This window comes from Hemitrygon akajei, chromosome 16, assembly GCF_048418815.1.
Source record: "Hemitrygon akajei chromosome 16, sHemAka1.3, whole genome shotgun sequence".
Taxonomy (NCBI): Eukaryota; Metazoa; Chordata; class Chondrichthyes; order Myliobatiformes; family Dasyatidae; genus Hemitrygon; species Hemitrygon akajei.
Genome location: NC_133139.1, coordinates 6283271 through 6427449, shown reverse-complemented (window position 1 = coordinate 6427449; position 144179 = coordinate 6283271). Strand labels below are relative to the sequence as shown.

Genomic DNA, 144179 nt, shown 5'->3' with positions numbered 1-144179 from the left:
TAGAGGCGCTGTCGTGCCTTCTTTGAAATGGCACTTACTTGCTGGATCCAGGACAGATCCTCTGACATGATAACACTACAGAGTTTCAAGTTACTAACCCTCTCCACCTCAGATCCCTTAATGAGGACTAGCTCATTGACCCCAATTTCTTCCTTCTACAGTCAAAAAATAACCTTGTTGTTATGTTGAGTGAGAGGTTGTTGTTGTGACATTGTTCAGCAGATTTTCAATCTCCCTCCTATATGCTGATTCATTACCACCTTTGATTCAGCTCACAACAATGCATGTTGTAGTTGTACTCAGTCACACAGTCATAAGTAAAGTGCGAGCATGGTAAGGGGCTAAACACACAGCTTATGGTGCACATGTTCTGATGGTGATTGTGAAGATGTTGCTGCAATCTGAATTGAGTGTTGTCTGCAAGTGAGGAAATAGAGGATCCAGTTACACAGGAGTTATTGAGGCCAAGGTCCTGAAGCTTATTTGGGGGGGGGAAGAAAGAGGAAATGATAGTGCTGAATGCTGAGGTGAATGAAGAGCATCCTGGTGTATGCATCCTCACTGCCCAGATGTTCCAGAGCTGAAAGAGTCAATGAAAGGGCATCTGCTGTGGATCCATTGTGACGAGAGGCAAACTGAAGTGATCCAAGTGACTGCTCAGGCTAGAGTTCATATAATAATAAATGTCATAAATATGGAAAGTGCTCTTGTGTTGTAAAGTCAAAGTTGTAGCACAGTTTTTTGTGCCATTGTTGAACAAGGGCATCGAGTAATCTTTTTATAATAGGGCCATGAACAACCTGATAAAACAGCAACATAAACCCCTCCCCCCAGTGGAACTCAAGGGTATCAAGAACATCCATGGGGTATCCTTTTCTACCACAGATGCTGCCTAATCTGAGTTCCTCCAGCATTTTGTGTGTAGCTCCAGATTTCCAGCAAATGCAGCCTCTCACATCACTGATTTTAAAAAAGATACACACTGCACAACCACGTATACACTTGATTTATGATATTAAAAATAACATTTTCCTGGTGACTTTAAGATATACTCAATTTCACAAAGCCAATTTTTGCTAAGTTCAGAATCAGTGTAACAAATTACGCAATGTATCTGATAGACTGAATGGCATGTGATTTGTTTTAATAACCACAAAAAAACACTGAAATACATACATTGAGATGCTGCAAAGAGTTGTGCAGCTGTGATAATACAGTTGGATTTCAAGGAATTAACTAGACCATTTGTAATTGAAAACCATGCTGGAAAAGCAAGTCGTTATACTATAAAGAGAAGGTCTAAACAACTTTTCTAATATGTATGCGCTGCTGATAAAGTTGAACAAAGTTAACATTGCGATAGTTTTGCCTCAAATTTCATTATTTCTCATAAAATTTCTTCTCTCCCAAGAGGCAGCACAAATTCTATCAGTTGAACGTACTACAATAGTACAGTGGATTCTAGTTAATTGGGCCAGCTGCTTATTTAGGACAACTTTTAAACAACAAGAACTACAGGTTTCCCCCGCTATTTGAAGGTAGAAAGTTCCTATGAAACGGTTCGTAAGCCAGAATGTCGTAAAGTGAAGAAGCAATTACCATTTATTTATATGGGAAAAATCTGAGCGTTCGCAGACCCAAAAAAAACCTACCAAGTCATGCCAAATAACACATAAAACCTAAAATAACAGTAACATATAGTAAAAGCAGCAATGATCTGATAAATACACAGCCTATATAATGTAGGAATACTTTTCTACAATTATTACAGCATTGTCCACCACAGCGAAAATCTCACACAAGCGCTCCCGGCAGAAACGCACGGCGCAAGCACTCCCGGCAGAAACACTCTTTCCAGTAACCTTTAAGCTATGAAGCTACCAAATAACACATAAAAATACACAGCCTATATAAAGTAGTAATAACGTACGTCCAGTGTAGTTTCACTTACCGGAATCAGGAAGACAGTGAGCACACTGATGATGGTGTGTTAGGCTGAGTCGTCAGAGGTTGGGGTGGTGGGACACTGGGGTGTCATCTCATCGTCGTCTGTTTCCATCAGGGCAGGCAGGTCACTTTCTTCTATGTCTGCCTGCCTCAATGTCGAAGGTCAAGTTTCGTCGTCTGCTGTGGCTATTGTGGAAGGCTTGAAAAATGACAGTATACTTGACTGCTTAGCCTCGCACATTTTTCTATCATTAGTTCTTTGTAAGCACTCAAACCATCCTGCAAACCTGCCGTAAACCTACATACCCTTTCAAAATCAAAGTCATACTCTTCTGCAATCATTGCAGCGTTGTCAATCGCAGCGAAAATCTCACACAATTGCTTCACATTCAGTTCCTGGACGTCTTCACTTTACGAATGCTACTGCATTCGGTTTCAATTGTTATCCTTTCCTCTTCTTGAGCTCTTCATCTCTCAGTTCTTGGCCATGGGATGCCAAAACCTCTTCAACATCATCTTTGTCAACTTCCACAAACCCTTAGCCAAACTCACTATGTCCTTACTTCGTTCACCACGATCGAAACACTTAATTATGTCTAGTTTTACACTAAAGTGTAACACCCTTACGCGCTCTTTTAGGCTTTTCCGATACCTTAGAACTCATCTTGCTAACAGATGCACAAAATAAATCGACATAAAGCACAGATGCTCACAGGCACGTGTTTAAGAAATGCCATCTAGAATGCAGTTCCAGGGAAGGAGCTTGGCTGCTTGGGGTGTGCACGCTGCCTTTTTTTGTAACAGTGAAAACACCTTCTGTTAGCGAAAACAGGTAACCAATGTAGGTCTTTCATAACAACGAGTTGACGTAAAGCGAATGTTCGAAAAACGAGAGACACCTGTATTCCAAAGAAAATTATCTGTATTCCCTTCACTTACTTGAGACAGGAGACTGTTGTCACTTGCACTTATGTGTCCATACCACACTTAGAGCGAACAATAAGTGTCAATCTCGTATGTTTTTATTCAAAAAGCAGTGATTTTTGTTACCAATAGTTGGCAAGAAATAAGCAGCAAGACAATTCAAAACCGTTTTGCTCATTGTAGTTTCTAGCATTCAGGCTTGGCAATGCTAGAAACAGCCAGAGTGAAAACAAAACAATTTCATAACTTCCAACAAGTTGGGCATTACAAAGAATTAAAATATTGATAATCACCTTGAATGTTACATTGTAAATGAAGTTGACAGGTTGCTTTCTGCACTGATTTTGTTCACAGTCAAACATGGTAGTGCACACTGGATATATTCTTTCATCAATAACTATTAGGAACTAATACAGTTTTATAGTACTGTGGCAATATTGGTGGTGCTCTAATTTGTTCCGTACTGTATTTAAAAAAGGTTCTAGTGCTTTATTTAAGTATTGTTATTCAGTTAAACAGTAGTTTGTCTTTTTTATAAAAACATTTTTAACTATTGCCATGAAACTTTGGCTAATTGGAACAGCTGCTTAAATAGGTCAAAATATACCAAGCCCAATGTATCACAATTAACCAGAATCCATTGAATATTGCTTTCTACATCCATTGAATCTACCACACAGGGAAACAAAACTGTACAGTTGCAAAACTGAACCTAGACTGTCATTTCATGATATTTCTATAACCAGATTACCATTATCATTAAGATTTTGCATCTATATAGACAAAGATAAATGCCAAAGTCAGCTCAACTCAACTGCATTCAGTGAAATGTCCCAATATGCCTTATAATATTAAAGTGTTGAAATCAAACCACACAATGAATTGTCAAGTGATAGCCAAAAGCTTGACACTTTAAGCAGCATTCTGGATAAAAGAGATGGGGCAAAAAAATCATACAGATTTAGGTAAAGAAATTCCAGAGAGATCTTAGGTATATGAAAACAAATGATGGAGCAATAAATAAATGATGGATCCATAATATTTTTAAATATAAACAAGGAAAAGAAGATTCCTTTCTGTGGTTGGAGGTTACAAAGGGGAGGGGGAAAAAAATTATTAAAGAACTTGGAAACATGGACCTAGAATTTTCAAGCTACCAAAAACAAGTATGCAAACATGGATGCTTAGGAAGAGAAAGTAATGTTGAAGAACAGGGGATAACAAGCAAAAAGCAGCCTTGCAATTAGAAACTTAACTTAGAGTAGAGCTGGAGGACTGCTTAACCACTCACTGAGGCATTATTTACCAAAATTAGCTACTCTCCTTTACTTCTAGTTATCATCTCCTTCATTCAGTGCTCCCACATGTCCCTTTAACAATAAAGCTAATTCCAGTATTCCACATTTCAACATTCTTGACTTGTACAGCAGCTAATCCATTTATTATTCTTGGACTTCTAAAGTGGAAGGACACGGTTGGGTTGCATCCTTACAGAATCAGGCTTATCTCTGACATTTGTTGTGAAATTTGTCGTTTTGTGGCAGCAGTACAAAGCAATTCAAAAAAATTACTATAAATGACAATAAAGAATATATACAAATAAAGAGAAAACAAAAGAGCAAAATAGTAAGGTAGTGTTCATGGGTTCAATGTTCATTCAGAAATCTTATGGTGGAGGGGAAGAAGCTATTCCCAAAATGTTGAGTGTGCATCCTCAGGCTCAGGTCCAAAATCGATTTTTATTTTAAAATGTAGGCGCAGAGCATTGTAGCCATATATTAAAATGTTGTTCTGCTAAAGCAAAAGGGACTTTAAATTCTGGCCAACTTTTAAATGAAAATAGCAGGAGACATACTTCTAAACCATTGCTCTTTTTGAGATGTCCCATCACTCCATGTCAACACTGGGACCAAAATCCAAGTTGGAAGACAACATAGCATCAGAATAGTACGTCCAGCTGACGAGATTTGTGCCGACCATGATGCCAAATGAAACTAATCCCTTCAACCTGCACATGACTGATATCCCTTCATTCAGTTCTATATATTTTGTAGTTAGTTGATTAAAATGCAGAAGATGCAAAGCATTCAATCTACGTGGAGGCATAACAATCAAACACCTCCAGAAATAAATGGCCTCAGCAATTGGGCATGCAATGCTTTGATTACAACTCTAATTGCACATCCCAAAAATAAAAAAGGTGTAACATACAGTGCTTCATGTAAATATAGGAATGAACACTCTTTCCATCCAGAAACATTAGTGCTTAAATGTTAAGCAGTGACATTGCAGAACAGAAGAGTTCTGGGGGCTTTGCATCAAAAACGCCCAAGTCTGTGCATAAGTATTAAAGGAAATGTTGCACAGTTTCTTTAACAGAAATAAAAATACTTAAAGACTTAATGAACCAATATTTCTGCAAATTCATGGGATGCATACTAAGCAGCAATAATGGTACGCGCTCTCAGAAAAAGAAAATAAATATGAAACTTATTTATACCAACTCATTTTCAATACCAGCATATCACAACATACTAACACTCAATTCAGAATTTGAGAAATGTATACTGACATCATTTAATCTAAAAGTGTATAAAACCTATAAGGGAAAATCTTCAATATCTTAATATAGGTTACTATGATTAAGTGACATTTGAATTCACAAAACAATTTGGTTAGTTTCAGTTTTATAAACTGTGCATCCTCAACTGAATGAGAGAAAATTATAAAGCTATCTTGAATTTTCTAATCTCTAGCTTTGACTATGTTTGTGTAACCATTAAATCCAAATTGTTTACATTTCCTCCACTGAATTCAAAGACATACCCCACATGCTGAAGGAAATTATTAAGATTCAGTTTAATCTCATCTTTCCTATCACTATTACTCAAAACGTTCCCTGTATTATCATATTTTGGTTCTACTATTTTCCCCTTCTGCCTTATTCCAGTGTAGACAAAACAAAATGAGAAGTGCCATTCTAGAATAAGAAGTTACTGGAATGACACTAGACAACAACAATTTTGCTCCCTGAATACTTTTGGGTGCATCTTATGGATTTTGGGCTGCTGATCATCAAAATTACCATGAAATTTCCCTATCACAAACTATATACAAACTATCACAGAATATATTTAATCTAATCATCTATATTTGTTATTTAAATTCCTAATTTAAGTCAATTAAAATGTTGCCCACAATACAAGTTGAAAAATTTTCCATCTTGTCCAGACATGCCTGGGCATGCTAAGGCAGGATGGATGCTGCATCACAGGAGAGGTTTTAGAAATGCTATAAATGTCAGTGAAGCATTTTGATATTTGAGACAGATGCTTCCCAGAATAGCTGATGCCAAGATTACAGAAAGCATTTTTATCAGACCAGAAATCAAACAAGTCAATGACAGGCAATTTCAAGAACTTCTAGCAGGATCGGAGAAAAATCATATGGAAGGTATACAAGGATGTTGCTGAAAAATTTCTACAGAGCACCACACCAAACAACATGCAGCTGGTTGACAACATGCTTCAAACATACAAAACCATGAAGTGCAACATGTCACTAAAGATTCATTTTCTGCATCCCCGTTTGACTTCTTCCCTGAAAATCTTGGTGCTGTCAGTAACTTACATGGCGAAAGATTTCAACAGGACATTGCATTCATGGAGAAACTGTATCAGAGCAACTGGAATCTATCAATGCTGGCTGATTATTATTGGATACTTAAGAATCCTCAGACATAGTAGAAATAAAAATCAACAGAACATTTTTAGCTTAGTTGAACTATTGCAAGGTGTCCGCATTGTTATGCAATTAAGTGCATTATATTCAATAAGTTAACTTCTTGTTTCTCCAAATTTCTACATGATACAAGTAGTCTGAAACTGTGTGTGTTCGGCTTCAACCAGTCTATCATAAACAAAAAACATTCTTTAGGAAGCAACATTTCAAAAAATTGTTCTCCAGTGTTATGCATGAACAAGTGGAAAAAATCTTCACACTTTCTCCAAATAACTGAAGCACTGATGTTCTGTACATCATTAATATGGAATGAATACTCATACCAGAAAATATTCCTGTTACCCAGTATCCAAATTATCAGCCTCAATTTAGCGGAAATATACTTCATAATAAAATTTTAGATTCAGAAATAATCCAAGATATTTGCTTCAGAGCAGTCAGTCAGTTTAGAAATACTGTTTCAGGTGAGATGCTGAATCACAGGCACATCTGCTCTTGCAGCTGGACACAAGAATGCAATGGCACTATTTGAAGAATACAAGGCAACCCCCCCCCCCCACACCCCACAAATACTCTGCAAGAGAAGCTATTAGTCAGTCATAAAGCACTATTACTGCACAGAAAATGGCCCTTCAAACAATCTAGTCTGCTCCTTTTAATCATTTCACCTCCACCCTTAACCATCACCTCTTGCACTGGTCTCACCCAATCTCAGTGGAAAAAGTCTGCTTGCATTTACCATATCTATACTTCAATTTTGTACACCTCTGTCAAATTTCCTCATTCTCCTATCCTCCATTGTTTTAAGCTGAGTGTTCCGACGAAAGTCATTTCAGTCACCTGACCAACACTTAAATCTCATCCAAATTCGTTAATATATTCTGTTTTTATCTTTTGAAACAGCATGACACCTATAATTGATGCACAAAATAAATTGCAAGGCCCGTTTACAAAAATCAAATGCTTTGAAGAGGAGAGGGAAAGAAACAAAAAAAAAACCCTGCCTTTTTGGGTATAAACTAAGTAACAGATTTCAAGAAAAGCTGTTTTCAGAAATATGCAGAACAACTGAAGAACAAATTGCACATTGAGTAGCTTGGCTACTCAAGGAAAGATACCCAAGGCCTCTCAGGAGCTCTACCCTCCAATACAAAACTCACAAACACTTATTATTTATGTTTGGATGGATTTTCAGCATAAACTGCCAATTCATTTTGATCAGTATTGTACAGTATGATCTGACAACTACAACAATTGGTAGATTCATCAACATTATAATAATGTAACTGGATAACAAGCCAAGGGCAGATGTAAAAAGTAATAAATTAAAGCATGTCAAATGTACTATTCCTTTTCATTTAAATCTTGAAAATGATGCAGATGATTGCAGAGTGCAGCCACAAGCTACACTATCAGTAATGGATCTTTCCAACACAATTTGCAAATTCAATTACCAATTGCTGAGTTCCTCTAGCATTTTGTGTGTTGCTTTGGATTTCCCGCATCTGCAGAATTTCTTGTGTTTACCAATTCAATAAATAACATTCTCTCATCAAGGAGTCTTCATATTCTTTGTATTAGCAAGGACAAAGATATGACAATAGACAATAGGTGCAGAAGTAGACCATTCGGCCCTTCGAGCCTGCACCGCCATTTTGAGATCATGGCTGATCAACTACTATCAATACCCGGTTCCTGCCTTGTCCCCATATCCCTTGATTCCCCTATCCATAAGATACCTATCTAGCTCCTTCTTGAAAGCATCCAGAGAATTGGCCTCCACTACCTTCCGAGGCAGTGCATTCCAGACCCCCACAACTCTCTGGGAGAAGAAGTTTTTCCTTAAATCTGTCCTAAATGACCTACCCCTTATTCTCAAACCATGCCCTCTGGTACTGGACTCTCCCAGCATCTGGAACATATTTCCTGCCTCTATCTTGTCCAATCCCTTAATAATCTTATATGTTTCAATCAGATCCCCTCTCAATCTCCTTAATTCCAGCGTGTACAAGCCCAGTCTCTCTAACCTCTCTGCGTAAGACAGTCCAGACATCCCAGGAATTAACCTCGTGAATCTACGCTGCACTTCCTCTACAGCCAGGATGTCTTTCCTTAACCCTGGAGACCAAAACTGTACACAATACTCCAGGTGTGGTCTCACCAGGGCTCTGTACAAATGCGAGAGGATTTCCTTGCTCTTGTACTCAATTCCCTTTGTAATAAAGGCTAACATTCCATTAGCCTTCTTCACTGCCTGTTGCACTTGCTCATTCACCTTCAGTGACTGATGAACAAGGACTTCTAGATCTCTTTGTATTTCTCCCTTACCTAACTCTACACCGTTCAGATAATAATCTGCCTTCCTGTTCTTACTCCCAAAGTGGATAACCTCACACTTATTCACATTAAACGCCATCTGCCAAGTATCTGCCCACTCACCCAGCCTATCCAAGTCATCCTGAATTCTCCTAACATCCTCATCACATGTCACCCTGCCACCCAGCTTAGTATCATCAGCAAATTTGCTGATGTTATTTTCAATGCCTTCATCCAAATCGTTGACGTAAATTGTAAACAGCTGTGGTCCCAATACCGAGCCCTGTGGCACCCCACTAGTCACCACCTGCCATTCCGAGAAACACCCATTCACCGCTACCCTTTGCTTTCTATCTGCCAACCAGTTTTCTATCCATGTCAATGTCTTCCCCCCGATGCCCTGAGCTTTGATTTTACCCACCAATCTCCTATGTGGGACCTTATCAAATGCCTTCTGAAAATAAAATATGGGAACAGAGCAACACACAAAATGCTGGAGGAACTCAGCAAGTCAGGCAGCATCTATGGAAGTGAATAAACAGTCAACATTCTGGGCTAAGACCCTTCATCAGGACAGGAAAGGAAGGGGGAAGATGCCAGAATAAGGTGAGGGGAGGGGCAGGAGATGGAGTACAAGCTAAAAGGTGATAAGTGCTGGGTGAAGAGTCAAAGGGCAGCAGAGATCACTGAGAGGGAACAGTGAGAGATGGTCTCACTGAACTCCCAAGGAGAAGATTTGAACTTCTTTAGGGTAGCATACGTCAAAAAGACTTCACAGTGGAAACAACACTCATGCTGTAAACAATGGTAATTACAAATCCTACCTTCTAATGGCTCCAAAGTAACGCAAGGCAGGTTATGTGGTAAAAAAAAGTTGACATCTACAGTATCTAGGTTGGGACACAATGTACCATTCAAAAGGGAGAAAACACCTGTAGAAAATTCTCAGACAACATAGAAAAATCTCTCAAAATGAATGCTTACTTCAGTAGTTAGCTCACAGGCTACATATACCCTAAAGATTTATAATGACTAATGTTTAACTGAATATGCACATTAAAGAACTCCCAACATCACCAATTGTTTAAACAACAACACAACATTATCCCAGGATCTCTTCCAAGTCACACACTATCTTAATTTGGAAATACATCATAGTCCCTTAATTGTCTCTATTCCAAATCCTGGAACTTCCTCCAAATATATTTTGTGGGAATATCCTCACAAGACAAAAAAGAACTGGCAGAGTTGTAGATAGTAAAGACGGCTGTCCAAGGTTGGAAATAAGAGGGGAGAAATGACTGATGAAGTTTAGACCAGACAAGTGTGAGGTGTAGCACTTTGGGATATCAAATGCAGGAAGAAAGTACATAGTCAATGGCAGAAACTTAGGAGCATTGATATAGACAGATTTAGGGCTACAAGTCCATAGCTCCTGAAAAGTGACAACATGAGGAAGGGGGAGAAAACAAGGCACATTGTACATTTGCCTACATTGCTCAGGGTATTCAGTATATCCTTTTGCAGCTGTATAAAACTTTGATTAGGCCACATTTGAAATATTGTGTGACACCTTAGTCATGGCATTACAGAAAGAATGTGGACACTTTGTAGTGGGTGTAGAAGCTTGCAAGAATGTTGCCTGAATTAGAGAGATACAAGGAGAGGATAATGTGATAAGTATATAAAATTATGAGAGACAGAAATAGGATAGATACTCAGACTTTCTCCCTCCCTTCCCCCCTCCGCCCACCATCCACAGAGCAGAAATGTTAAATACTCATGGGTAAAGTTCAAAATAGATTTGAAGCTTTAAAAAAAAAAGGACTGAGGTAAAGCAGACACAATAGAACTGCTTAAGAGATACTTAGACGGGCATACCAACAGACAGGAAATGGAGGGATGTGGACCATGTAAAGATAGATGTGTAGTTTAGGTTGGCATCATCAGCACAGACATGGTGAACTGAAGAGCCTGTTCTTCTGCTGTACTGTTGCATATTCTAATTAAAGCAATTTGTCACTACCTCCTCGATGGAAATATGGAATAGGCAATACTTTTCTGTTTCACGAACATCCCAAAAATTTCATATAAACTCTAATATTGTTTATAGGGCAGCTCACTGAACCTGGAGATTAGGTCAAACGTTTTGTCACCAGTCAAGATGACATCATCAGTGCGCAATTGAGTGTTATTTCTGCCGAGTGTTCACATTTATATTGGTGCAACTTGCTGTTCTGACTGTTGGCTGTTGTGCTGGCCATTAGTCTCTGCTGGGCCTCGGCTGTTTCTAAACTCTCCAATAACCCTGCTCTAGGCTAAAACAATCAATCATGGCTGCATACATGCACAAACATATTTCTAGAGATCCAAAATACAAAAGCTACAGTGGTGTTTTTCTTTTCCAAACCTGATTCTAGCCAAATCAAACTAAAATCCACAAAATCATGGGGGGGGGGGGGGGCGAAATAATATTAGGCATTTTGGAGCTGTTTTACTATGTCTGTTAAGGAAACTGCATTCATCAGAAAAACATTACTATTTCATTATAACTTGCTGTGTGTAATTCACATAACTTCATGAAAATCCAAAATCGATAGAAAATTCAAACATGTCTACTGTCCAATCTACCTCAAAATATTTTTGCTGATTATAATAATCACAATTAAGTGATAAGTAATTAAGGCCAACATTCCATGGATTCAATTACAGCACTCCAGAAAACATTGATGTAAATATTAATTCAACTTGCATATTCAGTTTTTTCAGAAGAGGATAAAAATATTACAAGTATTTTTTTTAAAAAATCACTAATTGCTGATATTCTGTTAATGTAACAGGAACTGTGACTGTTTTAAACCCAAGTGTGCCGGAAAATCTAATTTCCTCAATATTTTCCGAAAATTTGTTTTATTTTGCTTTCGTAAAATGCCTCAGCCTACTCCCATGAAATTGTGTTAGCGCCTTTCAAAAAAACGGTGTTGAAAAGAAATCGAAGAACGCATATGGACTTTCGAGTGGTTAGTGGAAAGAGCTGTCCATGGTACTGTACTACACTGCCTTTTGGGTTATAGCAAGGTACCGTGACGTCTCCATTTATTCCAATTCCACACCCAGAGCATCAAGTACAAGAGTGCTGAAAATCCTTAATTGCGTTAGCCAGGTTTTTGTTTTAATGTTTAAGCTGACGACCATTTTATGCAAAAGCAACAGTATTTAGAAAGTATATACCGTAGAAATATAGATTTAAAACTACAGGATTAGAAACACAATCCAAGAATAACTTAGCTTTGCAATTTTTTCTTCATTTACAGAGCTATTCAACAAATTTGTGCAATAAGCTTATATGATCGAATTACCATGATTATTTAAAAATAACTGAAGTGAGATATTCCACAGCAAGTATTCTTACAAAAGCTCCCAAATTTCGAAAATGTAAGATGAGGAGGAATTCAGTTAACCAAAAACTACCTGCCCCCCCCCCCCCCACCATGAGTATTTATTCTACGACGGATGGGCTGCAGCGAATTCATTCATAAATGCTAACAGCACTAGAGTGTCTCCAATTCACAAACCCCACGGCCGCGACGCGCAGCATATTTAAAATATAAGAAGGCAAGCGCACAATCTACTATTTCTTATACAACAAAAGTGGGTCCACGGCCATCGTTGCAGGTGAAAATGAGGGGGAAACTGACAGGTTGTAAAAGCTGACACGTCAGAAAGAAATGTGCCTCCCGCCTCGTTCACTCTGAAAAGTCGCCCCCTTTTGATTTGGGAAGTGTTGGGGCGGGGGAAGGCCAGGGGGTTCTGAATGATCGTGGGCAATCCATTTGGACTGCACAGAGACGACTGCTGTCCATCCATTCATTGACTGGTTCATTGATGAGTGCTCGCCGTGCCCAGGGAGTGAGTGGAGTGGCGGGTGGGCTGGGCACGGCCGGGCCGGGGAAGGGGGGCGAAGACGAGCAGCCTTACCTCCAACACAAAGCAGAGACATGGCTCCTCTCCGCGGCGGCCCGCTCCTCTGCCCGGCGGGTTTATTTGTTCTTTTCTGTCGTTCTCGGACTGTATAGTTCACAGTTGCTTCTGTAAACCACAGCCGAGCAGCGCCCGTCACCAACTCCTCACCTCAGCGCTTTACTCCGCGCCGCCATTTTGTTGGGAGGCAGCCCCGGCTCTGGCTGACGTCACGGTCAGGCGGCGCGAGCGGGGAATTGGCGGGATGACAGCGTGTCACGTGGGCGCAGCATGCGGGGCGGGGCGGCGCGGCGGTTGCTCGCCTCGGCGCCCGGGGGACCGGACCGGACCGGCCCGGCCCGGCCCGGCTGCTGCTGCTTAGCGCCGGGGCTAACACAAGCTAAACACATTCTAAACTTGCCTTTCATGTAGGGAAAAAGGTGATGAGCTACTTCGCAGGTGAACAGTGACTCAGTAATGGGAGAAGTCTCCTTACCTATGTAATAATACATAAGGATTGAGAGCACATTAGGACGTTCGGGCTAATCGAGTTGCTGATTTATTTCCCCTCTCCACCCCACTCTCCAGCCTTCTTTCCGTAACCTTTCGTGCTGCTTTAAATATGCCCAATGACTTTACCTCCACAGCCATCAGTGGCAATGGATTCCACAGATACGCCACTCCCTGGCTACAGAAATTTCCTCAATCTCCATTCGAAAGAGACGTCCTTCTATTCTGAGGCTCTGTATATCTGAAAAATACATTTACATTGACCCAATTCCTAATTAAGTTTTGCAGAAGTACTTAAACATACGTTAACTGTTAAAGTGTATTAACTCTTAGTTTAGACTGGAAAAAATGTACACTCAAATATTTACAAAATGCTCAATTTTTTAATGTTAAGATGTTTTTTTTTTCTTATTGCGGTTTTCAAAGTGCTGACCTGCATGAATGAGATACACTCACTGAATTTCCGGAACCAACGATTCCTCCTAGTTACTACACCTTGGGAGAATTCATTTTGAACCTTGTGTCCAACTTCAGGAAAAAAGAGCTGCATGCCCGCACAGACACTGAGAATGGCTAATCGAAGAAGTGTTTTACTGAGACATCTTGCAGTCTTACTAGACCATGATTTCTAGCAATGTTAGCTCCAGAATTCCCACCTCACAGTCCATAACGTCTGTTACTTATCCCATCATTTCAACGCTTTTGTTTTTAATCAACAGTGAAGGGATGTAAGCAATTGCTATTATTGGTCTACAATATATAACTGTTGAATCTGTGAGCATTCTTGCATTATATTTCTGGTTGTCCTCAAATTATAAGTTAGCAAGCAAACAAGATACACAAACAATCCAGTCCTACAAAACACAAGAGATTCTGCAGATGCTGGAAATCCAGAGTAACACGCACAAAATGCTGGAGGAACTCAGCTGGTCAGGCAGCATCTGTGGAAATGAATAAACAGTTGACATATCCGGTCAAGACCCTTCATCAGGACTGGAAAGGAAGGGGGAAGGAACTACACTAAGAAGGCGGGGGCAGAAGAGGATAAAAGTGTTTATTCTCCATAGATGCTGACTGACCTGCTGAATTCCTTCAGCATTTTATGTGTGCTCCTCTGAATTTCTAGCATCTGCAGAATCTCTGGTGCATTTTGTACTCCTTTTCTTCCCCATATCTTCTTATTCTGGTTTTCTCCCTTCCTTTCCAGTCCTGATGAAGGGTCTTGGCCAGACATTGACTGTCCATTTCCCTCATAAATGCTGCTTGGGCCACTAGATTCCACCAGCATTTTGTGTGTTAAGCAAGATGTACAAATGTTAACCAATGAAATGCTGCATAAATCCACAAATGAGAATATTCCAAGTTTATCGTACCATATCTAGGAACTGCAATAATGTCTCATTGTCAAAATGGTGCCTCCTCATTTGTTGGGGTCGACCCCGGATGTTGTATCTTAGCTGTCAAAGTCATTATGCAAGCCAGGGCAGTACGATATGGAGAGCAAACCGTTGCCCATGCAGCAGACTCCCCCTCTCCACACAGATGATGAATCCAAAGGAAAGGCAGAAACCAATACAATTTGGCACCAGCAGAGTCAAGGAGTTACCAGTCAACATTGAACTCAACAAAGGACTGTCTTAGGGACTTGAGCCTCGGACCTTTCCTTGCAGTTAACTCTTAAAGCCTTCCCCACAGGTAGGTATAGCTTGCAAGGCAGTGAAGGTTTATGTTCAGAGTTTTCCCTCTAGATGAGCTGTCAACCACAACTGACTAGTCCTATCTGCCCAGACCAACTGGCTTTAGGGCATCAGTAACCTGCATTTTTCCCCTTCTCATGTCAGTAGAAATGGTTCCAACAGGCTTAGTAGCTAAACCACACGTGAAGGTCTGGTGCTGGACTTGGTTGTCAGAGGTCATTTGAGGTGCACGCCATTGGGAGCATTTTATAATTTAATAGGGAATGAGAGCTTATCCCCGCTACTCACACCCCCCCCCCCCCTCAGCTATGACAACCTTAAGAAACCATTGAGGTACCACTCATCAACCATCTTTCTTCTGAGGTATCTAAGCTTGGCCTAAAATAGAATAGCACCACTAAAATGTAGATTATCCTTAACGTGGTTGAGTGCAGTGATACAAAAGCTGCATTAATTTGCATACCTTGACGTTGACCATAAGGATTGCTTCAAAACTTTATATTTATTAATTAAATAGCTGTAAAGTAACTAAACATTAGTACTAGATTTTACATTTGGTTTGTTGCCCGTTAAATACAACATGCACTTTGTATTTATCATTCATTACGGTAGCTTTTATCTGCTTGGAATCTGGTTCCAGGAATCAGACCTGCATCAGACTGGTACTCTTCAACAGTGAATCAAAATGTCAGTGGACACTGATGGAATTCCTGGAACAAATCATCTTATAACAGTGAAAGCTAATTACACTTATAAGACAAAGAGCCAAAAATACGTCTAATAAATTGGTGGGTTTCTGAAACAATTGATTTCCCTTGCCCAGTTTGAAACTTACATTTTCATCTCTTTAGTTATTGCTTACTTACTTACTTCATCCTCAGTAGAGAAAAGACTGCCAACAGTAGCTTGCCAGAGTCCTCAGTCCTGGCCAGTCTTTCACATTGGCTCTAAGTGTAGCCTTCCAACTACACCAAGTGTAGTTCTTGGTGTATCCTTCCTCTCCGAAGGATGAGGTCTCTGGAGCTTCTGTTGGCATTTCTGTAGCTCTGGGTTTTTTGGAATGAGGTTGCTGGTCCCATGCCCAAGCCTCCTTTTGCAGCTGAGTTTGAGACCATTCAAGGTGGAGTTTTTGCTTATTTCAGTTGTCTTTATTTCTGTCTTAATTTCACTTTTTACTGTCACTTGTAGTTTTTCTATTTAACTAAAAGCCTGCATCTGTCATAATTTATACTCATTTCATTGTTTACTGTGTTTGGAGCTGAAATTAATCTCCACAGAAATATGAACATTTTATTAAAAAAATAGATATTGGAAATTTGAAATTAAAACAAATGCTGGAAACGTGAAGCATTAAACCAGAAATACTGGTCATGCAGCACCTGTGGAAAGAAAAACTTATTATTTAACGTTGATGACCCTTACATTAGAGATTTATGGTATTACTAGTATTGATACACAGCTTATAAATTTCTGTAAAACAATATTATTCCTGTAGTTAAACTAATTAGTGTAAACTCGTGCAAATAAGTCAGCATGGAATTGTGTTTCCTGTTTCTGTACTGTACAACTATGATCTGTCTGTTCAGTAGAGTTACAGTACCTACATAGTTTCCCCCGGAACAGGAATGCAACGCAGCAAAGATTAAAAATAACTGAATCCATATTCCCACTTCAGCAATCTTGACGCCCTATTGCAATTAGGCTGGGGCACAAAGTAAATCTAACTATTCCAATCAATTGTGTTATCAGTGCTATCATCTTTTTTATAACAGAGGCTTGGTATGATATACATGTAATTTAAACAACATATTAATTTACACCATGTGATTGTGATTGCTGAGTGCTTTTAACCTAACTTATTAAACCACTGCAAATCTAAATAGTGATGGTATTCTCACAATGCTGTTACATGGCCAATTTCAGTACTGAATTTAGAGATGTATCCAAGACAGTGGTGTTATAGCACCAAGTAAAAGTAATGCATGACTTGGAGAGCAACTTACTGGTGGTGGTGTATCCATATGGCTATTGTCATAGATGGCAGAAGTCATGAATATGGCAGCCTTGGCACTTCCTGTCAAAAATACTTTTTGAAGATTGCTACAAATTTTGTAGATGCAATGCTTAACATCCACAGTGCTCTACTAGGATGGAGTGAATGTATGGGGCAATTTGTTTCCTTAAAGTTGCTATAGCCAGGGGTGGTAACGAGGACGAACTCCAACTATCTATTAAATGCTCCCAATGGTGTGCACCTCATATAGCCTCTGACAACTAAGTCCAACTCACGGGGAAGACTTTGGGGGTAAATGAGGAGGAAAAATCTGGAGCTGGAGTCCCTAAAGCAGTCTTATATTGAGTTCAATGTTGTCTGGCAGCTTCTGTGACGCTGCTGGTACCAGACTTTATCGGTTTCTGCCATTCCTTTGGATTCATTAGTTGTGTGGAGAGGAGGATCTTGCTACATGGCAACAGCTTGCTTTCCATGTTGTACTGCTCAAGCTTGCATATCTAGACAGCTAAGATGCAATATCTACAGTAAACTCTGACCAATAGAGACCTCAGATGACTCAGACGTATATGTCACCATAGATAACCCTGAGATTCAGTTAATTGCAGGCTATCACAGTAAATACAAGAAACAAAATAGAATCAATGAAAGACCACACCCACAGCACAGACAGGTAGTCACTGTGCAAAAAGAAAACAGCAAACTGTGCAAATACAAAAAGAAAGAAAAATAATAAATAAATAAGCAAGCAATAAATATCGAGAACATGAGATGAGGAATCCTTGAAAGTGAGTCCATAAGTTGTAGGAACAGTTCAGTAATGGAGCAAGTGAAGTTGTCCCCTCTGGTTCAAGACCCTGATGGTTGAGGGGCAATATCTTTTTCTGAACCTTGGAATATGGGTCCTGAGGCTCCCATACCTTTTTCCTGATGGGAGCAGCGATAAGATGGCATTGCCTGGATTATGGGGTCCTTGATGATAGTGTAAACGGGTGTTTGCAGCAAAAATGAACAGTCTGACTCTATGATACAATGGAGACTGTTCTCTGTAAAGACAACACATCTATGCAGTGGAACTCCTAAGTCTACTGTCATTCTGTTATGTTCAAATCACTTATTACCAATGCAATTTTATGCCTCATGTTAGATTTCCCATAAGCCAGCATAAATCCAAATTGGTGGCTTGGTCAGCCATTGAGTTACCAAGCTACTTTCTGTGATTCTTAAATAATTAGCTTTATTTGTCACATGTACATCAAAACATATAGTGAAATACATCACTTATGTCAAATCAAATCAGCGAGGATTGTGCCGGGATAGCCTACAAGTGTTGCCACGCTTCCAGAAACAACATAGCATGCCAGCATCTCACTAACTCCAACCCTAACTGTGCACCTTTGGAATGTGGGAGGAAGCTGGAGCACCCAGGGGAAACACACACATCACAGGGAGAATGTACAAACTCCTTACAGACAGTGGCAGGAATCAAACCCCCATCAGTGATCGTAAAAGAGAAGTCTGGAATTTTGGCTTTGTATAATTGTGTCCGGTTATTGGGTGTTTAGAAATATAGAAAACCTACAGCACAATACAGGCCTTTCGGCCCACAAAGCTGTGCCAAACACGTCCTTACCTTAGAACTACCTAAGCTTACCCATAGCCCTCTATTTTTCTAAGCTCCATGTATCCATCCAGGAGTCTCTTAAAAGACCCTATCGTTTCCACCACTGGCAGCCCATTCCATGCACTCACCACTCTCTGCATAAAAAAACTTACCCCTGACATCTCCTCTGTACCTGCTTCCAAGCACCTTAAAACTATGCCCTCTCATGATGGCCATTTCAGCCCTGGGAAAAAGCCTCTAACTATCCACATGATCAATGCCTCTTATTATCTTGTACACCTCTATCAGGTCACCTCTCATCCTCCGTCGCTCCAAGGAGAAAAGGCCGAGTTCACTCAACCTATTCTCATAAGGCATGCTCCCCAATCCAGGCAACACCCTTGTAAATCTCAAAGTACCCTGCAGATACTGTGGTCAAATCAACATGTACAAAAGCTGGATGAACTCAGCAGGTCAGGCAGCATCCATTGAAATGAGCAGTTAATGTTTTGGGCCGAGACCCTTCATCAGGACTGAAGGAGGAGGGGGCAGAGGCCCTATATAGAAGATGGGGGGAGTGGGGAAGGTGCCAGCTGAAAAACCAATCAGAGGAAAGATCAAGGGGTGGGAGAGGGGGAGCAGGGAGGAGATAGGCAGGAGAGGTGAAGAAGGAATGTAAGGGGAAAGCACTATGGGTAGTAGAAGAAGACAGAATCATGAGAGAGGTAATAGGCAGCTAGAAGAGGAGGCAGAGTGAAAGTGGGATGGTGGAAGGGAGAGGGAGGGAATTACCAGAAGCTGGAGAATTCGATGTTCATACCAAGCGGCTGGAGACTACCCAGATGGTATATGAGGTGTTGCTCCTCCAACCTGAGTTTGACCTCATCATGGCAGTAGAGGACTCTATTCTACTGCCATGATGAGGCCAAACTCAGGTTGGAGGACCTCCTCAACTGCCATGATGAGGCCAAACTCAGGTTGGAGGAGCAACACCTCATATACCATCTGGGTAATCTCCAGCCGCTTGGTATGAACATCGAATTCTCCAGCTTCTGGTAATTCCCTCCCTCTCCCTTCCACCATCCCACTTTCACTCTGCCTCCTCTTCTAGCTGCCTATTACCTCTCTCATGATTCTGTCTTCTTCTACTACCCATAGAGCTTTCCCATTACATTCCTTCTTCACCTCTCCTGCCTATCCCCTCCCTGCTTCCCCTCCCCCGCCCCTTGATCTTTCCTCTGATTGGTTTTTCACCTGGCACCTTCCACCCTCCCCCCACCTTCTTTATAGGGCCCCTGCCCCTTCCTTCTTCAGTCCTGACGAAGGGTTTCAGCCCGAAACGTTGACTGCTCCTTTCAACGGATGCTGCCCAACCTGCTGAGTTCATCCAGCTTTTGTACATGTTGATCCTTGTAAATTTCCTCTGCATCCTTTCTATGGTTTCCATGTCCTTCCTGTAGTGAGGCAAGCAGAATTGAGCGCAGTACTCCAAGTGGGGTCTGACCAGGGTCCTATATAGCTGCAACATTGCTTCTCAGCTCTTAAACTCAATCCCACGGTTGATGAAGGCTGGAGGAAGCTCTCCTAATTTAAAAAGTCCACAATTTCACAGCGTAGTTTACATTAGCTAGATTCTGGAGGCACACTTAGACCAGAAAGGGAAAGAACCATGGACTTCCTCCTTTTAACTGAATTATTTGAACTAGATGGATATTTACAGAAGAATTTGCCAAACATACCTAGTGGTTTGTGGCAGAATGACCAACAAAGCTAAAGAATATTGTGTTGAGCAGTGAGATGCTGAAGCTTGCTATTTGCCTGGCTGCTAAACTTGCTCCTATCTAGGACAAAACACAACAAGGTCTATAAATAGTAGACATATTGACAAATCCTTCTCCTGCTCACTGCCTTTCACGGATTATAAACCACGACACTGTAGGATGCTCCATCCCTGCCAAATACTGAAAATGTCAATGCTCCCTGAGCATAATAAATTTGAAAGCAGGCAAAACATCTTACAATACTGTAACCTGCAGAAAAGGCTTTTGGTAAATCCATAACCTCCATCCTGCGTGAACAAATAATTACCACAATATATCTTGAAAAGTATAATTATCAGTATCTCAGCTCTGACTCACCACCACACTCAAAAACAGTTACTTTCCCCAAGCAGTAAGGCTAATCAACACCTCCACCCACTAACTCCACTGCTACTTCATTATTTCCTGTCAGTCACCTACATCCAGCCTAGCATGACTTTATGGATATACAATCAACCTATGTATATAAACTATCTTGTGTATTTATATTTATTGTGTTTTTTGTACTGCATTGGATCTGAAGTAACGATTATTTCATTCGCCTTTACGCTTGTGTAAAGGATATCACATTTAACCATCTTGAATTATTTCTTCCTATCTTGAATTCTGTAACCAAGAACATTTATAATTTATAAAATGAGCTCTGGCGCCACCTTTTGTCAACCTGCATCATTGCAAAAAATATCGAGTGTGTTCTGAGAAGCACGATATCATTGCAGATTACTAATGTAAGCAGGCACTTTATAAAAATATTACTTGCATATGTACAGGGAGAAAATTCATTTTAATTGTAACATCGACATGTGTAGATGCGTTGTTGATTTTTTCTCCATTTCAGAAGCATGTTAATTTGTTTTGAATGAATAGATCTTGTCTGCTTTAAGTTAGTGATTTTGGAAACTAAATGTATTATTTATATGGATTTTAACATCCTGCTCTGCAGGAGCTCTGAATAATTTGATAATTTTTCTTTCTACTTGACAAAATTGTTATTACTTAATACCATATCTGACCATAGACGTGGACTAAAGTAGTACATGCAATCACAAAATGCCGGTATAAATATTCTGCCCTTTCCCCCCCAAAAATTATATTCTCTACTAGAATTATAGCCAGCTATTAGTGGAGAAGAATAAAAAAAATTCTTCAGCTAGCTTTAAAAATCAATTTGATCCAATTCAAACACTGGAATTAAAGTTCAAAGTACATTTATTTTTTAAGTTACTATAACTAGAGAGAAGGTTCTTGGGAAACTGAAAGATATGAAGGTAGATAAGTCATCTGGACCAGATGGTGTACACCCCAGAGGTGGCTGAAGAGATTGTGGATGCATTAGTAATGATCTTTCAAGAATCACTAGATTCTGGAATGTTTCCAGAAGACTGGAAAGTCGTAAGTGTCACTCCACTCTTCAAGAAGGGAGAGAGGCAGGAAACTATCGGCCAGTTAGTCTGACCTCAGTGGTTGGGAAGATGTTGGAGTCGATTATTTAAGGATGAGGTCTTAGGGCACTTGGAGGCACATGATAAAATAGGCCGTAGTCAGCATGGGAAAATCTTGCCTGACAAATCTGTTGGAATTCTTTGAAGAAATACCAAGCAGGATAGACAAAGGAGAATTGGTTGATATTGTGAACTTGGATTTTCAGACGACCTTTGACAAGATGCCACACATGAGGCTGCTAACAAGCTACGAGCCCATGGTGTTACAGGAAAGTTTCTAGCATGGATAAAGCGAAACTGATTTGCAGGAGGCAAAGAGTAGTAATAAAGGGAGCTTTTTATGGCTGGCTGCAGGTGACTAGTGGTGTCCCACAGGGGTCTGCGTTGGAACTGATTCTTTTTGTGTTATATGTCAATGATTTGAATGATGGAATTGATGAGTTTGTTGCAAAGTTTGCAGACAATATGATGGATGGAAGGGCAGGTAGATTTGTGGAAGTAGAGGGGTTACAGAAGGACAGATAGATTAGGAGAAAGGGCAAAGAAATGGCAGGTGGGAATTGTATGATCATGAAGAAATAAAAGGGTTGACTATTTTCTAAATGGAGAAAAATACAACAAAAACTGAGGTGCAAAGGGAGTTGGGAATCCTTCTGCAAGATTCCCAAAAGGTTTGCATGTTGAGTCTGTGGTGAGGAAGGCAAATGCAATGTTAGCATTAGTTTCAAGAGGACTAGAACATAACAACAAGGATGTAATATTGAGACTTTATAAAGCACTGGTGAGGCCTCCATTGGAGTATTGCGAGCAGTTTTGAGCCCCTTATCTCAGAACAGCTGTGCTGAAACTGGAGAGGGTTCAAAGGAGGTTCATGAAAATAATTCCAGAATTTAATGGCTTGTCATATGAAGAGTGTTTTATGGCTCTGGGCCTGTATTCGCTGGAGTTCAGAAGAAATGAGGCATGACCTCATTGAAACCTATCAAATGATGAAAGGCCTTGATAGTGTGGATGTGGAGAGGATGTTTCCTTTGGTGAGAGATCTAAGACCAGAGGATACAGCCTCAGAGGCATTCTTTTAGAATGGAGATGAGGAGGAATTTCTTTGCCATAGAGTGGTGAATCTGTGGAATTCTCTGTCAGAGGCAGCTGTGGAGGTTAAGTCTTTATGTATATTTAATGCAGAAGTTGATAGATTCTTGATTGGTCAAGACATGAAGGGATACAGGGAGAAGGCAAGAGATTGAGGCTGAGAGGAAAATTGGATCAGCCATGATGTAATGGCAGAAAAGACTTGATGGGCCAAATGGCCTAATTCTGATCCTCTATCTTATAGTCTTATGTATACTTTATACAACCTTGAGATTAACCTTCTTACAGGTAGCCACAGAACCAAGAAATTTAACAGAACCCATTAAAACAAAGGAAGACATCAAACAACCATTATGCAGAGAGAGAAAAAAACAAGTCATGCAAGCAACTAGCATTGAGAAGTGAAGTTCATGAAAGTGAGTTGGTTGCAGGCCAAGCCTCGGTTCAGTGCAGAGATGAGTAAACCAAATGAGCTGAGCACCTTCAGACCCAAATTCCTGACCTTACCTATTTGGCTTGGTGCTTAAGTTGTCCAAACCTCAGGTTGTTCCTCACTTGCGGACACAGGCACCGCCTCAGTTCTGATGACATCGAATTGCCTCCATCTGCTGCAGCAATAGCCAAACATTGACTCTCCAGCCCAGACCCCACCACTTCAATTCAGTCTGAACATGCTTCGCCGAACTTGTCCTGTACCTAAGAGACTTCAGTTTCCACTGAAAAAATTCCAGGTCGTGCAGGTGGTTCAAGAGCTCAGCTTCAACATGAAGTTACAGGCTATTATTTGCAGTGATTGTTTACCAGAAAAAATGTGATTAATAAAGTTGTTTTCTTTGTTTTATTTGCTATAAAATAACATCTACCTCTCTCACTTTTGCATCTCATCCAGCTGGTGGGACTGCACCTGTCTAGTTGTATTCTTACCTGTCATGTAGGTAAAGGTGCTATCTTTATCTGATTTGCACCAAAGCTCTATCTACTCAACACCCCTGAGGTTTGCTGACCGAGATCTTTAGCCATTTTAAATAGTTTTCAGGCCTTTCACAGGCTTGCTCCTTCCTGTATCCATAATCTTCTGCAGACCCTAAATCTTTGATAAATCAGATTCCTTAAATCTACCACTTTGATAGAACTCTGGCTCATGTCCGATTGTCTCATCATGTTGTTCTGTCCAAACTTTTGTTTGCATTTTGCCCCTAAATTTAAGTTAAAGGCATTACTTATATACAAATTATTGTGATAACTGTTTAGTACATTGAAAATTCTGAATACTGGCTTGCTAAAAAGAATGTTACCTGATGTCCAAAGTTGCCCCACACAAAGGAAGATGGATTAAGGCCACCTGTGCAAGTTGAAAGAGAAGATACTCAGCACCAAGGCTGTATTATGGAGAATTTTGCTACATATCAGCATTACCCCTTAAGATTTCAAATTAATGGTATCTCAAGGGTTTGCTGTTTGTACTAAATTGTGGTGGTTGTGGTGCAGGAGATGACCAAAGGGTTTCAAAGGAGATTAATTCTGGCTACCATTGGAAACTGGAAAACAAATGAGGAAGGCAAGATTATAAGGAGCTTAACTGTTTCAGACCCTACGAAAGTTGGATTCAGTGTAGAGTACGCTGCATGAAACTGATGTCAGCAATTTAATTACCGGTAATAGTGTAAAACCATTCTCAGTTGGTCCACGATGACTTACTCTGGATGTGTGCTTGTCTTAACACAATTACTACATGTAAAAAAAATCAAAACTGGAAATTTGAAATAAAAATAGAAAATACTGGTAACAATTAGCCAGTTGGGATCTGTCCACAGAAAGATAAACACAATTAATGTTTTAGGTCCAATACATTAACTCTGGTTTCAAATTCAAGTTTAATTGTTATTCACCCATACATGAATGCCCGTGAATGCAGATAAATGAAACAGCATTCCTCTGGGCCAGACATAGTACCAACTGTCATACACAGCTCAAGGCACATATAGCACATATAAGATACTAGTAACCATACAGTCACACAAAAAATGTATAATACAGGTCAAGTCACTGAGTCTATGGATGTTGTGGGCATATCACGAGAAGAATGTCTAAGATAATCACTTGCTTTTACACCGCCTTTGTGCACTGACTCCAACAGCTTTCTGTAGCAGGCGGCAACACGGACCACTCCAAGTCCAGCTCCTCTGCTAACGAGCAACTTGCTGTTGGGGCAGACCTGCTGTATTTGAAGTTCTTAAGGTCCAGCAGTGTCATGCAATGTAAAAAAGACAGTAACACTTTGGTTGGCCCCGTAGAGGCGGCCGCCATCTTACTGGAAGTTTCTTTTTCCACATATGCTTCCCGACCTGCTGATAAATTCCAGCGATGTCTGGTTTTGACAGTATAAATTAGATGTGATGAAGGATGACTTTAGCATAATTAACAGAATGAATACAGAATAAAAGAGACCTTGGTTTTTTAATATTAATAAGACAGCCTTTTTCTACAACACCAAACTCACCTTGGCTGTAGTGGGTTAAGTTTGCCTTGTTAGTCCATTTCATCAAAACTCACTGCCTAAGTGAAGGAATGCCTGGAACCCACTGTCACTTCCAATTTACTTTTAATCCATTTGCAAGTGTTTTCTGCTGGGGAAAAAAAGCCATTTATTTCCAGAATGTCAAGCAAAACTACTAAGTGGCATCTCATGGCTCTGGGTAAAATATTTTGACTGTACAGTACAGTTAAAATCTTAACTATATATATAGTGTAGCTACCTATACATATTATATATAGCTAGGGTAACTAAGGTTTCTGCACTGATGCACCATCAATAACTCTTGGAGACGTGAGGCGAGATATAGGCTTTTATTGGCTGGAAGAAAGAACAAGCAGTAGTTGACCACCATACTACATCCTGGAGACTGAGGCCAGGCCGGTGTCCCCAATCGCCTTTATACAGGGGTCTGTGGGAGGAGCCACAGGAGCAGTCAGCAGGGGTCTGTGGGAGGAGCCACAGGAGCAGTCAGCAGGGGTCAGTGGGAGGAGCCACAGGAGCAGTCAGCAGGGGTCTGTGGGAGGAGCCACAGGAGCAGTCAGCAGGGGTCTGTGGGAGGAGCCACAGGAACAGTCAGCAGGGGTCTGTGGGAGGAGCCACAGGAACAGTCAGCAGGGGTCTGTGGGAGGAGCCACAGGAGCAGTCAGCAGGGGTCTGTGGGAGGAGCCACAGGAGCAGTCAGCAGGGGTCTGTGGGAGGAGCCACAGGAGCAGTCAGCGGGGGGGGGGGGGGGGGGCGTGTCCAGACAGGTATATGTAGTTCACCACATGCACAATACTGTATTTGTCAATGTGGAGCGAAAAGCGAGTTTATAAATGGATGTTGGCAATGGTGAGGGTGGAGCATCGCGGAGGGATGTGGGACACATGGCAGAGAAGGAGTGCCAGGGATGGGGAAGGGGCGCTGTGGGTGCAGATATACCGAAACCTGAGACACCAGGCAAGGTCGTTTGATTCCAAACAACTGGTTTATTGATCGTTGAAGAAGATCTCTTTGGTGATTCCCGCTCTTCCTCTCCCTTCCCCCTTTCCCCACCATGACTCCCCTCTCCCTGCCCCCTTCCCACTCTCAGTCCAGAAAAGAGACCCGTGTCAGAATCAGGTTTATCATCGCTCACATTTGTCATGATTTTTATTTTTCAGCTGCAGTAGTACACTGCAATAAAGTTCAAAGTACATTTATTATCAAAGCATGTACCTAAACATTACACAACCTTGAAATTCCTCTCCTAACCGGCAGCCCCGAAAAAAAGACACCCGAATAAAAAAGAGATACAGTATACAAAAACTGTCTAACACCCAACGTGCAATGAAAAAAAATCATGCCAACAGTAACCGCAAGCAAATAGCGTTTCTGAACTGAAATCCGTAAAGAGAGTCCATAGTTCAGTGCAGAACCGAGTCGTGGAGACCGGCGGGTCCCTGCCTCGGGCCCCGACACCCTGACCTCTTCAGTCTGGCCCGGTGCTTGGTTTTCCGTCCGAACATCGGGTTCTGCCGCTTCGAGCAGCGATTTCAACCCGTCCGCCCCCCGCATCGGGTCTCCACATCCTGACCTTATTCAATACAATTATTATAGCACTTTGCAAAAGTCATAGGCTCTCTCGCGATCTATCTATCTCTATATATGACCAAGCCTTCTGCGCAGTATTGTTAAATATTTATATCATTAAAAAAGTTACCACATAATGCACTTCTTATAGTTCTTCGTCAATACCACTTCCAAAATAATGATTCATTACTGCTGTAGTTCCATTCTGCATACTGTTTCCTGAGTAATAGGAAGGTAAATAAAACACTGAATGAACAATATGAAATTACTGCAGTAACTTCATTTCTCTAGGAATGAAAAAGAATTGCCAGCTGGGGCTGTTAACGCTACAGTGCCCCATAAATGATCGCTGCAGCTGATGACAAAATGATATTCCTGAAATACTGAAAACACAGCATTTCCCATTCTCAATGTGGAAACCGTTTGAGACACAGTTCTGGTGGAACCATTTTAAATTTACCAGAGTACGCTCTTTATATTCCTTCACTGCCCCAAAGGTCTCCATCATATATTGTGACTGCTGCTGACACGTTTGGAACTCTGTGAAAGCAATGGATCAGGTTTTATAGGATAACCTTCTGTGTTTAGTTATGGCTTTGGATCTGCTAAATGTGGTTAAATTCTTATAACCGCATAACAAATCAATTTGTAAGAGCTGCAAGTGGCTCAGGATTGACTGAGGATAAACTGAGCTAAAAGAGACAGTTTGCAATATTTGTGATTCATGTAATCATTTATTCCGCGACTTATCTAAATGAACATAGCACAAAGCACGAAGAGATGTTTTATTCATTGGAAACAGGCTCTACGCCAACATCAGAAATAATTACAGTGTGCTCTTCAAGGTGCTGTAAAAATACCTCGATATATTGCAATTTGAATGCACAGCACCGCAGGAGGTGGGACGCGGCCAAAACCTCAGCATCATGTTTATAATCTGAGCAGAGGAGTTAGGACCATGCCTGAAGATGCTGGAGACCAAAGCAAAAGGACAACCAACCTTGCGCCCTCTGCCTCAGATTGTCTGTCATCTGTTCTCAAAAACTGAGCGAGGAGTCCTTAATAGGAGGAAGCCATTTTTGGGGATACGTGCATTCCCGGGGAAAACCAGTAAGGGAAATACCTGAAAGGTTGATATTTTATATCTTTAACCTAATAATTCATAAATAATTATTACTTGGTGTCACTCAGAGGTTGTCTTTTGGTAGAAGCCATGATCTTTCATTATATTGCAGTAAAGATAAGCACGAAGTTCTCCTCTTGCTGGAAATCCAGAGCAACATACACAAAATGCTTGAGGAACTCGGCATGTCAGGCAGCACCTATGGAGGAGAATAAACAATGTTTCAATCCAGGAACACAGTAAAGAGAATGTTTTGGAGATTACAGCATATCCTTCCTTTAAATGTTATTCTCAATGGCCAAAAACAGTTCAAAGCTCAAAGTAAATTTATTATCAGATTCATACACAATCCTGAGATTCATTTTCGTACGGGCATACTCAACCAATCCAAGAGCCATTGTACAAACAATGAAAGACACATCAACAGGGCGTTCAGCCAATGAGCAAAAGACAACAAATTGCGCAAATACAAATAGAAATAATGTTAAATAAATAAACAATAAATATCGATAACGTAGGATGAAAAGTCCTTGAAAGTTAGTCCATGGATTGCGGGAGCAGTTCGGTGTTGGGGTGAGTGACGGTATCCCCTCGGGTTCAGGGGCCTGGTGGTCGAGAGGTAATAACTGTTCCTGACGGAAGCTGCAAGACGAAAGCATGACCTGGGTGTGGGGGTCCAAGCAAATGTGGATCAATTCTTCTTGGTGCACAAATGTGTCCGTAATGTCCCAATCCTGCTCCCCGGACCTGGAACACCTCGCAACGAATTTTACCTGCCGCGGGAGATTTTAGCGATTATTTTGAAAGCGGTGTACATCCCACCTCAGGCTCGAGATGATCTGAGCGATGGGATCAACGGACATGAAACTAACCGGATGCCTTCCCCATCTTCTGGGGGGGGTTTAAGCAGGTCAGCTTGAAAAAGGCACTAAATAATTATTATCAACAAATCACTCGAGTATCAGTGGAACCAACACACTAGACCACTGTTACACCACCACCAAGAGCGCTTACAGTGCTATTCCGCGCCCACACTTCAGAAAGTCTGATCACCTGTCTATACTGCTATTCCCCGAGCATGGGCAGAGGCTGAAGATTGCAGCATCAATAGTGAGGACCAAGAAGGTACAGGGCCGCTTTGATTTGCTGGAATGGACTGTACTCAGGGATTTATCTTCGAATCTGGATGAGTACGAGGCCATTGTTACCGACTTCATTAAAACCTGTGCGGATGAGTGTGCGCTTACGAAAACCTGCTGTACATTCCCAAACCAAAAGCCGTGGATGACCCAGAAGGTTCGTCTTCTGCTGAGGCCAAGATCTGTGGCAACCCAGCTGGTACAAGAAAACCAGGTATGGTGGTGGAGATTTTTTTTACGAGCGAGGTTGGCGGCGACATCGGATGCACGTCAACTCTGGCAGGATTACTTCCCACTAAGCAAAACCCAGTAGTATGAATGGCAGTGATGCTTCAATGTCAGACGAGCTCAACGCCTTCCATGCCCGGTTTGACAGGGAGCTGGGGATCACTGCTGCACCCGGTGACCCTGTGATCTCTGTCTCAGAGGCCCAAGTCAGGCTGTCTTTCAGAAGGGCGAACCCTCGCAAGATGGAGTACTGTACCTGGTAAAGCTCTGAAAACTCTTGCCAATCAACTAGGGGGGCATTCGAAGATATTTTCAATCTCTCACTGCTACAGTCGGAAGTTCCCACCTCCTTCAAAAGGGCAACAATTGTACCAGTGCCCAAGAAGTGTAGTGTGAGCTGCCTTAACGACAGCCATCCTGTAGACTCGCGTCTATGGTGATGAAATGCTTTGAGAGGTTAGTGATGGCTAGAATCACCTCCTGCCGCAGTAAGGAAATGGACCCACTGCAATTTGCCTATTGCCACAATAGGTCTATAGCAATGGTTCTTCACGAGGCTTTAGATTACCAGGATAATGCAAATACCCAAGCCAGGATGTTGTTTGTTGACTATAGTTCAGCGTTTAACACCATCATTCCTACAGTCCTGATCGAAAAGCTAGAGAACCTGGGTCTCTGTACCTCCCTCTGCAATTGGATAGTCGACTTCCTAACCGGAAGACCACAGTTTGTTCTGATTGGTGATAATATCTCCTCCTCGCTGATGATCAACACTGGCGCACCTCAGGGGTCTGTAAACCCATATACCCACTGTCTCTCTATTCCCATGACTGGGTGGCTAGGCGTAACTCAAATGAGTGGTGTCGCCGCAACAGCCTTGCGCTCAACGTCAGTAAGACTGAATAAAGAGCTGATTGTGGTCTTCAGAAAGGGTAGGACGAGGGTACACGAATAGATCATAGCGGGATCGGAAGTGGAGGGAGTGAGCAATTTCAAGTTCCTGGGTGTCAATATCTGAGGACCTAACCTGGTCACAACATATCGATGCAGCTATTGAAAAGGTAAGAAAGCGACTATATTTCATTAGGAGTTTGAGATTTGGTTTGTCACCTAAAACACTCAAAATCGGATACAGATATACCGTGGACAACATTTTGACTGGCTGCATCGCCATCTGGAATGGGGGGGGGGGTCTACTGCACAGGATCGAAAGAAGCTACAGAAAGTTATAAAATCAGTTGGTTCTATCATGGGTACTGGCCTCCATAGTATCCAAGATGTCTTCAAGGAGCGATGCCTCAGAAAGGCGGCGTCCATTACGAAGGACCCCCATCACCCAGGACAAGCCCTCTTCTCATTATCACGGTCAGGAAGGAGGTGCAGAAACCTGAAGACACAAACTCAGCGATTCATGAACAGCCGCTTCCCCTCTGTCATTCGATTTCTAAACCATGAACGTCTCACTTTTTAAACTTCTTTTTGCACTATTTCTAATTTAACTATTTAATATACATATACACTTACTATACTTTATTTTTTTCTACATTTATTAGGTATTGCATTGTACTGCTGCCGCTAAGTTTATAAATTTCAGGACATCTGCCGGTGATATTAAATCTGATTATGATGATGGATGCTGCTTTCCTGCGACAACACTGTGTAGATGTGTTCAATGGGGAGGAAGGCTTTACCTGTGATGGACTGGCCCTTATCCACTTTTTTTTTGGTAGTATTTTCTGTTCAAGAGCATTAGTGTTTCCATACCAGGCTGTGATGCAGCCAGACAATATACTCTTCACCACACACCTAAAGAAGTTAGTCAAAGTTATAGGTGTCATGCCGAATCTTTGCAAACCCCTTGGGAAATACAGACACTGCTGTGTTTTCTTCATAATTGCACTTATGTATTAGGTTCAGGAAAAGTCCTCTGAAATTACACACCGAGGAATTTAAAGCCCCTCCTCTGATCCCTCTAATTAATATGGTCTTGGAGCTTGTTGGCAAGTTTTGAAGGGATAATAGTAGTGAATGCCAAGCTGTGATCAATAAAGAGCATCCTGATGTTTGCATCTTTGCTGTCCAGATATTCCAGGGTTGAGTGAAGTGCCAATGAAACGGCACCTGCTGTGGACCCGTTGTGCTGGTAGGCAAATTGGAGTGGATCCAAGTCGTCAAGCAGGAGCTGGTATGTTTCATCACCAAGCTCTCAAAACAGTTTATCACTGTGCACACAAGTGCTAATGGACAAAAGTTGCTGAGGTCGGTTACCACGGACCTTCTTGGGCACCAGTATAATTGAAGCCTGCTTAACGCAGGTGGGTAATTCAGACTGCCAAAGCAAAAGGTTAAAGATCTCAGTGAACTCTCCCGCACCATCCAGAGTTGGGAAAAAACCTTGTGCTGTTAGAATAGTTAAATACATGATATTGTTACCATGTCAATGGTTGAGTGGAATTGAAGTCTTGGTCTTTATCACATTAGTAACAATAGCTGTTAGGGAAGGTAAATCCCGTTGTTAGTTCTTGGTCAGCTGGACATCGTCTCTGTATTAGTTCTAGGTTTGTTCGTGTATAAGTCGTGCTTTGGCTGTGGTGACAGCTTTAATATGAAAAATTAAACAGAAACCTTATCTTCCTTTACAGGTAATATAAAATTTATCAGATTTTCTTGGAAACAGCAGTATCTTTGCAGGCATCTCCTAAAAGAATGAAAAAAAGTACTCTCTGGTCAAACTTTTAAGTTGTTTGTGAGATAATGCAAATATTTCTCTATCAACCAAACAATGACTGTATTTCAGAAGTAATGCATAGTCTTTAATTCAGTTTCATATCCTGAGGCCGTAAATGACCCAGTTCCAGTTTTGTCATCTCTTTCCAAATTACTCAATCCTCACTCTGGGTTCCCTTATCCTCTCACTTGTCTGGGAAGATTTACTCTCTCTTCTTTAAGCCTGCTTTCATCTAGCCTTAATTGAGCTACTAAATCTCCAATTCTCTTCCATCTATTTCCCCTTGAATATCACTGCATTTCTAACTTTATGAACTGTAACTTCCAGAAGTTGACTTCCATTGTAGGCTGTACTATGTTCTTTGACAATAAAATTTACTTTGAACTTTGTACTAAACATTCATTAGTCTCTGGAACACACACAAAATGCAGGTGGAATGCAGCTGGCCAGGCAGCTTCTATAGGGAGAAGTGCTGTCAAGGGGAATAGATAGGCTTTTCTGCGGCTGCAAACGAGACTCCAGGATGGTATGTTGCCTCCCTGGTGCAAGGGTCAAGGATGTCTCTGAGCGGCTGCAGGACATTCTGGAATGGGAGGGTGAACAGCCAGTGGTCGTGGTGCACATAGGTACCAACGATATAGGTAAAAAACGAGACGAGGTCCTACAAGGTGAATTTAGGGAGTTAGAAGATAAACTAAAAAGTAGGACCACAAAGGTGGGACCGGTATAAACAGAACGGTCTGCACCTGGGCTAGACTGGAACCAATGTCCTAGGGGGAGCGTTTGCTACTGCTGTTCAGGAGGATTTAAACTAATGTGGCAGGGGGATGGGAACAAGTGCAGAGAGACAGAGGGGTGTAAAATAAGGGCAGAAGCAAAAAGTGGCAGGCAGGCAAATTCAGGGCAAAAAGCAAAAAGAGCTACTTTTCAACATAATTGTATAAGGGCTAAGAGTGTTGTAAAAACAAGCCTGAAGGCTTTGTGTGTTAATGCGAGGAGCATTCGTAACAAGGTGGATGAATTGAATGTGCAGATAGTTATTAATGAATATGATATAGTTGGGATCACAGAGACATGGCTCCAGGGTGACCAAGGATGGGAGCTCAACATCCAGGGATATTTAATATTCAGGAGGGATACACAGGAAAGAAAAGGAGGTGGGGTAACATTGCTGGTTAGAGAGGAGATTAACGCAATAGAAAGGAAGGACATTAGCTTGGAGGATGTGGACTTGATATGGGTAGAGCTGCATAACACTAAGGGGCAGAAAACGCTGGTGGGAGTTGTGCACAGGCCACCTAACAGTAGCAGTGAGGTTGGGGATGGCATTAAACAGGAAATTAGAAATGTGTGCAAAAAAGGAACAGTAGTTATAATGGGTGACTTCAATCTACATATAGATTGGGTGAACCAAATTGGTAAGGGTGCTGAGGAAGAGGATTTCTTGGAATGTATGCGGGATGGTTTTCTGAACCAACATGTCGAGGAACCAACTAGAGAGCAGGCCATTCTAGATTGGGTATTGAGCAATGAGGAAGGGTTAGTTAGCAATCTTGTCATGCAAGGCCCCTTGGGTAAGAGTGACCATAATGTGGTGGAATTCTTCATTAAGATGGAGAGTGACATAGTTAATTCAGAAACAAAGGTTCTGAACTTAAAAAAGGGTAACTTTGAAGGTATGAGACGTGAATTAGCTAAGATAGACTGGCAAATGATACTTAAAGGGTTGACGGTGGATATGCAATGGCAAGCATTTAAAGATCGCATGGATGAACTACAACAATTGTTCATCCCAGTTTGGCAAAAGAATAAACCAGGGAAGGTAGTGCACCCGTGGCTGACAAGGGAAATTAGGGATAGTATGAGGTCCAAAGAAGAAACATATAAATTAGCAAAAAAAAAGCGGCAAACCTGAGGACTGGGAGAAATTCAGAGACCAGCAGAGGAGGACAAAGGGCTTAATTAGGAAAGGGAAAAAAGATTATGAGAGAAAGCTGGCAGGGAACATAAAAACTGACTGTAAAAGCTTTTCTAGATATGTGAAAAGAAAAAGATTGGTCAAGACAAATGTAGGTCCCTTACAGTCAGAAACAGGTGAATTGATCATAGGGAACAAAGACATGGCAGACCAATTGAATAACTACTTTGGTTCTGTCTTCACTAAGGAGGACATAAATAATCTTCTGGAAATAGTAGGGGACCGAGGGTCTAATGAGATGGAGGAACTGAGGGAAATACATGTTAGTAGGGAAGTGGTGTTAGGTAAATTGAAGGGATTAAAGGCAGATAAATCCCCAGGGCAGATGGTCTGCATCCCAGAGTGCTTAAGGAGGTAGCCCATGAAATAGTGGATGCATTAGTGATAATTTTTCAAAGCTCCTTAGATTCTGGATTAGTTCCTGAGGATTGGAGGGTGGCTAATGTAACCCCACTTTTTAAAAAAGGAGAAAAACCGGGAAATTATAGACCGGTGAGTCTGACATTGGTGGTGGGGAAAATGCTAGAGTCGGTTATCAAAGATGTGATAACAGCACATTTGGAAAGAGGTGAAATCATTGGACAAAGTCAGCATGGATTTGTGAAAGGAAAATCATGTCAATCTTATAGAATTTTTTGAAGATGTAACTAGTAGAGTGGATGGGGGAGAGCCAGTGGATGTGGTATATTTAGATTTTCAAAAGGCTTTTGACAAGGTCCCACACAGGAGATTAGTGTGCAAACTTAAAGCACACGGTATTGGGGGTATGGTATTGATGTGGATAGAGAATTGGTTGGCAGACAGGAAGCAAAGAGTGGGAGCAAACGGGACCTTTTCAGAATGGCAGGTAGTGACTAGTGGGGTACCGCAAGGCTCAGTGCTGGGACCCCAGTTGTTTACAATATATATTAATGATTTAGACGAGGTAATTAAATGCAGCATCTCCAAGTTTGCGGATGACACGAAGCTGGGCGGCGGTGTTAGCTGTGAGGAGGATGCTAAGAGGATGCAGGGTGACTTGGATAGGTTAGGTGAGTGGGCAAATTCATGGCAGGTGCAATTTAATGTGGATAAATGTGAGGTTATCCACTTTGGTTGCAAGAACAGGAAAACAGATTATTATCTGAATGGAGGCCGATTAGGAAAAGGGGAGGTGCAACAAGACCTGGGTGTCATTGTACACCAGTCCTTGAAAGTGGGCATGCAGGTACAGCAGGCAGTGAAAAAGGCAAATGGTATGTTGGCATTCATAGCAAAAGGATTTGAGTACAGGAGCAGGGAGGTTCTACTGCAGATGTAAAAGGCCTTGGTGAGACCACACCTAGAGTATTGTGTGCAGTTTTGGTCCCCTAATCTGAGGAAAGACATTCTTGCTATAGAGGGAGTACAAAGAAGGTTCACCAGATTGATTCCTGGGATGGCAGGACTTTCATATGAAGAAAGACTGGATCAACTAGGCTTATACTCACTGGAATTTAGAAGATTGAGGGGGGATCTTATTGAAACGTATAAAATTCTAAAGGGATTGGACAGGCTAGATACAGGAAGATTGTTTCCGATATTGGGGAAGTCCAGAATGAGGGGTCACAGTTTAAGGATAAAGGGGAAGCCTTTTAGGAGCGAGATGAGGAAAAACTTCTTCACACAGAGAGTGGTGAATCTGTAGAATTCTCTGCCACAGGAAACAATTGAGGCCTGTTCATTGGCTATATTTATGAGGAAGTTAGATATGGCCCTTGTGGCTAAAGGGATCGGGGGTATGGAGAGAAAGCAGGTACAGGGTTCTGAGTTGGATGATCAGCCATGATCATACTGAATGGCAGTGCAGGCTCGAAGGGCCGAATGGCCTACTCCTGCACCTATTTTCTATGTTTCTATGAAGTTTTGGGCCAAGATCCTGAGTCCTGACGAAGGGTCTTGGCCCGAAACGTTGACAGCACTTCTCCTTATAGATGCTGCCTGGCCTGCTGCGTTCCACCAGCATTTTGTGTGTGTTGCTTGAATTTCCAGCATCTGCAGATTTCCTCATGTTTGCCATTCATTAGTCTCTGCCTAGTCTCATGGCATTTATTTATTTGTTGTAATGCAGTGTGGAATAGGCCCTCCTGGCTCTCCGAGCAGTGCTTCCCAGCAACCCTAGCCTAATCACGGAACTATTTAAAATAACCAATAAATCTACCAACCGGAACATCTTTGGACTGTGGGAGGAAACTGGAGCACCCAGAGAAAACCCATGTGGCCATGGGGAGACGTACAGATTCCTTATGGATGACACCAGAACTAGAATCCGACCGAGCTGTACCAGTATCACGCTAACCATTATGCTACCGTGGTACCCCTTAGTTTACCGAGTCGTACTGTAACATTAAAGCCATCATCTTTGACATCATGTCACCTCCATCTATGCCAGTATAACCAGTAAACCTGCTATGTCATTGTCTTCAGTGCTGAAGAGCTCTCTATTATTCCATGAATGTAACATTTGCTAGCTCCAGTGCCTCTCAGCAAGTTGGTATGCAGCTGACATCAGGTGTTTGCAGACACACCCATGTCTACCTCTCTACCATTCTTTCTAATCCTAATACTGACTGGCTCGTGATATTTAAGTTTGAGTCACAATTTCCTGCAATAGAAAATTGCTAGCAGACATTTTCGATTTCTACCACGTACACTAATCTCTTGTTACTCACTATTCATCTCATGGTAATCTTTGAAGATAAATAAGACCTTGTATAACTGCAATACCTGTACTTTGATTATTTTGATACTAAAAGTTCCAACAACTTTTCATCATTCATCCACCTTAGTTTAAAAAAAAGCTTTACCTCATTTCACTACAAAATGAATGAAAAGTTTACTCGTGTTTTTGATAACTTAACAAAAAAATCTGCTTTTTAGTTTTTAATCCCAACATATCAGCAAGTACATGTTCGGCACAACATTGTGGGCTGAAGGGCCTGTATTGTGCTGTAGGTTTTCTATGTTTCTATATAACCTTCACCCTCCATCTCCAAATCATCCATATTCAGCAGATTCTAAAATCTTGGGCAACACACAGAATGCCAGAAGATCTTAGCAATTCAGGCAGTTATCTATGGAGGAAACAGTGGACGATTCAGGCCGAAATCCCTTCACCAGGATCGGAAAGGAAGGGAGCAGAATCCAGACTAAGGTGGAGGAGGGGAAGGAGTTCAAGCTTGGAAGTGAGATGAGGTGAGGGGAAAATGGGTGGGTGGAGAGGTATGAAGAAGCTGGGAGGTGATAGGTGGAAAAGGTAAAGGAAAGAAGAAGAATGATAGAGGACGGAAGGTCAAGGGAGAAAGGAAAGGAGACACACCAGAGAGGTGATGGGGCATCAGAAAGATTGAATGGAAAAAAAAGGGGAGGGGGAGGAAATTACAAGTTAAACAAATTGATTTCATACCATCAGTTTGGAGGTTGCCCAGATGAAACACGAGATGATGCTCCTCCAATCTGAAAATGGCCTCATCGTGGCAGGACAAAAGGCCATGCACTAACTTGTTGGAATGAGAATGAAAGTCAAATTGAAATGGGTGGCCACCAGGAAGTCCAGTGCAAGAGTGCATAGGGAAAATTGTTAAAATTAAAGTACTATCTTACACGATGTCTTGGTCATTGGAAGTCTGTCACTGTAGCTGAAATTCCTCAGTTTGGTATCACAGACTCCAGCACCTCAGCTCCTTCAATAAACTTCCTTCCATTATGGGATCAGAAGGCAACCCAATCACCAATTTTAAATGAAACAGAAGACTGCAAACTCCACAGAAAATGGAAAACTCCACTCAATTTTTGTTTGTAAGAGAATCCCTTCACCCCGGTAAACAAGATAATAAATCTTCTCTGATCTGTCTCTAGCTCTCCTCCTCTGGGTATGGCAAACAAACCTATATACACTTCAGGTCTCGTCCCACCATCACTGAATAATTGTAGAAAAATATATACTGCATTTCCTTTGCAAGGAAGATCAACAGTTTCTTCATTTTCCCTATTACTGCTTTGCCTGCATGCTAACTTTGGTTCCTATGCAATATTATTACAAAATTCCTCCTAAATGAGAAAAAGTTAATAATTACTTTTACCAAAATGTAACATGTAATTTCTTACATAAAGCATGGTGCTATGGATGCCAAGGACAAGCCCCTTCTTGTATCTTATTGACGATTACCAACTGTTCATGGGGTCAAGTAAACTTTGCAATGTCTTGGTGGAATTTATACCTCAAATCCGAGAACAAGATCAGGCTGTAAAATGCACAATTGGTTCTCAGATTATGCACAAATATTCAGAAAAGTAAATACAATCCATCGATGAATCAACTAAATTACTCTCCCCAAAAAAGTAATTCATCAGCAATTTTATGCAATGTAATTCAGATCTATGATAGATACTTTAACAATTAGTAGAATCAGATTACCCTTGGCAATTTCAGTATTTACTTTTAAATGAAAGCTTACTTGTGCAGCCCCACATCCAGTCATGTAATAGTCAAATCCATCAATATAATTACCTCTTTGATCTCAATCAGGTGTTCAGACTTTACAAATCTAAGTATATTGCTTTGATCTTTCTGAAGCTAGAATAAAACCAGGGGTGATATGGTCTATTAAATTTGTGCACTTGTTCACATGGTTATAGTCACAAATGTGTTAACTACAAGATAAATCAGACTTCATCTTCTCCAACAGGTTGTCTTGCTCCTCAAGCTATTCTTTATCAATGAGTTTTTGCATACTGTTTTACTGATTAAATAATAACCAAGGCTAAACATGGGCAAAAAGTTATTACCTCCCTTTATTGATTTTCAATCAACCAACTCATTGACGTTTTACTGACAGATTTGTAGAATTATCCTCACAGAATTTACATTGAAATAAAATCCAGAACTGATGGTCCACCACTCCGTTGGAAGAAGCTTGTTCACTTTCTGCTCGCACTTAATTGCTAAAATGGCATTAAAGTTCACTTCAGATGTTTGACGAAAATCCTAAGTCCACCACAAACTAATCATTGAGCAGGATACCGGCATATACAAATACGGATGTCTCTTTATTAGTCCAGAAAGACAAGTGATTTGGATGCACAGTTGTGCTTATTTTACACTTTTTGCAGTTTCATGAATGAACAGTATAGTGTCACAACTTAAAATTAATGGTGCATTTTCAAAAAAGACAAGACAGTGGGGAGAAAAAAATGAAAAATACACTAGTTGATATTACAGAAGTTTCAATAGATGCTTTGCTAACAATGGAGAGCTGTATTTATTTATTTAACTTGCTGCCTTCAGCATCTCCATGGCTGGTAGGAGAGACAGAAAAAAAAGTCTTTGAAAAGGAAAATCTTTTAAAAAGGAAATCATAAAATGTCACTTGCTTTGTTTTTTCATTCCAGTATTGTTATTTGGGAAAGATGAACTGCAGTATTCAAAATGAATTTCCTGGCATAAGAATTGTTATACATCACAAGAGATTGCTATACACAAGAAAATATTAACTCACTTTCTACGATGAAATATTATGAATGCCATCATAAAATTCATTTTCAGGACTCGATGCTTTAATGTAATTAAATGGATATCATATTGATATTTACAGATTAGTGCAGAGTACAAACTGTAGACAACTGCAATTTAAGGATAACTGCATCAATTTTGTACCAAATGGAAGATTCTATGGTAGAACCTTAAATAAATACTGGCGCAATTCCCCTCTCTTACTAAACTGCTGTGTACTTTTGAGAAAAGTGCCACAGGAACTCAATTTTCTTGCCCCAAAAAGCTTAGATTCTTATCTTCACTTTCCTCCAGAACATTGTTGCAAAATTAAAGACGATTTTCTAGCATTCTTGCAACATGGGGATAATAACAGATTGTGTAAAATAGTGTCTCAATGCTACAAGATCTATAGTAGTACCTGTGTTTAGTAAAAAAAAATGCTTGTGGTTTTGATTGTAAAAAAAACCACTGAAAAAAATCATAAAAACAATACAATCCAAACCATTAGTCATGAATGCCCAAAGGCTTCTCCATTTGCACATAATTCACGTACACTGTATATCATACACTGAAAGACTTCAAACACCATAGCATCCATATGCAACAAAACAATATTCAAAATCACTGACATCCTAGAAGAAATCAAGATTGGATCACTAAATGTGTGAAATAATCAAAGTTTAAAAAGATAACAATTTGCATTATTTCCCCAAGGATTTTCTCAAGTTCCACAAATTCGACACTGTAACTGATCCAATACCAATGATATGGTCATTCTGGAAGGTTTCTTCCTCTGTTCATAATTTATCACTGAAAGGAAGAATTTAGAAACAACAATCACAAAGCAAATAATCTGCTTCTTTTGACTAGACCAGGATAATTACTTAATAAGAGTTAATATTCTCAATGATATTTCTACAATCCCTACAACGTGTAGTCAAAACTGATCAACACATCACTGGGGCCAATTTACACTCCATCAATGGCATATATACAGAACAGTGCCGGAAAAGGACCAGGAACATCACCCACCCTGTTCATGGACTTTGTCCCACTCCCATCAGGGAAAAGGCTATGTAGCATCTACACCAGGACCAGCAGACTCAAAATCAGTTACCTTCCCCAAGCAGCAAGGCTAATCAACACCTCCAGTCCACACCATGACTTTATCAGTCACCTTATGTACAGAGACTCCGATGCCTGGCTTCACCTTATGAACATACAATCAATGTATAAAAGCTAGTGTACGTATTTATATTTGTTGTGTTTTATGAGTATTATGTTCTTCATTTTTTGTTTTTTTTGTGATGTATCAGATCCGGAATAACAATGATTTTGTTCTCCTTTACACTTTTGTACTGGAAATGACATTAAACAATCTTGAATTAGTGCTACAGGCCATCCTAGTTACCTGTCAGATCAAAGATGGCGCTATCGAAGACGTGCAACAGCTCACTGGTAGTTTGAAAGCAAAGGAATTTGATTAAAACCATTACTGATAACATTTATTTTGAAGTAAATTGTGGTAAACAATCACCACAAGCAATGAAGAAGCAAGCGAAGGCAAAGTGAATATGTGGGATGTGCCTGGGTGGCGTGCTGCAAAATTGATGCACTTGAGGTTCAAACCATGCTGGTTGGAGTGGATGATTCAGAGGGGAGAAGACGGGACAGAGGAGCTCTGATGCCCGTCTGACTAACACGGGTACAAAGGCGAATCGCTTGAAACATTGAGCTGAATTGGAGACCTCGAGAACGGGTGTTTTGGCGGTGAAAAGTCTGAAGTGAATTGATGGGCAGTGTGTTCGAGGCGATGCCCAAGTCCAAATGCGAGGTACAATCTAAACACTGGCACAGATAGACTGGAGAGGCAGGGTGTTGAGAGTTGGATGGGATTGAATCGCTCTGGGCGCTAAACCAACTATTTTAGAGATCCAGAATGGCTTCTTCAGCAGCAAAATCTAGGCCTGGGTCCTAGTGCGAAGTTTGGACAATTTAAATGCCAGGACAGATAGTCTGGGGGCTTCTCTCCCATGATTCTAAGACTATGAGACTGCTTCCAACTGCTGCACTTCACGTCTGCAAACTTTATGGTGATTTGCCCTGCTAATATGATGAACTGAATGCTGAGGCTTTGGGCCTACTCGGGGCATTCGGATCTAAATACTCAGATTGGTTCGGAATGCTGTTGGTGTTGCTCGCTTTTATTTACGTGATTTTTGTGTTTTTCTTCTTTCTTTGTGGGCACAGTGGGAAGGGTGGTTGGTCTTATTGTTTTTTTAATTAGGTTCTTTACTTTCAGACTGCCTGTTAAGCAAACAAATCAAGGTTGTATATTTTATACATACTTTGATGATAAATGCACTTTGAACTTTGAGATCACTGGAATGCTGCAACATCTGATCACCAGCCTGAAATAAGTCATCTCATCCAGAACAAGATCACTTTAAGCAACAAACTGGTGGAGGAACTCAGCTGCTCTGGGAGGAAAGGAATCGTTAACACTTCAGGTTGAAACTCTGCATCAGGACATCTTCAAATGAGCTGCTGAGTTCCTCCAGCAGATTGTTGCTCCAGATTCCAGCATCTGCAGGCTCCTGTTTCAGAGGTTGTTTTAAGATCTAAATTCAAAGAAAAAAAAGATTTTTCCTCTTTTTACCGCAAATGCTTACCTATCTAACTGACTGATGATCTCTTGCACCCTTCCAACTAGTTTTTCATATTCCAAGGGGCTGCTCTCGATGACATTGTGAAGTTTGGCCATGTAAGTATCAAGTGTTCCTTCGGTCGGTGTTTCTCCCGTGCCTAATTACCAAAAAAAAGTAATAAGTTGGAATGTCTGGTCATTCAGATAATGCAACCAGATTAAACTGATCTGTGACAATTATACATTATTCTCTGCTAGGCCAGCCTTCTCTTCTGAAAATTTTACATTCAACGCTCATGTATGAAAGATGGCAGAAAAAATACCAACTCCAAATTAATGTTGACAAATCTAAAACCGAAAAGATAGATGTTGATCAAAAATTTCAAACAAAAATTACATTTAAGAAAATAAAGCCGCAGCTTGATGTCTGCCAAGTCAAGGTGGGGGGGGGGGGGCAGGAAGGGATCAATGAGAGGGGCAGGTAGGAGGGGAGGAGAGAAGAGTTTTCTAGTTCCAGTTTTCCTTCTCCTAGATGAGTTGCCAACGATGGCTGATGAGCTGCATCTGCCTGAAGCGACAGGTTTTAAGGCACCAGTAACCCACCTTCGCCCCTTCTCCTAACAGCAGAAATGGTTCCACCGGGCTTAGTAGGTAAGCCACACACGAAGGCCAGGAGCTGGACTTGGCTGCCAGAGGCTATTTGAGACATATGCCATTGAGAGCATTAATTAAGATAGTGGGAGCTTATCCCTACTACCTCCCTTGGCTATAACACAACCTTAAGGGATCATTAATGATAAAAATATACTCTGTTTACTCCAGTTATTTGACAAGATCTGAAGGTTTACTTATGCAAGTAGAGGATCTTTTAGAAGAGCTTGCATTTCTCACCTGGAATGGGAATAGAAGCAAAGCTGGCAGTCAGGGCCTGTCGTACAGCCTGTAACTGTTGCTGTAATGTCAACGTTTCTCTCTCTTCCAGTGCCAACTCCTGCTCCAATTTCTCTTTGGCATTATTCATACTCTCTATGTGTTTTTGCAAGATTATATTCTGCTCTTCAAACTCTACATTTGACTTTCTTAACTTTCGTAATTCTGATTCACGTGCTTTAAGAGAAAGAGAAACAAGTCAATTTAAATTTCACTCTGAATAACAAGAGGGGCAACTTTTCTTTCTTCTGCAATAAACTGGCAGATCAACAACTCCACCCAATGACCCACCCCTCCTCACCCCACAAACAAGCCTTACTTTATCACTTCCTGTCAGGAAACAAGTTGAGGTCATTGATGAGAATCTGAATTAGTATCACCAGCATGTCTTGTGAAATCTGTTGTTTTGTGGCAGCACTACACAACAATAAAAACTATAAATCACAATAAGTATATACAAAATAAATAAGTAGTGCAAAAAAAAAGGGAAAAATACTGAGGTAGTGTTTATGGGTTCATTGCCCATTCAGACATCAGTTGGTGAAAGGGTAGAAGCTGTTCCTAAAACATTGAGTGTTTGTCTTCAGGCTCCTGTACCATCTCTCCGATAGCAATGAGAAGAGGGTTTGTCCTGGGTGATGGATTTACAAACTTCTAATAAAAGGTTATTGATCTGAAACAGCAGCAGTTTCTTTACAGTTTCTGCCTGACCTGTTAGTACTTCTGCCATGTTCTACTTGATTTCATAAATAATGAAATAGCCACTGCTCTACATATTATCCTCATACATCTGGAGGAGAAGAATGCTTATGTGAGAATGCTGTTCTTGGACTACAGTTCAGCATTTAACACCATAATTCCCACCAGGCTCGACAAGAAGCTCAGAGACCTCGGCCTTGACCCTGCCTTGTGCAGCTGGATCCTGGACTTCCTGTCAGATTGCCGGCAGGTGGTAAGAGTGGGCTCCCTCACCTCCCTCTGACTTTCAGCACAGGAACCCCTTAGGGCTGTGTACTGTCTCCCCTCCTTTACTCCCTGTATACCCATGACTGTGTCGCCACCCACAGCTATAATCTGCTAATTAAATTTGCCAACGACACTACATTGATTGGCCTAATCTCAAATAATAGAGTTGGCCTACAGGGAAGAAATAATCTCTGACACAGTGGTGTCGAGAAAACAACCTTTCCCTCAATGTCACAAAAACAAAGGAGTTGGTTGTGGAATACGGGAGGAATGGAGATGGGCTAACTCCTATTGACATCAATGGATCTGGGGTTGACAGGGTGAATAGCTTTAAGTTCCTCAGCATCCACATTACTGAGGATCTCACGTGGTCTGTACACACCAGCTGTGTGGTGAAAAAGGCACAACACCGCCTCTTTCACCTCAGAAGGTTGAGAAAGTTTGGTATAGGCCCCCAAATCCTAAGAACTTTCTATAGGGGCACAATTGAGAGCATCCTGACTGGCTGCATCACTACCTTGTATGGGAACTGTACCTCTCTTAATCACAGGATTCTGCAGAGAGTGGTGTGGACAGCCCAGTGCATCTGTAGTTGTGAACTTCCCACTATTCAGCACATTTACAAAGACAGGTATGTAAAAACAGCCTGTAGGATCATTGGGGACCCCGAGTCAGCCTAACCACAATCTATTCCAGCTGCTACCATCCAGGAAACAGTTCCGCAGCATAAAAGTCAAGACCAATTGGCTCTGGAACAGCTTCGTCCACCAGGCCATCAGACTGATTAACTCACGCTGATTTGAGTATATTTCTATGTTCAATTGACTGTTCTATTTATTATATTATTATTGCACATTTAGATGGAGACATAAAGATTTTTACTTCTCATGTATGTGAAGGATGTACGAAATAAAGTCAATTCAAGCCATTCAATTCTGTCAAACCTTAACTTCACGTTAGTCTGAACAGTTTCCTTTGATTGCAAGACGGCAATAAACAGTGCAGTCCACACACAGCAATTTAGGGATTTGCACATGGGTTACGAATACCCCCCCCCCCCGTTATAAATACCTCATCTAGAGATTTCCACGTTAATGAGTTACGAATACCTCATTTAGATATTTCTGCATTAATCAATGGGTTATGGATACCCCTCATAGTTACGAATACCTCATTTAGAGATGTCCACATTAACAATGAGTTACAGATACCTCGATTAGGGATTTCTGCCTTTGATAATGAGTTATGGATACCCTTCATGGTTACTGGGGGAAGACAGAAAATTGTGCCTTGACCATCATTAAATTCAGATTATATTTATGACCCATAAGGAAATCTTATTTTTCCCAAAAAAACATTAAGCAATCATACATCTAAATATATAACAGCTCTCAGTTGCTTTATTCTCCACTTTGATGAATATCCTATGCTGCTCCCAAGTTGTACACTTGCAAACTAACTTTCCCTAGGTGCTCTGGATAGATGCTGAAAAAACTGATGAAATAATGCAACAGCTTTTCAAATTATTTTAATCCACCCTTGAGAATAATATTTGTATCATATAACTCTTTTAGAACATTACAGCACAGTGAAGGCCCTTCAGCCCACTCTATTGTGCTGACTCTCTAAACTACTCCAAGATCAATCTAACCCTTCCCTCCCTTCCCACATAGCCCTCCATTTTTCTATCATCCACATGCCTGTCTAAGAGTTTCTCAAATGTCCCTAATATATCTGCCCCTACCACCACCACTGGCAAGGTGCTCCACACACCCACCCCTGTAAAAAAAAAACTTACCTCTGACATCCCCCCTCTCTATACTTTTCTCCAAGCACATTTAAAATTATGCCCCCCTCATATTAGCCACTTGCCCTGGGACAAAGTCTATGGCTTTCTTCTCGATCAATGCCTTTTAAAACAAAATTTCAGTAGAATTCCCACTTCATAGCATAATGATCAAAAGACATAATTAGGTGTAAACCCTGCTGCTACCCTATCGACCAAAGGTTCCCAACCTACAGTCCACGGCCCTGTTGCTTAATGGTTTTGGTCCAAGACATTAAAAAGAAAGTTGGGAACCCCTACTATGGATAAACTGGTCATTTTTAATTTAAAAAGAACCCTTAGGTGATCAAAATATGATTGAATTCACCCTGAAATTTGAGACGGAGAAACTAAAGTCAGATGCATCAGTATTAGAGTGGAGTAAAGGGAATTACAGGGGCATTAAAGAGCAGTTGGCCAGAATTGATTGGAAAAGGACACTGGCAGGGATGACAGCAAAGCAGCAATGGCTGGATTTTCCAGAAATAATTCAGAAGGCACAGAATATATACATGTCAAAGAGGAAGAAGTATTCTAAAGGAGAGATGACACAACCGTGGCTGACAGGAGAAGTCAAACCAAAGTAAAAGCCTAAAATAGGGTATATAATAGAGCAAAGATTAGTGGTAAGAGTATTGGGAAGCTTTTAAAAACCAACAGAAGACAACTAAAAAAGACATTAAAGGTAAAGCTGGAATATGAAAGTAAGCTAGCCAATAATATTAAAGAGTACACCTAAAGTTTCTTCAGATACATAAAGTGTAAAAGAGAGGCAAGAGTGGATATCTGACAGCTGGAAAATGTAACTAGAGAGCGGTAATGTGGGACAATGAAACGGCAGACAAACTGAATAGGTATTTTCAATCAGGCTTCACGGTGAAAGCCACAAGCAGTATACTGGAAGTTCCTGGAGTCAGAGGGCATGAAGTGTGTGAAATTACCATTACCAGAGAGAAGGTTCTTAGGAAAATGAAAGTTCTGAAGGTAGATGAGTCACCTGAACCTGATGGTGTACACTCCAGAATTCTGAAAGAGGAAGCTGAAGAGATCATGGAGGTATTAGTAATGATCTTTCAAGAATCACTAGATTCTGGAATGGTTCTGGAAGACTGAAAAATTGCAAATGTCACTCCACTCTTTAAGAAGGGAGAGTGGCAGAAGAAAGGAAACTATAGGTCAGTTAGTCTGACCTCAGTGGTTGGGAAGATGTTGGAGTCGATTGTTAAGGATGAGGTCTCAGGGTACTGGGAGGCACATGATGCCGTAGTCAGCGTGGTTTCCTCAAGGGGAAAATCTTACCTGACAAATCTGCTGGAACTCTTTGAAGTAACATGCAGGGCACATAAAGGAGGATCAGTTGATGTTGTGTACTTGGATTTTCAGAAGGCCTTTGACATGCTACCACGTGAGGCTGCTTAACAAGATACGAGTCCATAGTATTAGAGGAAAGATGCTAGCATGGATAAAGCAGTGGTTGATTGGCTAGAGGCAAAGAGTGGGAATAAAGGGAGCCTTTTCTGACTGGCTGCCGGTGACTAGGGGTATTCCACATGGTTCTGTGTTGAGACTGATTTTTTTAAAGTTATGTCAATGATTTGGATGATGGAATTGATGGCTTCGTTGCAAGGTTTGCAGACAATATGAAGATGGGTGGAAGGGCAGGTAGTTCACAGGAAGTAGAGAGGCTACAAAAGGACTTATTCAGATTAGGAGAATGGGCAAAGAAATGGCAGATGGAACACAGTGATGGGAATAGTATGGTCGTGCACTTTGGTAGAAGAAATGAGAAGGTTGACTATTTTCTAATGGAGGAAAACAAAATACAAAAAACTGAGATGCAAAAGGACTTGGGAGACCTTGTGCAGGATTCTCAAAAGGTTAATTTGCAGGTTGAGTCTGTGGTGAGGAAGGCAAATGCAATGTTAGCATTCATTTCAAGAGGGCTAGAATATAAAAGCAAGGATGTAATGTTGGAAATCTATAAAGCACTGGTGAGACCTCACTTGGAATATTGTGAGCAGTTCTGGGCCCCATATCTCAGAAAGGATGTGCTGAAACTGGAGAGAGTTCAAAGGAGGTTAACAAAAATAATTCCAGGATTGAATGGCTTGTCGTATGAAGAGCATCTGATGGCTCTGGGCCTGTATTCATTAGAATTCAGAAGAATGAGGGGTGACCTCATTGAAACCTTAAAAAATGGTGAAAGGCCTTGCTAAAATGGATGTGGAGAGGATGTTTCCTATGGTGTAAGACCAGAGGACACAGCTTCAGAATAGAGGGGCATCCTTTTAGAATGGAGATAAGGACGAATTTCTTTAGCCAGAGGGTGGTGAATCTGTAGAATTCTTTGCCACAGACAGCCGTGGAGGCCAAGTCTATGTATATTTAAGGTAGAGGTTAATAGATTATTGATTGGCCAGGGCAAGAAGGGATACAGGGAGAAGACAGGAGATTGGGGCTGAGAGGAAAATTGGATCGGCCATGATGAATTGGCTGAGCAGACTCCATGGGCCAACTGGCCAAAGTCTGCTCCTGTATCTTATGGTCTTAATTAGCTGCTTTCTAAAACACTATGCTCAAATTAAATGTTGAATATTCTATTTTTAAGAACTAATAATTATCATTAATGGTTACAACTTGTCATTGCTTTAGGTTCTGCTATCTTGACTAATATGCAAACTTCCCAGAAATATCTCAATACCATGGCAGAGACTGGACCATTCTTAGGGTCATCTTGGCTTGCGTGCCTCAGTATCAATGAGGCTAAACTCCAAGCAGAATTAGATTTCCAAGAGATAGCAGGATTCAAAAAGTCATTTTGTCTTAAAATACCTTTGGTCTGGTCAAGGAACTCTTCTGTAAAAATTGGGGTCTCAAACATGGAAACCCTGTCTGGTGCATCATCAGTGATCTGAACGACAAAAACAGACAAACCATTTCTAGCAATCTGAATTTTATTGATATTTTATATACATTTAACATCACAAATTGAAAGACTAGATAGAGTGGATGTGCAAAGGATGTTTCCTATTGTGGAAGAGTCTAGAGCCAGAGGGCACAGTCTCAACCTCTGTTGAGAATCCCTTCAGAACAGAGATGAGGAGAAATTTCTTTAGCTAGAGGTTGATGAAACTGTGGATTTTATTACCACCGACAGCTGTAGAGGCCAAGTTACTGGGTGTATTTAAAGTGGAGGTTGATTAGTCAGGGTGTTAAAAGTTTTGGGGAGAAGGGAGTAAAATGGGGTTGAGAAGGATAATAAAGCAGCTGATATGGAATGATGGAGCAGATTCAATGGACCAAATTACCTAATTCTGCTCCTACGTCTTATGATTGTACAATACCAAACTACCACACAGTCAATTAACTGGAAAATGAGTCTTAAGCCGGTGATGGGCCAAGACTGTAGATGCTAAAACCTAGAGCGACACACGAACTGCTGGAGAAACACAGCAAGCCGGCTACAGTTATGGAGGCCCTTTGAATCAAGACTCATCATCTGGACTGAAAACTCAGTCTAACATTAGGTCTCCATTACACTCGTTTAAAAAAATAATTACTACTGATGCCACATAGGTTTTTTTCTGAAGAGGCAGTGGGAGAAAACAGCACAAAACCTAAGGCTTTGTGGATTTCAGTGATCGACAGATAATAGGGATGACAATTTAGTTGTTTTAAATTATTTTACTTTGACATTTCCAAGTGTATGTTTTAACTAGCTTTAAAACATTTAAGGAATTTAAGATATTTAAGCATTATTAAATTGATGTCAGAGATATTTAATACTGATTTGAAAAAAGCAACCTTTGGCCTTGCCCAATTTATTTAAAAATACACAGAATAGCCCTTCGAGCTACACTGCCCTGTAACCCCCGATTTAATCCTAACCTAATCATGTGACAATTTACAATGACTAATTAACCTACCCTGTAGGTTTTGGACTGTGGGAAGAAACCTCAGCACCCGGAGAAAACTCACACATTCCATGGTGGAAATGTACAGGGACTCCTTAAAGAGGACACTGGGATTGAACTCTGAATTCTGACACTCTGAGCTGTAACTGTCGCATGAATTGCTGCGCTACTGTGGTGCTCAGATTTCTGCTACAGCCTCTCAGGGGTGTTCCATGAGTGGGCTTATGTAGGATGATTCCCAAGGCCTGGCTATTGTCCAGATTTGTTGCCTAACTCAAGGATGTATGTCAGGGACTTGTTGCTCCAACAAGAACTGGCCCAACATAGAAGTAGAACTTTATACTGTTTCAGTTCAAAATTTGCATAGCTCACCTTTGGGACTGGTCCACTAACACCCGACCACAATTCTTCTGAAATTATAAAATTAAAAGAAAAATCAGTTCTCTTTTAGAGGCCACATAACAATTTGCACTACATCCTTAAAGTCCAACATGCATTACAGCAACGTTGTCAAATACAAGATGCCAGAATAAGTCAACCAAGCCTGGTCAAGGTAAGATTCAAGCCACAACAAAAAGGAGTAGAGGTAGAAAAATATTATGAGGAATTCTATAGCATAGAGTCTAGGTAACTGGTAGCAAAAACAGCCGAGAAGATCACTGGGGTCTCCCTCCCCCTTATTTGTAATGCTTTCCAGGAGTATTGTAGATGAAGTGCCTCAGCACTGTGGAGGATCCCTACCACCCGTCCCACAATCACTTTGACCTACCACCACCAGGAAGGAGGCACAGAAGCATCAGGACTAGGACTGCCAGACTATGTAAAAGCTTCTTTTCTCAGGACGCAAGACTAATGAATATCCTGCCACCATTGAGGTCTCGTCACTAGGACAGCGAGCTGTTTACCTGTGCTGTGCACTACATGCATTTTGAATTATATTTTATTAACTTATTTGTGATAAAATCAAAATATTATGTGCTGTGTGCAATATGCATGTACAGGCAGACGACAATAAACTTGAATTTGAAGATTTGGCAGCCAAAATGTGAAAGAACCAGAAATGGAAGGGTGTACCATTCACCGAAGACTGGTGGCCCGGGATTTGAAAAAAGACATGAGAAAGTTTAAAATCAAAGCCAGGCAGCTCGGTCAAAGACTTTACAGGGTGGCAGTGCAGAAATATGCCTGTAAATAAAACAATGCTTTCTTTTACTCTACGGTTCACTGAAGTTCACCTCAAATCAATGATTTTCAACTAACTCCACTTACAAAGGTTGCAACATTTCATGCAGTAAATGAACAAACAAGTTCATATTTCCACATACTTGCAGCTACCTTAACATTAATAAAGGGAAGAGACTGTCTGTTCATAACATAGGATGTTACTGCAATATTAAAGAGAAAGTACGCTTATTTGTCAAGATTCTTATGTTTTGTCAGATTTACATTTATGTAACTATTAAATTAGACTGTATAATTGTTATTTTCTTTTGCAGTTTAGCAAATTATGCCTGCTTGTATTTTATATAATTACCTATGTACACATGTATCCAAGTAGTCACAGCATGTATATGCAATTGTTCAATGTGTTGCCTAGTGCTACAGTTCTGTCTCTTTCTGGAAGCTTCTTGATATCACATTATTTGAATAGGAACTATCTGATTGGTTAGCTCTTATCTACAAATCCGAATGAAATGTCTGTTTATCTGGGGTATAAGAAGGGCTAAACACATTGGCATGCCATCTTTTTCTTTTTAGTTTTTTTCCTTATTCATTCTTAGCTACTATTTTGCAACTCTACGTTTCCAATTCTTTGTTCTATTAGCACTCAATAAAACAAACGTGAAGCAACAAGTTTCGTACCACTTTCTTGACTTCCAAAAGAACCTTGGATTTGAAAACATCAAAAACCACAAATTAAACCAACATCTCAAGAGAAAAATTACAGTTTCAAGACAGTTAAAATGTAATAGCAGCCAGTTTACCCTGCTCCTGTTGGATCAGAAGTTGCAAGGGGAGCTACTCAATGAAGAAGCATAAGCAAAATCTTGAAAGGTTTAATAACTTCAAGAATATTGATAGCCGAATTTAAAGACATTTTAGTAATGCTGCTTGATTGCACTATTCCCATCCGGAATCCTACCTTTCTTTAGTTTTTTCTCCTGGATTTTCTGTGCACTCATTTTATATGCCTCAGTTTGCTGAAATTCTTTAAGTTCTTTCAGATATTGTTGCTTGTCTTTTTCTGCTTCATCCAGGTAACGCTGAAACAGAAGAAATAGAAATTTGTAACTATCATGGCAAATAAAAAGCATGCTAATAACATACACAAGAAACTAAAGGCCACAGTTAATTTGTTTTGACTCTGCTCTACTCACCAGGAACCAATAGGCATTTACAGAGCTTTCTGCCTGGTGCTGAAATTTATAGTTGCGATGTGTTTCTGGTGTTTAGCAGAACTAACAGTTGCTTTTTGATTAACAAATGACAGCAGCAGTGGTGACTTCTTTATTACAAATTTGTATAATTAAATTTCTAAGTTTTTAAATGTATTCTTTACATCCTGAAACTGAAGTAGATAAAACTGACTTCATGTGAAATTGATGTGCTGTGTATGATATATGATTTGTGGATGTACTGTGGTCCAGAGGAACGTTGTTTTGTTTGGTTGTATATATGTACAGTCAAATGACAATAAACTTGAACTTGGACTTGATTTAAGTTCTCTCATCAATTTACATCAGAAGTGTATATACTATACACTTATACTCCACTATAGTGCATACGCAATTACAATGCACATATCGGTTTTCCCAAAGTAGGAGACCTCAATTACAGTGTATGTGTATTTAAAATGCACATATCTGTTGTTCCACAACAGAAGGCCTCAATTACAGTATATATGTAAAGACAATGCACATACCTGTTTTTCCAAAACAGGAAGCTTGCTCCATTCATTCCCGAGCATGCGGGTGATTTCTGGGAATGGCAGGTCTGGGTGTTGCATACGAATTTGCTCTCGACGCTCATTGAGAAACCGGACATACCCAGTTACTGGTGCTTTAGGACCATTGGGCAAAACCTTCTTCCTTTTCTTTCCTTTTGGCCACCCCCGCTTCTTCACTACACGTTGCTGTTAAACGATAAAATTAAATGATTAATACAAAATCAATATAGATATTCAGACAGAATTGTGGACTGTATCCCTAACAGGAAGAGATCATATCTATCAAAACTCAACCATACGACACACCTCTTAACATATACTAAGAGCAATTCAGGCAAATTAAAGAACTCATTTCAAGAAAAAAATAATTGATTATATATTTTTCCTGACACTGGAATGATTACAGGAATGCATCAAGTTCGTAGATACAAGCTTAACCTTCGCTTTATGAAAGGTATACAGATTATATATTGTATGGAGTACGACATTTGACAATAAGTAGTGTGACTACTTAGAAACTCCATTCAGGCTACAACACTTTGGGAAGAAAAATTAATACTTCTTGCTTACCAAAGAGGTTTGCAAAATAACTGACATGCTCTACCAATGTCTTAGTTATTGGTTGGATTTTGCAAATGGCCTCTAATAAGGCCATTTACGCTTGGACATTAATTGTCCCAACAGCCCTCTATGAAACCCAATTAGATGGACCTGAGTGAATGAGAATTTTACATCTTCAGACTGCGTCACTTTAACCTTTTATTTCTGCTGGTCTCAGTTTCTTTTTAATGAAAAGGGCAATTATCACATTGCGCAGACTACCACATTCACTGTTGACTAGTGGATTCCCCATGCACACCTAAAAAATAACTTGGAACCATAAAGAACTGAAAGCACACCAACTGAGAGCATAGTGGCAACCCTGTGATGGCATTATGAGACTGGAAATCCTGAGACCTGGGTCAACAATGCCAAGAGCTCTGTGATGAAGTTATGAGACTCGAACTCCTGAGATCTGGGTCAACAATGTCAAGAGCTCTGTGATTATGTTATGAGACTGGAACTCCCAAGGCCTGGAATCAGGCACAAATCTTGTTTATTTTGGCTGTTTTATTAAGTGTTACAAGAATGAAGAACAAAAAAAAAGTTGTGGTTGCCTCATACCCAGACTAGAGATAACACAATTCCAATGACAATTAATCTATAAATTAGCCAGATCAAGCAGTGTGATACCTGCCACAGAAAAATAAGTTTTGACAAACATACAGAAGCAACTAAATTGTAATTACTAAAAACTATTCATTGAACAATAACAGGTATATTGGTGATTATATAAAAGTACAAGCAAACATTGTAAAGTTAAACTACAAGGAAAATATGAGAAAAATAACAATTCTATACCCCACAATACAGCATTGTCCCTTCCACAACCAGGATCACAAAATGTCCTCTGGGAAGAAAATCTGCCATCCTCACTTGTCTAGCCCACAGCAGTGTTTTCTCTTTCACAGGGCTCACCTAGCCATTGTTCAGGGCAGTTATAGATGGACAACAGTTGCCAGCTTTGCCCACAGTTCCCACACCACAAAAAGGAATACAGCAAAGAATAACAGAACTACAGGGACAAGTTACAGGAATATATTATCAATGTAATGCCTTGGTTAAGTTTTTTCACTGCTATGCCCTAGGTACTTTAGCAGTTCTGTAACAGCAGTCTGTTCTGCTTTCAGCTTGTTTGAGCTTTGTTGTTCAACTTAGGAATGTGGTGTTAGCCAATCAGGATGGTGGAAATGGGAGAAGCTTCTAGAGAATGTTGGGCAGAGAGGTACTTGTGACGAACATTGATGTGGGTCAAGGTCTTTATATTAATGTATCTTCACAAGGTGCTTTGTACAGATGAATGGTTTCAAGGAAGAAGTACTCCCATTTGTTTGAGATGGATTTCGAGCGACATTCGGAAGGTGGTGTGTGCTTTCATGCTGACCGAGGGTCCAGCGCATGAGTTACAGACAACTTCAAGGTGAGCTCCAACTTATGCGCACATTTGACTATTTAATTACATTGGGCTCTTTTTGTTTATTTCTCCTTTGTTTTCCTTAAAGGTTTAAAACATTGGTTAACTTTGGTTAACGTTCATAAATATACTTTCTATATAATTGTATGCAGTGTATGATCTGTTATTTCTTGCTGATGGGTGATTGCAGGGGGACAGTAAATCATACAGCATTCACACAAACTGAGACTTGGGTGGGCAACTCATCCCAATCTCATGGGTTTGGTGGGATCAAAGTCGTATACACCCTAGACATACGAAGCCTGAGAAAGGTGGGTTTCTATCTCAGGTTTACGGAACAGCCAAGCCCTTATGATATTATGTATGGCTCCTGATATAAAACACGGACAGAGGAAACATCACACCTGTATCCATCTTGTCACACCTCATGAGTATTTTTTTTTCTTTCAATGACTTTTCCCATTTTGAAGAATGAAAGAGATGAAGCCATCATTGCTCAGCCTTTCCACACTTTATTGCACTGTATCTACTAAAAGCTTACCGAAATTAACAAAAGTATGATTCACAAATATTACTGATTCAAGAGCAAATATAGAGAAGATGGAAATGGTTGAATTTCCATCTTGTGCTTCAAATCAAATCAAAATTAATCCAAGCAAGAAATTATATTAAAAAAAACTGCTTACAATACTGTGCAAAAGTCTTAGGCTCCCTAGCTGTACATGTGCCCAAGTCTTCCGCACAGTACTGCATTTAGATCTACTATGTTTTTTAAAAATCATTGTGTTCTTTATTTTATTGTGTATTTTTTTGTGCTGCAGATACGGAGTACAATTATTTCATTCTCCTTCACACGTGTATTCTAGAAATGATGTTAAACAATCCTGAAACTTTGAATCTTGAATTTACTTGGTGTTCAGGTCACCAAAGAGAAATTGCATTTGATACAATACAATTAATCATGTAGGTTTAAGCTATGAAAAGTCTCCAGACCTTGCATGCAAGACTGTTAATAGCTACTACATGACAATAATGTACATTCAGACAAAATACTGACACACAATAAACAAATTTCAGCCTTCTGAAAAATATCAGTTCACTTATCATCTACTTACTTCTTCTTCCCCAGTATTACCAGCTCCAGCTACATTTCTGTCAGATTGCTTGTGAGATGGCTGACTTTTGGAACTCTCTATAACTTCTTGCTTAATAACCGTCTGCAACACTCCATTGTGATTGAAAGATTTAGAGGCTAGGGTCCTATAGGTTAAATATAAACAGAAAATAAATGTATTAGTTAACAGCAAAAGAAACACAGCACACTACATATCTCACACTGCAACAAATTGTATTCAAGGCCGTCAATAGCATTTTTATGCACGATTGAAACAAACACAAGGTATCATTTCCAAAATGCTACAGGAACTCAGCAGGTTTGGCAGAAATCTATGGAAACTTCCCATAAATGCTATATATATATATATGGATGCTTTCCATAGATGCTACCTGACCCGCTGAGTTCTCCCAACACTATGTGTGTTACTTTGGATTTCCAGTCTCTGCAGAATCTTGTGTTCACAAGGTAAAATTTCTCTTTAAACTTGTTAGTTTTGCACCAAGGCCAAAAATGTACAAATTCAAAGGAATTTTAAAAAAGTAAATGCTGTGTACAATTTTAGATCTTAAGTTAACAGTTCAACGCTGAACAGATTTGTAATCAGCATTTTGGCACTTACGCCAAGGAATGGATGGTACTGAACCCAGATTCCACACATGCAGCTATAAGAAGCCCCCTTGACTGCATCTTGTGCTACATGGCTTGCCATTATCCTCCTCCTCCACCTGGTTAAACAGAGCCATACCAGAAGCACAAGAGATTCTACACATGGTAGAAATCGAGAGCAATGCACACAAAATGCTAGAGGAACTCAGCCAGTCAGGCAACAGTTACAGAGTGGAATAAACAGTCAACGTTTCAGTCCTGATGAAAGGTCTCCATTCAAAACTCTGACTACATAGATGATGTCTGACTTGCTGAGTTCTTCCAGCACTTTTTTTATGTTGCCCTAGAAAAAAAAATAAGTAAAAAAGGCATTGAATTCAGCCCAGTACATCACAGGTAAAACCCTCCCAACCACTAAGCACATCTACATGAAACACTGCCGTGAGAAAGCAGCATCCAAAGGTCCTCACCACCCAGTCCATGCTCTTTTCTTGCTGCTGCCCTCAGGTAGGTACAAGTGTCTCAGGATTCACACCACCAGGTTCAAGAACAATTACTACCCCTCAACCATCAGGCTCGTGAACAAGCAGGTATAACTGCATTCGTTCTACTTCCAGTATTCCCACAATTGATGGTCTCACTTTAAGGACTCTTTATCTTGTTATTTCATGCTCATTGGTCATTGTTATTTATGTATATTTGCATTTTCAGTTTTTTGTTCATTGATCCTATTTATAGTAACTGTTCTATAGATTTGCTAAGTATGCCCACAGGAAAAAGAATCACAGGGTTGTATGTGGTGACATGTATGTATTCTGTGATAATAAATTTTACTTGGAACTTTTGAATTTTGAAGTGGCTACAAGGTCCAGAAAGGCTGCAATGTGGCAAAACTCTCCTTCCACAATCTCCAGTAGGCTGGTACTGACTTCTAACAACAAGGACTTGAGGTATGGAGCTCCCCCATTGCCTCTGCTAGCATCTAATGCTCATTGTTGCTACTGAAATTTGGACAGAACTACATTAGACCAATTTGTTCACTTTTTGTTTTATCATGCAACTCATTTACCGGTAGTTGCCCTTCCACACACCTCCATGAGCCTTTAAAGCTGCTCTGTTGAGTCTTCACCCACTTTACAAGATAAAGTAACAAAACTGGAAATATAGTTCTGCCCTGTCTGTTCAGCATTTTTGCTCACCATTCTGAGGGTCTGCAAGTCAGCAGATAGTTGGTTTTGCAGTATCTCATTCATGATCAACATATTTCTGTGCAAACTTATCTATAACCACATAAATGAGCCATTTGATAATGGGCCACAGTAGCCCATTGATGGTAGAGTGAAGTGGTTCTGGTGTGCACAAGAGGTCATGTTTGGAGGACACTGAGGTTTTAAACCTGGTAATGATCGCATCGCATCACCGACTGGTATGGAGGGGCCACTGCACAGAATCAAAAGAAGCCACACAAGTTGTAAACTCAGTTCCATCATGGGCACTAGCACCCCCAGCATCGAGGACACTTTCAAAAGGAGATGCCTCAAAAAGATGGCATCCATCATTAAGGACATACTCTCTTCTCATTGCTACCATCAGGGAAGTACAGGAGCAGAGACATTTCAAGAACAACTTCTTCCCCTCCATCATCAGATTTCTGAATGGTCAATGAATCCTGGACACTATCTTTTTTTTTTGCAATAAGTTATAACTAACTAACTATCTCTCTCACACGCACGCACGTACGTACACACCCAGCAGCTGCAAGGACTGCAGAGTTAAAAAAAAAGGCAGAAAACATAAGATTTCAGAGTTCATAAACAGTGAGTATGAGAAGGTGATAATCATTTAAAAAAACAGAAGCGGCTGGTTACATTGACACATTTGATTACACAACAGATAACTTGGTTTTAATTACAGAACAGATTGAACAGCATTTTGAAGCCAAAGAAAACAAGCAGAAGTTTTGCTGAGTGCATTAGGTTCAGTGTTTAACTGCTCCAATTAAGCCATCCAAAATGAGCTTTGCTGATATTCTGAAAGTCATGCAGGAACATTTAGCATAGGTTCAACGTTTAACTGCTTCAATTAAACCAGTGGTCCCCAACCACCGGGCCTTGGACCATTACTGGGCCCCAAAGCATTGCTACCGGGCCGCAAGGAAACGATATGAAACGTTATGAGTCAGCTGCACCTTTTCTCATTCCGTCATGCCTACTATTGAACTTGAATGCACGCGAGGTCGTCAGTCGCTTCAATGAAGTGATACCCTAGCGCCAGGGATCACTGGTTGGTGTCAGGTAATCAGCCGGCAAGAAGTGCCGTTGCTACTGGCCTGGAGCGTGGACAAATGGGTGCTGCCTCTAAACCTGTTTAGCACACCAAATGTTCAGGGGATCCCGGTGCTAAAATATTCGCAGACGACCTAACTCAGGCTCAGGGTTTCATAAGTAGCACAGCAGCTACCTCGCAACGACCTACTGAAAGTCATCCCTTGAGCCAAACTTTTGTCAGCCGATAGATCCTACCTACCTAAAAGGGAGGCTGGCACGCGTCCTGTTGCATTCCTCGCTTGGTCGGTCGCTCTCTCCGGACTGCGACCACCGCGGCCCCGGTACGGGGACCTCCGGCCCTTACCTTGTCCTCTCACTGGTGTGTTACAATGATTTTATATGTTCATACAAGGAAAATATGCGCTGTATGTTTAATATCCAAACGTTACTTAAAATGTTATGATGCTATCAACTTAATTTAGTTATAATTGACTTATCACTATATTCATGCGAGGAAAATATGCGGTGTGTGTGAGAGAAATGGAATTGAGTGTATTAGCCATTTATAAGTGACTTATAGTTGACTTATCACCGATATTCCAGTTGTGATCAACACCCACACCGCCCCCCTCCCCCGCCCCCATCGGCCGGTCCGCAAGAATATTGTCAATATTAAACCGGTCCGCGGTGCAAAAAAGGTCGGTGACCCCTAAATTAAACCATCCGAAATGAGCTTTGCTGATATTTTGAAAGTCACGCAGGAACATTTAGAACCAACACCATTGTTGACTGCAGAACACTTTAGGTTTTATAAGTGGAATCAAAAAGGAGGGAGTCTATTTCAGTGTGCGTGGCCAAATTTTAGAGATTGTCTGAGCATCATCAGTTCAAGGATGGGCTTACTGAAGCACTGAGAGATCTTTTGGTTCGTGAAATCTTACAAGAAAACTTTCAAAAACTGTTCCTAACTGAAGCTCGAACAAGAATGTGTAATCAAACAATATATACACAGGATTACTCAAATGTTAAGCCTCTCCCTGTGCAATTTTTCTTGCATCAAATAAAATTTCATTAGCTCTTGTTCTGTCACGAAATTACATTTCTCTAACCCTTTGATTAAATCACCCAACAACTCAATTAACTTGTCAATAGTAAATCTTTTAGTTTTATCATCCTCACTGCCATCTTTATCACTTGCAATGTTTTTAATCAGCATTCATAACAGTCTATAATTTCCAGGACCATAAGGTGATGCACAACAGGTGTTTCATCATTGACAATCATTCACTCATGTAGATTTTCTTCATCAAGGTTACTTGCTATATCTTTGAAAGCAGCTCCTGTTACACTTTTTGCATTCACAAGCAAATCATAAACAACTAATTTCTCCTTTGGTACATGATATCCTGCAAAATCATAAAGCTTTTCTTCAGATGCATTATCCAGCATCAAGGCAAGCCACAACTTATGCCAGCTATTCTTTAGTGTTGAAGGTTCTACTTCTCCCACCTTCGAGCAATGAACACCCTTCATGTTAAATTCTTTAATAAATGTCTGTACAGAATTGCCAGTATCTGTATCTAACAGATGTTCCATGAAAAATGAGGGATGTTTGGCCTTTAGAGTGCAGTACTCCTTGGTCTTGGGGTTGGATAAGTGACATACAGTTTGGTGGTAAATACTGTAAAAACTTATTCTTACACAGGAGTTCAGCTTTGGGGTGAGCTGAACAGTTATCCAAAATAAGAATTTTACAATCTTCGGGTAGTCCCACAAATATGCACACGTATTTTGCAAACCACTAACACAATATTGGTGGTAATCCAGCCATGTTAATTTACGCAACACACACAAAATGCTGGAGGAACTCAGCAGGCCAGACAGCATCTATGGAAACCAACAGTCTGTGTGAATTGGTGATAACATATCCTCCTCGCTGACGATCCAAAAGTGGTGCACCTCAGGGGTATGTGCTTAGCTCACTGCTCCACTCTCTGTATACACAACAGTGTGGCTAGGCATAATTCAAATACCATCCACAAATTTGCTGACAATACAACCATTGTTGATATAATCTCAGGTGGTGACGAGAGGGCGTACAGGAGCGAGATATGCCAACTTGTGGAGTGGTGTGGCAGCAACAACCTTGCACTCAACTCAAGACAAAAAGAGCTGATTGTGGACTTCAGGAAGGGTAAGATGAAGGAACACATACCAATACTCATAGAGGGATCAGAAGTGGAGAGAGTGAGCAGTTTCAAGTTCTTGGCTGTCAAGATCTCTGAGGCCCCAATGTATCGATGCAGTTATAAAGAAGGCAAGACAGCAGTTATACTTCATTAGGAGTTTGAAGAGATTTGGTATGTCAACAAATACACTCAAAAACTCCTGCAGACATACAGTGGAGAGCATTTTAACAGGCTGCATCACTGTGTGGCAATTGGGGGGGGGGGGGGGGGGGGGTGGCTACTGCACAGGACCGAAAGAAGCTGCAGAGGGCTGTAAATTTAGTCGGCTCCATCTTGGGTACCAGCCTACAAAGGACCCAGTGCATTTTCAAGGGGTGGTGTCTCTCAGAAAGGTAGCATCCACTATTAAGGACCTCCAGCACCCAGGGCATGCCCTTTTCTCACTGTTACCATCAGGTAGGAGGTACAGAAGCCTGAAGGCACACACTCAACAATTCAGAAACAGCTTCTTCCCCTCTGCCATCCGATTCCTAAATGAACATTGAACCCGTGAACACTACCTCACTTTTTAATATACATTATTTCTGTTTTTTGCACAATTTAAATCTATTCAATATACTTAATACCGTAAATTTATTTTGGCCAATAATAAACCTGATTCTGATTTTGATCCTTCTGATTCTGAGTAATTAATGAAGAAAACCAGGTAATTGCAAAGGGTTCACAAGCCTTTTCTTGCAAATGTCATTTTTACTGTCAAAAATGGATGACTTTGCATTTGACTGTTTTGAAATCCATCCCTAGAGTTCTGCCCACGCACTATTCTACATCTATAACACTCTTCCCCTTTCAGTTTCATGTTTCTTATTCTTACTAATTTAAACCATCTTTAGGATTATTTGACAGTTGAGAAAAGAGATGGAAAAAAAAATCACTCAGTCATTTCATGTTTTCTCTTAAGTCTGCAACATTTCTAAAAATGTTTTTGCATGCATTTGAGAATCTTTCTTCTGTTAAAACGGCACAATACAAAATGGAATAATTTAATTGACAGAAGATGCAAAGTCAAAAAAATGTTCTTATTTCTGCAAAACATTTCAACATATAAACTAGGTTTTAAAGAATTAAAACAGCATACAATCTACTTACCCAGCCATAACTACAGATTCTTTATTATTTTGCGACATTGTAATAGGAGAATCTATGATAATTTAAGAAATTTAAATATTAAAACACCTATACATCATGATTGTATTCATCAGTAATAAAATACAAAATCTAATTAGAAATATATTACAAAAATCCATTTTCACCCTCTTACTGTATATCAAATATTGAAAGGCCTAGATAGAGTGGATGCTTCCAGTATTAGGGGAGTCTGGGACCTGAGGGCACAGCCTCAGAATAGAGGGATATCCATTTAAAACAGAGATGAGAAGTATTTCTTTAGCTAGAGGGTTGTCAATCTGTGGAATTCCTTGCCACAGACACCTGTGGAGGCCAAGTTACCGAGTAATTTTAAAGCAGAGGTTGATAGGTTCTTGATTAGTAAGGGTGCCTAAGGTTACAGGAAGAAGGCAGAAGAATAGGGTTGAGAGTGATAATAACACGGCCATGATGGAATGAAGAAGCAGACCTGATGGGCTAAATGGCCTAATTCTACTACTATGCCTTATGGTCTTTTCAGTTACTAAGGCAAAGCTAGTTATCCATCAGGTATGCTAAGCATTTTTGTCCCAGTTTTATTAATTTGTGACAAGTATAGATTGAGCATACACATGGTAATCAAAAGGACTTGTTACAACAGGCTTCCACAGACACAGACCAGAAGCAAAGAGCAGAACTTACCAGATGTACTCTCTCTTTTACAGGTTAGGCTTCATCTTGTAGGACAGCCTTCCTGCAGACATATGGAGGAGAAATTATTAGAACTGAACACATTGTCTGATTGCTATCTGGAAATATGACCACCCCCACTGCCGCTTGCGCGAGTGGTACTTTTTTTTTGCGCATTGGGAGTCGATATTTTTCTTTGAATGGGTTCCTTGGTGTTTCTTTGTTTTATGGCTGTCTGCGGGAAGATGAATTTCAGGGTTGTATACTGCATACATACTCTGATAATAAATGTACTTTGAAACTTTGAAAGTCCCAAAGGCAGCTCTGCAAAACTTGTGCAGTCAGTTCACTTTACAATATTCAGCTGGTGTGTATATTTGCTTACATTAGCACATACGGAATGAAAATTCATGAAATATCTGTGGAAAAAAGACTTCAGAATCAAAATTAAGTTTAGTATCACTGTCTTTTTGTGATGCACCAGATGTGTTATGGAGAACTGCAACATGGATGGATCCCAGGAACATAATTCCAGACCCTCCCTTGGGTTCTCCGTCGGTATTGTCAATTTTCATTCACAACAAAGAAATCACACTAACATATTTAAGGTTTATTGGCATGGAGAGCATTCTAACTGGTTGCATCACCGTCTGATATGGAGGGGCACTGCACAGGATCAGAAAAAGCTGCAGAAAGCTGTAAACTCAGGTAGCCCCATCATGGGCACCAGCCTCCCCGGATCGAGAATACCTTCAAAAGACAATACATCAAAAAGGCTGCATCCATCATTAAACATCGCCATTACAGTACAGAAATAGGCTCTTCAGCCTATCTAGTCAATGCCGAACATTAATCTGCCTAGTCTCATCGACCTGTATTGGGACCATGGCCCTCCACCCTCTTCTCATTCACGTATCTATCCAAACATCTCTTAAACATTCAAATCGAGCCTGCATCCACCACTTCTGCTGGCAGCTCATTCTACACTCTCACCACCCTCTGAGTGAAGATGTTTCCCTTAAACAATTCACCCTTCACCCAAGACATCTGGTTGCCCCACTCAATCTCAGTGGAAATAGCCTGCTTACATTTACCCTAACTATATCCTTCAATTTTGTATACCTCCATTGAATCTCCCATCATTCTCCTACACTGTAGGGAATAAAGTCCTAACCTATTCAATCTTTCCCTATAACTAAGGTCCTCAAGTCCTGGCAACATTCTTTTCACTTTTTCTGCACTCTTTCAAACTTATTTACATCCTTCCTGTAGGTAGGTGACTAAAATTGTACAGAACACTCCAAATTAGGCCTTACCAACATTTCATATAATTTCAACATAACATCCCAATTCCTGTACTTAATACATTGATTTATGAAAGCCGATGTACCTAAAGCTTTCTTTACCACTCTATCGACCTGTGACACCACTTTCAATGAATTAAGTACCTGTATTCCCAGATCCCTTGGTTCTATCGCACTCCTACTGCTTACCGTGCAAGACCTAACCTTGTTGGTCCCCACAAAATTCAACACCTTACACTTGTCTGTATTAAATTTCATCTGTCATTTTTCCATCTGTAAGCTGATGGTCTTCCTCACTGTCCATTACATCCCAAATCTTGGTGCCATCTGCAAATTTACTGATTCAGTTAACCACATTATTGTCCAGATTGTTGATTTAGATGGCAAACAACAACAGATCCAGCACCAATGCCTGCAGTATACAACCAGTCACAGGCCTCCTGTCAGACAGGCAACCATCTACCACTACTCTCTGGATTCTCCCACAAAGCCAGTCTAATCCAATTTAAATCAAATCTCATCTTGAACGCCAAGCAACTTAGCCTTCTTGACCAACCACCCATGCAGAACCTTGTCAAATACCTTGCTAAAATCCATGCAGACATCTACTGTTATATGTAACAGCATATACGCACACACACACACCTGTTATTGTAATTTATAGTTTCTAATATTATGTATTGCACTACACTGCTAGTGCAAAACAAATCTTGTGACATTTACCATGATATTAAACCTGATTCTGAGATAGTGGTGCAGTAACGCTACCTTATTATGGCTCTTTTGCACTTTTTATGAAATTTATAGTAATTTTAGGTCTTTACAATTCACTGCTGCGCAAAACAATGGATTTTACAACATATCTGCATATTTCTACAGATGTACCGAGGAGAGCATTGTAACTGGATTCATCACTGTCTGGTATGGGGAGGGGGCAACTACACAGGATTGAAATAAGCTGCAGAAAGTTGTAAACTCAGCCAGCTCCATCATGACCACTAACTTCCCCATCATCCAGAACATCTTCAAGGTGCGATGCCTCAAAAATGCAGCATCCATCATTAAGGACCCCCATCACCCAAGACATGCCCTCTTCTCATTGCTACCATCAGGAAGGAGGTACAGAGGCCCAAAGACACACAATCAATGATTCAGGAACAGCTTCTTCCCATCTGCTACTCATTTTCTGAATGGACAATGAAACCACAAACACTACCTCACTAACTTTTTTTTTTGCACAACTTATTTAATTAGTATGTATACTTCACGACATATGCCAGCGATATTAAACCTGCTTCTGAGTTAGTGGTCCTTGCTATGGCTCTTTTACACTATTTACTGCTGTAATTTATAGTAATTTTCTGACTGGACGCTCCTGCTGCCGCAAAACAACAAATTTCACGACAGAAGTCAGTGATAATAAACCTGATTCTGATTTAATTGAACTCTGCTTCCCCCTCCTTGAGCGCATGCGCAGTCTCCCCGGCGCGGACACTCACTTGGCCGTTAACTTCCCTCCTCCTCACCCTTCCTACCGCCGCTCATCTCGCCGGTAACCTCAGATACCATTTTCACGAACAAAGCAAAATTAACCAGCGCCATTCCGAACAACCAGCTCCCTCCTCGGCACCCCAGACCCAATACGGTGGAGTATAATTATCGCACCTCGCCCCTTAAATAACACCTACGTATCTGGCATCGTTCGAATACCTGCGTGAGTAAAAACTGCTCGCCGTTAACAAGAATATTATAACCTGATATTCCCCCCTCCCTTAACAAATCGCAAAAAATACAAATAGCTGCCGGCCGCTCCTGCTCTTGTGTAAGACGCTGACTCCTCCTCAACCAAGCCAACTTCCGGACGCACACGCCCAGCCCCGCGCCGATTGGTCAAAGCGGCATCCAGTATTTGCATATGTAAAGCGTTCTTGTTGGCTCTCAATTGTCAATGGATCTTTGGAGTGTCAATCACTTAAAAAAACTAGCTATGCCTTCCCATCAGGTGAGGTTGGAGGTAGGGCCAATAGGAAGCCGTCATGCAAATGAGGCAGGAGTGGTTTCCCCGTCCACTAGTGGGGCAATTCAAGAGTGGCAAAACACAAAGTTTGTGATCACCCTCCCAGCCATGGTAGGAAGCTCAGACATTGCACAAGTAATCACTGAAGCTGTCTCTGCAAGGCCCTCTAAATCCATTGCGAAAATAAACAAATTGCTGGAGGAACTCTGGGTCAAGCTGCACCTGTGGAAGCAGCGTGGTGGTCAGTGTTTTGGGTTGACAATGGTACACGATAGAACATTCTCCCTTTGGCCCACAAAGGCTGTGCCCTTCCTGATGCCAAATGAAACCTGGTGCCACGGTAGCCTAACGGCGTGACGCTATTGCAGCTCGGGCTGTCGGAGTTCAGTTCTGACATCCTGTGTTTGTATGTCCTCCTTGTGAAGTTGTGGGTTTCCTCCGCGTGCTCCAGTTTCCTCCCACAGCCCAAAGGCCTACGTGTTACTAGGTTAATTGGTCATTGTAAAATGTCCTGTGATTAGGCTGGGTTTGGGGCCGTAGGTTGCTGGGCTGTGTGGCTCGTTTGGCTGGAAGGGCCTGTTCCATGGTGTCAATAAATAAGTACATAATATGTACATAAACAAATAATTCCATTTGCCTGCACATGATCCGTACCCATCCATTCCCTTCATAACACGTAGGAGCAGAATTTGGCCTTTCAGCCAACCTAGTCTGCTCTCTCATTCAAACATAGTTGATTTATTTGCCCTCTCAACCCCATTCTCACACCTTCTCCCTCCACCCTTTGACACTCCTACTAATCACTAAATTCATGCTCATATGTTCATCTAAAGGTCTTTAACCCTGGTATTACATCTCCATCCACACCACCCTGGCTGCAGTTTCAGGCACCTACAGCACTTTACATAAAGGAAACTTACCCCGCACATCTCCCTTATAACTTCTCCCTTCTCAGTTTAAAGCTATTGGCTTTCCTGCCCTCAGAATATCTAACCCCTTCTGTGCTGTTCAACACAATAAATAAAATACATGAAATAGCTTATATCCATAGATTGACTGTATGTCCACAAAGTGATGCTGGGCACACACAGGAGTGTCTGTACATCAGGTTACTCTGACAGGAAATGATAAAGTAAAGGTGATTGGGGGTGTGGAGGGGTGGGTTAGCAGGTGGAAATGTTGATCAGCCTTACTGCTTGGGGAAAGTAACTGTTTTTGAGTCTGGTGGTCCTGGCGTGGATGCTACATAGCCTCCTTCCTAATGGGAGTGGGACAAACAGTCCATCAGCAGGGTGGGTGAGATCCTTCATGATGTTGCTGGCCCCTTTCTGTACATATGTCGTTGATGGCAAATAGGCTGGTGCCAGCTGGTAGCGTAGTGGCATCAGCACCGGACTTCGGAGCAAAAGCACCCGAGTTCAAATCCAGCCAGCTCCAAAAAACCTGGAGGGGGATGTGCTCCGCCAGGTCTCAGATTTCAGTACGATGAGCAATCACCAAAAAGATTGGTGCAAAAAGCTTGTCATGATGGCGCCCCGACAACTCCACCAGGAGTTAAGGGCGCGCGCGCGCGCACACACACACACACACACACGATTGTGGAGCAGACTCGATGGGCCAAATGGCCTAATTCTGCTGCTATAGCTTATGGCCTTACATACAAAGTAATGAGGGGTATAGGTATAGTGAATGCATACAGTTTTTCCCCTTAGATTGGGTGAGACGCGAACTAGTGGTCATAGATTTAACATGAAATAAGAAATATTTAAGGAGAATCTGAGAGGGAACTTCTTCTTTCAGAGGGTAGTGCAAGTGTGGTCAAGCTGTCACTTTAATTGTAACGCTTCAGAGAAGTTTGAATAGGTACATGGATGGGAAAGGTGTGGATAGCTTTGGTCCACGTGCAGGTCATCGGGACTAGGTGGAAAATGAGGTCAGCACGGACTAGATGGGCTTGTTTCTGTCCTGCAATGCTTTATGACCTTTTAACAAACTGCGTAATTTATAATTTTGTTCCAAAAACTTGAATCTATAGTTTCTTAGAGCATAAGAGATAGGAGCAGAATTGGGCCATTCGACTGCTGAGTCCGCTCTGCCGTTCCATCATGGTTGATTTATTATCCCTCTCAGCTTTCGCTCTGTAATCTTTGACACCCTGTCTAAGCCATTATAGCGTAGCCGTTAGCATGACACTCGGGGTATCCAAGTTTGGTGTTCAATTCTGACGTCATCTGTATCTCCTCTTCGTGGAACATGTGGGATTTCTCCAGGTGCTCTGGTTTCCTCCCACAGTCCAGAGATGTACAGGTTGATAGGCTAATTGGCCATTGTAATCAGACTAGGGTTGAATTGGGGATTGCTGGGGTGCCATAGTTTGAAGGGCCGGAGGGCCTAGTCTATGCTGAATCTCCAAATGAATGAATGAATAAATAAATAGAGCTTATCTCCTTTTCAAGTTATCTCACTAATTTTCTACCTTCCATTTCCACTTCTGTTTATCACTCTTTGGATTCTTTGCTCAGTTTTCCATTCCACAACCAGTCTGGTCCAACCCTCCAAAAAGCACCACTAAACCTACCTGCATAGAGATAGGTATCAGTCCCAGTGAGGTTTAGCCTCCACGTGTTCTGCCTTCTCAGAATTGGTCCCAATGTCGCAGGAATGTCATACACTCTCTCTCCAACCACACATGTGCCATCCTCCGATTGAATCCTTGCTGGTACAGGGAGAAATCTGGAGGCTGCTGCCTTTGGGGTTGTGCTTTTCAAGTCTGCTTACTTTCCCCTGGATCTGGTGCTACTTTAATTTAGTTTTTTAAATTTAATCTTAAATTAAAATTTAATTTCAAAGGCACAATTAAGGTTTAGGGCAATGGATAACAGAGCGACTATCTACCATCACCGGATACTGCTACCATACAGAGATCGCCCAAAAACAAACCTTCATGAAAATCTGCTGGTTAGATTGCGCAATCTCGGCTTGTTGAGGGAATCCGCCCTGCAGTCCTCGGAGTCGCCTGATGCCGGTGGCCGGAGTTGGGGATGTTGTAAGCGATGTGCGAGGAAGCGGAAGTGAGGCGAGCGGGCATGAGTCCGTGCCAGGAAAAAAGCAAACCCTAGCCGGCCGGCCCTCCCATCCATTCTGCTCTCCAATGGACATTAAATTGGACTACACCTGTGGCAACGAAATACTCGGCAGGAGTACAGAAACGGACTGAATCCCGGACGCCACCATTCAGCTGTTTACTTATATAAAAGATTTTCACCCAAGCCATCGGACTACCAACCTACTGCCCTCTGCTGTGCCTATTGTCTTGTTTATTATTTATTGTAATACCTGCACTGTTCTGTGTACTTTATGCAGTCCTGGGTAGGTCTGTAGTCTAGTGTAGTTTTTGTGTTGGTTTACGTAGTTCAGTGTAGTTTTTGTATTGTTCATGTAGCACCATGGTCCTGGAAAACATCGTCTCGTTTTTACTGTGTACTGTACCAGCAGTTATGGTCAAAATGGCAATAAAAGGCAACTTGACTTGACTTGACTTGAACACAGAACATCAAAATCGACAGCACATTACAGGCCCTTTGGCCCACAATGTTGTGCCAACCATGTAACCTACTCTAGAAACTGCCTAGAGTTTTCCTCGCGCATAGCCCTCTATTTTTCTAAGTTCCTTGTTCCTATCTAAGAGTTTCTTAAAAGACCCTATTGTATCTGCCTCTACCACTGTTGCTGGCAGTGCATTCCATGTACCCACCCCCACTCTCTGTGTGAAAAACTTACCTCTGACATTCCCCTTGTACCTACTTCCAAGCACCTTAAAACTATGCCCCTAAAGTTAGCCATTTTGGCTCTGGGAAAAAGCCTCTGACTATCCACACGATCAACGCCTCTCATCATCTTATACACCTCTATCAGGTCACCTCTCATCCTCCATCACTACAAGGAGAAAAGGCCAAGTTCACTCAACCTATTCTCATAAGGCATGCTCTCCAATCCAGACAACATCCTTATAAATCTGTTCTGTACTCTCTCTATAGTATCCACATTCTTTCTTTAGTGAGGTGACCAGAAATGAACACTGTCCTCCAATTGGGGTCTATATGATGTCTTATATTGCTTTAACATTACCTCATGGCTCTTGAACTCAATCCCACGGTTGAAGAAGGCCATCACACCATACACCTTCTTAACAACACTAATATGTTCCAGAATGTTCTGCTGCTGCTCAATGGTGTCCTGGCATCAGGAAAAAGGAAATACAAGAAAGTACAAGAGCCTCAGGACTCGCACCACCAGCTTCAGGAACAGTTACTACCCTCAACCATCAGGCTCTTGAACAAAGGGATAAGTTCACTCAACTTCACTGAAATGCTCCCACAACCAATGGATTCTCTTTCAAGGACTCTTCATCTCAAGTTCTCACTATTCCTTGCTTATTTTTTTCTATTTTGCAGTTTGTTGTCTTCTGCACTCTGATTGAAAGCCCTAGTTTGGTAGCAATTCATTGATTCTGTTATAGTTACTATAGATTCTGTAGATTTGTTGAGTATGCCCACAAGAAAATGAATCTAAGTTTGTCTGTGGTGATATATATGATGTTTAATAACAAAATTTACTTTGAATTTTGTAACTTTGGTAGAATATCATGAAAAACAACTATTCTTGAATCAATTCTATAATTGCAAAAATATCTGACCAGAGTTTCATGAAATAAATGTTATTTATTTTTAGAAATACAGCATGGAACAGGTCCTTCTGACCCAATGAGCTGCAATGTCCAGCAATCCCCCAGTCTGACCCTAGTCTAATCACAGGACAATTTACAATGACCGCTCCATCCACCAAAAGTGGAACTTCTTAGTGGCCAAACACTTTAAATCCAAATCCAAGTCTCTGGAGAAAGTGGAGTTGTGGATATGAAAGTCTTTATTCATCACAACAAACAGACATTCTTATGGATACTCTCTCGGTAGAGTCCCACAAACTCAAAAGTACATCACATTTTTATACCTTTAAGTCAAAGGTAACAGCAGGTGATTCAATACAATTTCACTAATTACAATGACATTGCTTACTTCAATACTTTGGGTTGACAAATGGTTCCTTTGAGGTGCCACTTTACAGTGGATACACATTGTAATTCACAAGACCCCTCTGAGAGTTCAAACGCAATTGCTGGGAGAAACTCATTAACACAGATATTCTAAAGCTACAGACGACAGACAGCCAGATGTCCAACTATTGACAGAGCCTTGTGGTAATATCAGTCAGCTTCCTTCAACTTGTTTACAATGATGAAAGTTACTAAAACCCATAATTGCTGTCTGCATTGATGCAAGCCAATTAACACAACCCCATTGTCTTAACATGTGAATGGTTGCATACGCAAAAGTCTCATGGCCACCATTTTGCAAACCATATCTCTTAGTCCAGGAGTTCCCTACCTGGGGTTCACAAACCCCTTGATTAATGATAAGGCTCCTGGCATAAAGAAAGATTAGGAACCCCGTCACAGACATGCACATTTTTTGCAACAGTGTGTGCTTTTACCTTCAACTTTCTCATTGCAATTTACAATTTAAATTAAGAACTGAAGACTAGATCTTGCTTAAATTCATGTAACTTCATAATACTCCCTAACACATATAATAATTGAATTTTAAATACACAATATATAAGCTATCAACCACCACTGTTCCCTCTAACCACACAGCCGCGCAGTAACTGAAATGCTCTTGCACACATAGCCTTTGTTGCCGTGCAGCTGAAATTGGATGCAGCTAGAAAACATTTGCGAAACCTGAAAGTTTTTCTTTGTTGTACTGTATTTGATTTTACCCTTTAATTAATAAATCAAATTAAATGTGTGAGTTCTCAATTTTCATTGATTATGCATAGCATATTATGGAAAAAAACATTTAAAGTGCTGACAACAACACACACAAAATGCTGGCGGAACACAGCAGGCCAGGCAGCATCCATAGGGAGAAGCGCTGTCGACGTTTCGGGCCGAGACCCTAAAGTGCTGTGCAGTTTTCGGGCCATTCAAAAAAATTCCTGCTCAGAGCAGTGGTAGGTCCGTGCATCTGTAAAAAGGGAATGTTGCTTTAAGTAAACCTGACTGCAAAATACATTATTTATTGCTTTCAGCTTCATGCTGCAGTTGCTATAGGAATCTTGTTGGTAGCAACCAGTGAAGAAAACTTTTCTGTTTACCTTGAGCAGTCAATACTGTTGTAACGGTGACTGTTCTTTCAACTATGACTTCTCTTGAAAGCAATTCTTATATTCCACGAAGAATCTTAGAAGCAGACTTCCCACAGCCAGCTGACAGGTACTATACGTCCATGTTACTTGTTGGGCATAATTGGTTCAAAAGAAAAGGCAGTAATCCTGGGAAAGATGCACATGGAGAAGCTCTTTGCTAAAAATTTTGGTCAGAAAGTTTCCATTCTTGGGCATTGCTGTTTCCATGTGCTCTCTTTATGTTCGGTGTGTTGTCAGAATCTATGTGCATGTGAAACTGCTGCAAGTAAGGTTTTGATTGTACTACTGATGCGACAATAAACCTGACTTGACTTCGCTCCCCCATAGATCCCATTGATTTTAGTGAGGACTATTGAGTCGTGGGGTGCAAAATTTCCCTTCTTCAAAATGTGTATTTTCTTTAATGTTTATAATTATTTAAAATTGTTTTAAATTTTTAACAATTGTTTTTGGAATGTTTCACATTTATTTTTTATTAAAACAGACTGTAACCAAAATAGAACTGTACTGTGGGAGCCACGGTAGCCGTAGCGGTTAACGCCAGGCTATTTACAGCTTGGGGCGTCAGAGTTCAGAGTTCAATCCCAACGTCTTCAGTAAGGAGCTTGTGTGTCGTCCCTGTGGAGTGCATGGATTTTCTCCAGGTGCTTCCGTTTCCTCTCACAATCCAAAGACATAGTGGTTAGTAGGTTAATTAGTCACTGTAAATTGTCCCGTGATTAGGCTCGGGTTAAATCAATGGGATGCAGGTGGTGCAGCTTGGAACACCAGAAGGGCCGAATCCACACTGTATCTCTAAATAAATTCTAAAATTACTAAATATTCTGTATTTAATTTTTAATTGCTTTCAAATGTCAGTGACATTCCTTTATATTTTAAAAAATGCAATTGCATCGAAGATGGATTTGTTGGCTGTCAGTTTGTGAGGTGGGACTATTACATCAACATCATTGAATTGAATTGACTTTATTTCTTACATCCTTCATATACACAAGGAGCGAAAATGTTTATGTTATGTCTCCATCTGAATGTGCAATGTGTAATTTCTAATAAATAGTCTGTACAGTAAGATATACAACAGATCAGTCAATATAGCTTAGAAATACAATTGTGTCAGCGTGAATTAATCAGTCTGATGGTCTGGTGGAACAAGATGTCCCGAAGCCTGTTGGTTCTGGCTTTAATGCTGCAGTACCGTTCCTGGATGGTAGCAGTTGGAACAGTAGTTCCAAGTTGGAACAGTTGGAACAAGCAGTTTGTGGTTGGGGAGACTCAGGTCCCCAGTGATCCTTCAGGCCTTTTTACACACCTGTCTCTGTAAATGTCCTGAATAGTGGGAAGTTCACATCTACAGATGCGCTGGGCTGTCCACACCACTCTCTGCAGAGTGCTGCGACTCGGGGAAGTACAGTTCCCATTCCAGGCTGTGACACAGCCAGTCAGGATGCTCTCAATTGTGCCCCTGTAAAAAGTCCTTAGGATTTGGGGGCTCATGCTGAATTTCTTCAACCGTCTGAGGTGAAAGAGGTACTGTTGTGCTTTTTTCACCACACAGCCGGTATGTACAGACCAGGTGAGGTCCTTGGTGATGCATATACAGAGGACCATGAAGCTTTTCACCCTCTCAACCCCAGATCCATTGATGTCAATGGGGGTTAGCCTGTCTCCATTCCTCCTGCAATCAGCTCCTTTGTTTTTGCGACATTGAGGGAGAGGTTGTTTTCTTGACACCACTGTGTCAGGGTGATGACTTCTTCTCTGTAGGCTGCTTCATTGTTATTTAAGATAAGGCCAATCAACGTGGTATCATCTGCAAATTTAATTAGCAGATTGGAGCTGTGGGTGGCAACATAGTCATGGGTGTATAGGGAGCAAAGGAGGGGGCTTAGGACACAGCCCTGAGGGTCAGAGGGGCAGAGGTGAGGGAGCCCACTCTACCACCTGCCGGTGATCTGACAGGAAGTCCAGGATCCAGCTGCACAAGGCAGGGTGAAGGCCGAGGTCTCTCAGCTTCTTGTAGAGCCTGGAGGGAATTATGGTGTTGAATGCTGAACTTTAGTCCAAGAATAGCATTCTCACATAAGCATCTTTTTTCTCCAGATGTGTAAGGACAGTCTGTAGAGCTGTGGCTATTGCGCCATCTGTCAATCAGTTGTGTCGGTAGGCGAATTGTAGGGGGTCCAGTTTGGGTGGTAACATGCTGCAGATGTAATCCTTGACCAGCCCCTCAAAGCATTTGCTTATTATCGAGGTGAGTGCGACTGGCCAGCAGTCATTTAGACATGTTATCTTGGTCTTTTTGGGTACAGAGACAATGGTGGATGTTTTGAAGCAGGAGGGGACTCTACAGTGGAAGAGGGAGAGATTAAAAATGTCTGCAAACACACCAGCCATTTGTGCCGCGCACACTCTGAGTACCCACCCCGGGATACCGTCTGGTCCCACAGCCTTGTGACTCTTCACTCGTGGAAACACCTGCGTACTTCAGCCTCAGAGATGACCAAGGTGCAGGTCGCTTCGATGACTCTCCTCGGGGGCTCAGTGTTGGTGACATGAACCAAGCATAAAAAAGATTCATCCGGTAGAGAGGCAGCGATGTTGGCAGCACCACTGCATTTAGCTTTGAAGTCTGCAGTGGTGTGCGATGATCTGCCTGTGTTGTTGGTAGAGAGTTAAGTGTGGATCTTGTCCCTGTATTGTTGTTTCGCTGCCTTGATAACTTTGTGCAGATAGTAGCTGCGTTTCTTGAGTTCCTGGTGGTTACTGGTGGTGAAAGCTCTGTCTCGTGTGGTTAGTGCTACTGGCATAGAACTGTTGATCCAGGGTTTCTGGTTTGGATAGACCTGACTGATTTTTGGGGGACAACGTTCTTGATGCACTTCCAGATGAAGCTTGTGACCCCTTCCGTGAACTCGGAGACATCCTCAGAATGAAAGACATTCCAGTTGACATCAACAGTCAAAGACTGATTGGTTGGACCAACAGTAGACGATTTTAACTATGGTCATCTCTTGTTTCGGCTTCTGCCTGTACACGAGCCTATACATTACGTCACAACAATGTTCAGAGCCCTGGTGCTAGACTGTTCTGGCCAACCAGAAAGGTCCTTGGTATCCAGACAGGTTAAATCCAAACTGGGATGACCATAGACAGAAATAGTATGGTGGCAGGCCCATGCAAGAAAACTCAGGCTAGTAATCCTGCTTCTCTCCACACAGATGCTGCCTGATGTTCTGAATATTTCTGTATTTTCTGTTATTCTATTTCACTTTCATCTTCAGGAAACCATCACAGCCAATAGAAATGTCTGCAGATCTGAACTATTATTAATTCCAAACAGTTGATAAATCACTCTGAATTTCAACATTTGTTTTCTTCCATCTAACTAATTTCAATCAGGTTTGCTTTCCTCCTGATCCCATGCACCATAATTGTATCCAGTGATCTTCCATGTTGTAGCTTTTCTAAAGTTCAGGAACAAAACATCTTTTCCCGCCACCATATCTCTTGTCCCTTCAAAGAGTACCTTCAGCTTTGTCAAGCACGAACAACCATTTTGAAATTCAAACTGAACTGACTGCTTAAGGCTAGAATACAATCTTTTTGTAATGGGCTTTTTGGACAACAAAATTTGTAGTAGATTATTTAGGATTCTCTCTGACTCATAATCAGATTTTCTTCTGGAGTTTGGTGACTGTTCTTGCATTAGCCAGTTGTGAAAGAGTAGAATTAAATAGATATTTGAACCAATTAACAGTGTAATTCAGCATTTAACAAAAATATCTCTTTTATTGCTGTGTTTGTGGTTCATTTGTGACCTTTCCAATGACTGCAGTACATTTTGCTGCTTTATATTTCATGATAACGTTTTACAACACCAAGTATTTCACAACTTGCACTAGCATTTCCTTTCTCAAGTTCTTGTTAACTTGCTTACAACTTTTAATTGGATGCACAATAACTGTAGTGTACTATAAACTCCCTGTGTGTTGACTCTTATTTCATGCCTAATCTCCTCTCAGCATTTTCCTGTTGTATTTCATCTTTCCTGTACTTGCAATATTAATCTTTTGCACCGTATTACAGTACTATGCGATATATATACATACACACACACACACATATTTAGGGTGTCTAAGACTTTTGCACTGTACTGTATTTGTCAACACGAAGCGGAGAGCGAGTTTGTAAATTTTGCAGAGTAAAGGATGTTGGGAATGGCAAAGGTGGAGTGCAGCGGAAGGGGTCTGGGTCAGGTGGCAAAGAAGGAGTTCCAGGGGTGGGGGGTGATGCAGGTGTAGACACACCCAGCCGTGAGACACCAGGCAAGGTCATTTGATTCCAAACAATTGATTTATTGATCATTACAGAATGTCCCTCTGGTGCTTCCTGCTCCCTCCCCTCTCCATTCTCCTTTTCCCAACTGTGATCCCCCTCTCCCTGCCCTCTTCCCACTCTCAGTCCACAATAGAGACCCGTATCAGAAACAAACACACACACACACACACACACACACACACACACACACACACACACACACACACACACACACACACACACACACACACACACACACACACACACACACACACACACACACACACACACACACACACCTTTTCCACAGTACTGAATCTATTGTTCTTTCATCTTCAGCAACTCATCCACTGTAAATAGAAATGTTTGCAGATCTCCACAGTACATCTGTAGGAATTTGTGAGAGTCTTTGGTGAAATACTAATTCTCCTCAAACTGCTGATGAAATATAGCTGTTGCTGTGCCTTCTTTGCAATTGTGTCGACATACAGGGCCCAGGACAGTTCTTCAGAAGTAAGGTTCACATGTAAGGATGCAGGAGGGAAGTCCCTGTGTTTGAAAGGTCTCTCTCTCTCCCTTGATACAGTCAGAGCATGGTGCTGGAAACCTGTGCCTTGGGCAAGGTTTAATCGAGGTGCTTTCTGCAGCTCATGTAATGGTGTGTCTCTGGTTTCTGGTCATTCCTTTCTCTGTGTTATTTTGGGCGATTTTGTTCAGTGTGGCCTGCAGGAAACAAACAGCATTACCAGAACTAGAATTGAGCTGAAGTGAATATGCCTGTGTTTCTACATTCTCTGTTTTTGATTTTTTTTGCTGTTTGTATGATTTGTTTATTTTGCACGTGGTGGAGGGGGGTTGTTTGATATTTTTCTTTGAGCGACTTCCATGGAGTTTCTTTGTTTCATTGCTGTCAGTGGGAAGATGAATCTCAGGGTTGTATACAGCATACATTGATAATGAATGTAAATATACTTTGAATGCTTGGTGATTTTCCTTCAGTTTGTCTTTTTTTATATATTGTTTCAGGGTCCTACAAGCTGAGTATGTAACAGCAATGGCTGCACCAGTGATTAGAAATTCCGTTTACTGGAAAGTCTCAGAAGCGGATCCTGGACGGGTGTGCTATACGGAACTAGCCAACTGTGACAGCAGAGCAACGTACACCAGGTGGCTTCAGTCTTACAGAGAGAGAGAAAAGAGAAGCCTTTTGCCTGGTACAGTAACATGATATTACTTATAGAATGAATAACTTAACAGAATAAGTAATCCGGTTTAAGATGGCGCTACTGATGACGGGTGACATCTTACTGGCCGTTCATAAAGCAAGAAATACAATTGAATGCTTTATTAAAAACACTTTTTCTGTGGTAAATTGAGGGAAACTGTCACTGCAAACAAGAGGCGAGTGAAGGCGAGGCTGACTCGAGGGTCGAGGTGTGCGAGTATGTGGCGAAGTTGGAGCGAAGTCAAGGCGAAGCGGTCGGAGCGAGGGTGAGGCAAGTTCAAAATGCAGTCAGAGACGGAGTTGGAGTGAGCGGAGGGGAGGGGTTTCGGACCCACGCACATAAACAGGAGTCAGGTTGGATCAATCTAAGCAGAGGGTCAATTTGGAAACGTCAGGTTTGGGCCAGAATGTGGCAGCAGAGACCAGGCCCAAAGCCTATCAATGTAGTAGGGCCCGCGTCCTAGTGCAGGTGGTGAGCTGGTGTTTGGACAATTTAAATGTCAGGCCAGATAGACTGAAAAGGTAGGGTGTGGGGACCGGAAGTGAGGGCCTGGCCAATTCTGCTTGCTGCCCTGCGACATTTACTCCACTCTCCTCAGAACTGAGGCTGAGGCGGTGGCTGTGGGCCTACTCTGACTGCTCCAGTGTCTGAGAGCTTCACAACGATTTGCCCCACTGTGTGATGAACTGATGCTGAGGCTGTGGGCCTGTCCCAAGCTTTGGGTCTATGTACTCACTTTAGCTTGTGAATGAAGTTGCTTGCTTTTATTGTTTGCGTGATTTGTTCTTCTTTCTCCCTCTGCACATTGGGTGTTGATCAGTTGTTTTACAAACAAGAGAAAATCTGCAGATGCTGGAAATCCAAGCAACACACACAAAATGCTGGAGGAACTCAGCTGTCCAGGCAGCACCTATGGAAAAAACTACAGTCGACGTTTTGGGCCGAGACCCTTGGGCAGGACCAGAGAAAAGAAAGCTGAGGAGTAGATTAAAAGGTGGGAGGAGGGGAGAGAGAACCACAAGGTGATGGATGAAACTGGGAGGGGGAGGTATGAAGTAAAGATGTGGGAAGTTGATTGGTGAAAGAGATACAGGGCAGGAGATGAGGACAGAAGGCCAAGGAAGAAAGAAAATGGGGGAGGAGCACCAGGGGGAGACAATTTAATTGAGTTCTTTCAGGTTTCTTGTTTTCTGGCTGCCTGTAAGCAGTCAAATCTCAATGTTGTATAATTTATATAGACCTTGATAATAAAAGTACTTTGAACTAACTAAATTCATTTCATGGGGCTGAATACTTAAGGACAGACAGACAGACATACTTTATTGATCCCGAGGGAAATTGGGTTTTGTTACCAACCAAGAATAGTGTAGAAATATAGCAATATAAACCCATAAATAATTAAATAATAATAAGTCACTCATGCCAAGTGGAAATAAGTCCAGGACTAGCCTATTGGCTCAGGGTGTCTGACAATGAGGAGAGATTGAGTTGCCTGGGACTGTACTTGCTGGAATTCAAAAGAATGAGAGGAAATCTTATAGAAGCATATAAAATGATGAAAGGGATAGGTAACATAGAGGCAGGAAAGTTGTTTCCGCTGGTAGGTGAAACTAGAACTAGGGGACATAGTCTCAAGATTCGGAGGAGCAGATTTAGGATGGAGATGAAGAGGAACTGCTTTTCTCAGAGATTAGAGTTCTCTGCCCAATGAAGCAGTGGATGCTACCTCAGTAAATATATTAAAGACAAGGTTGGATAGGTTTCTTTATAGTAGAGGAATTAGAGGTTATGGGGAAAAGGCAGTGGGTGGAGATGAGTCCACGGCCAGAACAGCCATGATCTTATTGAAGGGCGGAGCAGGCTGGACGGGCCGGATGACCGACTCCTGCTCCTATTTCTTATGGTCTTAATATGGATGGAAACATCAATCAAAACAAATCTAAACTCATGATATCTTAGCACAAAGAAACAGAAGTAATATAAAATGTTCATGCCATTAACCTCCAGCCTGACAGCATGAATATCCTTCCAGTAAAAAAAAGTATTTTTCCTCCCCCTCCCCTCTTCTTCTATTCTCTGGCCTGCCCTGTTCCCTCTTCTCACCTGCTATCACCTCCCCCTGGGTTCCCCTCCTCCTTCCCCTTCTCCCATGGTCCACTCTCCTCTCCTATTAGATTCCTTCCTCTCCAGCCCTTTACCTTTCCTGCCCATCTGGCTTTACCTATCACCTTCTAGCCATCCTCCTTCCCCCTCCCTCACCTTTTTATTTTGGCTTCTTCCCCCTTCCATTCCAGTCCTTATGAAGTGTCTTGGCTCGAAATGTTGACTGTTTATTTACTTCCATAGATTCTGCCTGACCTGCTGAGATCCTTCAACATTTTGTGTGTATTGATCTGGATTTCCAACATCTGCACATTGTCTCGGGTTAATAAAAAATATTTAATATATTTGAGAGATTTCTTTTGTTTTTTTCCTGTTTTTATATCAGATTTCTAGCATTTACAGCTTTGAACCTGTACTGTTCAATTATCAAATATTTGTGTAAAGAAAAGTTAATCTTTTAGCACCCCTCCAAAACCAGAAAGTTTTGGCATAAGTCTTTATATTATTTCTCAAGTTCCATTTCACTGCAATCTGCTATCATTTTGTGAGAGCTGAACGAAGTTAACCCACTGAAGCTCACCATGTGATGTATAAGACAACAGTGTTTTTAACCTTGAATGGGCTCTCAAAAGCAGGTTGTGCTATTCTTTATTTCTGGCAGTAGGTGGCAGCGGTGTGCCATTGATTTGCAGTGAGTAGGCGTGGCAATGGGGAGAAATGAAGTAATATTTTTCCTGGAATCATAGGCGATTATGATTAATCCATAAATTCCATCCTCCCACTTGTGGTTAGGCACAACACACACATAAAAGAAATTTCACTCATGGTTGTTCTCTTTTGTGTGCCATGGTAGCATGACACTGTTTCAGCTCGAGGCATCGGAATGTGGAGTTCAATTCTCGCTACCTCTTTAAAGGGCTTCTATGTTTGTACTTGGAATGCGTGAGTTTCCTCCGGGTGCACCAGTTTTCTCCCACGGTCCGAAAACGTACCGGGTAGTTGGTTAATTGGTCATTGGAAATGTCCCGTGATTAGTCTTGAGTTAAACTGGCAGATTGCTGGGCACTTCAGCTCAAGGGGCCAGATGGGCCTATTCTGCGATACATCTTGTCTGAAACATCGACTGTTAATTCTCCTCATGATGCTGCTGGACCTGCTGAGTTCCTTTAGCATTTTGTGTCTGTTTGAGGAACTCAGCGGGTCAGTTCTGATACAAAGCATCGACAATTCCTTCTCCCCCCACAGATGCTGTTCGACCTGCTGAGTTCCTCCTGCAGGTTGCTTGTTACTCCAGATTCCAGAAACTGTAGGGTCAGATTGTGAGTCCCATATTGAGGGATAGATGGAGTCGATCCAGAGGAGGTCAGAATGATCCCACGAATGTAAGGAGCTAACATGAGGAGAGCTTGATGGCTCTGGGCCTGTACCTGCTGAAGTTCGTAAGGATGAGGGGAGATCTTACTGAAGCTTTCTGACACTGAAAGTCCTGGATAGAGTGGACATGGAGAGGATGCTTCTATTAGTTCTTCAGCCAGAAGTTTGTGAATCTGTAGAGTTCATTGCCCGAGATGGCTGTGGAGGACAAGTCATTGGGTGTATTCCAAGTAGACGTTGATAGGTTCATGATTGGTGGAGGGTTAAATGTTATGGGGTGAAGGTGGGGGAATGGTGTTGAAAATAAAATCAGCCATTATTGAATGTGACTTTGTAACTAGACATCAATCATAAATTCATTCAATGGTGAGAATCTGTTCAGAGGGTCTGTAGTTTCCTGTCATCTGTACACAACACTATCACCTTAAAATGACAGAACCTGTATTTATATGGAAACTCCCAATCCTCATCACAAGAAAACTCAATACATTACTTTAGAGGTATAATCACATTAGTTTTATAACCAACAGATACAAAATGCTGGAGGAACTCAGCAGGTCGGGCAGCATCTATGGAGGTGAATAAACAGTCATTTTTTTCAGGCCGAGACCCTTCATCAGGACTGGAAAGGAAGGGGGAAGAGGCCAGAATAAGGTGTGGTATTCTGGATTTTGCCCCTTTCCTTTCAAGTCCTGATGAAGGGACTCGACCTGAAACATTGACTGTTTAGCCCTGTCCATAGATGCCACCTGACCTGCTGAGTTCCTCCAACATTTGGTTTGTGTTACTTCAGATGTCCAGCATCTGCAGAACTGTTTTATGAACAATCACAGTTGCTTAGCGGTTAGCAGGACGCTATTACAGTTTTGCCGATTAATTCCAGCGTCCTCTGTTAGCAAGTTGCTTCCTGTGTGCACGTGGGATTCCTCCAGGTGCTACAGTTTTCACCCACAGTCCAAAGACGTACTGGTTAATAGGTTACTTGGTCTTTTTAAATTGTCCTGTGATTCGGCTAGGGTTAAGTCGGGGTTGTTGGCTTGTCAGTCTCTTTGAGCCGGAAGGGCCTGATTTCTGCTGTCTCTCTAGATAAAGTAAATAAAGAATTTCCTAAAGTCACACAAGCAGTGAAAGATAGAATGATATATCTTGTGATGCACTCAGATACATCATCAGTGATGAAACCGGGGGTTGCAGATGTGTTTCGGGTCTTTCAACATCAGACATTCTCGCCCAGACAGCCCAGCTGGGGATGATCAGGCCCTGACTTGTGTCTGAGTAGCATTCTGCCATGGATCACTCCTCCTGATCCACAGCTATCCTGAAGCTCGCTCTACTCCCTTGTGTGTTCCTGATTGCTTTCCTCTTCTGAGCTCCAGAGATGTCCATCCAGCTGCTGGCTCAGCAGAGGGATTGACCAGCATACCCTCTGCAGCCCACCTCTACAGGCAAACAATGTGCCCGTCATCCCTTGCTGCAGCACTCCAACACCAAGCCTTGGTAATTTGTCCTTATCCTTTCATGGGCCTCCTCTGTCTGGTCTTCCCAGGGAGCAGTCAGCTCCAATATGACCACCTGTCCAGATGATTCTGGCAGCTACACTATGCCTGGCCTAAGCATTGTCGAGATGTACTCAGTGAACCTGAGCCGTTTCCCTAGGTCGACTCTCAATTGCCAGTCTCTTCTGTTCCTAGGAGGCCAGCATGCTCCTTGGATTGGCTTTGAGCCTTCTCCCCTGCCTAGATAAAAATAACGATTTACTTGAATTTGGTGCATTCGGTGTGGAAGAAACATCACAATATTAAGCCAACTAATGCATTTTGAAGGTGTAAACTTATTTCGTCTCAAAAACGGAAAATGCCAGCAACTCCCAGCCATTTTCATTTCTACTATTTTCTGTTCCTGTTTCAGAATCCCACCATGTGCATTTTTTTACTCTTTAATTAACAGTTTGTCTGCAGATTGATCACAAGTTTGTACCTGGTCAGACATAACATCTAATTCCTGGACCAACTAGACCAATTTCTGTGGTACACCTGGTGTTTAACCTAACTCTGCTGTGATAAAAGGACACAAGACGAGGTCTGGACATATCTTGAACAGCAATTATTTCATTACATCCAGAGTAATGATTATTTTGTTCTCCTTTATACTTGAGTACTGGAAACAGCATTAAACACATCAGAATCTTGAATATGGAAGGAGTTTAGAGTGAGATTTATACTGATGTATGGTTTGTTCTTCCCAGGAACCTGAGCAAACCTTTAACTGTAATTCCGTAGAAACACAAGAGTTGCAGATTCTGGAAATCCAGAGCAACACACACAAAACTCTGGAGGAACCCAGCAGGTCAGGCAGCATCTATGGAGAGGAATAAAGAATCGATGTTTTGGGTTGAGAAAGGTCTTGGACCAAAATGTCGCTGTTTATTCCCCTCCATAGATGCTGCCTGACCTGTTGAGTGTAACTCTGCTCTGTAATTGCTCAGAATCAGTTTGATTATCACTGACTTATAGTATATGGCATAAAATTTGTTGTTTTGTGGCATAAGTACAGAGCAAAGACATAAAAATCAATCAATTTAAAAAATAAATAAATAATGCAAAAAGGAATAATGAGGTAAAGCTCATGGACCGTTCAGATATCTGATGGTGGAGGGGAAGAAATCGTTCCTGATTCACATCTCCAAGCCAAATTGATTCCACTGTTTAATTCTGCCTGAACATGTTGTTTCATTAAACAAATATATATTTTTATTAGTTCAATGTCTTTAACAAATGTACTGTAAGTGACAATGCAGAAAAGCAGCAGAAATTGGGTCCTCAGGCTCCTGCATCTCCTCACTGACGATAGACTGCTGGTTGGAAGTCTGTGATTTAAATCTGTTGACATTGCAGTACAATCAAGCACAAGGGACTTTTCACCCTTCATCGCGTATCACTGGCAAATGTCATCAAACTTGTTTTGTGGCAGCAGTACATTGCAATACTTAATAACAAAAACTGTAAATTACAGTAAGAAGTACATGTATGTATGTATCTATGATCTATATATAGGTTATCCATCATATATTTATATAAGTAAATTATAGAAGTACTGTGAAAAGTGCTGTAAAAAAGGTGAGGTAGTGTTTATGGCTTCATGGTCCATTCAGAAATCTGAAGACAGAAGGGAAGCAGCTGTTCCAGAAACATTTAGAGTGTTTCTTCATTCTCTAGTAGTTCCTCCTTGATGGTAACAATGAGAAGAAGGCATGTCATAGCTGACAGGGATCCTTTCCGACGCCTTTTTGAAGATGTCCTCATGGAGGCTGGTGCCCATGATGCAGCTGGCTGAGTTTACAACTTTCTGCAGCTTTTTCCGATCCTGTGCAGTGATTCTCCTCCATACCAGGCAATAATGCAACCAGTTAGAATGCTCTCCACAGTGGAAATTTGCAAGTGTCTTTGGTGACATACTAATTCTCCTCAAACTCCTGATGAAGTATAACTGCTGTCTTGCCTTCTTTGTAATTGTAACAAAATGTTGAGCCCAGGAAAGATCTTCAGAGATGTTGACAACCAGGAATTGATTGATTGTCCATCATATCCAATGATGAGAGTAAGATTTGAACAGTTCTTCGAAGATGTGAACTACATAAAGAAATCTGTGCAAAGGAGTTTTGAAAGTGAAAAAGTCATTGCACTGGGTCAGTTCCTGGAGTGTACGGATCTGTACCTTTTAGCACAATGACTCCCCTTAGCACTGATTATTGACTGATAACTTACCATGCATATCGATTTGTTGCTCTCTTTGCAAAATGAATTTACATGTTAACTTCTACTCTGAGTGTGTGCCTTTACTTACTTGATATGTAGTTGTACAGACAGAACAAATTGGCAATGAGTACGAACCTAAATGACAGCAAATATCAACAACTGCACTGATGGTTATGAGTTGACAGAACTTGGAGGAAGGGAGAGAGACAGCGAGGGGAAAGAGTGAACCTGTACAGAGAAGGTTGTCACAGGTGCTAGCACAGGGATGCTTGAGTGACAGTACACAGTACACAGTGAGAGACGCACAACTGGCAAAGTTAAAATGAAAATAACGTGATGATGGCCTAAGTTGGGAAAGTTGACAAATTTGATAGTGCTAGTGAGGACTGGAACCGTAAATGGAGAGGCTTGAACTGTATTGTATTGCTAACGACGTGGACAAGGAAATGAAATTTTCCATGCTTCTTAGCTTAATGGGTGCTCAAACGTAAAGTCTCTTACACAACTTAATAACTCTTGAAAAGCCAGCAAGCAAAACATTTGACAAAATTGTTGAAATTTTACAAAATCACTTGAACCCAAAGTGCTGGTAATAGCTGAGATATTTAGATTTCACAAAAGGAACCAATCAAAGGATAAAAGCTTTTCTGAATACATTGCAGAACTGTGCAAACTTTTCCAATACTGTGATTTAGGATATGGACTTTCTGAATGTATTAAGGGACAGGCTTGTATGTAGCATGTATAGTCCTACTTGTCCATTGCTTTAACAGATTACAATGTGGACAACTTCTTCTGTATGGACAACCTTCTCTATACAGGATCACTCTTTCCCCTCGCTGTCTCTCTCCCTTCCTCTGAGTTCTGTTAACTCATAACAGTTGTTGATATTCACTATTACACAGACTTTTGTGTGTCAGAAGTCTGTTAAAGCTAAGGACAAGGTGGACAACTTCCTTTTTGTGTATCGGAACTCTGTTCATGTGACAACAAATCAAACACCTGCAATGCTGTTCATGAGCAGGAATCTGAGACCTTGCATAGACCTCCTGAAACCAGATAACCAGATCTGTGGAGTTCAGCCAGTTGCCGAGTAAATCAGCAATGATCTTGAGGTTGTACAGGAAGTCCTAGCGTGTGATCTCAGAGAGGACAAGTGGCACCCGTTAGGACAGCTACAAGAACTGGACCACTGATGTATGTAGTGGAAGCTGCAGATCAGACGTGGAGACGTCATGTGGACCAGATATTGGATGCTCAACCAAAGGACACACCTGGGTCGTCAGCGTTCAACAAGGTGGGCACATTACAGTCAGCGGACGTATCTCTCAGCGATGATCTTGTCACTGACAGCAACGTGACAACGGAAGCGGAGAACGTTGTCTTAGACAAGACACCTGCAAACTGGATGCCACTCCACAGGTCCAGAGGCACTGTCCTGGAAGAAACAGAGCAGCACCCAAAAGACTGAACCTTTATTATAGTGAAGTTAGTTACAGACTGTTATTTGTAAAAAAAGAAAAATTAAACAAACACTGTTTTTGTGAAAGCATATTTATATGGGCACGGAAATTGAATGTTTTGTTACATATACAGTTTTATGTTACATTAATCTAAAGGGGGAGCAAGTGTAATGTATGGATCTATATTTTTAGCGCAATGATGCCCCTTAGCACTATGTATGGACTGATAACTTACTCATGCGCATTGATATGTAGCTCTCTCTGCAAAGGGAAGTTACACGTTAACTTCACCTCCGAGTGCGAGCCGTTATTTATTTGGCATGTAGTTGCGCAGACACAACAGTTCCCCTCTCTCGATTTCATTAGTCTGGGTCCAGTGCTACGAGTAGTCATCACAAACTGGGGTCTTCCATGTTTGCAGTGGATGACCGCGACCTACTGTGCCTTGTCATGCCCTTTGCTCTCCACCTTCCTGACCGATTTCATTCACCCAGTCCGCCAGAGCGGATTTCACACATTAGGACAGTCCCTATCTCACGGGGTTATGAGTCTTGCCGTCTACCCTCACCTGGTTTAGCCGGCCTGTCGAAGCAGTTTACAGGGGCGTGGCTGCGTTCACGTTCAAACAACTACTTGGAGCCACAGGTGAGAGCTGAGTGTCCAGTGGGGTCCAAAGGTGAGTGAGCTGCCCTGAAGTGGGCATGACAAGCTCCTTCACTAGGCATGCCTGGTCACACCACAGAGCCCGCTAGAGAAACTCACTGTGAGGTGTCCAGGACAGTGATATGAAGGAGCTAAGCCAAGAATTTGCTTTCAATGAAAGAAGAATCCTAAAACAGCAGGGCAATCCCAGACATTTCCAATTTCCTAAAAAAGTATTTCCAAACATTGCCATATTTAGAGTAGATAGTGTGGCACTGCTGCAGCTTAGGGTGTCAGAACTCTGAGTTCAATTCCAGTGTAAGCAGGTTTGTACATTCCTTCCCATGTGCCTGTGGGTTTCCTCGGAGTGCTTCAGTTTCCTCCCACGGTCCAAAGACGCACTGGGTAGTAGGTTAGATGGCCATTGTAAATCGTCCTGTGGTATTTCACTGCTATATTTTATTAGGAGTCTGAGGAGATTTGGTTTGTTAACTAAAACACTCGATAACATCTACCATTGTACTGTGGAGAACATTCTGACTGACTGCATCACCAGCTAGTCTGGGGGGGAAGGGGCACGTTTCTGCGCAAGATCGAATTAAGTTGCAGAAACTTGTAAAATTTAGTTATCCTCCGTAGTATCCAAGCCATCTTCAAGGAGCGGTGCCTTAGGAAGGCAGCGTCCATCATTAAGGACCCCCACCACCCCTCTTCACACTGTTACCATCGGGAAGGAGGTACAGAAGCCTGAAGGCACACACTCAGCGATTCAGGAACAGCTTCTTCCCCTCTGCCATCCGATTCCTGAATGGACATTGGACCCATAAACACTACTTCACTACTTTCTTATTGCTGTTTTTTTTGCACTACTATTTTATCTTAACTATTTAATAGGCATATATATGCTTACCGTAATTCAAATTTTTCTCTATATTCATTTATCATGTATTGTGTTGTACTGCAGCCGTAAAGTTAACAAACTTCATGGCTAGTGATATTAAATCTGATTCGGCGAGTGTTAAATCGGTGGGTTGCTGGGAAGTGGGGCTCAGCAGACTGGAATCTCCTGTTTTGTGCCGTATTTCCATAAACAAACAAATAAATAAGGTTACCCAGACTCCAAGTCAAATTCATTCCAATGTCCAATTCTGCCTGAACATATTGTTTCATTAAAAAAACAAATATTTTTGTTAATTCAGTGTTTTTCATAAGCATACTGAATGTGACAATGCAGAACAGGAGTTTATGGAGATGATTAACCATGATCTGAATTCCTATATTAATTTTGATTCAATAGCCTACAGAGTACAGATGAGAGAAACCAACTGCTCTGCTGCTACACTACCAGCGCAGTCCCTGTCCCATCCAGTGAGGTGGCGAGATATACCTGTGCCCAGATAAAGAGTTTGGTAAGTATGGTACTGCAATTGGTATTGGCTGAATGCAATAAGAGGTCGTATGCACCACACACTTAGAATGAATATCGGTTTGAGTTTAATGCAGTGTCAATAACCAGAACGTTACTGGGGCTGCAGGAGTTAAATTACAAGGTGAGATTACCCAAACTACACTCTTATTTATTTATTTGAAGATACAACACAGAATAGCCCCTTCCAGCCATGCCGCCCGGCAACCCTCAATTTAACCTGAGCCCAATCATGGGGCAATTTACAATGACCAATTAGCCTACCAACTGGTACGTCTTTAGACTGTGGGAGGAAACCGCGCCCTGTGCTGTAAATGTGTCGCAATAACCGCTGCACTACCGTGGTGCAAAGTTCTTCCATCCCTAGAATTTATATGTTCAACTCCACAGGCTTCAACTCTCCATTCTGAATTTTGCCTCTGTTCGGTTTATTAAACTTTGTGGGTGGTGCTTAAGAAGTACCGCTCCCATGAAATGCTTTCAGTAAGATCTCTAGGCAGAGAACTCTCTGTCTCTGACCCAGGCGAGTGAGGGTGAGGCAGGTGGGTCAGAGACTGGGTGGCAACTGGCCGGGAACAATAAGGTAGATACAGTGCTGGATGCTGATGTTTCTGATCTGAGGGTCTTCGGAAGTTGAGAATGAGGAATGAAATGTGTTGCTTTCAATTGTTATTAAGCACCACAAGAACAAAGAAGATGAGGCATGAGGGAGAGGGAGAGGGAGAAGGAGGGGGAGGGAGAGTGAGAGAGGGGGAGGGAAGAGAAGGAGGGGAGGGGGAGGTAGAGGGAGGGAAGAAGGAGGGGGAGGGGAGAGGGGGAGGGGGAGAGGGAGACAGGGAGGGAAAAGGTGAAAGGGAGACGAAGAGGGAGGGTGAGAGGGAGAGGGAGAGAGAGGGGAGAGGGAAGAGGGAGAGAGACCCTACTGGCAGGGAAAAGAACAAAGGGGAAAGAGAGAAGAATGGAGACAAAGGGGATGAGACACATGGTGTGGTGTTATTGCAAATTTCATATCATATGATATAATTTGGTTGTATTTGCTGTTGACCTCAACAAATGACAGAGCTGAAATCTCTACAACATCCCTCAGTAACGACGAGCCAGAGGATGGAGAGGACCAGGACAGATCCTTACAACCCAAGTGTCTATGAAGAACTTACCTGATCGAAATATCAGTAACTGCAAATTGTTGGTAGAATCTCAGAAGGAGATGAGAGGGTGTCCAGGAGTGAGATATGCCAACTAGTGGAGTGGTGTCGCAGCAACAACCTGGCACCCAATGTGAGTAAGACGAAAGAGCTGATTCAGGAAGGGTAGACGAAGGAACACATACCAATCCTCATAGAGAGATCAGAAGTGGAGAGAGTGAGCAGTTTCAATTTCCTGGGTGTCAAGATCTCTGAGGATCTAACCTGGTCCCAACATATCAATGCAGTTATAAAGAAGGCAAGACAGCGACTGTACTTCATTAGGAGTTTGAAGAGATTTGGCATGTCAACAAATACACTCAAAAACTTCTATAGTTGTGCCATGGAGAGCATTCTGACAGGCTGCATCACTGTCTGGTATGGAGGGGCTACTGCACAGGACCGAAAGAAGCTGCAGAAGGTTGTAAATCTAGTCAGCTCCATCTTGGGTACTAGCCTACAAAGTACCCAGGACATCTTCAAGGAGCGGTGTCTCAGAAAGGCAGCATTCATTATTAAGGACCTCCAGCACCCAGGGCATGCCCTTTTCTCACTGTTACCATCAGGTAGGAGATACAGAAGCCTGAAGGCACACACTCAGCGATTCAGGAACAGCTTCTTCCCCTCTGCCATCTGATTCCTAAATGGACTAATCTTTGGAGACTACCTCACTTTATTAATATATATTATTTCTGTTTTTGCACTATTTTTAATCTATTCTATATATGTGTACTGTAATTGATTTATTTATTATTATTTGTTTTTCTCTTTTTCTTCTATATTGTGTATTGCATTGAACTGTTGCAGCCGAGTTAAAAAATTTCGCAATAATAACCTGATTGTGATTCTGATTCTGAGAACAAGTTAATGCTTATAAGGAGAGGTTGTGGGCAAAGTGAAAGACAATATTGTTTTCACCACTGGGCCCCACTAATGGGGACAACACAAAGGCGTAGCAGCTAGGGTGTACTTTATGTTATAAAATTATATTTTATAATGAATACAATGACAGTAATTGAAATAACTTATTTTATAAAATGCTTTATGTTTACATTATATATAAATTATCTGTTCTATTTAATAAGGGTGCCATGGTAGTGTTTTGGTTAACACGACACAGTTACTACTTGGGGTGTTCCAGAGTTCAGAATTCAATTCCAGTGCCATCAGTAAGGAGTTTGTACGTATTCCCAGTGGCCATGTGGGTTTCCTCTGAGTACTCCGGTCCACCCCCCCCCCCCACCCACAGTCCAAAGACGTGCCGGTTAGTAGGTTAATTGGTCATTGCGAATTGTCCTGTGATTAGGGTGGGGGTGAACAGCTGGGTTGCTGGGTGGTGAGGCTTGAACAGCTGGAAGGGCCTGTTCTGCACGTTATCTCCAAATAAGTAACTAATGCACAGGTAAATAAAATTAAATGTTAACATATTTTGAATAATTAATAATAGAATTATAAATTAATAAAAATAAATAACATTTAGTATTTCACAGCAGCATTTTTATCTAACGCAATGTTTTCCTGATAACATCATGATAATTGATTCTTGTTTTCTTCTTCTAGTTGTTGGACGTCACAAATTATCCATGTTCCAGGCAATGCCGTGCAACTTCCTCGTCTCGTCACCTCCTCATCGGTGCTCAGCTAGCAACTACGCCTTTCTTGGGAACTTTGCATTGAAAATACATCTTCTCATTTTCCCTCGGAATATTTACTGCGCTGAAAGCTTTCCAAAACAGACAAAGTATATGGTTACCAAACAATTTCCTCACAGTGCTCTCGCTACACATCTGTAGCCATGGTCGGGTGTGAAGATGCACTGGCCAGGTAGCAAGTAGATGATGGTTGCTGTCCATTCTATCACAGCTGCCAGTTCAGGTACCTCCAGTGAAGTGCCGATTATCTGGCATTTTGGGGATTTTGGTTTAACTGATTGTTGTTATTATTGGATGATGTCCAATTATCATTCCATTCCAACGTGTCAGTCCGTGGCTTCATCGTGGCACAAGAGCAGGCCGTGGACCGACATGTTGGAACGTTGCAACGTGAAAACAGATCTCTACAAGGTGATCGAAATGAATTACAAATATATGACTCAAAATAAAACATGAAAACTTCTAAGGATGGTTGATACTTTTTATAAGCACTGTTTATGTACTTTGATAATAAAACGTACTTTGAACTTTGAATTGATTATTGTAAATTGGCCTGTGATTAGGCTGGGGTTAAAATCCATGGGTTGGTGGGCCTGTATCTCTGACAGCTCTGGTGAGCCATTTACCAAACCACTGGGGCTTCTGAACCGTCAGGTTTCGATTATTAGGTCCACAAGTTCTGTTTGACATGTGTAACCGATCAGTTCTGCTGCTGTTTCGTTTCTGAGCCTGCATCAACCTGCCAGTACAGCATTCAGGAGGAAGCTTTGCTATTGCCACAGATTTTTACTCAGGACAGCGTCAAGATTCACTTTTGTGTGTCAGAAATAAAAAGCTGGCTGTTTATTCTAATTGCAGTGTGCGTGTGTGTGTGTGCAACTATGTAACATCATGTTTATTTAAGTTCAAGTTCAAGGTAAATTTGTTTTCAAACTACATAAATGTCATCATATACAACCCTGAGGCTCATTTCCTTGCAGGCATTTGATGTAAATACAAAGAAGAAAAAGCAAAATAGCAATGATAAATGAGCAATGAATATTGAGAATATGAGATGAGAAGTCCATTGGTTGAGGGAACATTTTTGTGTTGGGGTGAGTGAACTTGGGTGAAGTTATCCTCACATGTTTGTTAGAGGGTTGAACACAGAACATGGAACACTACAGCCCTTCGGCCAATGATGTTGTGCTGACAATTTAACCTACACAAAGATCAACCTTCAATGAGCTGCATAATTATCTTTTAGCGATACTTTGGAGTTCTCTGTATTTTTGAAGTGGGAGTTAACAGTCAGAGGAGTGTGCACGTTTGCATATTTAATTACTGAGGCCATCTGTCTGTCAGAGTCAGCCACGGTTTTTGTGTCCTCGCTGTCCTACACAAGCCAGGGCAGTACAATATGGAGAACAAGCTGGTGTCCATGTGGCAGGCTCCCCTTCTCCACGCAGCCGATAATCCAAACAACACTCCCTCGAACTTTTGTTACAGCAGCACCGACCAGCCATTACTCTGAGCAGGAACCATTACTCTTGGAGGCATCCCCTTTGGATGCTTCACCCTGATTCCACAGCTTCGCAGGTGAAACCTATTTATTCTCTCCTCCCTGTTTCCATTTTTGTCACTTTTCTGACTCTAGGGTGATGTCACAGGCTTATTCCAGCCCGACAGAGGGAGAGGCTAGATTCTTTCCCAGCTTGACAAATGAATGCGTTTTCATATCAGACCACTTGTGATGCTCTTTGGTGGAGCTTTCTCTCTCACTGTTCCTCTGGTAATGAGTCATTATCTGGAGGTAATTTTTATCTAATAATAACCATCTCTCGCTTTGCTAGCTCACAAGTTATGTCACAGTTAATCTTGAAATGGATTTTCTAAAAACACTGCTAAGATAAAGACGTTTCCCATTGGAAAAATACAGTGAAATGCATCATTTGTATCACATAAAATCTGCCAGGCTTGTGCTGGGTAGAACACAAGCATTGCCAGGCTTCAGGCACCAACGTAGCATGCCCACAACTTACTAACCCTGAACTGTACGTCTTTGGACTGTGGGAGGAAACCGGAGCACCCAGAGGAAACCCACGCAGTCACGGGGAGAGCGTACAAACTCCTTACAGAGAGCGGTGGGAATTGAACCTGATCACTGCACCTGGTGCTCCCAGGCAGTCTCCCATCCAAGTACTTGAGCCTGCTTAGCTTCTGACTTCGGATGGCATCTGATGCTTTCAGGCTAGTGCGGATATAGGGATTTCTAGCCTGCTTCACTCTCTAGTCAACCATAAGTCAGTGTCCAGTTTATTATTATTATACAGAATTACAGTACTGTGCAGAAGTCTTAAGCACATATATAATAGCTAGGGTACCTAAGATTGTCAATGTGGAATGGAGAGCAAATTTGTAAGTCTGTCAGGAGCAAAGGATGTCGGGAATGGCGAGGGTGGGACGCCACAGCAGGGATGTGGGACAGGTGGCAGAGAAGGAGTGCCAGGGGCAGGGGGTGTATTGGGTGCAGACACACCCAGCCCTGAGACACCAGGCAAGGTCATTTGATTCCATACATTTGGTTTACTGATCATTACAGATGGCTCTCTGGTGCTTACCGCTCCCTTTCCTCTCCTTTTTCCCTTTTCTCAACCGTGATTCCCTCTCCCTGCTTCCTTCCCACTTTCAGTCCACAATAGAGACCCAGATCAGAATCAGGTTTATTATCACTCATGTATGTGATGAAATTTGTTTTTTTTTTTGCAGCAGCCATACAGTGCAATACATAAAATTACCACAGTACTGTGCACAAGTCTTAGGTTTCCTTTCTGTATGTGTATGTGTTGAAGATATTTGCACAGTGCTGTACACATGTGCAGAGGTGAATGAAAAGCTTCCTGGTGGCAGCACTACAGATACACATCTTCAGGTAAGCAGCATTCACGAAAACCAGATTAAAGGTTAGCACACTGAAAGGTAGTGAAATGTGTCATTTGCGACACAGTCAGAGGATGTTCTGGGGCAGCCTGCAAGTTTCATCATATTTCTGGCACCAACATAGCAGGACCACAATTTATTAACTTGTATATGGGAACGTGGGAGGAAACCAGAGCTCCTGGAAGAAATCCATATTGTCATGGGGAGAACGCAAAACTCCGTACAGACAATGGCAGGGATTGCTGGCATTGTAAAGCATTACATTGGCCATCCGCTGAAGAAACACCAATTATACAAGAAGTAATGCACATTGAACAAACAGCACCACCGCAACACACTTAAAACGCTGGAGGATCTCAGCAGGTCAGGCAGCATCTACATGTAATGATAAACCTTCCATCAGGACTAGAGAAGTCAGGTGGATGGGGGGAGAGGTAAGAAACAGCGAGGTGGTAGGTGGGAAAGGTAAAGGGTTGCAGGGGAAGAAGAGAGGAGAGAGGACCATAGGAGAAAAAGAAGGAGGAGAGGTACCGGGGGAGGGTGCAGTTAGGCGAGAAGAGGTGAGAGGCCAGAGTGGGGAAATATTGAAGAGGGAATGGGGAGGGGGGAAATTACCCAGAAATTTGTGCAATCAATGTACAATATCATCAAGTTGAAGGCTACCCAGACAGAATATAAGGTGTTGTTCCTCCAACCTGAGAGTTTCCACTGTTGTGCAAAATGGGTAAGTGCTGCCATACAGACGTGGTGATTAGCGTTGGGCCATTCGGTTCAAGACCTGAGTGGCTGAAGGGAAGCAGCTATTCCTGAACCTGGTGGTATCAGATTTCAGGCTTCTGATCTCCTGCCTGACGATAGCTGTGAGATCTACCATCTGCAAAAGTTGTCATTCTAATTCTTGTTGCCCGTACCCTAAATTTCCTCAAGATGTTATTCATCCATAAGACAATAAGACATAGGAGCAGAAATAGGCCATTTGGCCCATCGTGTCTGCTCTGCCATTCAATTATAGCTGATCCATTTTTTTCTCTTCCTCAACCCCATTTCCCAGCCTTCTCCCCATAACCTTTGAAGCCATGTCCAATCAGGAACCTATCAATTTCTACCTGAAACGTACCCAATGACCCAGCCTCCGTAGCTGCATGTGGCAACAAATTCCACAAATTCACCACCCTCTGGCTGAAGAAATTTGTCCACATCTCTGTTTTGAATTGATGCCCCTCTATCCTGAAGTTGTGTCCTCTTGCCCTAGACTCTCCCTCCATGGGAAACATCCTTTCCACATCTACTCTGTCTAGGCCTTTCAACATTCGAAAGCTTTCAATGAGATACCCCCTCATCCTTTTAAATTCCAGTGGGTACAGACCCAGAGCCATCAAAAATTCCTCGGATGATAACCCTTTCATTCCTTGAATAATCGTTGTGAACCTCCCCTGGACCCTCTCCAATGCCAGCACATCTCTTCTAAGATGAGAAGTCCAAAGCTGTTCACAATACTCAAGGTGAGGCCTCACCAGTGTCTTATGAAGCCTCAGCATCACATCCCTGCTCTTGTATTCTAGACCTCTTGAAATGAATGCCAACATTGTATTTGCCTTCCTCACTACTGACTCAACCTGCAAATTAACCTTTAGGATGTTCTGCACAAAGGCTCCTAAATCCCTTTGCATCTCAGATTTTTGAGATGAATTTTTGGATTTTCTCCCTGGTTAGAAAACAGTCTGCACATTTATTTTTGCTACCAAAGTGCATGACCACGCATTTTACAATATTGTTTTTCTTTTGCCACTCTCTTGCCCATTCTCCTAATCTGTCTAAGGCCTTCTGCATCCTACCTGTTTCCTCAACACTACCTGCCCCTCCACCAATCTTCATATCATCTGTAAACTTGGCAACAAAGCCATCCATTTTATTATCTAAATTATTTATATACAGCATAAGAAGAAAGCGGCCCCATCACCGACCCCTGAGGAACACCACTAGTCACTGGCAGTCAACCAGAAAAGGATCCTTTTGTTCCCACTTGCTGCCTCCTACCAATCAGGCAATGCTCTAACCATGTTAGTAACTTTCCCGTAATACCATGGGTTCTTTACTTTGTAAGCAGCCTCATGTGTGGCATCTTGTCAAAGGCATTCTGAAAGTCCAAATATACAACATCCACTACATTCCCTTTATCTATCCTACTTGTAATCTCCTCAAAGAATTCCAACAGTTTTGTCAGATAGGATTTTCCCTGGAGGAAACCATGCTGACTTTGTCTTATCTTGTCCTGTGTCACCAAGTACTCCATCACCTTGTCCTTAACAATTGACTCTAACATCTTGCCAATCACTGAGGTCAGGCCAACTGGTCTATAATTTCCTTTCTGCTGCCTTCCTCCTTTCTTAAAGAATGGAGTGACATTTACAATTTTCCAGTCCTCTGGCACCATGCCAGTGTCCAATAATTTCTGAAAGATCATTTCTAATGCTGTCACAATCTCTAACACTACCTCTTTCAGAACCCTAGCGTGCAGTTCATCTGGTCCGGGTGACTTGTGTACTTTTACGTCTTTCAGCATTTTGAGCACCTTCTCCCTTGTAATAGTAACTGCACCCACTTCTCTTCCTTCACACACTACAACATCTGGCACACTGCTAGTGTCTTCCACAGTGAAGAATGATGCAAGTGATCTCCCTGCCCTAGTGCTACCTTGATTTAAAGATTCCACTTTCTTCCAAATCCCTCTGCAATAACACCAATCCCTATCTTTGATTTCCCCACCCCTTTGTGGTTCAAGTTCTCCCCTTCCAATTTGGTTCCATCATTGCTACAAAACCTTAATCTCTCAAAACCCCAAATTCTGAAATTGCTTCTCTAAACTCTTGAGGCCCTCCTTTGGCTGGTGTTGACCATGGATGTTGCATCCTAGCTGTACGCAAGCCAGGGCAGTGCGATGCGGAGAGCAAGCTGTTTCCCACGCAGCCGGCTCCCCCTCTCCTTACAGCTGTGAATCCAAGGGAATGGCAGAGACAGATACAGTTTGGCATCAGCAACATTGCAGGAGTTGCCAGTCACTGTAGGACTGCCCAATGTAGGACAGCAGAGCTTTGAGATCGGAGGATTTCTTCTCCTAGATGATCTGCCAACCACACAGACGAGACCATCTGCCTGAAGTGAGTGTTTTAAGGCACTAGTAATTAGCATCATTAGCTTAATTAGTCTGGCAAGATACCGTGAACCAAGGTTCATATGCTTACAGTTCTATATTCTATGAAACAGTTGATCATTACCAGATCTCAACGTGCAGCCACAAACAGGGAGAATTCAATGATACTTTCTGAACAGTTAAAATGATTGGTTGTTTATTGTTTCCAACAACAGGAGACCTGTGCAGAGGAGTTTTTAAAGTGGAAAAGCCATGGCTCTAGGGCAGTTCCACTCTCTCAGCCTCGGTAATCTGGGCCCTGTGGTACGAGTAGTCATCACAACTGGGGTCTTCCTTGGTTGCAGTGGATGGACATGACATCTTCTGTGCCTTGTCATGCCCCTCGCTCTCCATGGCACTTAGCAGAACAACCTTCCTGTCCATTGGATCTCGCTGTAGATCTCATCTGCACAGCCTGCTGGAGCTGGCTTCACACGCTAGGACAGTATTGCCCCTACCTCACTGGTGTATGAGGCCCTCCGGCTACCCTCGGTCGGTTTAGAATGCCTGTCAAAGCGGTGTACCGGGGTGTGGCCGCTGCCGCATGCAAACAGCACTCAATGTTAAGGCTCTCTTTTGGTCGGAGTTGACCACATGTGTTGCCTCCTCGCTGTCCACCTTTCCATGCATGAGACAGAGCCGTACGATACGGAGAGCAAGCTGTTGCCCACACAGCAGGCTTCTCCTCTCCACAAAGCTGATGAATCCAAAGGAATGGCAGAAACGGATACATTTTGGCACCAGAGGCATTGCAGGAGTTGCCAGTCAGCGTTGAACTCAGTGTAGGACTTGGGACTCCAGCTCTGGACTTTTCCTCAGGGTTTACTCCTGAAGCCTTCCCCATGAGTGCATATAGCCACGAGGATTGAGAGTAATGTTTTTCTTCTCCTGGATGAGCTGCCAGCCACAGCTGATGAGCCCCATCTTCCAAAGCAACTGGTTTTAAGGTGCCAGCAACCCGCTTTTGCCCTTTCTACTGATGGTGGGAATGGTTCCTCTGAGCTTAGTAGCTAAGCCACATGTGAAGGCCAGGAGCTAGACTTGATTGTCAGAGACTATTTGAGGTGCATGCCATTGGGAGTGCTTGAGAATTCATCCACTCTTCCCTCAACCCCCACACCCCCGCCCCTCACCTGGCTATGATAATTGTTGGATCCAACTGCTTAGTTCTTAGATTAAACTATTTAATTGTTATTTTCTTTGTAGTTTAACAATTAATTATCTGCTAGTATTTAAATAGTTCTTATATGCATTAACAGTTTAGTATTGTACATAGCCTGCAGAACAATATTAAACTGTTAAAGTACTGTAAGTGCCTGATATGTAAATGCAAATGCCCTTGGAAAATCCTACAAAAAGCAGTGGATATGGCCTAGTCCATCTGGGGTAAAGGCCTCCCCACCACTGAGCACGCCTATACCGAGATTGCTGTAGGATAGCTGTATCCGACATCAGGACAAGCTCTCTTCTCACTGCTGCCATCAGGAAGGTGGCCCAGGAGCCTCAGGGGTCACACCACCAGGTTCACGAACGGTTATTACCCCTCAACCATCAGGCTCCTGAACTAGAGAGGATAACGTCACTCGCCCCATCACTGCTCTGTTCCCACAACCAATGGGCTCACTTTCGAGGACTCTTCATCTCATGTTCCTGATATTTATTTCTTATTATTTTCTTTTTGTATTTGCAATCTGTTGTCTTTTGTACACTGGTTTTCTGCCCCATTGGTGAAGTTTTCATTGATTCTATTATGGCTATTGGATTTATCAAGTATGCCCACAAGAAAATTAATCTCAGGGCTGTATATAGTGACATATATGTAATTTGACAATGAATTTAATTTAAACTTTGAACATGCCTCTAGTGGTGAGACAAAGTAAAATTCTGGAAAGCTTGCAAAGCTTCTTTGTTCTGCATAATTCTTGAATAGGTGATTTCTTCATTGGTTAATTTGGTACTACATTATTGGAATACTAGCTTTCTAATTGTTTAATTCTTATCTAAAAATGTGAATGGAATTTTCCCTATGTCTGTAGTATAACAGCTGTTCCATACTGACCACCATCTCTGCATCTTAGTCCCTTGTTATTAAGCCTTCTGCTACTAGTTTCTGTTTGTTCCTTTCCTTCATTCTATTAATGCTTACTAAAATGATTGTGAAGCAACAAATTTTGTGCCCCTTTCCTGCCTTCCGAAAGAACCCTGGACTTAAACGTCACAATCCAACACAGGCCTAAGGAAGCACTATACTGCTATCACAGAACAACACATTTCATGCCATACAGTACTATACAAAAGACTTAGGCACATACAAGGGACTAGGGTTTTTATATATTATTACATAGAGGATATTATTATATCTATACACAGGCTCGCACAAACATTGCCTGGTCATTCTGCCATCATTGTGGTGAGTGCACGCACTTCAATGTCTTCCTGGTATATTCTCATAGTTAACTCATCGTTTTCTCTCGGAATTGCTACATACATTCAGAGTCAGACACCGAAGCTTAGACTGATTTTATTCTTTATTTGCACTTAACTGCAAGTGTGCGAGTGTGTCCTGCTGTTTCACTGCTGCGTCCCAAACTGAGCTGATGCACTCTGCTTGGCTTCATGGTGCCTCTCCTGCCATTTCTCTTGTAAACATGTAAATGTGTATATACGTTGTTATTATAACTCTAGTGAAGGAAGATTCATGTTACAAAATAAACAAGTTTGTAAGTACACTGTCGAGTGCATCATATTCTAATTCATGTGTAGTCTTAAGTTAACCAGTTGATAACTGAAGATAGCATGTCTAATGCCTGGAACAGGGGGAGAGGGAGAGGGAGAGGGAGAGGGAGAGGGAGAGGGAGAGGGAGAGGGAGAGGGAGAGGGAGAGGGAGAGGGAGAGGGAGAGGGAGAGGGAGAGGGAGAGGGAGAGGGAGAGGGAGAGGGAGAGGGAGAGGGAGAGGGAGAGGGAGAGGGAGAGGGAGAGGGAGAGGGAGAGGGAGAGGGAGAGGGAGAGGGAGAGGGAGAGGGAGAGGGAGAGGGAGAGGGAGAGGGAGAGGGAGAGGGAGAGGGAGAGGGAGAGGGAGAGGGAGAGGGAGAGGGAGAGGGAGAGGGAGAGGGAGAGGGAGAGAGAGATTCTACTTCCAGGAATTCACACTGCACAAGAATGCAATTATTGTTTACTTGTATCATTTTGTAAATATCGCAGATTTCTTTTTACTGATTTGCTTTTTGATGCACCCAATAAACAACGTTATACTAAAGTGCTAATCACTTCCAACCATTTTTTGTTTGGTCATAACCCACATATCCAATAACTGTGCTGTACTGCTGCTGCAAGAAAATTAATGACGCGTGATTGATGATAAACTTCTTTTGGATCTGTGTTGTGGACTGAGAGTGGCAAGGGTCAGGGAGAGGGGAATCATGGTGGGGAGAGAAGGGAAAGGAGAGAGGAGGGGTAAAACAGGAAGCTCCAGAGAAACATTCTGTAATGATCAATAAACCAATTGTGTGGAATCAAATTGCCTTACCTGGTGTCTCAGGGGCAGATGAGTCTGCACCTACACCCCCCCCCCCCACAGCACACCACCCTTGCCATTCCCAACATCCTTTGCTCCTGCCAAATTTACAAACTCGCTCTCCACTCCACATTGACAGGTACAGTACTGTGCAAAGGTCTGGCTATATAGACGTGTAGACGTGGTATGTCAGTGGTATTTAACTCAAACCTGATGGGCAATGGTTGGTGTACATGAATTTTGTTAAAGATGAGAGTCAATCATTTAAGTTTGAAGCATTTATTAAAATTTTTATAAAACAATACAAAATATCCTGGCAACAACAGTAAGAAGTTTCAGAGTGAATCTCATCAGTCACCTGGTGTATAAAGTGCTTTTGCTTCATGCCCCTTAGGAGCCAGCTAATATACCAACTGTGCTGTTACGGCTGGTGCTTTAACTAAACCAAGCTGTGCCACTGCTCAGCACAGGCCACCATTCAAATGAGATGATACAACACTTACAAAATTCTAGTCGTCTTAGTATAAGACAACAAGAACATGTCATACTCAGCAAAACATAATAGCAATGTACAACAATTCAAATTGGCTGCATGTACTACCAGCGGTCTGCTATAAAGTACCTTACAATCGCTGATAATACTGTTTCAGAAAATAGTCAGATTGGGCAATGGATCCAACTTGCATTAAAAGGACATTTTTAAGCCGTCACTCACACATTTCCAATGAGTGAGTTTGGACTTCAGTTTCATCCACTCAACGTTCTTCTGCATTCAGAAGAACAAAAACTTTTGATTTTAAAGGCTTCCAAGTTTCTGCCTGAATATTTTCACGTCCAAAATAGTTCCCACAACTGAGAAGGTTCACCACCAGCCGTGGATCCTCCCAAAGTGAGAGGCAAGTCTAAATTTAAAGTCATTCACTTCAACAAACATCACCTCAATGCAATTATTTTTTGCATAGATTCCACCAGGAAGACTCAAGATAGAAGACAAACTTGTAACTACAAAACAAAATAGTGAATGTTACGGCCAAAAGATACTTTCATTCCAGACTCTTCCATTCAAGGAAACCCCATTCATAACAGCAAACAGAATCAGAAGGTACACCGACAAGGAAATGGTTTCTATATAATTGTTACATTGAGGTACTTTTACTCAAAATACTTGAAGATGAGGGAAATAGTTTTAATTCATTCCCATGCTGCAGACTATGTTGTTACTTCTCCACTGGCAAAGTGCCCTCTGCAACCTCATTCATTTCCATCCTCACACTGGCTGCTGGCAGGGGCCCTGAATGGTTACACCTCCACTGGCAAAGTGCCCTCGGTGACCCCATAAGTGTTTCCCTTGTGCAGAGCTGATAAAGAAAGTTTGTGACATCACCGAACTCACTCCCACCTGCAAAGGCCTTCACATTTTCAATCTGCAAGAGCTCCCTCCAATAACCCAGTGCCGAATTGCAACTTGTCCTTAGTGTAGGCTTGACTGAGAGACTGAGTGAAACATATTTGAAGCTTTCTTCATTTGTGCAGCAGGGAGACATGTTTTCTTACATTAAAAAGAACAGCCTTTTGTGGGGAAATCTCAGATGGGACCACACCTGGGAACTAGCTTCTGCCCTGAAGCACTATTAATATGGCAGTGGATTGTTACACTCCAGCTCCGTGTTCCTCAGTGGCCGAGACAGAGCCATTTTCCACCCCTCAGAGGTTGTTTACATAAACTCCACACCTTACAAGCTTCCCTGCGGGTACCCTACAGGTGGGGTACCCTACGGCAACGGAGAAGCCACTGCCCCCGCTCTCTGCCCACTTTCACTGGACACTTCCAAACGGGATTTCAAGTCAGCAACAGAGAGAAAAGCTTAAAGTATACATTCAGCAACTTTTGAACACAACCGCCACATTAACAAGGAAGGCCCACGAGCACAGAAAAACACACATTAACACCCACTTTTCAAAGCTTCAAAAAAAGAGAAAAATCAGTATGTGGCACTTTCAGAACCCATCTAGAGTTTTGCAAAACAAAATGAACACAAACACGATAAAATTTGGAAGATTTCACACAAACCTTAAAAAGACTACTCTTACTTTTGTATCTGGAATGTCTTTTTCCTTGAAATCTTTCTCCTGTCCCAACCCCACCTCTAATACTCTGGTCTTTCCCCAGCTCCTGCTTCAGAAAAGTGTGTGATTTGGTAGAAACTAAGGAAACAGAATTTATACATTTTCCCTCCCGGAAAATGCTGTAAGAATGGAAACCAGTGACAGGGAAGTTGGATTCACAACTAGAGAATTTTTTTTTAGAAAACAGAATATATACAAAAAATCTCTCTTGCACACCGTCCTCTGGTATGCAGAAGTAGCCTTGTTTTTTTTGTTTTTAAATAAGCTGTAGAGTACACTACATTTCAGTGGGTGTTTGGTGCCTCTAGTCTCCCAAGCCTTATGCAGCCGAATCCTTCTAAATCCAGCCAGCCCTCCCTCCCCCACCCCCTCTGCCAGTGCCCAGGGAAGACAATGGAAAGAATAGGAACTGCTGGAAACGCAGACACACAGCTCAGTCTCAGTAGCCCAAGCTAACAGTGAAAAAAAGCAGCTAAAATAAAACCACAATTGTTATGGAGGTGATCACAGTACAAGTTTAAAAACTGCTTTTTTTTTTAAAAAAAGAAAACATTCCTTTGGTGAAGAGACAGGTGCTTAAATTCTTGCTCGGCTTCTCAGCTGTTTGGACTCTTAAGCATTTTATAATTGCAAACAATCCTTTACAGGTTTCAAAAATGCTGTAAACAGCTCCTTCTTGTGTGAAGCAGTATTGTAATATTGCCAGAATTGGAAGCCAGCCAGCAGGCCCTGGTTTAATTGCTGTTGTGTTTCAGGGAGTAAATGACATCACGCGCAATTGTCAACCAGGACCAAGGGTGGCAACAGCTGCTGATTGGCTGGGTGGATTGCACTCGTCTTCTGTCTCCGTTTGGCCAGTTTAGATTCGGAGGGAGGAGACAGCCGCATGGAACATGAGGTAGCTTTGATGAGGATCGGCTGACTCTCCTCGTCCTGATTTTCTTCGTGCTGGGTGAGCTGCCTGTTGACGGCGATTGCCTCGGCCGCAAAATACGTGAGATCTTTGGCACTGCTGTTCCTGGGGGAGCAGGACAGAACAAAGGATTGACACGGCTCTACCCAAAGCATAACGCAAACAACAGGCTCCAAACCCGGCTGCCCCACACTGCTTAATAACCCACTCACAGCCCTTTGTCTCAGCAGCTTAATAAAGCCAAGGCCCTTCGGTAACCAAATGATTCATTTTTTTTTAAAAAGGGGGGTCACTGCAAGGTTTGGCTTATAGTTGAATGGAGGTAACATTTAAGACAATTTCAGCAATAACAGTCGAGAGGGGGTGGTGGTGGGGGCGTTTTGTAACACCATGTGTATTTAAAAGGGTATTTCACAAGAGACAGACACACAGGAGAGATTTAGTGAGCTTGAGAGGAACAAGACAAACAAAATATTGTCTATTCAAAAGGAGGGAGGGGGAGAGGGGGGAAGAGAGAGAGAGGGAGAGAGGGAGAGAGGGAGAGAGGGAGGGAGGGAGGGGGAGAGGGGGAGAGGGAGAGAGGGAGAGAGGGAGAGAGGGAGAGAGGGAGAGAGGGAGAGAGGGAGAGAGGGAGAGAGGGAGAGAGGGAGAGAGGGAGAGAGGGAGAGAGGGAGAGAGGGAGAGAGGGAGGGAGGGAGAGAGGGAGAGAGGAAGAGAGGAGGTTTAGTACAGTTTGGGAGTAAGTTTAGACCACAAGACAGGAACAGAATTAGGCCATTCAGCCCATCCAGTCTGCTCTGCCATCCCATCATGGCTGATCCCGGATCCCATTCAACCCCATACACCTACCTTCGCAATATCCTTTGAAACCCTCACCAATCAGAAAACTTAAAACTTCTGCTTTAAATATACCCACGGACAGTCTGTGGCAGAGCATTCCACAGATTCACCACTCTGACTAAAAACATTCCACCTTACCTCTGTTCTAAAAGGTCACCCCTCAATTTTGGGGCTGTGCCCTCTAGTTCTGGATACCCCCAACATCCTCTCCACATCCACCCTATTTAGTCCTTTCAACATTTGGTAGGCTTCAATGAGATCCCTCTACATTCTTCTAAATTCCATTGAGTACAGGCCCAAAGCTGCAAAAATGCTCCTCATATATTAACCCCTTCATTCCTGGAATCATCCTTGTGAACCTTCTCTGGACTCTCTCTCCAATGACAACACATCCTTTCTAGATACAGGGCCAAAACTGTTGACAATACTCCGAGTGCAGCTTGACTAATGTCTTATAAAGGCTCAGCATTATCTCCTATCTTTTATATTCTATTCCCCTTGAAATAAATGCCATTGTATTTGCTTTCTTTACTACAGACTCGACCGGTAAATTAACCTACTGGGAGTCTCCCAAGTCCCTCTGTACCTCTGTTTGAAATTCCTCCCCATTTAGATAATAGTCCGCACTATTGTTCCTATTACCAAAACGCATCATCATACATTTCCCAACACTGTATTCCATCTGTCACTTTTTGCCCAGTCTTCCAATTTGTCTAAGTCTTTCTACAATCGCATTGCTTCCTCAGCACTACCTACCCCTCCACCTAAATTTGTACCATCCACAAACTTTGCCACAAAGCCATCAACCCCATTATCCAAATCACCGACAAAGTGTGAAAGGCAGAGGTCCCTGCGGAACACCACCAGTCACCGGCAGTGGCTAGTTTGTGTATTTAAAAAGGGAATTTCACGAGAGGCATATTTGGTGAGAGTATGGGAGGAACATTGACAGATAAATAAAGTCAGAAATATGAACATAGAATTAATTGAAAGTTGAGGGGGTTATGCTTGGAGATAAAATCAGTGTGACTGTACAGAATACAAAAAGACAGTGACAGAAAGTCAAACAGAAAAATGAACTACAATACAAAAGGGGGCATGACGAAAATGCAGACAAGGGGCAGAGAGAGTAATTGTGCACACCTCTTTTCCCAGGTTTGGGGAATCAAGAACCAGAGGGCACGGGTTTAGGATGTGAGGAGACAGATTTAATTGAAGCCTTAGGGGCAACTTTTCCCTCACACAGATGGAACGAGCTGCCAGAGGAAGTGGTTGAGGGAGGTACATTAACAACATTTAAGACAGTTAGGTAGATACAACAAGGATAGGAAGAGTTTAAAATGACATGGCCAAACGCAGGGAAGTGGATTAGCTCAGGTAGCAGTCTTGGTCAGGATAAACCAGTTGGGCCGAGCAGTCTGTTTTATGAACTCAAAAAAAAAATTCCAACAGCTAAAGACAACACCGCTGCTTGCAAAGACAGGAAAAACTGCAGACGCCGAGATGTGCAGCAACACTCCAGATGCCAGAGGGACTCAGCAGGTCAGGCAGCATCCGTGGAGGGAAATGGACAGGGTCGAGACCCTTCACCGGGAGCGAAAGACAGAAGGGAGATGGCTAGAATAAAGAGGTGGAGCAAGAACTGATGGGTGATAGGTGGATCCGGGTGAGGAGGATAAACAGGGAGATGAACAGGACTCTTGGATTTACTGAGTATGCCCACAAGACAATGAATCTCAGGGCTATATATAGTGACATGTATGTACTTTGATAATATCTCTACTTTGAACTTTGAAATTCAGAGTTATACACATAAAATACTTGAGGAACTCAGCAGGTCAGGTAGCATCTGCAGAGAGGAATAAATAGTCAACGTTTCGGGCTGAGACCCTTCATCAGGACAGTTGAGTACCCCCAGAATTTTGTGCGTGTAACTTACGACCTCTAGCTTTACTCCCACCGAAGCTCAGCAGTTATTTTTTAGGTTTTGTCTGTATAAGCCTGGTCAGATCCTCCCCCCACCCTCACTGCAATGTTAGTGCAGTCAGAAAGGCCCACCCCAAAATGTCTGACAAACACGCCTCAGAACATTCCAACAGCGCCCCCCTCCAAACTGAAAAGTGATCGGCGGACCTACCTCTGGAGGAGACGGGGTGTTGGCAGGGTATTCTCTGGTGCGTGCTGGAAACAGACAAACAGGAGGAATCAATGGAGATTTGTGCAGTGACAGAGCAGAGGATGGAAATTTAGCAATTTGATAGTTTGGGCCGTTGCAGCCCTTGGTATCGGATACATACCCCCTGCACCCATGGGTGCTCCAGCACCTGTGCTGCACTCAATCTCTTCTTGGCGTCTCTGACGAGGAGCTTCGTAATGAGGTCCTTGGCACCAAAAGAGATGTGAGCCCAGTCTTTGTCAGGGAACTCATATTTCCCTTTCTGGATGCTCTCAAATAGGTTATTCTGTAAATAAAAGATTTATGATTTAATCATTGGGTCAAAGATCAGATTTATTTGTCATGTATATTTACATGTATTAGAAATTTGCTATGGTGATAGTCAGGGTGTGACATGCAGAAATAAAACATTCAACAATTATAAAAAATAAACGGATTAAAGCATGGATATGGAATGAAATGTGCATAAATACCAGCGTGTATTTATAATGTAAACAGCATCAAAGTGGTTTAAAGTGTTTACAGAGCAGTGACGGGGATCTTTGGATCATTACCATTTTCATATCCAGTTCTGATGGTCAACTAGTGTAAGCACTGTCAATGAAATCCCGAAGTCCCACTAATCCCGTAGGTTTCATCTCGCTTGCCTTTGACTATTACTCTTTTTAAAAAGCGGATAGTCTTAGGAACATGTTTTTTGTGAATCTGGCACAGAAGTAGTTTTGAAAAGCTGTTTCTGCTTGAGTTTCGAGCCCCTTCTCTCTGTAGGCAGTTCCAGCTTCACACCTCTCCGTTATGTCAGCGGTGACTACAGGTGATGTCTACCCACACAGGCTACTGCCCTGTACAGACAAGTCGACCCAAATGCGCCTGACACTTCTTCACAGAAAATGGAGGTGCTAGGGCAATACTAGAATTACTGCTGACCTTGAGAAGGTTGATGCAGTTCGTTCGAGCTACCTGTCTGTGTGGTGAATGTCTTTATTCAGTTAGAGATGCAGCATGGCAACAGTCGCCAATTACACTCGTGTCCATTTAACCTATGAAACCTGCACACATTATATACAGGAAGGGGCCAGTAACACCATGAAGGATCCCACCACCCTGCTCATGGACTGCTGTCTCACTCTCACCAGGGAGGAGGCTGATCTTTCCCGGGATCATTCTCGTGAATCTCCTTTGACCCTCTCCAATGCCAGCACATCCTTTCTTAAAATAAAGGGCCCAAAACTCCGAGTGCAGTCTGGCTAATGCCTAATAAAGCCTCAGCATTACATCCTTGCTTTCATACTCTTGTCCTGAAATGAACCTAACGTCACATTTGCCTTCCTTACCACAGACTCAACCTGCAAGTTAACCTTTAGGGAATCTTGCGCGAGGACTCCCAAGTCCCTCTGCAGCTCTGATCTTTGAATTTTCTCCCCATTTACAAAATAGCCCACACCTTTATTCCTTGTGCCAAAGTCATGATTATATACTTCCCTACTCCATATTTCACCTGTCACTTCTTTCAGTTCTCCATTCTCCCTCTCCAAGTCCTTCTGCAGACACCCTGCTTCCTCAACATTACCTGCCTCTCTACCTGTCTTCATATCATCAGCAAACCTGGCCACAAAGCCATCGATTCTGTCATCCAGATCATTGACATATAATGTGAAAAGGAGGTAATAAAAAAATCAATACAAAAATTAAAAACTGAATGCTGGCTATATTCAGCAGATTAGTCTGCATTTCTTATCTGTTGGATTAGACTGTTTAATTGTTATTTTATTTGAAGCTTAACAATTACACGGGTGTATAGTACCTGTAAAAAGTGTTCACCCTCACCCGAAGTTTTCATGTTTATTGTTTTACAACACTGAATCACAGTGGATTTAATTTGGCTTTTTTTGGACACTGACCACCAAAAAAGACCCTTTCGTGTAATTAATTTGGTCACTTTGTAGAAATCTGTTTTCACTTTGACATGGAAGCGTCCTTTTCTGTTGATCAGTGTCAAAAAAAATCCTACAAAAAGTAGTGGATATAGCCCAGTCCAACATGGGTAAAGCCCTCCCCATCACTGAGCACATCTACATGAAACGCTGTCACAGGAAAGCAGCATCCATCAACAGGGTTCCCCACCACCCAGGACATGCTCTCTTCTCTCGGCTGCCATCAGGAAAGGTGGTACAGGAGCATCTTTGGTGCTGGTTAAGTTTTAATAAATAAAACAGAGTAATCTAGAAACACCGAAGAGTTTAAAACATCTGGCTACTCACCTGACAAGATGGGCACGCCTCACCGCGGTCCCAACCACAGTCTGTACCACAGTTTCCTACAAAGGGTGGATAGCCGCTGAGCATGATGTACAATATAACACCCAGACTCCACAAGTCACAGCGTTTATCGTAGATTGAAGCCTCCTCGTTAAACACCTCCACAACCTCCGGGGCCATGTACTCTGCAGAGCCACACTAAAACAAGAGAACAAATTTCACAGTGATTGAGTGGTAACTACTCAAGTGACGCTGTGCTATATGCCCAGATTAAGGACAATTCCGAGAAAAAACATTTCCGTTTAAAATGGATAAACACTGGAGAAGCTCATACACTTTCACAATAGGCTTATGACTTTTTTTAAAAAAATCAATTATAGTAAAACCACATGAATCTCATGAACATCTTTTATCATTTTGTCAACATTAGGCTACAGAAGATAAGGCAGTGGAGGTTTGACAGTTTTCCTTCTCCTAGATGTGCTGACAAGCCAGTGACTGCAGGAGAATGGGGTGGAGAGGGATAATAAATCAGTCCTGATGGCAAACACTCGATGGGACACATGGTGGGACACATGGCCTAACTCTGCTCCTGTGTCATGGTAACTTCCTCCCACCTACCATCAGATTTCTGAATGGACAATGAATCAAACCATGGATACTATTTTGCTCTCTTTTTGCACTACCTACTTTAACTTTTTTGTAATATACTGTAGTTCCCTTATTGCAATTAATAATAATTTTTATGTCCTGCACTGTCTTCTGACCTATGTCAGAGATATTAAGCCCGATTCAGATTCTGCTAAGAAAGGGTTAACTTAAGAAAGTAGCTCTGTCTTGGCAAAGTTCACAGCAAGCACAGCCCTTCCCCCACAGTACAACTTAGCGTAGAGTTGAAATGATCTCTGTTCTTTCTCAGAGAAACATCCTCGCGTCCAAAACTGCAACAGGCAACTTGAGCAGGGCGGGGCCCACGTTGCCGCAGGGTGCCAGAGGGCTCGATCAAAAACAGGCAACCCACAGTCCCTCAGCTTTGTGTGTGTGCCTGACCGAATCGCAGCAGCTTCCTCAAACAAAGCACTTTCCCAACATTTATTGCAACACACACAAAATGCTGGAGGCACTCAACAGGTCAGACAGAATCTATGGATTGGAATAAACAGTCAATGTTTCAGGCTGAGGCACTTCATCAGGACGGGAAAGGAAGCAGGAGGATGACAGAATAAATAAGGAAATGGAGGAAGGGGATGAAGAAAGAAGCTGGCAGGTGATAGGTGATGCCCGGTGAGGGGAGAGGTGAGTGGGTGGGGGATGAATTAAGATGGCAGGTGAAGCCAGGGGAGGGGGAGGTGAGTGGGTGGGGGAACGGGGGGGGGGGGGGATGAGGTAAGAAGGTGGCAGGTGAAGCCAGGGGAGGGGGAGATGAGTGAAGTAAGAAGCAAGAAGGTGATAGTTGGAGAAGATAAGGTCTGAAGTATGATTCTGATAGGGGCGTGGACCCTAACCCTGGGTGAGGTGTTCATGATTTGCTGCTCCTGTCATTTGTTCTCATATTTCCACTCACTGAAACCTCTCTTTTGACTGTACAAGCCCAGTAGCTATTTGACGGAGCAATTCCTTCACAATCTATACAATCTGATTTGTGGTGTCAAGGTTGGCATAGCTACGGTGGGGGGGGTGGGGGAAGGTCGTGGTGATAAGCTCCCACTACCCATTAAATGCTCCCATTGGCACACATCTCATATAGTCTCTGGCAACCAAGGCCAGCACCTGGCTTTCACGTGTAGCTTAGCTACTAAACCCAGCAGAACTGTTTCTACTGACAGGAGAAGGGGCGGGGCTCGTCAGCTGTGGTCAGCAGCTCATCTAGAAGGAAAACTCTGATCTCAAACCTCCACTGCCTTGCAGCTGTACCCACTCATGGGGAAGGTTTCAGGAATAAACCCCAGGGAGCTGGAGTCTCTAAGACAGTCCTACGTCGAGTTCAGTGCTGACTGGCAACTCCTGCGTCGCTGGTACCAAACTCTCGGTCTCTGCCGTTCCTTTGGATTCATCAGCTGCGTGGAGGGGGGGGGGGTGGGGGGGGGAGCCTGCTACAGGGGCAACAGCTTGCTCTCCATATCCTACTGCCCTGGCTTGAGTATCACGTAGACAGCTGGGACGTGACATCCATGGTCGACCCCGACCAGAGGGCCCAGCTAGCGTTGTCCCGCTGAGTATTGAGGACCTGCCGTATTAGCCCCCCAAAACATCCCCATGTGTGCTGATTATTAATGCAAATAAAACATTTCACTGTGCGTTTCGATAAGTAAATCTGAATAGGAAAGTATTTGTGACACTTTCACTTCAAAGCACTTAGCCAAAACATAGGCCCTCCTCCTCCCGGGCAGCCTATAGGCGCTTTGAAAAATATCCTGCCCATGATCCCCGTGGACTGCTGAAAATCTTTCTAAGAAAGCAGTTGTTGGCTGGAACATGACGACCTTGAACTAGAACGGTACCAAAACAGAACTCTACAACAGCATGCGAGCCAGCGAGGGTTCACAAGTTCAGTGACCCCCCCCCCCCCCCCCCCACCGTCCAGGATTAATCCTTCCAAAACATTGTAGCCATGAGATTTAACCTACAGTCATAGAGTGCTACAGCACAGAAACAGGCCATTTGGCCCATCTAGTCCATGCTGATGTTATTCTGCCTAGTCCCACTGACCTGCGCCATTGCTCTCCACACCCCTCCCATCTATGAACTTACCCAAACTTCTCTCAAATGTTGCTATCAAACCCAAATCCAGTAATCTGAATCTGAGAAGCTTTTCACTCTTCAATCCAAAAGACTGAGATTGGTGACAGCTGAGATCATCCTAAAACAAGTGGGTCTCTGCAACACGATCAAGTTATCTGCAGTCTACGGCAGAATTTCAGGTTTTTAATAGCTCCAGATTTCACAGCGATGAGGCAAGTGCAGGTGCCGTGTGCAATTCAGAGAACAGTTCTAATTAAACCCCCTGCTTACCGGCGTCAGAAGTTCAGGGGTCGAAATGGGGGAACAGTCTCCATTCAGTTTTATCCCACTTCCCAGGTCAAAGTCACAGATCTTTACAGGAGAGAGCTGAAAGGCAAGAGATGAAAAAGACATTAATTGGTTGCAAGCTGATTAACAAATTTCAGCTGGGTTCATGATACTGGTCTTTAAATTATTACCACACCTCACCAAGCAGACATGTAATAGACATGTATTATTATATGTAATACGTATGCAAGTGGCTGCCTAAGACTTTTGCACAGTACTGTATTTGTTAACGTGGAGCAGAGTGTAAATTTGTAAATCTGGTGGGAGCTAAGGGTATTGGAATGGTGATGGAGGAGTGCCACAGGAGGGATGTGGGACAGGTGGCACAGTACTGTACTATGCCAGGGGCATGGGAGGGGGTAGTGGCAGGGTGCAGACACACACCCAGCCCTAAGACACCAGGCAAGGTCACTTGATTCCAAACAATTGATTTATTGATCATTAAAGAATGTCTCTCCGGTGCTTCCCACTCCCTCCCCTCTCCCTTCCCCTTTTCCCCAAACATGATTCCCCTCTCCCTGCCCCCTTCCCACTCTCAGTCCACAATAGAGACCCGTATCAGAAACAGGTTTATCATCACTCACATAAGGCATGAAATTTGTCATTTTTGTGGCAGCAGTACAGTGTAATACATACAATTACTACAGTACTCGGCACCCAGCATTCAAGATGCTCTTTGATAGGCATGTGGCTGATAGAAAAATGGAAAGCTATGTGGGAGAGGGGGTTTAGATTGATCTCAAAGTAGTTAAAAGGCCAGCACAATATAAGGGAGTGTGGGGCCTGTACTATCCCATGTCCTAATCTCAACATGTCAGCATATGAACGCCACCTTGACTTTGTTTCAGAAACCTAATAAGAAAGTTCTACATCAGGGGTTCTCAACCCAGGGTCCACGGATCGTTTGGTTAATGGTATAAAACAGGTTGGGATCCCCTGTCCCAGATGTACTTCCCCCACGGCGCTGACTGACTGTGTGTATTTCTTATTTAGTCTCAAATGTCCAAAAATGCAATTCGTCAATTTGTTTTACAAAAACATGTTATTCCTCCTCACCAGCCCACAGGACCAATTCAGCTCAGGGGAAGTGCCAACATCATGTAAGTTTTAATATAGGTAGTCCCGGCTGTGGCCTAAGGAGACTCACGATGAGGAAGACTGGGAACCCCTCATCTAGCATGTCACCCATTAAACCCTCATTCCTACTTAGTGAATGCTTGCTTTTGGTTTCCAGATAGCTAGGCTCTTACACTGGCTAATTCGGAAAACTGGAATCACTAACAAATTCTTCCCCAATGAAAAAGTGCATTCATTTGCTTTTAATGAGTATTCCTTCCATTCAGGGTAGTAAAAACTGTCCAGAGGATTACCGGGTCCTACCAGCCATGAGACAATCACTTTGACCCACTACCATCAGAAGGAGATAGAGAAGCATCAGGACGGGAACTTCCAACCGGGTAACAGCTTCTTTCCTCAGGCTGTGACTGATGAAAGCTCTGCCACCAGCAAGATCCCATCACTAGGACACCGAGCTGTGCGCCTGTGCTACACACTACACGTATTTTGGATTATATTTCATTATCTTATTTATGGTAATATTTTGTTTTATGTAGTGTGTGATACATTTTTTGTGGATGCACCGTGGTCCAGAGGAACATTGTTTCATTTGATTATCTATATGTACAGTCAGATAATGAGAACCTTGAACTTCATACAGATTCCAAAGGCACACACCTGCTCTGGGTTTTCACACAAGATGTTCTCTGGCTTCAAGTCACGGTGGGCCATGCCTGATAAACAAGAGAACTCTCGTTAGTGGAGTTAGATCAGAGATCAGCCCTTGGTATAAAGTTCTCCTTCATACCCAAATCATCTCTTCTAAACGGCATAGGGAGGGGGCTACCGGGTAACAAATGGCTCAAACTCGGAAAATTTATGGTTTACTTCAAGCTAATATTGACATTACTTTGAAAGTAGTCGACACATTACAGATGTGCGTGGCAGGGTAGCATAACGGTTAGCACAACACATTACAGTACCAGCAACCAGGGTTCAATACCTGACACTGCCTGTAGGGAGTTTGTACGTTCTCCCCACGACTGTGTGGGTTTCCTCCGGGTGCTCCAGTTTCCTCCCACAGTCCGAAGACGTACCGGTTGGTAGATTAATTGGTCCTCGTAAACTGTCCTGTGATTGGGTTGGGGTTAAATCGGGAGAATGCCGGGTGGTGTGGCTTGAAGGGCCAACACTGCACCATATCTCAACAAATAAACAAATAAATACCTTGGGCTAACACGGAGGTTGTTGGATCCAAGATGGGGGATACCAAGGAGTCTGCCAAATGATACTGGTTACACAAGGATGCAAGTATTTATTACTTTATTCAGATACAACACAGTGACAGTCCCTCTGGGTCCAAGGCCCTGTCTCCCAATTACACCCAACTTATTAACCCTTACATTTCTGGAACGTGAGGGAACCGCATTACCGGGAGGAAACTCCCACAGTCACAGGGAGAACATACAGACTCCTTACAGGCAATGGCAATATTGAAACCCGAGTCGCTGATGCTGTAAGAGCATAATGCTAACCACTACACTACCATGCCGCACGTTGGGTGAGATTGGACCGAGTTGGTTAATGGTTCGACGACCATCGTGGATCCTGCCAGCCCAGGGAGAAGCCGAGAAGGACACGGCATTGGTGGAGACAGTTAGATAACAGAGTAAAGCTTTCCCCACACTTCCAGTTCCCAATGGAGATGTACATTTTCAGTTATTTCCTTCTTACTGAAGTTGTCATTACGTATTGACACAGTTTTCGTAACTACACTCAGTGACCACTTCATTACATACAGGGGTGGAATCCTGTGTGGCCTTCTGCTGCTGTGGCTCATCCAGTCCAACCTTTGACGTGTTACGTCTTCAGAGATGCTCTTCTGCACATCACTGTTGTAACATGGGGTTATTTGAGTTACTGTCACCTTCCTGTCAGCTTGAACTAGTCTGGCCATTCTTCCATGACCTCTCTCAGCAGTTTCACCCACAAAACTACTGCTCACTGGATGTTTTATCTAGTGACTGTTGTGTGCGAAAATCGCATGAGATTGGCAGTTTCTGAGATACTCAAATCACCCTGTCTGGCACCAATGGCACCAGTCAAAGTCACACTTAAATAACACTTCTTCCCTAATCTGATGTTGGGGTTGAACAGCAACTGAACCTCTTGACCATGTCTCCATGCTGTTATGTATTGAGTTGCTGCCACATGATTGGTCAATCAGATATCTGCATTAACGAGGAGTACGGGTTACCTAATAAAGTGGCCACCGAGTGTATATGAAACAAAGTTAAAAAAAAAGTGGTCATCTAGTGCTCACTACCTGATAAACAGTATTGTCACCTTGTCTACTCTCCCGTTCTGTATTAACTGCATTTGTTACCATGTCCGGATACTCCTCACAATAAGTCAATTACCTTTGTTGTGGAGGAAGTCCAATGCACTTGCTATCTCATGGACAACAATACTGGCTTCCCGTTCGTTGAAGTGCTTTCGTCTGTGTATGTGCGTTAAGATAGACCCTGGAGAGAGGGGGAAAAAAAGCAATTGTTGCAGTCACAGATGAAATGTAACATCCAAAATGTGCTCAGTGACAGGGGCATCTTTCCACCTGAACTGCAGGTAACTGGGCAATCTGAGGTAAATATCAGGAAAAGCTGGGAACACTCAGCACGCTAGTCAGCATCTGTGGAAAGAGGCTGAAGAAGTCTTGGAGCTGGCCCATGCTGATGATCTGCAGCTATGTGATACAGAAAGGGGAGGGGGCCACTCGGGGGAGGTGGGGGTTGGAAATCTCCTGGTCAGCTTGCTCCTTAGTCATTCACAGATCCAGGCAGTGGGCAATCGAGGGCTCTGCCTGAGCCAATTGCCCACCCTTCTTCAGGGGTCTCCCTGGAGAGGTGGTATACACCAAGGACAGAATGGCTGTTTTCCAAGAACTGGGGGGGGGGGGGGGGCTCCTTAGGGGCTCAAATGTGTCGTAGACAGTAGCAATCCTATTTTAATTTGAAACTGTAAATAGCTTTTGAACCCCTAATTATTGCATAATGAATAAACTTCTGCAAAATGTCTCAGACCGGAAACGTCAACTCTAGGTGGCAAAGTAGCGTCATGCTTAGCACAGCGCTTTACAGTGCCGATGACCGGGGTTCAACTCCTGCCGCTGTCTGTAAGGAATCTCAACATTCACCCCATAACTCCTGGGTTTCCTCGGAGTGCTCCAGTTTCCTCACACATTCCAAAGACATGTAGGTTAGGGTTAGTCAGTAGTGGACATGCTATGTTGTGCTCGGAGCACACTGACCCTCGTGGGCTGTGTTCACTCTGCTTTGATGTACCTGTGACAAATAAAGCTGATCTTTAAACTTTATTTCTGCAGATGCTCCCTGACCTGCTGAGTGTTTCCAGTTTCTTCTCTTTCATTTCAAATTTACGGTATGTTTTAATTTTTTAAAAAAAAACACTGTTCCCTCTAAGCTGTGCCGTCACGCAGTAACTGAAATGTTCCCACGCACGTAGCCTTTATTGCTACGCAGCTGGGATTTTCTTTTATACAATACTATTATAAAGTGCCGCACAGTTTTCAGGCCACATAAAAACTTCCTGCTCAGAGCAGCAGTTCTGCGCAGCTGTTAAAAAAAAATTAGAGGGAACATTGATTACTATCAAAGTTCAATAAGCATCATACCAACTGGTAAAGATTCTAATCGGAGCTACAACTTTCCAAAGAGATAAGGTAAATACCTATCAAATACTTGGTAACATCCAAACATCTCTCTAAACGTGATCCATTCATCTTCACCGGTAGGCATTCTCTATTTGATTTGAACTAAAATAACAGAGGCCAAATGTAAAGTGGCTCCAACCAAGGCCATAAGGCTTACAGAAAGCTAATCAGGATATTTTCATTATCTCTTCCTGACTGACTAGAGATTTCCTCACAGAGTGGGAGAACGTGCTGAGGGACACACTGAAGCTTGGTGCTGCCAATGTGAAGGCTCACCGGGGCAGGTCCACAGCCTGGTGCCTTCCACTGCTGTACGCAGAGGGGCTGAGCCCCTCTGACATCTGAAGTTTGTAGCACCCAGTGGGGTACGTGAGTGGTAATGGACCTATGGTTTAAAAAAAATACTACTGAATGTAAAGATGATTAATGCAAACAGATTGCAATATTTTTTCTTCTATGTGTATATTTTATGAATAAAATTTACTTTTGAAATTTAAAAAATCTGCAGCAACTTATTCTACATATATACACATTTTATAATATATACACACATACACACACACACACACAAATATATATATATGTTTATGAACAAAATTTACTTTTGAAATAAAAAAAATCTACAGGAATAGACAACGCAAATAATGTTTGCAAATTCAAGATTACATGGATGAAAGATTAATGTAGCAAGTGACGTGTGGCATTTTGGAGTGAGGAAGGCTGATGGGTGACAAGAGCTCCATAAATTAGAAGCAGAGCAAGAATACACAGTAATAAGCATTTCTCCATGGAAGAAGTGCCAGTAACCAGCGGGGGAAAGTTTGAGTAAGAAGTTTGGTGGGGATACGAGGGAAAGCCTCTCAGCCAGGGGGTGGCTGGAAATGGAACACACTGATGGGGTGCTGGAGGCAGAGACTCCCACACCCAGGGGTGCACCTGAATCACCAAGACATCTAAGGCTATGGGCCAAGGGCTGATGGATGGGTATTTGCTGGCCAGAACAGAGTGGTTGAAGGGTCTTGTTACCCTGCTGTATTGACTCAAAGGGAGCCTTTGAGAATCCATAGCAACATTCACAAAATGGCAGGGGAACTCAGTAGGTCAGGCAACATCCACGGAAAGGAATAAACAGTCGATGTTTCGGGCCGATACCCTTTATCAGGACTGGGGGGGGGGGGGGGGGGGGAGAGGAGAAGATGCCAAAATAGGAAGGTGAGGGGCGGGGAAGGGGGACAAGTTAGGTGATAGATGAAGTCAGGTGGGCGCAAGAGGGGGATGAAGTAAGAAACTGGGAGGTGATGTGGAAAAGGTAATGGACTGAAGAAGGAATTTGATAGGAGAGAAGAGTGGACCGTGGGAGAAAGGAAATTCATAGTTAGACGTCCTTCAAACTCTGCACTAACGAAAAACACTCAGTAATTAGTTAAGATTCATACCTCCTTCCATTTTTTCAAAAACTAAGTAGAACTTGTCCTCATCTTCAAAGAATTCAATAAGTTCAAGAATGTTCCTGAGGTAAAGGATTAAAAAAAAGTTCTAAAAAGCGAAACATCACAATTCAGTCTACAACATCTAATGTGCCAAGCTCTATTCAAACATTTGACATCACCCTGGGTTGAAATTTTTTTTTATACAATGAAAAACTGCTGGCTTGTTAAATAAAAGATGCCACTGAATGGGGGAAAATATTCCAACAAGATTAGAGTGCAGTGCAGCAGAAATAATCGTGCTGCTGCCACATTCAAGCTTTGTTAAAACAAAGTTATTTCCTTGTCTTACATCAGGATTATCTATTTATGGCAATCACCTGTTGAACTAAAATTGATCCTGTCAGCAAACACCAACATCGGGAGCATTAACAGGCTCTTGCTTCTTTTAGGATTAACTGAGAGCCAACCAGTACCTGTGTCCCTGACACTGATAGAGCATCTCCACCTCACGGAACACCCGACTGCGACTGTGGCCCGGTCGTTTTTCAATAATCTGTAACAAGATTAAAAAGATCAGCTTTATTTTTATCACGCCTACATAGGAACAGTGAGATGTGCCGTTTGTGTCAACGAGCGACAGTCTGAGGACACGCTGAGGGTTGCCACGCTTCTGGCACCAACATAGCAAGCCCACAACTTCCTAGCCCTGGCCCATATGTGGGAGGAGAATGGAGCACCCACAGGAATCCTACAAGGTCACAGGGAGAACGTACAAACTCCCTACAGACAGTTGCAGGAATTGAACTCCAATCAGCTCTGCTGTAAGACATTATACTAACCATGCCAACTCACATAATAAAAATAAAACTCTTTGCTATCTGCAGGCACAACATCCTATCAAACCTAATGATTGGATGACCACAACCCTTCTACTTTTGCAATTAAGTTAACAGTTTCATCTATGGCGGGAAAGAAGCAGTCAACATTTCTGGACGAGACCCTTCTTCAGGACTGGAAAAGAAGTGGGGAGAAGCCAGAACTTTCCTTTCTCCCAGGATCCACTCTCCTTTCCCGTCAATTCCTTCTTCAGTCTGTTACATTATCCACCTGTCACCTCCCAGCTTCTTTGTTCATAGTTCCCCCCCCCCCCCCACCCAACCCCCTTCCCCTCTCCTTGTCTCACCAATCACCTGCTAGCTTGTACTCCTCCCTCTACCCTCCCACTTTTTCATTCTGGCTTCTGCCGCCTTCCTTTCCAGTCCTGATGAAGGGTCTTGGGCTGAAACATCGACTGTTTATTCTCTTCCACAGATCCCGCCCAACCAGTTGAGTTCCTCCAGCATTTTGCGTACTTTTAGATGTCTGTGCATACTTGACTAACTGTTGTTCAGTTTACTCTGCAGTCGTCAGCAATTCTGCTTTACAAACATTTCCCATCTGCACTATTGAACTGACCACAGGTAATCAACGGAGTTAAATCTGTAAACTAAGGCAGAATTTGTTAAACAGTGGCATCACTTTGCAAAAATGGTATTTTTCTTACTGAATCAATTAGGCACAACCCAAAGGAAACTCTTTGCCAGTTATTTGTGAATAGAACACTTTCCATTCACTTTATGGAATAGTGCATACACTCAAGTGTAATAAACTAGCATCTGCAGCCCGTCTCCGACACATGCATTTTACACTGGTTCCTTCTGGTAGCAACTACTGCGCCTTAAAGGGTCTGTCATTGTCAGTTCAACTTCCGATTTATTTACCACACGTACATGGTAACAGTTCAATGAAATGTATCATTTGCGTTAGACCCAAAATGCCTAAGGGTTTGCTGGGGGCCGCCCACAACGGTCGCCACACATTCCACGCCAACAAAGCACGGCCACAGTTCATCGGCAGTTTTGCTGATTTCAAAGTTCAAATAAATTTATTATCCAACTGCGTATATGTCACTATTTACAACCCTGAGGTTTGTTTTCTTGTGAGCATTTAAAGAAACGTAGAAACACTACAGCACAATACAGGCCATTCGGCCCACAATACTGTGCAAAAGAGTAAATACAAAGAAGCACAATAGAATCAATGAAAAAACGCACACAAAATGGTCTTAACAACTAAAGCACAAAAGGCATACTGTGCAAATACAGAAAAAAAGAGACAGACAGAACAAATATAGAAAAAAATACTGAGTACGTGTTGTAGAGTCCTTGAACTAGAGGGGATAACTTCAAATTCACTTGCCACATCACTGAAATGTTCCCACAACCCATGGACTCACTTTCAAGAACTCTATCTTACGTTCTCGATATTCGTTACTTATTTATTATTTCTTTTTTATATTTGCACAGTTTATTGTCTTTTGTAAGCTGGCTGAACGCCCAAGTTGCCGCGGTCTTTCATTGATTCTACTGTGGTTATTATTTTGTTCTGGATGTATGGAGAATGCCCGCAAGAAAATGAATCTCGGGGTTGTATACGTAGCTTGATAATAAATTTACTGAGAACTGTGAAAGCGAGCCCATAGGTACCGTAGTTTAGTGCTGGGGTGAGAAGTAATCCATGTTGGTTCAGGAGCCCGAGTTTGAGCAAGGGTTAAAAGTCTTCAGAAAAAAAATATTGCTGATAGGAACCACTCTCAAGGCAAACACACTTTTACACTTTGTACTGAGGTATATCGCACACAGAACCACCCTGAACAGCTTATCACACAACAGAAGAACACTTGGTCGGAAGATTTTTTTTAATAAGAGTTTAAACAAAAACATTTGGTGAAGTTGGAAATGAAAAGGAGAAAAAGAACATGCGTTTTCCACCAATGCAATGTACGCCATTCGCACACCGTCTGAATTCAGTCAGCTTCCTCTAGCACAAAGGAAATGTTTTAAAGCTGTCTTTTTTTTTCTCCAAATCCTCTCCCAATTCAGAAGATTTGGTAGATTCTTTAGCTCAGCAATGTGATTCAGATGGAAAGCTCTTTAGAGATCACTGCGGGCACAAATTAAAAACAGCTGCTCCAAGCAGAAAAAGTTTGCAAACAGCAGCTGCATGGCTGCAGTCTCAGTATCTCCGCTCGCTCTTCCCCTCCCCCAGTGACACCAACCAACACTGCTGTTGCTTTGGCTCGCAGCCCTGAACACGGTGTCCTGACTGGCAGGCGCTCACGAGGCAGTCCACAGACAACAGCCGCACCCTCTTCACTCACCAATAACATGACAACCGGGTCACACCCTGGCCTGCTGCACCGCTCACTTCGGGAGGATCAATACACCAGGACTACTCCCTAGCAGAGAGGCAGGAGCTCTAAAGAGGGTCCGAGGACAAATACTCCGCCCCCCCCCCCCGCCCCACACAGTGGGTAGCTGAATCTAGGTGACTGCCCGAGAGGGAGAAGGCAAATGCCCTTAACGTTTTAGTGTCTGATGGTGCGGTTATGCTATTACAGCTCAGGGAGTAAGAGTTCAACTCCAGCAGCCCCTGTAAGGAGGTTTGTACTTGTGAGCTCGGGTTTTCTATGGATTACTCCAATCCAAAGTCGTACGAGTTAGGAGGTTAATAGGCCGCTGTAAACTGTCCTGTGATTAAGCTAGGGTTACCTGGAGTGGTGTGGCTTGGTGGGCCACAAGGGCCTACGCTGTGGGTTATCTCCAAACAAACATAAATATGGCAGATGCGCACTAGCCCAACGAGCCCACACTGCCTAATTACACCCATGGCCAATTAACCTACTAACCCGGACGTCTTGGGAATGTGGGAGGAAACCAGAGCACCCAGAGGAAACCCACATGGTCACAATGTACAAACTCCTGACAGACCGTGGCGGGAATCGAACTCCGATTGCTGGCACTATAAAGTGTAAACCTATACACTACCGTGCTGCCTATCTCCTCTTTCCACCAGCCCCCCCCCCCACCCCCGCAGAGGTGTCTAACACTAGAAGGCAAAGGTAAGGGGCAAGAGGGTTAGAGGATCCAAGGGAGACATTTTTCCCCGGATTGCCCAAGGTGGTAAAGGCAAATGCCCTCAGAACGTTTAATTGTCTAGGCAAGGCAGAGAAGGCCATGAGGCAAGTGTAGCTAATGGGATTAAGTGCTCATTTAAGTCATAGAACACTGCAGCACAGAAACAGGCCCTTTGGCCCATCTAGTCCAAACTGTTATTCTGCCTACTCCCATTGACCTGCAGCAGGACCACAGCCCTCCATACCTCTCCATCCATGTACCAATTCAAACTTCGCTTAAACGTTGAAACTGAACCCAAATCTACCACTTCCACTGGCAGCTCGCTCTACATTCTCACCGCCCTGAGTGAAGATTCTACCCCCCAAGTTCTCCTTAGATACTCTTAACCCATGACCTCCCACTCTAGTCTGACCCAACACCACTGGAAAAAACGTTGCTTGCATTTACCCTACCTATACACCTCCATTTTGTAAACTTGCATCAAATCTGGGAGCGCAGGAGATTGGGGGGAGGGAGATTTCACAGAGGTACACAAAAATAGGTTCTTAGTTGTTTTTAAAATCTTCAACAAGGTAGACAAACGTTCAGGGCTTCCACAAGCTGCAAGCAGAAGAAATGCTGGAAACACTGAGCAGGTCAGGCAACATCTATGGGAAGAAATCCCCAGTGTTATCCATTTCTCATCATGGATGCTGCCCGACCCACTGAAGGGTTAACAGAATTTGGAACTGGTGTATTATTGTCACAGGTACTGAGATACAGTGAAAAACTTGTCATGCATACTGTTCATACAGATGAAATCATTACAGAGTGCATTAAGGTGGAACAATAACAATGCAGAATCAAATGTAACAGCTAAAAGAAAGTTCTTCTTTGACTTAAGCCCATCACCTCTACTGGGGTGTAGACTGCTGCCAGAGTACTCTGTCCTGGGCCAGCCCATCAAAGATCCTTCCTCTCCTGAGGATGAGGTCTTTGGGGCTTCTATTGCCATTTCTGTAGCTCTGGATTTTTACAGGATGGGATTACTAGTCCCATGCCAAACCCTCCTCCATTCTCAGCGGGGCAGAGTTACAGAGAAAGTGCAGTACAAGTAAACAGCACGGCGTACGATCATAACGAGATAGACGGTACAAGCAGGATTCTGTTCTTACAGCTTCCATACTCATCCTCTAGAAATCCTACAGACACTTCACTTGCACTGCCCTTGTTCTACCTCAAAGTAATGAATTTTGATTTTCATTGAAAACAAGCCACCGTTTGCTTGCAGTTTGCAGAATGTCTGCCTAAGGCCTCAAAAACCATTTAGGAAAATCTGCCCAGGGGATCACTGGGGTCTCGCTCCCTCCCATTCATGATCTTTACCGGGAGCATTGTAGAGGAAAGGCACGAAGTATTGTTGAGGATCCCTCCCACCCACCTCACAGTCTCAGACTCCCTACCATCAGGAAGGAGGTAGGGAAACATCAGGACTAGGACTGCCAGACTAGGTACAGCTTCTTCCCTCAGGCTGTGAGCCTAACCACCGAGGTCTCGTCACTAGAACAGTGAGCTGTTTAACTGCCCTGGCGCAACATGCACTTTGCGTTATATCTTATTAACTTATTTATGGTAATATTTTGTTTTACGTGCTGCGTGTGATATATGTACTGTGGGTGCACTGTGGTCCGGAGGAACGTTGTTTCATTTGGTTGTGTACATGTAGTCAGATGACAATAAACTTGAACTTGAGGTCGCCTGCATTTTAAATACCCCTTTCCTGCCACATTACACAGCCACCATATTTATTCAGGTCACCTTAGTAACTCGAAATCATTTCTGGCCTCTTTCTGCTAATGATACCAAAATTCATGTTGTCATTTCAAAACAATGTAAAACTCCTTCTGACCTTCTTATGTTGTCTCCTATATTATAGAAGAAAGTCTATCTTGTCCCATTGCAATCACACTGGTCTTAACTGGTTTAAACAATCACAGAGTAACTTTATTCACCATATACATTTATATTTATTAGTGATTTGCTGTGTGTGTTGGCTTGACATGCAACAAAAACATTCAACAATTATAAGGAATTATATATAAAGTTAGAGGTTAAAGTTTGGAAATTGAATAAGATGTGCAAATACTAGCATGTATCATTTCACAAATGAGAATTATGGGTTAACGCTGAGATTTTTAGCTTGTCTTGTCAAAGTTTATCCTCCTCCACCAAGGCCACTGCCAAGTATGGTCAGGAAACTAAACTGAAACTCAAGTTTAAAAAAAAATTGCACTCTGGGCTGGGATTCAAAATCAATCTCCAAACCGTTAGATTATTGTCTCCAGCACCAACATGCACAAGTGTACAACCACCGCGACAGACTAGACTGTCGAAAGGCCTCCATTCCTCCAAGGAGGCCCTTGCTCACCCTTCCATTAGCCAGTTCCACTGTCTCTCAACGCCTGGATTTCTTATCCCCTCTCCACAGATGAAATTGCAGCTCCAGCTGTAGATTTAATAGTTACTCAGCCTGCATTTATACAAGAATACCATCTCCCATCCCCTCAGGTTGAAGCCTGTTTCAGCTGTCAATTTGCCTTTAGAACTCTCTAGGTAATAAGCAAGCCAGCATTTCATTAGTTTGAGGAAATCCAGTATGTCACCAAAGAGTGGCAAATTCCTACAGAGGTACTGCAGGGAGCATTCTAACCGGTTGCATCACCATCTGGTGGGCAGATGCCACTGCACAGGATCAGAAAAAGCTGCAGAGGGTTGCAAACTCAGCCAGCTCCATCATGGGCACTGGTATCCCTCGCATCTAGGACATCTTCAAGAAAGCAGGATCCATCACGAAAGACCCCACCATCCAGGGGGTGCCCTCCTCACAATATTTACCACCCGGGAGGAGGTAACGTTTCAGTAACAACTTCTTCCTCTCCACCATCAGATTTCTGAATGGACCAAAATCCGCATAACACCACCTCACTATTTTGCTCTCCCTTTGCACTACTTTTTAATATAGTCTTATTGTAATTTGTAGTGTACTTTATGTATTCCTTCCACAAAACAAGTTTACCGACATGTCAGTGATAATAAACTTGTTTCTGAGTTTTGACATTTGTACAGCATGTTATTTGCATATTAATTTGTAGCTACCACAATCTCCCACATCCCTTTCTTATTCATAGTTTGGAAGGCAGTTACAAAGCTCTGTGCTCCTTATTATGAGATTTCTACCAATTCCACCTCCTGCAGAGTCAAAAGTTAGAAACTTCCCACCCTACCCTCCCAGCGGGCAGAAGATACCAAAACCCTGAAAGCACACACAACCAGGCTCAAAGAACAGCTTCTATCCCCTGTTGTAAGACTACTGAATGTTCCTTTGTTCAATAAGATGAAAGGCTTCTTCTGCAGCATCATCAGATTTCTGAATGCACAATGAACACTAGCACACTTTTTATTAAAAAAACTCTTTTTGCATTTTTTTCTATATACATTATTGTGCAAAAGTCTTAAGCACCTTAGATTGAAAAATTACAGTAAATTTATTATCAGAGTATGTATGTTAACGTATACTACCTGACATTCATTTTATAGGCAAGAAAACAGAATTTATTAAACAACACTGAACAATACAGCACTGGAACAAGCCCTTCAGCCCACAATACTGTACTACACTAAATAATCAAATGGCATCTAAACTAATCCCTTTTGTCTACACGATTCCCATATCCTTCCATTTTCCTATGTACCTATCTAAATGTCTTTTAAAAAGTCCCTGATGTTTCTACCTCTACCACCACCTCAGGCAGAGCATTCCAGACACCCACCACTCTGTAAAAAAAAATACTTGCCCCTCACTTTTTTTTTTTACAAAATCCTAAACATAAGCAAAGACCAACAACCAAGTGCAAAAAAAGACAACTGATCCCATGACTCATTCTCAAGGACTCTTGTTCTCAATATTATTTATTAGCACGGTTTCAGAGTTGTGGTGCGTGATGTTAGCCTTCCACCAGCCACAACACTGAAATAGCTATAGAAGGTTGTTAAGCAAGAGACGACGGATGCTGAGGTCTAGAGTCAAAACCAAACAGCGGGATGAACTCAGTGGGTCAGGCAGCGTCCGTGGAGGCAGGAGGGTGATTGGGATATCAGGCTGCAACCTGAGATCAATATCAACTCATTTTGAATGTGACCTAGGCTTGACGATATTTTCCAGTTGCCTCTTGTGCGCATCAAATTGATCTTTGGACACTTCTACTAGGTGTAGAACATAGAACATAGAGTTCAGCACAGGAACAGGCCCTTCTGCCCACAATGGCTGTGTGATCCATATCCTACCATTGGACACAAGGACAGCATACCAGCGCCAAAACCAGTCTCAGTCTTATTAACTAGTTGGCAAGGGAAAGGAAAAGGTCTTGGAGTAACATTTCCTAATGCAGCCAACCACTCCCTGCCCCCAAACTAACACATTACTCAGTAGATGCCATCCACACTCAGTGGCCACTTTATTAGGAACCCAGTGTGGTCTTCTGCTGAAGGCCCATCCACTTCAAGGTTCAACACATCATGCACTCAGAACTGCTCTTCTGCACACTTCTGTTCTAACACGTGGTTATTTGAGTTGCTGTCACCTTCCTGTCAGCTTGAACGAGTCTGACCATTCTCCTCTGACCTCTCTCATTAATGAGGGTGCTTTTGTCTACAGAACTGCCACTCATTGGTTGCCTTTTTTTGCACCATTCTCTGTAAACTTTAGAGCTGGGGTTCCCAAACTTTTTTATGCCATGGGCCCCTAACAATAACCAAGTGGTCCGTAGACCCCAGGTTGGGAACCTCTACTCTACAGATTGTTGCCTACAAAAATCCCAGGAGATCAGCAGTTTCTGAGATACTCGAACCACCCTGGCTGGCACCAACTATCATTCCATGGTCAAAGTCAATTAAACCACATTTCTTCCCCATTCTGATGTTTGATTTGAAGACCTTGGTCATGGCTGCATGCTTTTATGCATCGAGCTGCTGCCACATTAGATATTTGCATTAACGAGCAGGTGTACCTAACAGAGTGGCCACCGAGCGTACGTTCCGCGCGCGGGACAGGGGTGCAACACTCACCTTCACAGCATACTCTTTATTGGTGATTAGATTTCCACAGGTCTGTACCCTGGCAAAAGACCCCTCCCCCAACATCTCTCCGTTCAGCTTGTAAACATCTGTGGGGAAAAAGACAGAGTCAGCTCAGACACACCCATACAGTCACAGAACAAAGCACCGCGAGCTGCTCCCATCTGCCTGTGCTTGGCCCATTGCCCTCTAAACCTCTACTGTCCATTGCATAAAGGCATCGGTCCTTGGCTGGGAACCTGACCTAGATGGCTTTTAAATGGCACCCATGTGCCCACCTCAAGCACCATTTCTGGCAGCTCATTCCAAACACATAACTACTTCTTCCTGAAAAAGCCATCTCTGAAGTCCCTTTTGAATCCCTCACCTCTGATCTTAAATTGATTCCCTCTTGTTTTTAGTACCCCTCTCTCCCCCCCCCCCCCCCAGTAAAAAGACTATGTTTTCACCCTGTCTCCACCCTCACAATCTTATATACCTTCAACAGGTCACCCCCATTCCAGCGAATACAAGTCCTAGCCTACACAAACCCTCCTCGAATCTCCGGCCCCCAAGTCCAGGTAATAGTTTGGTATATGCTTTCTGCTCTCTTTCTAGTTTAATAACATCCTTCCTGTAACTCATGGCAACCAAAAGGAAGGTCAACCAAACTTTAAATACACAAATAAATAGTTCAAGAAAAAGTAAACATCACTTCTTCCAAAACTCAAACTTGTATGCAGAACTTTCACATATTCAAGGACAGTTACCAGACTTATTCATATAAAAATTTGTCAGACATCACCTACACACTTGTCCCTACAAAACAGAAAACCAAAGGAAAAAGGTTTACAGTTTCTGATGCCTCTTAAATTTCTGCTGAACAACAGCTTCCATCTTCAGTCAGGAGAGCAGTACAGCAGGGAGAGGCCATTTGGCCCCACCAGTCCATTCTGATCACCGTTTGCAGAGCTTGCACCAATTTCCTACCCCTCCATGTACCTTTTCACATGCTTACTCTGTCTGCTGCAACCACATCCTCTGACAGCTCGTTCCATATGCTTAACACCATCGCTGTGAAAAAGTTACCCTCGGGCTGCTTTTAAATCTTTCCCCCAGCACCCTATAAACTTTTGCCCCCTAACTCTGGACACCCCTACCCTGGGGATGAATCAGTTACCATCCAATTATCTATGCCTCTCAAATTTAAACATCTTTGTAACTGGCACGCTGAGTCAGTATTGCCTGGTGAAACCAGCTATTCAGACTGATATTTCTTTGACAGTTAGCTCTCTGGTTACAGCTGGAAGTCTGACCAACTAACATCATTGATGCCTATGGTTTAGGTGTGGGGGTTTAAATCACACCTCACTAACAATCCAGAATTGTTTTCTTTATGTACATTTCTTTGTTTCCTGTCAGTCACCTTATGTACAGACACTCCTGTGCCCAGCGTCACTTTATGGTATATAAAGAATACAAGCCATCTTATATTTATATTTATTGTTTTTTAAAATTGTTATCATGTGACACATCTAGTGTTTTTTGTGTCCAGAGTAACAATTATTTCATTTTACTTTACACTTGTGTACTGGAAATGACATTAATCTTGGAAACTGGAATGCAGTCTACCACAAGTAAATTATTCTACAAGAGAGGGTCTACATTCAAACTTGCCATCCTAATACAGTAATTCATCCTACAAGAGAGGGTCTACATTCAAACTTGCCATCCTAATACAGTAATTCATCCTACAAGAGAGGGTCTACATTCAAACTTGCCATCCTAATACAGTAATTCATCCTACAAGAGAGGGTCTACATTCAAACTTGCCACCCTAATACAGTAATTCATCCTACAAGAGAGGGTCTACCTTCAAACCTGCCACTGTAAGAACTCATTCTACAAGAGAGGGTCTACCTTCAAACCTGCCACTGAAGCTGTCTGTGGCCCGACATCGTTTTTTCTTTTTGTTTCTTTTCTTTGCGTCTGGGATGTCAATGGGTTTACTTGAGGGCATGTCTACGATAAAACAATAACATTTAAATAGCTTTAAATTTCAAATTTGAGCACATACACACAATAATTAAACATTCAATGCAATATATTAAAAAACTGAACTACTGACAACTTACCAGGTCTTCCAGGACAGTCAAAATTAAACACCTTCTCAATATGAGATGGCTCAGTGTCATCACAAAATCCATCAAAGGGAGTCTGACCCTGTCATACAATAGTAACCGTCAGCAAGTTGTTTATAAAAGAGCCCTGAAAAAATTATAAAATTAGCTCTGAATAAAATTCAGAGATACTGCAAAGCAGAACTAGAACGCGGTGTATGTATAAAAACAATCAGTGGAGCTTTTAGCTACATGCTGAAGTCCGCCTACTTGTTTCTTGCATCAGCCGGACCACAAAATGGAGGCGGCTTTAAAGTAAAAAGACCGGAACATTAATTCACACACCGAAAAAGCTCATCTAAACCCAAATAACCAGCAATTACTGTAACAAGGGCGCAGTGAAAAATCGGAAAAAAACATTGTCTGTTCAGTTTCAGTGTCGGCTCTGCTTACATAACACACCTTTGCCACAGTTCGGCCGCCCCAATATTTAATCCAATATTTTAATGCCTCTTTGCAAATAAATAGATTATTCCGCAATTCCCTCCGCCCACCCACCCACTCTGTTGACACTCGAGAGTTTTTACCTTGAAGGAGCGATGGAAACCTTTCAGCTCTGCAATCTTGTTCTGAACCATTTTTTTTCTTCACAGTACCAGTAGCAATTTCCAAAACAAAACACAAAAAAAAAATCCACAGAAGTCTCAGATACGAAGAAGGCAGGAACCCGCTATTGTCTTAGTGTATATGGCCTGAAATGCAAACGAGAAGGCTTACATTTATTAAATTGAGGAGCGCCTCCGTTTCATTAAATCCGCACGAATCTCAAAACAGGGCACTTCAGATTTATCCATACCAAGCTCTTCTTTTTCTCTAAACCATGTCATAAATACAATTCACAATGCCTGCTCTAACTATGCAGCAGCTACATTCAAATATAGTCAGTGGGCACTTTAAATTTGCATTGGGAACCCACAGACAGGAACAGCAGAGAGACTCCTACCTGCACAACACTCCTTCACTAGCCAGCCAGCAGCCTAGTGCTAATCTACGAGCGGCAGCTGTGCGAGCAGCGGATTTATAACCTGCCGTCTGTAAACAGAGCGCAGCGCAGCGCTGCCCTACGTGCCGAGCCTGGGAACAGTCTGCAGCCCGCAGCCCGGCCCGGCCTCGCCAATCACAGCGCTCCCCGCTACGTGCACTTAACTCCTTCCTCACCCCGGCGTTGCTCCGGCTTGCATCAGACCGCCCGGGACACGCACCTCCTCCATTGGCTCCGTGCACTTTCTTAACCTTCGCTGAGCCGGTTTGGGAAGATTGTACAATCTAAGCATAATGACATAATCTTGTGTTTACAATCTCAGTCTGAGTGAGAAACATATTGTAGAATTCTATACCCCCCACACCCCCCCACTGACATAATCAACTCCTTAACGACAAACTGAATTTCAGAGCGCATAACCATGATTCCTGAAGGCTGCGATTGCCGGGATTGGGGGGGGGGGGTAGGGGCAGTAGTGGGGATAAGCTCCCACTACCATTTAAATGCTCCTAATGGCATGATCTCAAATAGCCCCGACAACCTGCCTTTACGTGTGGCTCAGCTACTAAGTCTGGCAGAACCATTTCCAATGACAGGAGAAGGCTCCTTAAAATCAATTGCTTTGGCCAGGTAGGGCTCTTCAGCTGTGATTGGCAGCTCATCTAGGAGAAGGAAAACTCTGATCTCAAACCTCCGCTGCCTTATGGTTATACACACTGTTTGGGGAAGGCTTTGGGAGTAAACCCTGAGGGAAAATCTAGAGCTGGAGTCCCTAAGGCAGTCCTACGTTGAGTTCAACACTGACTGGCAACTCCTGTGATGCCGCTGGTGCAGAGGGACTTGGGAGTGCTTGTGCATGAATCACAAAAGGTTGGTTTGCAGGTGCAGCAGGCTGTCAAGAAGGCAAATGGGTTGTTGGCCTTCGTTGCTAGAGGGATTGAATTTAAGAGCAGGGAGGTTATGCTGCAACTGCACAGGGTACTGGTGAGGCCACATCTGGAGTACTGTGTACAGTTCTGGTCTCCTCACTTGAGGAAGGATGTACTGGCCTTGGAGGTGGTGCAGATGAGGTTCGCCAGGTTGATTCCAGAGATGAGGGGTTAGACTATGATTGAGAGATTGAGACTGGAATTCAGAAGAATGAGAGGATATATAATAGCAACATATAAAATTATGAAGGATAGATAAGATAGAGGCAGGAAAGTTGTTTCCACTGGTAGGTGAGACTAGACCAGTAGTCGGTGATTCTACTCGCCGAATCACCACAAGATTCGGCGAGTAGATTTAGGACAAAGATGAGGAGGGGCTGCTTTTCCCAGAGAATGGTGAATCTGTGGAATTCTCTGCCCAAAGAAGCAGTGGAGGCTACCTCAGTAAATATATTTAAGACAAGGTTGGATAGATTTTTGCATAGTAGGGGAATTAAGATTTATGGCAAAAAGGCAGGTAGGTGGAGATGAGTCCATGGTCAGAACAGCCATGATCTTATTGAATGGCGGAGCAGGCTGGACGGGCCAGATGGCCGACTCCTGCTCCTATTTCTTCTGTGCTGCCTCTACTATGTATCTCACACTCTTTACTTATTTTCCATTTATAGTGATTTTATGCCTTGGATCTATACTGCTGCCACAAAAGAACAAATGAGACAGTGATAATAAACTGATTCTGTTGCTTGCTTCTATTTCAGGTCAAACACCAATGCTTCAGTAAACTGCGAGGGTGCGCAGTCACGTAGTAACTGAAATGCTCCCATGCACTTAGCCTTTGTTGCCGTGCACTGGAGTTTTCTATTATAAGCTCTTAATATAATTTTGAAATTATGTTAATATATTTGTGATATACCCTGTAATATATACTCATGAAAATAATCTGTAAATTTTCTAAATAGTAAACATACCAAGCCTTTACTTTGAAAAATTTTAGCACTTCAATGAATTTACATTGTCAGTGTTTCAATTTACAACACTGTTACAAATTGCAACAATAAACACAGAGTGGAAGTTGTGGCTCATTGTTAATAAACCACTGGCCTGCTGAATGTCAATGCCATCTAGTCAAAACATTTTACTTTTGCCATTGTGCCTGTCAGTTGTTTCGAATGCCTAACGTTGTTTACATGAGTTGTGGTTCGTAGTTGTACAATGTGCATATTACAAAACAAAGCATTTAAAATGAAGCACAGTTGTCAGGCTGTTTCCAGTTATGAGCAAAGGTTGGTCTGTGAAGCTATAGAAAATATCAGAGGGAATGTTGTTGACCATCTTATCTTTATTTGCATAGTATTTACTTACAACACAGGAGGGAAGAGAGCTGAGTGGCTGCAGCCACTGGAGTCTAGAGCAATAAAGGCTGCGTGCAGGAGAATCTCGTTGGACCAGGACACATCAGTGTGGTGGGGGATGGGATAGTTAAAGATTTAAATTGAGACACCACATGTGCCTCTTTGGCCCACTGAGTCCATGTCAGCTTGTAAAACAATCCACTAACTTTCTCTGTAACCTACTCTTCCCCTGTGCCTATGAATTTCCCTTGGAGGAATAGTCTACACTGGCCTAGTAACCTGTGCAATGTGGGGTAAAGTCAGAGGACACACAGAGTAGCACAGGGAACATGCAAACTCCATACAGTGAGCACCAGAAATGAGGTTTGGACACAGTCTGTTGGACAAGCGGAACTAAAATTGGATTTAGAGTTGTTACACCTATTGTGGTACAGTGAAAAACTTTTTTTTGCATGGTTCCGCACAGATCATTTCATCAGTGCATTGAGGTCACACAAGAGAAAACAATAACAGAATGTGGAATAAACTGTTACAGAAAAGGCACAATCCAGGCAGATAGTTAGCATCAAGGCCACATCAAGGTAAACAAGGAGATCAAGAGCTCATTCATTGGTTTGTTATGTGTCATGTCGTATGATGTAGGCAATCGTGGTCCTTCCATCTCCATGATTATTCTTGGCAATTTTTTTCTACAGAAGTATTTGTCATTGCCTTCTTGCCCAAGGGCTCCTGCGCAAATAGAATAGAACCACGATAAACGTCATTGGGCCATCCAAATAGGAAATTAAATTAACTCCCTGGTGGCCAGAATGTTCCGGCAACTTGGGATTGAAATTGAATTTGGGATTGGCAGTTGGATTATTATTGGCAAATGTACGGAGATGCAGTGAGAAGTTTAGTCTGTCATGGGCCCTGCAGGCCTCTGTGGCTTGCCGTAGAGCATCGGGCCTCTAGGTCTCTCGAGCACCTGTATTTACGATTTGCTCCATGAAGGTGATGAACTGAACACCGAGGCTTTGAGCCTATACCGGGGATTTGGAACTAATGACTCAATTTGCTTCAGATTGCTTTTGTTGTTGCTTGCTTCTATTCTCTGCATGATTTGTTTTGATTTTTTTTCTCTTCTTCACTGGGCACTGGGGGTTGGTCTTATTTTTTTAAATTGGGTTCATTCAGGTTCTTTGCTTTGCGACTGTAAGCTAACAAATCTTAAGGTTGTATAATTTATACAATCCTTGATAATAAATGCACTTTGAATCTTAACTAGAACCATTAAGCCTTGGTGCTTTCTGCTTAATCTTGATAAGTTAATTGTGACTGGCATGGGTTTTCCGCATTCTAAGATTATTTAATTCGGACTATAGATTAGCACTGGAACAGCGTCCTTCAGTTTGTGAAGAATGACTGTGTCATTCCTGTGTCTAACCTCTCCTTTCCTTCTCTGCATGGGAGTCTGACTTTGCTCTGTACCTGGGGTTGAGTTGCTGCCAGAGCCTCCCGCGTCAGAGTCTGCTGTTCCTCCGCACCTGGGTCCAGTCCTGCCAGTGACCACCATAACGATCTACGCAGGTCATTTCAAAGTATAAACACATCAAGGCAGTGGTAAAGTACAATGCTGCAGTCCTGAGAAAGTGCAATACAGGTAGACAATAAAATGCAAGGCCACAACAAGGTAAATTGTGTGTTCCTGCTTGTATAGTTTTATAAAAGTGCAAGATCATAATGAGGACATGAGTCTGGAAGCAGCAGGCTTTGGAATTTTCTGCCTGATGGGAGAGGCAAGGGGAAAAAAGGAGAAAGACACTAAGACCATGAGACCTTAAAACATAGGAGCAGAATTAGGCTATTCAGCTCATTGAGTCTTCTCCACCATTCCATCATGGCTGATTTATTATCCCTCTCAACCCCATTCTCCTGCCTTCTCCCTGTAACCTTTGATGCCCTGACTAATCAAGAACTTATCAACCTCCACTTTAAATATACCCAGTGACTTGGCCTCCACTGCTTCCTCTAGCAATGAATTCCACAAATTCACCACCCTTTGGCTAAACAAATTCCTCCTCATCTCTGTTTGAAAGGACGTTGTATTTTGAGACTGCGTCATCTGAAGCATGAATGTGCTCTATTAGACCATCTCTCTCCCTCTGAATCTCCACTCCTGTTTTGTCATTTCTCTTTTTCTTTTTCCCTGCTCCTACCCAAGTATTTGTAATGTCTCACTTTGATATATTGGGTGAGGCCAAAGTTTGAGGTCTAGAGTTTCGGGTCCTGAGTTTGAGGCATGGGGTTTGGCGATCAGTGGGTCCTGTGGTCAATGCCGAAGATCAGGGCTAGAGTTTGGTGTCCTGTCATCGGTAAGTCCTGAGTTTGAGGCATGGTGTTCGGTAATCAGTTGGTCCTGTGGTTGATGCCAAAGATCAGGGCTTGAAGGCCAAATCAGAAACCCACTAGCCGGACCCTGGGTCTATAAATCTCTGTAAAGGCCTACATGGCTGCATCAGACATGAGCTTGAATCCAAGTCCACTGGAGGAAGGAGGCCGGAGAATACGAACTGTACTGGGGTTAGAGGACTGTGCTTGTGGGAGAGATGAACGGGGCTTGTTTTGCTGTTGTTGTTTGTCGCTTGTTGTGCTCTGTGTTGTTCTGCCGAGCATTGTGGGATGCTATGTTGATGCTGGAATGTGTGGCAACACGTGCGGGCTGCCCCCAGCACACCTTTGTGTGTATTGGTTGTTAACATAAACAATGCATTTCAATGTACAGTGATAAATAAACCTGAATTTTGAAATCCACATGCATTGTGAAATGAGCCTGTGAGCTGCAGAAATGAATTTTATCTAAAATCCTCTGATGAAATGTGATCAGATACTTTGCCTGCATCTTCTGCGAAGTTCTCCTTGTATAAGACGCATGGACCATGGCCACACAGTCTGCATAGTGACATCAGGCAGCACGCATCACCAGTTTGGACACTGCAAACCTTTGCCTGTACAATTCTCTTGCAAACAGGTTAATGGCTGTAAATTACAGGTGGTGTAGATGTGTGACAAGACAACCAGGATAGGGTGGATGACCATGTGAAAGATTACAGGAACGTACGTAGGGGGAACGAGATCGATAGGAATACTCTTTAGAGCCAGCATTAACTCTATAGGCAGAATGGTCTCCACAGTCATTAGGAAAAATGAGAAATCAGTGTCTCCTATTGCTGTTCAATCTGATCTTCTGCTGCCATCACATCACCACATGTAGTCTTCGCTACTTATCACATCATCACATCACCACATCGCATCACCACATGTAGTCTTCGCTACTTATTTTAAAAATAAACAGAAGAAGTAAGACATCATATTCATGCGAAAGGACCCAGGTCCGTGAATGAGGAGTGACCTGTTGATTTAAATGCCAGGCCAGACTGGAAAGGTCAGAGTGTCGGGGCTGGAGGTGAGGAACAGGCCAGTGTTCAGTTCACTGCTCGCGAGCTTTACTCATCCATCTCTGTGCTGAACTGAGGCTGTGGCCTGCAATTAACGGGCTCCTGGATTGGCTGCAGTGATGACTGGATTCACTTTCATGAATTTCAGTTCTGAATGTTACTTATTCACTTATTTGTTTTGCTTTCCTTGCACTTTGGGTGTTTGATTGTTTTTTTAATGGGTTCTGTTGGGTTTCCTTGTTTTGTGGCTGCCTGTGAGGAGACGGATCTCAAGGTTGTATATAGTGTACATGCTTTGATAAAAACATACTTGGAACTTTGAACTCAGAACATAATTAGGTCATTTGGCACATCAAGTCTGCTCCTCCATTCCATCATGGCTGATTATTAACCCTCTCAACCCCATTAGAAACATAGAAAATAGGTGCAGGGGTAGGCCATTTGGCCCATCGAGCCTGCACCGCCATTCAGTATGATCATGGCTGATCATCCAACTCAGAACCCTGTACCTGCTTTCTCTCCATACCCCCTGATCCTTTTAGCCACAAGGGCCATATCTAATTTCCTCTTAAATATAGCCAATGAACAGGCCTCAATTGTTTCCTGTGTCAGAGAATTCTACAGATTCACCACTCTCTGTGTGAAGAAGTTTTTCCTCATCTCGCTCCTAAAAGGCTTCCCCTTTATCCTTAAACTGTGACCCCTCATTCTGGACTTCCCCAATATCGGAAACAATCTTCCTGTATCTAGCCTGTCCAATCCCTTTAGAATTTTATACGTTTCAATAAGATCCCCCCTCAATCTTCTAAATTCCAGTGAATATAAGCCTAGTCGATCCAGTCTTTCTTCATATGAAAGTCCTGCCATCCCAGGAATCAATCTGGTGAACCTTCTCTGTACTCCCTCTATGGCAAGAAAATGTCTTTCCTCAGATTAGGGGACCAAAACTGCACGCAATATTCTAGGTGCGGTCTCACCAAGGCCTTGTACAACTGCAGTAGAACCTCCCTGCTCCTGTACTCAAATCCTTTTGCTATGAATGCCAACAAATTTCACCGCCTGCTGTACCTGCATGCCCACCTTCAATGACTGGTGTACAATGACACCCAGGTCTCATTGCATCTCCCCTTTTCCTAATCGGCCACTGTTCAGATAATAATCTGTTTTCCTGTTCTTGCAACCAAAGTGGATAACCTCACATTTATCCACATTAAATTGCATCTGCCATGAATTTGCCCACTCACCTAACCTATCCAAGTCACCCTGCGTCCTCTTAACATCCTCCTCACAACTAACACCGCTGCCCAGCTTCGTGTCATCTGCAAACTTGGAGATGCTGCATTTAATTCCCTTGTCTAAATCATTAATATATTGGCACGTGGCCTAGTGGGCAAAGCATCAGACTAGTAACCTGAAGGTCACTGGTTCGAGCCTCAGCTGAGGCAGCGTGTTTGTGTCCTTGAGCAAGGCACTAAACAACACATTGCTCTGCGACGTCACCGGTGCCAAGCTGCTTGGGTCCTGGTGCCCTTCCCTTGGACAACATCGGTGGCATGGAGAGGGAAAGGCCTGCAGCTTGGGCAACCGCCGGTCTCCCATACAACCCTGCCCAGGCCTGCGCCCTGGAAAGGCGCAGATCCATGGTCTCACGAGACCGATGGATGCCTATATTGCAAACAACTAAGGTCCCAGCACTAAGCCTTGTGGTAACCCACTAGTCACTGCCTGCCATTCTGAAAAGGTCCCGTTTACTCCCATTCTTTGCTTCCTGTCTGCCAACCAATTCTCTATCCACATCAATACCATACCCCCAATACCATGTGCTTTAAGTTTGCACACTAATCTCCTGTGTGGGACCTTGTCAAAAGCCTTTTGAAAATCTAAATATACCACATCCACTGGCTCTTCCCTATCCACTCTACTAGTTACATCTTCAAAAAATTCTATAAGATTCGTCAGACATGATTTTCCTTTCACAAATCCATGCTGACTTTGTCCGATGATTTCACCTCTTTCCAAATCTTTGATAACTGACTCTAGCATTTTCCCCACCACCAATGTCAGACTAACCGGTCTATAATTCCCCAAAATCTATAATTCATGTCAAAAGCCTTCTGAAAATCCAAGTACACAACATCAATCGATCCTCCTTCGTCAATCCTATCTTCAAAGAATTCCAACAGATTTGTCAGGCAAGATTTTCCCTTGAGGAAACCAAGCTTATTTTATCATGTGCCTCCAAGTACCCTCAGATCTCATCCTTAATAACAGACTCCAAAATCTTCCCACTATTGAGGTCAGACTAACTGCCCTACAGTTTCCTTTCTTCTGCCTCTCTCCCTTCTTGAAGAGTGGAGTGACATTTGTAATTTTCTAGTCTTCTGGAACCATTCCAGAATCCAGTGATTCTTGAAAGATCATTATTAATGCCTCCACAATCTCTTCAGCCACCTCTTTCAGAATCCTGGGGTGTACACCATCTGGTCTAGGTGACTTGTCTACCTTCAGACCTTTTAGTTCCCAAAGAACCTTTTCTCTAGGAATGGCAACTTCACACACTTCATGACCCCTGACACCTGGAACTTCCACCGTACTGCTAGTGTCTTCCACAGTGAAGACTGATGCCAAATACTTATTCAGTTCATCAGTCATTTCCTTGTCCCCCATTACTACCTCTCCTACATCATCTTCCAGCTGTCAGATATCCACTTTTGCCTCTCTTTTACACTATGTATCTTCAGCTTCTTAATGGCTTTTCTTGTTGCCTTTTTGGCTTTAAAAGGTTTCCAATCCTCCAACTTCCCACTAATTTTTGCTCTATTATATGCCCTCTCTTTGGCTTATTTGTTGCCATTGACTTCTCTTGTTAGCCACAGTTGTCTCATCTTTCCTTTAGAATACCATTTTCTCCTTTGGCATATACATATCCTGAATTGTTTCCAGAAATTCTGGCCATTGCTGCTCTGCTGTATTCCCTGCCACTGTTCTTTTCAAATTAATTTTGGCCATCTCCTCTCTCATGTCTCTATAATTCCCTTTACACCACTGAAATGCTGATACATCTGACTTTAGCTTCTCCTTCTCAAACTTCAGAGTGATTTCGATCATGTTATGATTATTTGCCCACAAGGGTTCTTTTACCTTAAGGTCTCTAATTAATTCTGGTTCACTGCATAACAACCTGTCCAGAATTGCTGATCCCCTATTGGCTTAAAAGATGAGTAATCTTAAAAGCCATCTCATAGGCATTCCAGAAATTCCCCCTCTTGGTAGCCAGCACCAACCTGATTTTCTCCAATCTACCTGTATATCTGTGCCTTTGTTACTCTCAAAGGGCTATTCAGATGCAATTCTGGCTTGTCTCCCTTACATAAACTTGACCATAAATAAAACACTAACTCTCATTCAGTAAACACTTGGGCTTGCAGACTGATCGTAGCCTCCAGTTAACAGATAAAATTCTCATCCTCGTTTTCAAACCCATATGATCTTTATTTACCTTTAGCTGTGCAATCTTCTCCAGCTTTATGATGCTCAGGATAACTATGTATTTTTCATTGCGCCTCGAGCAGTCCCAAATTTAATATTACACTGTTGTCCGCATGGACTGCTACTGTCAGCCAGAAATCTTGGGAATTCCCTATAAAAGCTTCTTCCTTTTCCTAACTTAAAACTTCCCTTCAAACTGACTGTGCTTCAAACCTTTTTGCTTGCTACATCCTATCTCTTTGTGGTGGTATCATTTTTATTTGCTAATGCTTCCACAATGTACCATGGAAAACTAACCTACATTAAGGTTGCTATAAAATTTGAAATCTTGATGACATTGAGATTAATATTGCAGTGTAGCAGAATTATAAAAGGTTTGCAACTGGTATAGTTTCTCCTACATGCTAGAATTTATAACATCTAAAAAAAAACTTCAAATCTCAGTGCTATTTATAATCAGAATATCTACAGCCTATTGCACAGCAACAATGTAATTAACAGTTTATTTTTAGCAGCAAAATTAAAACCAATAGTTAGGCAAATATAACACAATACATCCATTCTCACAAAAAATTAAAACCTTGCTATACCAAAAAAACTGCATGTTTAGAATTTTATAAAGCTTATTATTCTAAACATATGTTTTGCTATTTCAATTCTTTTCCCCAAGGTTTTTTTTTAAAAGGAATGCACTCATGAAAAAGTAGTTAAATAATTTACTTCAGTATGTACAAGAAATATGCATTTAAATGGTTCCCATTATCCATTGCCTATTGTTAATGAATTACTGATCAAGATTTGACTTTTTAGTCATCTTCTGCACATCTTTGCCAGGGAACAGATTTCACTTACTTTAACTATCAAGCTGCTTTGTCTGACTCTCATCCCATTCTCCTGTATCCCACCAACAGACTGAAAATTTTAACAAAGGATTGTGTAACTTCCCGCAGTCGATTTATAATATTAAATACCTTTCTCAAACTCCACCCATCTAGGGTAGGTATGATTTGGGTCCCACTAAAACCGGGAATTTGGGATGTCTCCACCACCCGGACCCTGATCTATGCGAATGCTCTAAACGCTGCCCCTATGCACTTAACCATCGGAAAGAAATAAACATATCATACACTACACACAATTACAAAGAAAGTATATTTACAAATTCCAGCTTTATCAAACAGTTAGTAGAAAAAAAGAAAAGAAAAAAATAAATAAAAGGGCCCAATACAGTTAACCCAGTACAAATGTGCACACAAGTTGGAGCTCATCTTGAAGCTGTCTTGAACTCGCGCTGGACCCAAGGTCTGTCTGAAAGCATACACCACCCTCCAAATACCACTTGAAATCCAACTTGAACAAACAGGCTCCCACATGGGAGTATTGGTCCTTCCTCCTGGAAGCCATTAATCTGCACAAAGCACCTTGTACAACAGGGACAGCATCTTCATTCCTGTCTTCTCCCAGCTCCCACCAAAATGACCTCAACCCCCACCAGTGTCCTTCACAAAAACCTTTCCACCCACTATTCTCCAGAACCTTCTCCCAATTCCACTACCCAGATTGGCTGACACAACATTCCTGAATTGAGCAACATACCCCCTTATCTTTAGTGGTAAACCAAACACTATCAGCAGAATACATTGCTTCTACAAAGAGCTATTAAATGAACTACCCTACAACATTAACAGCAAAATCTTAACCATGGTGTTACACAAGTTTAAAATATTTGTCTGTCTCATTCTTCTATCAAACTTAAAATTCAATCTATTTATGAACACCCTCATAAGAGTTCTTTGTTTAATCTCCTCCCATAATTTTTCTCTCCCTCCTTTATTAAAAAGTGGGGTTACATTAGCCACCCTCCAATCCTCAGGAGCTAATCCAGAATCTAAGGAGTTTTGAAAAATTATCACTAATGCATCCACTATTTCTTGGGCTACTTCCTTAAGCACACTGGGATGCAGACCATCTGGCCCTGGGGATTTATCTGCCTTTAATCCCTTCAATTTACCTAACACCATTTCCCTACTAACATGTATTTCCCTCAGTTCCTCCATCTCACTAGACCCTCGGTCCCTTACTATTTCCGGAAGATTATTTATGTCCTCCTTAGTGAAGACAGAACCAAAATAGTTATTCAATTGGTCTGCCATGTCTTTGTTCTCTATGATCAATTCACCTGTTTCTGACTGTAAGGGACCTACATTTGTCTTGACCAATCTTTTTCTTTTCACATATCTATAAAAGCTTTTACAGTCAGCTTTTATGTTCCCTGCCAGCTTTCTCTCATAATCTTTTTTCCCTTTCCTAATTAAGCCCTTTGCCCTCCTCTGCTGGTCTCTGAATTTCTCCCAATCCTCAGGTGTGCTGCATTTTTTTGCTAATTTATATGTTTCTTCTTTGGACTTGATACTATCCCTAATTTCCCGTGTCAGCCACGGGTGCACTACCTTCCCTGGTTTATTCTTTTGCCAAACTGGGATGAACAATTGTTGCAGTTCATCCATGTGATCTTTAAATGCTTGCCATTGCATATCCACCGTCAACCCTTTAAGTATCATTTGCCAGTCTATCTTAGCTAATTCACGTCTCATACCTTCAAAGTTACCCTTCTTTAAGTTCAGAACCTTTGTTTCTGAATTAACTATGTCACTCTCCATCTTAATGAAGAATTCCACCATATTATGGTCACTCTTACCCAAGGGGCCTTGCATGACAAGATTGCTAACTAACCCTTCCTCATTGCTCAATACTCAATCTAGAATGTCCTGCTTTCTAGTTGGTTCCTCGACATGTTGGTTCAGAAAACCATCCCGCATACATTCCAAGAAATGTATTCTCCTGCCTTCTCCACATTTGGCACCCTGACTAATCAAGAACCTACCAACCTCCACTTTAAATATTCACAATGACTTGGCCTCCACAGCCACCTGTGGCAATGAATTCCACAGATTCACCATCCTTTGGCTAAAGAAACTTCTCACTTCTGTTCTGAAGGGATGTCTTCCACACACAGAAACGATGGAGGAACTCAGCAGGTCAGACAGCTTCTATGGAGCGGAATAAACAGTCAATGTTTCGGGCTGAGTTTCTTCATCAGGGTGGAAAAGGAAGGGGGTAGAAGCCAGAAGAGGAAGGTGGGGGGAGGGGAAGGAATACAGGCTGGCTGGTGATAAGTGAGACCAGGTGAAGGGGAAGGTAGGTGGATAGGGAGGAGAAAATGAAATAGGAAGCTGGGAAATGATAGGTGGAAGAGGTAAAGGACTGAAGAAGAAGAAATCTGATCGGACATGACAATGGGCCATGGGGAAAAGGGAAGGAGGAGAGAGGAAAGGTGAAGGAGAGGGTCCAGAGAAGGTTCATGAGAATGATTCCAGGAATGAAAGGGTTAACATGAGGGGTGTTTGATGGCTCTGGACCTGTATTCACTGGAATTTAGAAAAATGAGGGGGGATCTCATTGAAGCTTACTGAATATTGAAAGGCCTAGATGTGGATATTGGGAGGAGGTTTCTTATAGACCAGAGGGCACAGCCTGAGAATAATAGGGATATCCATTTAGAACAGAGACGAGGAGGAATTCCTTTAGCCAGCGGGTGGTGAATTTGTGGAATTTGTTGTTGCAGGTGGCTGTCGAGGCCAAGTCATTGGGTATATTTAAAGCAGAGATTGATAGGTTCTTCATTAGTCAGGGT

General features: G+C 42.3%; 3 protein-coding genes and 1 long non-coding RNA gene across 12 annotated transcripts in view; 1 reads left to right on the top strand and 3 right to left on the bottom strand.

Moving 5' to 3' along the window:
* Positions 1 to 13082, bottom strand: part of LOC140739717 (protein unc-13 homolog A-like) — a 287569-nt gene extending 274487 nt beyond the window's left edge. For all 4 annotated transcript variants that reach the window (XM_073068158.1, XM_073068159.1, XM_073068160.1 and 1 more), the window contains exon 1: positions 12907 to 13082. In XM_073068158.1, coding sequence (XP_072924259.1) covers positions 12907 to 12928 — 22 coding nt within the window. In that variant the 5' untranslated portion in view covers positions 12929 to 13082. The remainder of the gene's footprint in view (positions 1 to 12906) is intronic.
* A 13625-nt stretch (positions 13083 to 26707) lies between these two features.
* Positions 26708 to 66282, bottom strand: hmg20b (high mobility group 20B). Of its 5 annotated transcripts, none has more exons than XM_073068155.1 (11): positions 66086 to 66282; positions 63129 to 63180; positions 62430 to 62481; positions 56217 to 56361; positions 53064 to 53273; positions 52284 to 52404; positions 50513 to 50550; positions 49059 to 49137; positions 43397 to 43612; positions 42531 to 42663; positions 26708 to 28472 (listed from the first exon to the last, which is right to left on the bottom strand). In XM_073068155.1, the coding sequence occupies exons 3-11, from the start codon at positions 62465 to 62467 to the stop codon at positions 28334 to 28336; spliced, it is 1119 nt and encodes a 372-aa protein (XP_072924256.1). In that variant the 5' UTR covers positions 62468 to 62481; positions 63129 to 63180; positions 66086 to 66282; the 3' UTR covers positions 26708 to 28333. The 5 variants fall into 5 exon arrangements, with proteins under 5 accessions (XP_072924256.1, XP_072924254.1, XP_072924257.1 ...); XM_073068153.1 differs by having other exon boundaries at positions 66109 to 66282; XM_073068156.1 differs by having other exon boundaries at positions 66214 to 66235.
* A 6374-nt stretch (positions 66283 to 72656) lies between these two features.
* LOC140740340 (uncharacterized) lies at positions 72657 to 92380 on the top strand. The gene is made up of 4 exons (XR_012101819.1): positions 72657 to 72771; positions 78048 to 78235; positions 88882 to 88993; positions 91755 to 92380. It is a non-coding gene; the product is annotated as an uncharacterized lncRNA (long non-coding RNA).
* A 9353-nt stretch (positions 92381 to 101733) lies between these two features.
* On the bottom strand, positions 101734 to 131390 carry mknk2b (MAPK interacting serine/threonine kinase 2b). 2 transcript variants are annotated; one of them, XM_073068150.1, is made up of 14 exons: positions 131240 to 131390; positions 130824 to 130988; positions 130252 to 130339; positions 130037 to 130138; positions 128129 to 128226; positions 119543 to 119622; positions 119076 to 119149; positions 116330 to 116434; positions 114588 to 114643; positions 112797 to 112892; positions 109788 to 109982; positions 107648 to 107812; positions 107488 to 107531; positions 101734 to 104615 (listed from the first exon to the last, which is right to left on the bottom strand). In XM_073068150.1, the coding sequence occupies exons 2-14, from the start codon at positions 130872 to 130874 to the stop codon at positions 104366 to 104368; spliced, it is 1404 nt and encodes a 467-aa protein (XP_072924251.1). In that variant the 5' UTR covers positions 130875 to 130988; positions 131240 to 131390; the 3' UTR covers positions 101734 to 104365. The 2 variants fall into 2 exon arrangements, with proteins under 2 accessions (XP_072924251.1, XP_072924252.1); XM_073068151.1 differs by lacking the exons at positions 130037 to 130138; positions 130252 to 130339; positions 130824 to 130988; positions 131240 to 131390 and adding an exon at positions 129990 to 130007.
* Positions 131391 to 144179: the final 12789 nt, after the last annotated feature.

Coding starts and splice junctions, on each gene's coding strand:
- hmg20b (XM_073068155.1), bottom strand. CDS start 62,467: ATGTCGCAAAATAATAAAGAATCTGTAGTTATGGCTGG. Junction 52,405..53,063: donor TTCCTGTTTTGGAAAAACAG/GTATGTGCATTG, acceptor CTTCTGTTTCAG/CGTTACCTGGATGAAGCAGA. Junction 49,138..50,512: donor TTAGTGGACCAGTCCCAAAG/GTGAGCTATGCA, acceptor TTTGTCGTTCAG/ATCACTGATGATGCACCAGA.
- mknk2b (XM_073068150.1), bottom strand. CDS start 130,874: ATGGTTCAGAACAAGATTGCAGAGCTGAAAGGTTTCCATCGCTCCTTC. Junction 109,983..112,796: donor CCCCTGAACTTCTGACGCCG/GTAAGCAGGGGG, acceptor CTCTTGTTTTAG/TGTGGCTCTGCAGAGTACAT. Junction 104,616..107,487: donor ACACCCCGTCTCCTCCAGAG/GTAGGTCCGCCG, acceptor CTGCTCCCCCAG/GAACAGCAGTGCCAAAGATC.